This window comes from Phodopus roborovskii, unplaced genomic scaffold (genome assembly GCF_943737965.1).
Source record: "Phodopus roborovskii unplaced genomic scaffold, PHOROB, whole genome shotgun sequence".
In the NCBI taxonomy this organism is placed as follows: Eukaryota; Metazoa; Chordata; class Mammalia; order Rodentia; family Cricetidae; genus Phodopus; species Phodopus roborovskii.
In genome coordinates, this window is record NW_026126434.1 from 24,802,260 (window position 1) to 24,945,212 (window position 142,953).

Sequence of the window (142,953 nt, forward strand, 5' to 3'; positions counted from 1 at the left end):
TCCTGCCTGGCTACATCCTGCCTGTCCATTGGCTGAAACAGCAGCTTTATTCACCAACCAATCAGAGAAACATATATTCACAGCACACAGAAGGAAATCCTCCATCAGGACTGGGCGCTGCAAAGTCTCTCATTCTCTAAGCATTGTCTCCATGTTAACTCTCACACATTGCAAGAAGCAGGTTCTCTGATATGGGATGATCAAGGCACTGATCTATGGGTGTAGCAATCTGTCATCAGGAGTCATTTTTTTTTTGCTATGTCCTTTTAGCAGAATAATAGTGTTAGGTTTTCTGCCCATGACCAGTCTAGTCTTAGGTTCTTGGCAACTTTGACAGTGTTAGGTATGGGTTCTATCTCATAGAGTGGGACTCAAGTCCAATTTTTAAAAAGTTCTTGGTTAACCCCATAACATATGTACCACCATCACACCAGTGCATCTTCCAGGCAGATCACTACTGTTGCTGGGTGATATTGGTGATAACCTTTCTCCTCCATTAGCACGAAGAGTACCTTCCAGTACCCTGAACATAAGTCAGTAGGGGTGAAGCTTCTAGTTCAGCTTGACTTCTCCATGTTTGATGACACAGGAAGTGTTGTCTTCAGCAATAGGGTCTTACCATCAGGTTGTTGAAAGCAACCGATAGACTTGGCAATAGTCTGTGATGCTTCAAGGTGTGTGGGAGGCAGTGGTCCTTGGGACCCTTCTGGCCAATGACTCATCAAGATGTAGCCTATTCCCGGCACTAGAGGTTTCACTTGGTGGTATAAGATGTCTTTGTTGGGGCATCGCCTCCCCTATTATGTGGTGATTTCATTTAGATTTTATGTGTATATTTTAGGAAAGCTTCTATAGTAGTATGTTTCCATATGATTTTTAAAGGACCCTTTAGTGTTATTTTCCCTCCCCATAGTCCCCTCTCTTCTTTCCCACCCCCCTCTATTCAATTCCCCTTCTTTAGTTTCCCTCTTATCGCTCCATTACACTACATTTCCTCTTCCTTGGGAGATCCTCTCCTCCCCATTGGTCCCTTTCTGAGTATGTAGCCTCTGTGGTTATTTAGATTGTGGCATACATATGGAAAGCTTGAAGATTAATATCTATATGTAAGAGAAAACAGATAATATGTATCTTTTGGGATCTGATTTACCTTGCTCAGAATGATTTTTTTTTTCTAGATTTACCAACAATTTTCGTAATTCCTTTTTAAACAGATGGATAATATTTCGTTGTACAAATGTACCACATTTTCATTAGTATTCATCAGTCGATGGACTTTTAGGCTGTTGCCATTTGCAGCTATTATGAATACAGCAGCAATGAGCATGGATGAGCGACTGTCTCTATGATGGGCTGTGGAGTCCTTTGGGTAGATGCCCAAGAGTGATATAGCTGGATCCTGAGATAGATCAATTCCTGGCTTCCTGAGGAACTGCCACACTGATTTCCACAGTGGCTGTACAAGTTTTCACTCCCACCAGCAGTGAATAAATGTTCCCCTTACTCTACATCCTTGCCAGCATGAGCTGTCATTTGTTTTATTCATCTTGGCCATGCTGACTGGGGTAAGAAATCTCCAAGTAGTTTTAATTTTCATTTCCATGATGACTAAGGATGTTGAACATTTCTTTAAACATTTCTCAGCCTTTTGTGTTTTGTTTTATGAGAACCCTCTACTTAGTACTTGGTTCTGTACCCCATTTTTAATTAGGTGTTTTTCTCTTCTTTTTTTCCTTCTTTCTTTTCCTTTCCTTTCTTTCTTTTCTTTTCTTTTTCTTCCTTTCTTTCTTTTTTTTTGAGACAAGGTTTCTCCGTATAGCTTTGGCTGTCTTGGAACTCTCTCTCTGTAGACCAGGGTGGTTTTGAACTCACAGAGATCCAACTGCTTCTGCCTCCCAAGTGCTGGGATTAAAGGCATGCGCCACCACTGCCTGACTGGTTGTTTTCTTGGTGTCTAGTTTTTAAAAAAGTTCTCTCTTTATTATAGATAGAAACCCTATATCAGATGTATAATTGGTAAAGATCTTTTCCCATTCTGTAGGTTGCCACTCTGCCCAATGGTGACCTTTGCCATACATAAGCTTTTCAGCTTCATGAGGTCCCATTTATTAATTGTTGTCCTTAGTGTCTGTGTTATTAGTATTCTGTCCAGAAAATCCTTTGGGTATAAATGTTTTAGACAGTGGGATACCAGCATCTGAGGAGGAGTCTTTGAAAAGATGGCTATCAATGGCGGCAATGAGTCATGGCATTTGAAAAGGCCAGAGGCAGCCAGAACTGGGCCAGGTAATGGGGACAGAAGCAGAAAGCAGCCAAAGGGCAGGTAGACTAGTGTTCAGAGCACTTGGGATTCTGTTCTAGATGTGACAAGAGCCACAGGGGGATAGAAATCTGGGAAGTAACCTGAGTTGATACACCACAGAGGACATGCACACAGAAGGCCCATGGAGAGGGTGCCAGGCTAGCAGACTTAGGAACAAGGTCAATCTAGTGCTCACTTGCTGAGTGTCACTGAATAAATGGCTCCATGACACTGAACCTCAGTATTCTTGTCTGTACAGTGGGACCATAGAGTCTTTGAGACTTGAAAGATTAACAAAGACTGCCATACAGTGATGGGTCCATGCAGGCCCTCCCTTCCTGTCCTGGGATACTGTTTCCCTACAAAAGCACTCAGTCACTATTGTCATGATGTGTAGGTTTAAAGATTGCTGGAGAAACTCCTTTAGAGCAAGCAAATGACAAGAAACTGCCCCTGGACCTGGAGATCTCAGCTGCCCCCCCACCCTGCCCCCGCCCCCACCTAGCCCCAAGACTTTTCCACATGCTGGCACCACATCCTGAGGCACCGAAGGGTGACTTTGATCTTTACTGAGTGTCTCCAGGGGCACGGGGTACCTCCTCAACCAAGTCTGCTGCCAACTAGGCAGGAAGCAGGCTGATGGCCAGCAGTCAGCAAAGGCTGGGAAGCCATGTGTGGAGCGATCACTTTCCCAAGGCTGTCTCCCGGGAGACCCATAATGTTTGTACAGGAGTTGCTCCAGGCTCAGTGATGTGTAGGCCCCATTGTCATTGAAATAGAAAGCTCCAGTCCTCTTCAAAACCCATGGCAGGAGTGATCATAATGGCCAGCAGGTAACTGTTTAAATGGCCACCTGAGGGCCCATTGCTCTTCAGCCAGGCAAGGATGCTTACAGGGAAGTGTGGTGTTTCAAAAGAAAATAGGTTGGGGGCTGGAGAGATGGTTCAGTGGTTAAGAGCACTGACTAATCTTCCAGAGGACCTGGCTTCAATTCCTAGCACCCACATGGCAACTAACAACTGTCTGTAACTCCAAGTCTGACATCCTCACACAGACATAAATGCAGACAAAACATCAATGCAAATAAAACGTAGGCTGGAGCCATTCCTCTGGGAGGTTCCCGGCATGCTTCAACTGATCTGATGATATGTTTATGTGGTCCCCAAATTTCTTTCTTTTCTAAGTCAGAAGACCAGCCGAACTCTGCTTCTTCTGAGGTATAGTCCAATGCTAACACCAACAACAAGCACCCCAACTTTATAAACACGTGCACAGGCAACCTTACTTTTAAAAAGGTCAGGAGTGAACTGGCTTTAGATGCAGTAGGACCCAAGGGCAAACTGTCTGGACATCCCTACCTTCCTCTCCGCCCTATGGGCTTTCCTATGTGGCCAGAGTCACAGTCCACTGACTATCCAGCTTCGCATCTGGCCGGTTGGGTCATGCAACAGAGAAGAGAGGAACTTCACGAAAATCTATGAGAAGTATCCTGGGAGTGACTGGGTATAGTGGGCCACATTTTAATGTCATAACCATGAGTCACAGGTTGCTTTGTTAATTATATTTTTAAATAGATTTTTTTTATGCTGGAACTATTTTAGACTTATAGAAAAATGGCTAAGCTGGAACACACAGTTCCCAGATGTCCCAGAGCAATTCTCTTGACTGCTAACGTCTCAGAATAGTAGGGTACATTTGTTAAACTAATGAGCCAACATCGATACATTAGCACTAACAAGAGCCTATGTTTTATTCAGGCTCCTTGGGTTTGCCTTGTCCTTCTTTTGTGTCCCTGGATCCAGTGTGACACTTTTCATGTCTCCTCTCAGCTCTGGCAGCTTTCCAGCAACTCCCTGAGTTTAATGACCTTGACATCTCTAAGGAGGCCCAGTCAACCCTTTTGTAAACTGTGCCTTAATTAGGATCTGTCTGATGCCTGGCTCCTAAACAGCCTGGGGTTACAGGGCTAGAGAGGAGAAGCAGGTCCCTCATGTTGTATCAAAGGTGAGGCTGAATATTGGGATCATTACTCTGGGCTCTGACCTTGATCAGCTGGCTGGAGGAATGTTTGTCAAGTTTCTCCCTGAAAACTTCTCCTAGTTCTTCCTGGAAAGAAACAACTATGTGCAGACAATACCCCACTCCTGAGCACAGTGTGCCCACATAAACTGCTGATTCTTCTGCATGGGGACCTGACTTCTTGCCCTCTGTCTCTTCAGCCTCTGTTTATATCATCCTGGCTTTGTGGGAGTTTGTCTTAAAACCTGATCCTACCTCTTTTACTTTACTGTTTCACTCTTTGCTGTGGGGTGGCTCTTCAGTTGGCTCCAAGCCTCTTTGATGGGTTTACAACAATGCACCTTCTCTTCCCTTTCCTTTCTGCGAACAAATGTCTACTCATCCCAGACAGGAAACTGATGATAGATCAAAGTTACTAAGGATACAACCAAAGTCCAGCTTGGTGAATCAATAAGTGTTTGGGGGAGACTTACAGGAGCATGGGTAACTCCAATGCATTTGCATCACCAAAGTCCATTCAATCATAGGTAATGACTCCATGCATCCAGGGAGTTCCCTGCACAACTTGCAGGCAGCTCTGTGTTCACAGTCTCTCTCCCATCCCTCCACCCCCCCCCAGCAGTTGTTACTGTTTAGATAACTTTGGAGAAGGAGAGAACTTGTGAACCTGGTGAGTTTTGGGGACTTCCTGATACTTGTGAGTTGTCTACTTTCTGAATAGTAACAAGCTTCTCCCAGGGATAGAATATTTTAATTCAGAGGAAATTACTACATGGCAAGTGTGTGTGTGTCTGTGTGTGTGTGTGTGTGTGTGTGTGTGTGTGTGTGTGTGTTGTGCATGCATATAGAAGCCAGAGGTCAATGTCAGGTGTTGTTCTTGAATGCCTATCTGTAGAGCTAGTCTACAGTGTTGCTCAGAGGCAGTGCTGGTGACCATCAAGGACTCTGTGTCACCTGCCTCAGAGTGCCAAGCCTCTGGTTATACAATCCATGGGGGAAGAGAAGGAATCTGCCCATCTTCTGTGGTTGGGTGCACTTCTGGATGTGACAGGGACAACACACCATGTGATGTTTTAATGCTCCTTCCCTATCTGAGAAATGTCATTTCTCATCAGAATTCTCAGGGAGAGCAGAGCTCAGAGCTGTTCTTGGAAGGAGACATTGCCCCCAAGGCAGCACTAAAATTCCATCTGTGAGCCTACTGGGCACTGGTGAGAACGGGAAGAACGTCTTTTGGGGAAGGCTGATTGGTAGAGGACCACTGTCTTCCTTTCCTCACTGCTATGTTAGAGCGCTGGCTATGAAGCCACTTGAGTGAGAAAGGGTTTGTTTTGGTTCATGGTGCAGGGGTCCAGTCATCACGGTGGCAGCACAGCCCCCCCCCACCTGTGCTGGAGGGGGGTTGCTTGCTCTGGGTGCATCAGGAAGCAGAGAGAGATGAATACTGGAGTTCAATTGGCTGTCTGCATTTGCTCTTTTTATTTATTCTGGGACCTCAGCTCATGGGATGGTGCTGCTCACACAAAGGTGGGTCTTAAATGTTTAGTCAGTGTGGCTCACTGACATCCTTGCCATTCCTCAATCCCATCAAGCTAACAGTCAAAATTAACACCCAGAGCCCTCTAAAACACACACACTAGGCGTGGTGGCTCATGATTTTAATCACAGCACTCTGAGGCAAGGCAGGCAGATCTCTATGAGTTCAAGACCAGCCTGGTCTACAGAGCAAGTTCCAGGATAGCCAGGGCTACACAGAGGAACCCTGTTTCAAAACAACCAGCAACAAAAACCAAACTCACAACAGTACAGTTGTACAAATGAACTCAGTGATTGTGACAGTATGCACAAGAGTTGTGCAATCTCAAGCAGACAAAATCCCATTAAGGAGGGTAGGAGGTGGGCACAGAGAGAAGACTCATCGCTAGCTGAGGAGTTTCTAGCACCTGATAGCTGTTAGGGAAGTCAGTTTTCTTTAAAGGTAGGTTGGTTGACCCACTCCAGGGCTCAACTTAAGCTGTGCTAAAGAGGTGGGCAGAGTAATTGGCCCTTTAATGACATTGCACTTCTCATAAGAATCAGATAGCAGCTTCCAGACCACAGCTCTGTATGTGTGTATATGTGTGTGTGTGTGTGGTGTGCGTGTGTGTATGTATGTGTGTGTCTGTGTCTGTGGGTGTGGTAGGGTGTGGTGTGTGTGTGTATGTGTGTGTGTGTGTGGTATGTGAGTGTATGGTGTGTGTGTGTGTGTGTGTGTGAGGGTGTGATATGTGATGTGTGTGGTGTGTGTGTGTGTGGGGGTGTGTGGTGTGTGTATGGCTGTGCATGTGTGTGGTGTGTTAAGTATGCCTTCTTTTCCTTTATTCTCTTTTCTCACAGTGCTTTCCTAATACTTTCTATTCCCCCAACATTTGGGGCTTCCTTGTTCTTTCTCTAAGGGTTCCCTTGAGTTTTTAAAATGATTTATTTTTATATATGTGTGTACTTTGCTGAATTTATGTGTAAGACATTTTGGAAGCCAAAAGAGGGTGTTGGGTCCCCTGGAGCTATGTCACAGATGGTTGTGAGCTGCCATATGGGGGCTAGAAACTGAACCCAGGCTCTCTGTGCTTTTAACCACTGAGCAATCTGCCTGGGCCCTCAGACGGACTGACAGTGATAACCTCACACTGAGGGGGACCCTGCAGGTATCCAGGGAAGGAAGGGAACCTTCAAGGAGATGAGGATGAGAACCCAGCTCAGATTGACTTTGTCAACCTGGATCTAACCCAGGCTGTTCATTGTCAGCATATTTAAGACAAGTACAACTTGGGAAAAGGTTTCCAAGCAACAGTCATTCCAATTCCAGGTGTGCACAATAAAACATGAGGTGTGACTATATAGAAATTCCTTTACAAAGTACATGTGACCATGAGTGTGGGTCCCATAGCTAAAAGGCCTAGATCTCGTGTGGCTTTTGACTGAGATAGCAGAGGTCAGCAGGCCGTAAAGTACATGTGTCATCTCCCTAAGGATGGGTAATGGTCTTGGGAGGGAAGAGACTGGGATAATCTTTCTGGGGAATTTGGGTGAGGTCTGTGGCCCTAAGGATGGGTAATGGTCTAGGGAGGGAAGAGACTGGGACACTCTTTCCCAGTGAGGTCTCCCGCCACAGACAGAACAAAGGTCACCAGGTCATTAACAAAATTCGCTTCCAGCCTTCTAGGTGGGAAAACAGGTATTTCATCTCTTCCATTGAGAAGAAAGTCCTGTGTGTTTAATATTTCTAGTTTTCCTAGTGATCTATGGGCACAAAGACCTTTGTGTCCCCAGCATCACACCTGTCTAGGGCATGATGTGAGTATAGGGACACGGAAGCCTTGTACATTGATGTACACGGCTTTTCCCATCATCTCAAATTTTTCCCATTTCTCTGTGTAAAATCACTTGTAATCTTGAAGCTGCTTCCTTCCATCCTACTGTATCTTGTGCCTCTTTGAAGATAATCCTACAATGAGAGGCATGAGTTGGTGCAGTCATGTGCCTAGAAAATATTCCCACAAGCCGGGCTCCTGTCGAATGCAGCAGCCCATTCTGTTTTTCAGGCGGGCTTGAGCCCTGGCCTCCTGCTCACTTCCCAGCTTTAATGAGAAAAGAAAGACACAAGACTTGGCATCTGCATGGAAGCACAAAGCTCTTTGGGAAGCAGGTCAGGCTTGTTTGGAGAAGCTCCCTAACTTTAGAGTCGGTGTTTGAGCACTGTGATTAAGGTGTTACACAGTGGTACCTGGCAGAGCAGCTGGTGTCACAGAGCAGGGAAACAGCCTTGCTTCAGGCAGATTAAGGACCTGTCACTTTGCAGTACCAAACTGGGTATTTGAGTACATTTAAATGTCTACCCAACTGACTTGAGGTTCTGCAGTTTTATTGCATAGTTGTTAAAGCTGCTCAGGAAGCAGAAACTGTGCAGGGTGCATGCTCCAAGGCATTTTGCTATTGTTATGTTTTGTTTTGTTTTATGAGACAGGGTTTCTCTGTACTGTTTTGGAGCCTGTCCTGGAACTCACTCTGTAGACCAGGATGGCCTCTGCCTCCGAGTGCTGGGATTAAAGGTGTGCACCACCAATGCCTGGCCAGCATTTTGCTTTTTAACATCAGGGTACTCTTCATTCTGTTTTAACTGATGGAAAAAATGAGAAACATGGCTGTAACCCAGCATCTCTCCCTCCTGAGTGTGAGTTTTTGCAATGGAGATGAGATGCTGTCCTAGTTTGCTCTCTGTTGCTGTGATAAACATGATGGCCAAAAACAACTTGGGGAGAGAAGGGTTCATTTGGCTTCCATTCCTGTGTCACAGTCTGTCATTCAGAGAAGACAGGGCAGGAACTGGAGCAGACACCATGGAAGAATGCTGCTTACAGGCTTGCTCTCTATGGTTTGCTCAGCCTGATTTCTTGTACCTCATAACCACCTGCCTAGGGACGGCACCACCCATAGTGGGCTGTGCCTGCTTCACAGGACAATCTGATGGAAGTATGTCCTCAGTCTTCCTCTTCTTAGATGACCCTGGCATGTGTCAAGTTGACAAAAACCTAACCAGCACAGATGGCCTGTGCTGCCTTTTAATAAAGGCAAGGTTATCCCTACCTGCAGTCCTGTCTCACTAACACTTGGTGTGCTATTGCAACCCGAATGCAAAAGGGGAGGGGATAAAGCTAAGGCTGATGTTTACATCACAGACTTGTTTGGAATGATGCTGGTGCTGAAAGGAAAGGGGAGGTATATTTTGATGACAGGTAGGTGGGTGCATAGATAGATGAGTTAGATGGGTAGATTGAGTCATAAATATATGAGTGGATGGGTGATTTGTGGGTGCTGATATGTGGACAGGTAGGTGGGTACAGATGTGTGCATGGATGATTAGATCTGTGTGTCTATGAATGGATGGATGGATACTTGGGTGGATGCCTAGATGCATGCAAGTATGTGTGGAGGACTGAGAAAATAAAGATGTTTGGTCTATGTCAGGTAAATGTCAGGGCCTCCACTCACAGAAGTCCAGCGACAGGCTGGCAGGCAGGCATGCACTGAGTTCTTACTATAGGGGTGGGTTTCAGGGTTTAGAGGCCCAGGATTCCTGGATGAGGCATCCCTTTTTAGGAATTAGGACCACTGTCTCTGAGTTGACATCTGGCCTGACCCAGAGCGAGGAGCTAGCTTCACAAAAGGCAGAGTGTTGCCACAAAGAGAAATGCTGAGAGGTAATGACAGGGCATTGCCACTGTGTGGAAACTACAGTGTGAAAGTCCACAACAGGACTCAGGAACACAGCACATGCTCAGATACCTCTGAGCCCACGTTCTTCTCTATGGACCCTAGGACTGACCTGCACAGGCATACCAAACCATGACTATGCTCAGCTGGTGGGGAGCTCCATCAGGAGCTAAGAGATGGGGGTGGAGATCAAGTCCTCAGGAAGTTGCCTCTGACTGGTGACTAAGGGTCATTGTTCAAAATAGCCTCCTGCTTGTGATTAGAAGCTTCCAGGGCTTGTTAAACACTCAAGCTCTGGTCCCTTTTACTCAAGGTTTCCCAGATCCACTATGCTTGGCTCTTGGTGACCACACCATCCTCTGGGAAGCCTCGAACCCCTGCTTATGCCTTCATTACAGCCCTTTTCCACATAGCACACCTCAATTTAGTTTGAGCTTTGTGTCCCATGTGAACCTTGACTGATGGTCTATCAAGATCTTGACTAGGAAACAGGTTTTCAATGTGGACTGGGTGGGATGTCATTTCTAGAAGCAGGGCAGGAGGATCTCCTTGCTAGAACAATGGAATGTGGGTAAACATGGGGGCCATAGCATCTCAGCAACTAAGATCATTACCAGTGACAGCACGGAAGGAGGAGAGGGGAGGGTGAAGCCCTGGGGAGATGCTGGCGTTGCTATGGCAATGGTTGTGATTGAGGAGAGTTTATACACACAGGAAAAGGGAAAATGAAAGCCACTGATCACACACCTAAGAAGTGAGGGTCAGTTTTGAAGGGTTCTTAGCCACCAGGAAGGTGTGGCTAAGCCAAGGCAGGTGATGATAAAACGCTGCTAGGACATGTGGTGAGTTCAGGAATATGTCATTTGTCACAGCTGGGAGGGACACTCCTGGATGGAGTGCTACTAATTGTGTTCCAGTGCACAGGACAGACACACACAGAGGACTGTCCAGCTCAAGTGTCAACAGTTTTGAGGCCAGGGTGGCAATGAGAAAGAGTGTAAACCCAGGGCATGGAACAGAGCCCTTTGAGTATGAGTGAATAGCTCTGATTTCCTTGCCCAAGCTCTTCCTGCCTCTGCGCCAGGTCACCAGGGCTCTGGTCATCAAGCAGTTAAACAGTATATTGCTTTTTGTATCACTGTGTCCATACTTGACATAACCAACTGAGGGGAAAAGAAGGAAGGGCTTATTTATTGTGCAGAGGGCACGGTGGAGCAGGGGACCTCATATCATGGGGAGGACAAGGGAGAAGAAAGACAGAGAAGGAGGGAGAGAAAATGCCTATGGTGGTTGGCTCTTCCCCTTCTACTCTTATTCTGTGAGGCATCTCAGTTAATTTTCTCTGGAAAGCTCTCTCACACACAGAGCTGTACTTCAGTCTCATAGGTGGTTCTAAATTCAGCAGGAAGACACTGTAGAGAAGCTATGCCTGCTGTGGTCCCATCCTGTGGGAGGGTAGACAGACCTACTCTGAGGAAGATGGTTTGTCTTGGCTGTGGTCTGTTATGAAGGAGAATTCCTGGAAAGAAGCTGTGTCTGCAGAGGCTAAAATTTTCACTAAAATTGACTGTGGAAAGGTTTGAATGCTGAGCCTTTGTGGCAATTTGTGGGTTCTAGGCCCAGTGCCATAAAAACAAAATGGACAAACTCAAGACACATACAGAAGGTAAATTACCTGCATCATTTTCCTCTTGGCCCGTTGGGTCAGCACAGCCATGCCCAGATGTCAACAGGTAGGTTTGTAGGTGAGGGCCACAGGGCATCTGGTTAGTGGGCCTTAAGGGATGCTAGGAAAGGCTTCTTAAGAACCTCTGCCATGGTGATCACCCACAGTTGGAGTTTGGATTGGAGAAGAATTCAGTTTTTGCAAGTCCTGGGGCGCTGGCAGCTTCTCCCATCTTCCTTGGCACAGGGACTTTTGGAAAAGACTTCCCACCTTGGCCCAAGGCTTTGGTGGCTGTGAAGACAGGTACAGCTGCCCATCAGATTCCATATGGGGTTTGGTGAGCCCAACAGCAAGCCAGGAAAGCTCGGGCTGGGAGGGAGACAGAAAGCTTTAAATAAGCATGGGCAGTGCTGTAATCTGAATAGCTTTTACCTTTAAGCTGATTTTCTGCTAGGTTCCTAAAGGCAGCATAAATGTCTCCTTTCTGATTTTATGAATTGGTTCCAGATAGCAGAATGTAAGGCCGAGCAGTGACATACGGTTGACGAGGCAGGTCCTGCCTCTGGGAGTCTGTGGAAACCCCCTGACCTCAGGGGAAGTCAAACTCCCATGTGGACTCAGTTGTCCCAGAGCCACTGCCAGGGTTCCAGAAGAGAATGGCCAGCGCCAAGGACGATGTGCAGTGTGCTGTAGGCTGAATTGCAGCCTCCTGTGTTTATCTGGACCACGGTTGTAACGCTGTTTGGAGAAAGGGTCTCGGAAGACGTGGGTAAATTAGTGTTTTAGCTTCATTTCTGTTGCTTTGATAAAACACCCAGACAAAACGCCACTTAGGGGAGAAAGGGTTTGTTTCAGCTCACAGTTCCAGTTACCCGTTTGGTTTGTTCTTGAGGGGAAATGAAGGAGGCAGGGACACAAAGCAGCTGGTCATGTGACGTGCACACTCTGGAACAGACTGAAGAACCATTCACTTCCCCTGCTCTTACACAACCCAGGACCCAAACTCAGGGGATGGTGTGTCTTAGTTAGGGTTTCTAGAGGAAAGCATCTAATTGAGGTGGCAGCTTACAGTTTTAGAGGTGTACGGTGGAGAGCATGGCGGCTGGGTGTATGGTGGCGTACAAGCAGACATGGTGCTGGAGAAGTAGCTGAGAGGCCTACATCTTGCAGGCAACAGGAAGTAAACTGTCTCACTGGGTGTGGCTTGAGCATATATGAAACCTCAAAGCCTGCCTCCACTGTGGCACGCTTCCTCCAACAAGACCACACCTTCTCCAACAAGACCACACCTTCTAATAGTGCCACTCCCTTTGGGGCCATTTTCTTTTAAACCACCACCTCTTCCAGGCTAGTTTCCCCACATAAATTCAGACAACCTCTTCCCACCCCCAGACATGCCCACAGGCCAATCGGATCTAGACAATTTCACTGAAACACACTTCCCAGGTGATTCAAGGTTGTGTGCCAAGTTGACAGTTTAAAACTAAGAGATGTTGGGATGAGATTATGTAGGTCTTAAATAAGACTTAAATCCAATCCCTAAAGAAAGAAGAAGACAAAGTTAAAAGAGGGAGGGATGTGAAGAGGGGTGCTGTTGTTAAGATTCATTCCCTGAGGGGGATGCAAACAATGTCTAGCCTTCCTCCTAAGGTCCCAACTTCACCCAGGGAACTAGTGAGTTCATCCGGCTTCCTCATAGAGTAGCAGGTTGGGGCTTACAGCAGAAGCATGGTGGTCTTCAAGCAGCCACACTGCCAGGTCTGCATCCAGCGGGAATGATGGTTTTCCCAGTGGTGTATAGTGGAACCTCCTCCTGCTCCTTCCCCATCGAATCTCTATGCTCTAGTCTCTCTCCCCAGGCCACAAGCAATCAGAGCAGAACTGCATACAACTGGTAGAGATGGCTGGCTGGATACTTGGGTGAGGTTTCCTCCACCTGATCCCCACTGTATCCAGGTCCTTCCTCCACTCCTTCTGTAAGTGAAGTAAACAGGTCCAGCTGTGATGAGCTTTTGTGCACAGTCTCGAGAGTGGTGAAGAAGACAGCTGCTTCGTTTTGGAGAATCATCCTATATATCAGATGCAGAGCTTGGAACCATGTGTCTACAAGCCCAGGGAACACTTAGGTAACTGTAGGTAACCCTCAGGAGTCAGGAAAGAGACATGAAGACTCCTCTCAGAGCTCAGGGCTGGATGTCTGGCCTTCAGAATGGCGAAAGACTATTCTGTTGTTTAACATCACTGGGCTTGTGACACTTTGGTATGGAAACTACTGGAAACACATACTGCTTCAAAGGGAGTTAAAAAAAAAAAAACCCCAACTTACATTGAATGGCTAGTCCTGACAATTTCTTTTTTTCTTTTCTTTTTTGTTTTGTTTTGTTTTGTTTTGTTTTTTTGAGACAGGGTTTCTCTATGGCTTTGGAGACTCTCCTGGAACTGGCTCTGTAGACCAGGCTGGCCTGGAACTCACAGAGATCCACCTGCCTCTGCCTCCCCAGTGCTGGGACTAAAGGCGTATGCCACCAATGCCCAGCGCCAGTTAGTTTTCTAAACACTGTGCCTAAGCCCCTAACAGAAAGGGTATTGAGATTCATTTTGGCCAAAGAACCCAGTCAGTGTTCACTTGGCTCCATGTGTGGGGGCCTGCTGGGAGGCAGAAAATAATGACAGTAGGGGACTGTGGTGAAAGAGCATCTTCAGGGCTGACGGGATGGCAACAGAGGAAGAAGCCGGGTAAAACATTCCCAGTGACCTACTTTCTCCAGCAGCTAGGCCCCACAGTCTACCTTTGGCCACCTTTCAGCGTGTGTGTGTGTGTGTGTGTGTGTGTGTGTGTGTGTGTGTGTGTGTGTGTGTGTTTAATAACCCTATTAAGAGATGAATCCACACTAGGTCAGAGCCCCTGAGATCTAACTGGAAATGCTTTCATAGACACACCCAAGGGTTGCAGTTCATTAACTCAGTAGGCACATCTCAACCCAATCTAGTCTACAGCCAAGGGGAACCACTACAAATGTGAAGGCTTAAAAGGACTGGGATCCAAAAGAGCAAGACCTGGTGGGGTGCGAGTGTGTCGAGGGTGCTGCTGGGGGAGTGGCCAGCCACGCATCTTCAAATGTCAGGAACCGCAACTGAGCATGTGTGTGAACTGTGCTCCCATCACTGAGAGCACGCTTGGTTCTGAACACCCATGGATAAACTTCGTGTGGAAATGATAACACCATGGTTACTTCCTTTTCAGCCTTCTCACTGGCTGAGCCAGATGCTGCCTCCTAAACAAGCCTGCAGATTGACCTCTTTTCCACCTCAATGACCTGAGTTCTGCACAAAAGCTGTTCTCTTACAAATACCAGCGGGGATGCTTGGCCCCATAGAACATAAGTACTGTGTGAGTGTTGGCCCAGCAGAGCTTCCATTTACCCCCTTGACGAGACAGGAGACTCCTTCAATGGAGTTCAGGGGCAGCAACACATGTATGGGGCCTCAGGGCAGTGGTGGGCTGGTGTTTAGGAAGTTGGCAGTGGTGGCAGCAGCAGAAGCCACAGGCGCGGTGATGACAGCTCTATGTGGCTGCTGCCACTGCCCTGGCTTTGCCTTCACCAGTTTTGTTGTTTGTTTTTTGAGCCTGGTTCTCCTGCCATCTTGTAGCTTCCTCATTGTAGCAGGCTTGTTTACACTGCCAGGCCCCAAATCATGACACAGAGGCTTATTATTAATATGAAAGCTCTGTCTTAGCTTAAGCTTGTTTCCAACTAGTTATAACTTAAATCAACCCATTTCTATTACTCTATGTGCTGTCACATGGCTCATGACTTTTACCTCTTCTCCTGCATGCCCTGCTTCCTCTGTGTCCGACTGGTGACTCCTCCTTTTTCCACTCTGAGTCTTCTCTGTCCCCAGAAGTCCCACCTAACCTCTTCCTGCCTAGCTATTGACCATTTAGCTCTTTATTGGACTAATCACAGTAACACATCTTCACGTAGTGTAAAGGAATATTCAGCAACACCTATGTTGTTTCAATGATCTGCTACTTGGCCTAGCATGCTCAGCAGATCGTAGGTTCTAAACACCAATACTGAAAGGTCAGAGCTGAATGACCCGCCTGTAGAGCACTCTTCATTGCAAAGTAAAGGAAGATCTAAAGACAGAGACAAGGACTGTGTCAGGGTCGGAGTACAAACGCTACCTACTGGTGTTAAATGGCAGGCATTTATTGTTCTCTGTGCTTGATTCTGGAAGTGTAGGTGAAAGTGCTGCCTATTTGATTCCTGGTGACAGTCTCCTGGCCTCAAGTGGGCTCTTTCTGACCATGGCTTCTCAAGTAAGAGAAAGAAAGAGAGCTCTGTTCCATTGCTTCTTAAAAGAAAATTACTATTATTGGTTATAGTAGTAGTAGCATCAAGGGTATCATGTAGTTCATATTGCCTTAAACTTGCCAGGTAGCCTGAAGGTGACATTGAACTTTGATCCTACAGTCCCCATCTCATGAGTGCTGGGATTATAGGAGTGTGCCATACAGCTCAGGGTTTTGTGTATCCTAGACAACTCAAGCAAAGCCACACTCCTGGCCCCATCCTATCTCTTCTAATGAAAGCTCCAAGCCCTTACAAGAACTTTGCTCTTCCCATTTAACCTTTATTACTTTCTCTCTCCAAACACAGCCACTGAAGGGCTCTATGTTTGTTTGGGGGGCATGGTTAGTTTAGGAACTTCTGCCACTAAAGCCACAACAGTGTCTTTGCTGTGCTGCTCTGTCCTTTACCTCATTGTAGACGTATAGGGGCCCTGGATCAGGTTTCTGCAGAGCCTGAGGAACTTAAATTATTGTTGTATAAACTTGGGTCCTTTGACCCAAGCAAGTACCATGTTGGAGAACTCTCTCCTTAGGAAGAGAGCATCTATATGTTCATCATGCATGGACATACTCACCTCTTCATGGACATGCTCACCATTGCATGGACATGCTCACCACTACGTGGACATGCTCACCTCTTCATGGACATGCTCACCATTGCATGGACATGCTTACCACTGCAGAGATGTAAAGAACACAACCAGGTAGGTACCAGAAGACATGGATAATGGCAAACAACTCTTGCATGTATATTTTATACAAACTTTTACCTTCTAACTTTATGGTACAGCTTGATTACAAACAGTCTCCCATAGGCTCAGGTGTCTAAGTACTTGGTCCCCAGCTAATAGTGCTGTTTGGAAAGGCTGTAACCTTTAGAAGGTGGGAACCTTGATGGAGAAAGTCAGTCACTAGGTGGGGTGGGCTGTGGCATGTTACCAAGCCCTACTTCTTGTTCCACCCTCTGCTTCCTGATTGCAGATACATGACTGAACACCTGTCTTCTGCCACCATGCCTTCCCTATCATGAGTGCCTGTATCTTTTTAAACCATGAGCCAAGATAACCTCCCCCTTCTCAAGTTGCATCTTATAGGCGCTATTTGGCCATAGCAATGAGGAAACTATTACACTTGACTACATTGTTTGGGGCAAAAGAGTAACTTCTCCTATAGAATAAGCTAAGTTATTTGAAGGATTAAAAAAAAAAATCAGCTGGGCAGTGGTGGCACACACCTTTAATCCCAGTACTTGGGAGGCAGAGGCATGTGGATCTCTGTGAGTTTGAGGCCAGCCTAGTCTACAATTGAGTTTCAGGATAGTCAGGACTACACAGAGAAACCCTGTCTTGAAAACAACAACAACAAAAAATTCAAGATTTTAATTCAAGCATAGATGTTTTTAGGGTTGTTCTCCAGTCCTGGGTAACAGGGTATAGGACAAGCAGCTACCTCAGCTCTACATCCTTAGATCCAGAAGGTTCTGCCTGCCGTGCCCACGTGGCTGGAGTACCGAGCTTGTCGGAGGGTGTCAGGATTGAAACACTTAACAGACAACCATGAGAAGTGAAGAGGAAGCTGCTGCCCTTTATTACAGAGAGTAATGGACTTATATACCCAAGCCAGGGGATGGGCTAAGCATAGGAGGAAGTCATGTACCACTCATACCTGGGGCACTGCACACAGGAAAGTTATGAGAACAACCTTGTTTGATCAACCTTGAGAGCATGGGAGTTCTACAGCTGGTTGGGAAGGAAGAGAGCTGTAAGGGACAAGTACTTAAATTTCCCAGCATCTGCCCACAGATGTCTGGCCAGCAGGGCTCTAGCTTGATGCCAACAGGTGTCTGCCCAGGGACTTTAAAAATTCTGAGAATGCTGGGCATGGTGAAGTACTTGAGAGGCAGATATAGGTGGATCTCTACAAGGTTAAGTCTAGCTTAGCCTACATAGTGAGTTCTAGGTTAGCCAGGGATGCATAGTGAGACCCTGTCTAAAAATATACAGATGCCTGGGACAATCCTTGACAGAAAGAATCAGACTCTGAGGGTGGCGGGACCTGAACTGTCAAGAGCACTTACTTGTGTGGCATGGAGGAGGTCACGTCTCTGCTACAAATCCAGCATTCAACTGATGGCAAGATTTTGTGGCTAGGGTGGGGTGAGACTTCTGCTAAGGAGTGGAGCTTCCCAGGAATGGGTCCCTAGACTCCTCATCTAAAGAGTGACACATTCATTTCTCTTGGCCTCCTGGTGACCCCAGTACAGATTTCCATAGAGTCATAAGGTTGAGGAGCATTAACTGGGTTGATCCCATTTCCATAGCCTCTCAAAGCAGATGCCATCCCACTAGCTTCTCTTCCATATTAGTCACTTACCCAGCCATCCTGAAATTAGCCTGTGCACAGCCATACACATGCCAGGGAAGCAATGACTGACAGCTTGTCCCAAAATGGAAATGCAGATGACAGAAGTTGTCTGTAAAATAGCCCAGGGATTATTTTTTTTAAAGTGCTCACGTGAGAAGCCCAGTCTGGGCAGGAAAAGAAGCCAAGTGGCCTCGACCCAGACAAGCTGCTGAGGGATGGCTCAGCAGCCCTGCTGGGAGAGGTGTCTCATTGTTGGTACAGCAGTCTAGACACCACTGCACCCACACGGGACTGTGAGGTTCTGGAATCCTGTGATGGCCCCATACATTCCAGCGACTGCCCTGGCACCCAGCAGGATGCAAGACACAATCAGAATTCAACTGGGAGGCTTCCGGGGAAAGATGAGGAACCTGAGGCTAAGGGCAGGTATGTGTCATTATCTACTGAGAGGCTCCTCCCGCCCCTCCTGGAGATGGGAGCGTGAACTAAAGAACAGACAGGATGGTAGCAGCCTGGCCTCTTCTCAGATCAATCAGTGGCAGTTAGGAACAAGGGCAGGGAAGAAAGACATGTCCCCAAGTTCAGGGGGAAGAGGTGGTCGTGATGACTGTCTTCAAAGTAATGTCTTCATGAGAAGCCTTTCTGAAGGAAGAAAGCAAACATGTCAAGGCCCCTTTGACTCGCTCATCTATCAGTAATATGTTTGGAATGTCACGTGTGTTGAGAACCAGGCTATGTAGCCATGGCTTACCCTGGTGGAGGTTACTGTCCAGCATGGAGGCAGATTCAGGGGTGAAAAATTCCAGCTCCATGTGGAAGGTTAAGATGATACATGGGAAGCTCTGAGACTCAGAGGAAGTGCACAGTCGTTGCTCAAGGAAGGGTGTGGCCACACTGAGCCATCTCAGTCCAGAAAAGTCAGGGCAAGGGTGGGATGGCCTTTTGCTCTCAGATAGTGGGATCAATTCACAGTCTGGCCAAGTGATGTTGACTTTGGTGAGGGAAAGCTTCCTGGTAGAAAGTGTGGAGGACGCAACAAGATTATCAAAGGGCTATGGTCCTAGTTCATGGTGCGGTGCACTGAACACATGCCCTCAACAGCAGCCCTCAGGATGGCACTGACTCCAAGTGTACCTGTCTTGGCACCCAACAGTCAGCTGTAGTGTGAGCTGGTTGAGGATAGAGATCCAAAGGTTGATACCAGATAGTCACCTCTTCTAACTGGGCAGTTTGTGGCAGTTCTCAGTAAAGCACTGGCTATGACCAAAAGAACCTCATTCCCCCAGCACATGCACACCCACTCTGCCCCATGATGCTTGTACAGATGCTTGTACATGTCTGAAGTTTAATGGTAGATGTTGTTCTTATTTTTAGCCTTTAGTTGTGATCATTAGACTATTAATACAAAAGAAGATGGCTTAAATGTGGGATGTGCTCCTGCTCTTACAGATGGAGATGGCTGCCGTGTGGCAGGTGTTTGCGTTTATTCCAGAAATCTGTTCTTTCTGTTCGTTTCCCTTTGCCGGAGTCTGCCTTACAATCTTTCCAGGGCTGGGATGAATGTCATATTTTTCACTTGCATCACGAGATACACAGAACTACACCAGAGGAAAAGGTTATTTGACTCAAACATCTCAGCGGTGCACAATAGCGATGCTAACCTCAACTCAGATGGGTGCCTTGCTCAGTGAATGGTGGCTTAAACCACCCTCTCATGACTGAGCTAAGACTTCATGATGGGGGGAGCTGGGCAGGGTGGCCCACATCTTTAATTCGGACAGCCAGGGCCACACAGACAGACCCTGTCTCAAAACAAAACAAAGAAACAGAAAAGATTCCTCATGGCCATCCCCTCACAGCTCACCTCACAGTGATAACTCTAATGTGAGCATTGCTCTAAGAGAACAACTATGTGCTCCGTTAAGTCATAGATACAATTCAAGATCTCCATCTTAGTAGGGCTCATGAACAGACTTCAGAATCGTGCATGAAGAAGGTGGCTAGGAATGCTTGTTTAGGCATACCCTCACAAAGCTGCTAGATCCTGTCTTGGAATAAGGCCCCAGCATTTTACACAGAGCGAATCATTAGACATTTAAATGCCTTGTACCCTGGATGTACCACAATAAGGGAGAGGCTCTTCATTAAGAGCTTTTTCAAGCTGGGTGGTGGTGGCACATGCCTTGAACCCCAGCACTGGGGAAGTAGAGGCAGGTGGATCTCTGTGAGTTTGAGGACAGCCTGGTCTACAGAGTGAGTTCTGTGACAGCCAGAACTACACAAGAAACCCTATCTCAAAAAACCAAAAAAAAAAAAAAAAAAAAGATTATTTTCAAATATGGCTGAAACCCACTTTGAAGAGGCACTAAAGTCCTTCAGTATTCTTTGCAACTGTTTTCAGGAGGTAATGTTTTTGGAAAATATTCAAGACTGTACCGAGATGTGCTGGGAAAGTTATGTGCTATGAGGGAGTCATTAGAGTCCGGCTGAACTGAGACACCCACGGGGATTCCTGTGTGTGGGAAGCTGTAAAAGGCAGTTTTCCCTGAGCCCGAGAGACAGTGGTGATGACCTCCTCCAGACCAGGAGATTGATGGTGGTCCTGTGGTTGATCTGGAAACTAGGATAAAATCAGAGCTAACCACACTGCATGTCAGTATACTTCTGCCCATGAAGGGGCTGTGTTATCTGCATGGAGTAACTTGGATAGGTAGTAGCTATGTGTATTAGTCCAGGTTACCGGTTAACTGTGCAGTCGTGTGTATGTAGCTGAAGGTTCCTGTCAGGCAGACATTGGGAGTGCCTGTCAGGAGCCCTCCTGAGTGAGACCAGAACCAACCCCAACAAAAGAGGCTCAAGAGAGATCTCTTACCCCTTCCATCAGGACGTTGCAGTAAGAAGGTACTCTCACAGTCTCCCACAGACTGACAGTGGCACTGAATGAGCTGCCTTTCCTCATGGCTTTCCTGCCATGATGGTCCCAGGGGTTCTGCTTCATATCCTGTGTTCTGAGCTAGCTTAATGAGCAGTCACCTTCTCCAGTGTCAACAGTCATTATGGCAGAAGGAGACAGGCATGGTTGTAATGAGCCCTGCCTGCTCATACTTCCAAGTATCCCTGTCACTTGCCCCAGATTAGGTAGTTAATTTGGACCCTCAACTTGCCTGGATTTTGAGTTGCCACAGAAATATACCTTTGTGTGTATCTACAAAGGGGTTTCCAAAATGTTTAACTGCAGAGGAGATGCCCACCCTACTTCAGGAACCACCATGCCACAGGCTGGGACACTAGCTTCATCCCTCAGTGCCTCCTAACAACCTCAGGATCCTGCCCCATGCCTCACCGCCATGGGATTGTATCCTTAAACTGTGAGCCAAATTAAGTCTATTCATATTTACATGGCTTTTGTCAGAGTGAGAAGAAAAGCAACCATATGCCCTTTCTCAGTCAGCTAGGAGGGGTCTGGGAACAGAGTGACTGCAAGAAACCTACTACTGTGTACCTCAGAAGAACACGTGTCCTTTGGGGGCCCCAGGACAACTGACTATTTGATCACCATCCAGGGCTGGAGGGTAGATGCCCCACAGAGAGATTGTATGTGGTCAGGGGTAGGAAATGCTTTTACCTGCTCAGACCCCTGTAATCCCACCCCCCCACACACAGATACTCACAGACAGAGACATAGACACACACAGACAAACACACACACACAGATAGACACTAACAGACAAACACACACACATACACCAGAGACAGACACAGAGACAGATGAACACACAGAGAGACAGACACACATAGACAAACACACAGAGACAGAGAGAGAGAGACAAATACACACAGAGACAGACACACAGAGACAGACAACTACATACAGAGACAGGGAGACAGACAGACAACCACATACAGAGACAGACACACATAGACAATCACATACAGAGACAGATAGACGCACAAACAGACAAACACACACAGACACACATGCTTGCACACACACAGACAGACAGACACATATACACAGAGACAGACAGACACACAGAGACGAGACAGACACACATGCACACATACACACAGACACAGACAAAGACACACAGAGACAGAGAGACAGACAAACACACAGAGAAACAGAGAGAAACAGATATACACACAGACAGACACACACATACACACAGAGGACACTAGGCTTTCATTTTTTGAAACTTATTTTGACTAGACTTTTTTCCTTTGTCATGTAAACTCAAGCTGTCCTTGAATTCATTTTGTAGCCTAGAATAACCTTGAACTTCTCTGATTCCCTGTCTACCTCCAGAAGGTTGAGATTATAGGCATGGGTGCTGGAGAGCAAGCCCAGGGTCTCATGAATGCTAAGTAAGCACTCTATCAACTAAGCTACATCCCTAGCCCTATTCTGACTAGATTTTTAGAACTGGGTGCCCGGAAGGCTGGCTCAGGCCCCTGCTGTGGACAAATTTGAGGTGCACGAGGAAAACCTACAGGGGACCTCGGTCAGTGGTCCTTCCTTCCTGGCCTGGGCTCCCTGGGTGGGCTGTGTCTGTCTGCCTGCAGTCCTGCCACGCAGGGACTGTTTGCAGACTTGAGTGGGAGCCTCAGGCCAGCACATTTCCATGTGAATGTGGCGTGGGTCTCAGCTGCTATTTTCAGATTCCAGTGATCTTAGCCACTGTTGGATGAAAAGAAGACAGTTCTTAAACAGACACGGTACGCCTTTCCCTTTAAACTCTGGCAAAGTCTTCTCCATTCATGAACTCAATTCCTGCTAAACTGCTCTTAATAGTAGTGTGTGTGTGTGTTTTCAGTCTCTAAAGGCACACATCTCCAGGCTCAGCCTGGAGGGTGAAGGAATGTAGGGCAGCTTTTCCCCATGGGCCATGAAAGATTTCCTTCCAGTGCTTTGGTTCATTGAGCTGGAAATGGAACCATCACCTCCTGAGGCTTCTCTCACTGAGTCCCTGGTGGCCATGGGCAGGGAATGCCACTGTCCCATACTAGGAGAAACGATGGGTGAAGCCTCAGAGGGATCCTTCTGTAGGCAGAGAACAGTGGGTTTTAAAAGAATTAGTTTTTTTTTGTTTGTTTGTTTGTTTTTTGTTTTTTTAATCTGAGCTGGGTGGTGGTAGCACATGTCTTTAATCTCAGCACTCAGGAGGCTGAGGCAGGTGAATCTCTGTAAGTTCGAGGCCAGCTTGGTCTACAGAGCGAGTTCTAGGACAGGTTCTAAAGCAATACAGAGAAACATCTGTCTCAAAAAAAAAAAAAAAAAAAACAAAAACAAACAAAAAAAAACCAAAAAAACAAAACCAACCAAACAATCAATCAATCAATAAAATAAAAAACCGATATAAAAAACCCGAACAGTGACTACAAGTGAAGATGGAAACCCAGCGATGACAGCGGACTTCCAGAGGAGCTCAGGGACAGGCCTTCCACCAACTGTTGGTCTGAGAACTTGGTGGTGCTCCACCCTCCCCCAAGAGTCATGGTCTATTGCTGTGCACACCTCGGCAGAACTATCTGAAAGCATAGCACCCCACGATGGGGGATGTCCTTCTGTGTATGTGTTTCTCTTATTGGTTGGTGAATAAAACACTGTTTGGCCTATAGAGGCAGGAAGACAGGTGGGGCTAGAAACAAGGAGAATTCTGGGAAAGGTAGGCAGAAAGATGCCACGGAGGAAGTGGAAGGATAGGACGCACCAGGCTTTCTCAAGTGAGATAAGGCCATGTAGAAACACAGATTTACAGAAATGGGTTAATAATTAAGACAGAGCTAGTCAATAGGAAGCCCTAGCTATCGGCCAACAGTTTATAATTAATATAGTATCTGTGTGTTCATTTGTGGCTGAAGCAGAGGGATCGGGCTGGGAAGAAACTGCCAGCAACACCCCACCTCCGAGAACATGCACCATGAGAACTTGGGCCATGCAGGTCCTGAGGACCAAATGCCCAAGTGCCTCTTCCAGGGTCCAGGTGTGCCGTCCTCACATTCACCAAGTGCTATTTCACCACCAAGGACAGGTGTTGGGATATTCATGACATTCCACAACTTACCAAATATCCAGAGCTGGTGTTCACTGGGACCCTGGCAGCTTTCCGTGTGGAGCCTGGGTATACTCCAACAGGGAGTCCCTTTTCTGTTGCAAAAATCAGCAAAAATGTCTTTGTAATGACTAATATTTTCAGTATGATTCTAGAATCACCAAAGACATGAGCTTCCAGACATGTCTCCGATGAATGTTCTAGATTGGGTTAACTGAAGCAGGAAGACCTACTTCAACGTGGATAGTGCCATTCCATGGCCTGGGCTCTCAGACTGTAAAAAGGAGAGGCCAGCTAGGCATGGGTCACCATATTTTTCTGCTTCCCCATTGCCAATGAGATGTGCCCCCTGGCCGCAAGCTCCTGCCAGCATGTCTTCCTTGCCACGTGAGCCAAAAGAAAATTTCATTCCTTTAAGTACCCTTTGTCAGGCATCCCATCCCAGAAACATGTAAAAACAACGGATACAGTCTCCAGTCTTTAGAAACCCAAATCGATGTTGCCTGTGTGGAGGCTTCTGTTAGCGGAAGGGAGACTAAGATGGAAATAGTCATATATGTTGTACTTGGGCTTTTTTTTTTTTTTAAATAAAAACTCATTTATTTCAAAGAGGAGATATATACAACCAAAACAACAAATGACCACAGAACAATCATAGTTTGTCTTAAATAAATAACAAAATCCCATTTATATCTCTTAAAATCTATATAATACATTATACATTTAAAATAAATAATCCCTATGGGTCTAGAAACAGCCCGGGCATGGGGTAAGAGGAATGGCTGGGTAGGACCCATTGCTCCTGGAACCCAATGAAGCGCCCTTCCCAGCTTCTGTGCTCTCTCAGTCCTGCAGAGGACCGCAGCACATGTTTTGGGACTGGCCTTCCCAGTGTTCCTATCTTATTGGGGCTTATTGCTTCACAGTCATTCACATCTGACATGGCCGGTTTCCTGGCTGGTTCTGAGCATGGGTCTTCGTGACTGCTGGGTGTGGACTCCACCTCTGTTTCTGTCTGTGATCTGGCTTTCTCGAGCCATTCTGAGGCTGTTGACTAGATGCTGGGACATTTGTGACATGTCCTGTCCTTTCATCATGCACATTCAGGAAACAGGACAGCGGGATGGCCCAGCCTCACAGGCTATATAACATTTTGCACCAGATACCTGAGACGGGTGGGCTGCCTGGGTGCTGTAGGCCAGTCCTGCCTGTCACTGTACAGTCTAAAAAGTTCAGTGGCTAGCGGGCATTGTGCACCTGCCAGGCTGGGACTGGCTGGGCCATTGGGCCTCGGCCCATTAAGGCAGTGGGACACAGCCAGGCAGACTCCCCACTGTCATTCTGAGCTCCATGTCTGTCTATCCAGCAAGTCTCAGGGTGGCTTGTGAGTCGCTCCCAGATGCATATGCAAAGACAAGGAGGCTCCCTTTTTATGACAGGTCCTTCCTTCACTTTAGCTTTTCCAAAGATGGGTCCCAGCACTCCAGAGGACTCATGGTCAGTGTTCCTTCAGCCTAAATGCAAAGGATATGGTGACAGAGGGCCACACAGCAGATGCCAAACACACACAAAACACACAGATCCTACCCACTGCCAGCCCTGTGCCCCCCCCTCCCCGGATGCCTTGCTCCAGGAGCTGCCTGGTGGGTGTACTACACGCCCTCCCCATGGCTGGGGAGCCACGGCTCAGAAAACGCCACCAAGAAGGCAACTTCGTCACACTCCCCTCACTGAGCGCGAGGAGAGATTCGTGAAACCACACGCACACAGAGACACTGATTAGACAAGAAAGGAGAGGGACTGTGGTGTGCCCTCCTTGTCAGGCTGCCTGGAGTTGCCTTAACTCTGGAGAGGCCATAGTGGACTTACGGAGCCTGGATCCCTGCAGCTGGTCCTGGACAGCTCAGTTCCTTGTGTATGAGGCGGATCAGGAACTGCACACAAAACAGAGAGCAGACACTGTCACAGTGTGAGGACAGAAGCAGGGGGTAGGCGTGGCCTGTTGAGGCTTGCTGGACTTTGTGGCTCCCCCTCTGAAGCATCCTCAGGCGTATGCCCCATGGAGACACTGCCATCAGAGCAGGGACCAGGCCAGCACCTGCCCTGAGGTGAAGGCTGCCCCTCACTAAGTTCTCAGAATAATACAGATGCCTTCCCCAACACAGGCTTTTAGCACAGACTTCAAAACTTCAAAACAAGATGCTCCAAGTGGAAACAAGACAGATAATGAAGGGGAGGTGGTCCATGATATAGGGCTGCATGGGGGACTCTGGATCCAGGCAAGCAGCTCATGAGATGTGGTACTTGGAGGCTAAAATAGTGTCTCAGGATGCATGGTTTGTAGGGAGTCTCTCTGAGGCCTAAACCTCTGTGTGTGTGTGTGTGTGTGTGTGTGTGTGTGTGTGTGTGTGTGTGTGCGTGTGCATGCGCACGTGTAGATGTTAAGTGTTCGTATAATGCATGCATGTACCATTGGTGGCCTTCCACACAGTGCTAACTGCTAGGCTGAGAGCTATTGGCTTACCTGGTTAGCTTCACACTCTTCATGTGCCAAAAGGCTCAGAGTAGTTTTTCATCAAAGCAGAGTAATGACTGGCTATCACCCGGACAACTCAGGACTCACCCCTCAGTCAGGTTCTGGGGCAGCGATGGAAGAGAACCCTGAGAGGACTCTCAGCTCTGGTGGCAGGTACTTAAAGGCAGCAGGCACCCTTAATTCAAACGGGTCTAGGGTCGGGGGATAGGCAGTGCAGGACTGAGGGACCACTACTCCTGGTCAGCTGCACATCAGGCCTTGGGCCCTGGCTCTTAGATGCCCCAAGTTCAAGATGGAGGCCCATGCTGGGTGGTGGTGGCACACACTTTTAATCCAAGTACTCTGAAAGCAGAGGCAGGTGTATATCTGTGAATTCGGGGCCAGACTGGCCTACAGAGCAAGTTCCAGGACAGCTAGGGCTGTTACACAGAGAAACCCTGTCTCGAAAAACAAAACAAAACAAAAAAGCTGGAGGTCCACATGCATAAGCTAAGAATGGGACCGTCTCTGATGGCCAAGACACTGTCCCAGCACTTGGCTTGGCCCAAGAACAATCACTGTCCAATCGCTGGAAAGTGGTGGGAACAAGGAAATGCCAGAACCAGAGTTAGCGGCAATAGAATTTTGCAGCAAATTGGGACTAACTCCAACTCTAGCTCTAACTACCCAGGGCTGAACTGTCAGCCTGCCAGCACTGATACTCCCACCAAGCACAATGTGTGGCAAGTGCTGGCAGAAGAGGCCTGTGATGGTGAAACCACGCTGCCAAGCAAAAGGAAGAGGGAAGGCAAGTGCTGCCTGTGGGTATGCGACAGCCTGTGTGAGGGGTCAGAAGGACCCACATCATCTTCTGTGCCCATCAGGTGACAGTGACCAGGAGAAAGAAAGGGGACTGCCCATTCCCAATGTCTGCTCCCAAGATGCTGGGAGCCTGAGTGTCATGAGCTGGAGAGAAGACTTTCAGCCATGAGCCTGATCAGTCCCGCTGCCCAGGCGGCAGGAATGTGGTACCCTAGCATCCCCGAGGTGAGGTCAGGTCCCTGAGACCTGCCTGGGAAGAGGCCAAAACTGCTTTATTTTAAGGAAAAGGCACAGGAAAGGGGAAGGACCTATCTGAGCTTTAGGGTTCTTATTTGCTTATGTATAATCACCTTATGCAGCCTAGCTCTAAACTGTTTTCAATGCAGTACTAAGCATGAGTGCAGGGTGTATAGGTTCTACTGAGCCATATCCCCAGCCTTCAGACAGCTAAGGGTGACCCTGACCATCCAATTCTTCTACCTCTATGGCTCAAGTGCCGGGGTTACAGGTGTGCAGGGCCGGGGTTACAGGTGTGCAGTGCTGGGGTTACAGGTGTATGTCACCACTCCCAGATTAATATGGTGCTGGGGATTGAACCTGAGGCTTTGTGCATACTAGGTAAGCACTCTACCAACTGAGCTACATCTCCAGCTTTTTTGGCTCTTCTTCAAGATAGGGTCCATTCTGTAGTTCAGGCTAGGCTTGTAACTTATTGTACATTTTGGGCTAGCCTCAAATGTGTAGCAGTTGTATGCATTCTGAGTGCTGGGATTATGGGCCAGTGAGAGGTCTGTAGGTCCCAAACGGGATAATGGGACCCTAATCCCTTCTTCATTCTCTGTTTTGTTTCCTAGCCACCTGGTGACAAGCTCCTTTCCAGAGGTTAGCCTTGTCATAGGCTCAAAGCAATCCTGGACTGAAATATCCAAAGCTGTGAGCCAAATCAAACCTTTCCAATCTGACTGTGTCCAGTATCTACTATGGTGACTGACACAGCAGGCAGACTAGGGTCTGTCCTGAAGCTCCAGGGCAGCTAACTGACCAGTGCATGGGTGTGAAGCCAGGAGACCCACCAGTAAGGCACAGGCGTCTGCAAACATCAGCATGTAGAACACGTTGCTCCATCCGGAAGGGGAGATGAGCCCTGCCAGCAGGGGACCCAAGGCAGCTCCTGGAACAGGCACACAGATACAATTAAGGACAGCTAAAAAGGGAGACCAACTCAGTGCTGAGGAGGAAACAACTGCCATTAACATCTTCTGGGACCCATTCTAAAAGTAAGCATTGATTTTTGAAATGTCCACTCTGTCTGACACACCATTATAAATGAGCTCGGTGTGGTGGCACATGCCTTTAATCCCAGCACTTGGGAGTCAGAGGCAGAAGGATTTCTGTGAGTTCAAGCTAGCCTGATTATATAGTGAGTGCTAGGACTACAGATACCATGTCTCAAAAAACCAATAATGAAACTATAAATAAATGGACTTATGTAAAGAAATCTCAACCAACAAACATACTCAGATACCTCTGTACTTGGCAAATGCCACTCAATAAATCTGTAAGAAACAGGACTTAGACCCTGCCCACATCAACTGCCTGAGGTGTGGGATAAAGAAAATTCAAGATGAAAAAAAAAAAAAAAAGAAAATTCAAGATGAGCTGGAGAGATGGCTCAGAGGTTAAGAGCACTGACTGTCCTTCCAAAGGTCCTGAGTTCAATTCCCAGCAACTACATGGTGGCTCACAACCATCTGTAATGAGATATGGTGCCCTCTTCTGGCTGGCTGGCATACATGTAGACAGAACACTGTATACATATTAAATAAATCTTGAAAAAAAAAAATAAAAGAAAGGAAGGAAGGAAGGAAGAAAGAAAATTCAAGATGCCTATGAACTCTTTTTGCATTATATTTGTGAGGTTTTTTTTGGCAAGTCTAAAATTATGTCAAATAAACTTTGAAAGCTGTACAAACAAAAGACATCTGCAGGAGAACATTTGCTGCAGTGCCTGGAATATTTCCCTCACAGGGGGCAGGGGATCTGACAAGGAGATGGCTTGTCCAGCAGCTGCATGCTAAGGAGGTTAGGAGATTGACTCCAGGTTCCTGACTGCAATGTAGTGCCCGAGAGCTGAGGTACTTCATTCACACTACTGTCCCAAGGGTGTGTACAGCACACACATTACTCTTTGATCTGATTTGACAAACTTTTTCCATGTCTCGGCATGGTGGCAGGCAAACATCAGCTACTCATGCAAGTTTACTCTGCACACTCCAAAGACCACAGAGCAGACCACAGCTGCATTTTAAAAAGCGCAAATCCACAAAGCAGAGGGCAGAGGAGAGAAAAGCATGTTGTTTTTCTTTTTAAGATGACAGTGGGCACTACCTGGGGATGTGTCCCCATAGCTAGGCTGGCCACGCACATGACATAAGGGGAGGGGCTGCAGCAGGCAAAGGGACATCATTAGCTCCCTCCACCACCTTGGAGTCCAGGTCCCTTCTCATCAGTGACTCAGTGACACCCCACAAAACAGCAGTAGCGGAGCCTCTGGGAATAGCAGACATTATGAAGGGTATGGGGAAGGCATCTAAGAGATAACAGGGACCCAGGGAAAATATCAGCCCCCAAGCAGTCATTAATGTCAAGCTCCAGCAATGGCAAGAACACCCCATGGACAGGAAGATTCCTGAAGATTAGAGGCTGATCTGTGAAGACCAGCCTATCCAAGAGAAAGGACTCTGTGATCACACTAGTTTAGTGGCTTATTCTTAAATACTAAGATACAAAGGGGCAGCTGAGAGGGCCCACAGCTGAGGAAGACCCAGTTGTGACCACATACAAACTGTGAGGAGGGAAACCCAGGGGCAGTTAAATCAGAAGATCATCCCCAGGCATGGAGAATACCATCCTAGTGCACATGGAAAACCAACTGCGATCTTAAGAAATCCTCATTTTTATAGCTGAAGATAAGCTATCAACAACTAATTCTCACCCAACACAGTGCCTGGAGCACCAAGAGGGCAGTAAAAAATAAAAAAACAAAAACAAAAACAAAAAAACAAACAAGAAACCCCAAAACATTAATGAGTGTTGAAAACATGACAGCTAAAATAAGAAGACAAAGGCTGAAAGATAAAGTCAAGGACATCTGTCTGTGAGAGAGAGCAAGAGAGGCAGGAAGGACAAACATAGAAAGGAACAGAAGGAACAGTCTGGAAACCTGACATTTGACTGTTTTCCAGAAAACAAGATAGAATATGGTAGCCAGGGTGCTGGAGAGATGGCTCAGTGGTTGGGAGCCCTAGCTGCTCTTCCAGAAGACCCGGGTTCAAGTCTCAGCACCTACATGGCAACTCACAACTGTCCATAACTCCAGTTCCAGGGGATCTGACACCCTCAAGCAGACATACATGCGGGCAAAACACCAATGCATATAAAATAAAAATTGAAAAAAAAAAAAAGAGAAGAATATGGTAGCTAAACCAAGCAAAGAAACAGCAGTGCCCATCCCCCAAGATGCATGGCCTGCTCTCACATGGAAGCCTGCCAGGGGCAGCAAGGTGGGCAGAGAAGAGGCTTCTGGGTAAGACGGAGATCCGAAGACCCAGAGGAGGAGAGCCAAGTCAGTGTCGAGAGCAGATGAAAGTGACAGCTCATGTCTACCACCAGCAATGGAAACTGAGAGACACTGGGTTCTGGAAGAGGCCCTGATATTAAGAGGAGACAGACCCGCAACACCACAGTCTTACAAGCTCCAGGAATCCTGGATAACAGAAGCAGTGACCGGGAACCTAGCAAACAGGGTTCAAATGTAAGAGGGGGGAGAAGGCAGTGTGGCGGACAGAGAGGAAGCAGTCTATATAGCTTAGTAGGCAGTTGTGTGGCCTGTCACCAGGCTGCCAGATGTCACCAGGCAGCAAGAAAGGGACTTAGAAGGTGGTGGTGTCAAGAGCAGGGGCAAATAGGACAGAAACAAAGGAAAAGCAAACAGGGACAGTTAAGTCAGGGAGGGTGACAGGGCAGAGTGGGGGACAGCCATGTCTAGTTTGCCTGTGTAGAGGACATGAGATGCTTCTAGACTGAGGAGTCCAGGAAATTAATTGTGTGGCGAGGTTAGCAGCAGCAGCTGGGGATTTGACTCTAAGAAGAGGGCCTGGGCAGTCAGAGCCAGGGCCTGTCAAATTGTATCATAAACGCTCTTAGGACTATCTAGCCCCTGTGGCTACATTATGTATTACTGCGATAAAATTAAGCCTTGAAAACACCCATGGCTGTATTTAACTGTTCTGCACACACATGTAAGACGGCAGTCTTGGGTCCTACTGACATGTCACTCTGGACACTGCAAACACATGAGCCATAAGGCATTCCTGACTTGGGAGAAAGTAGTGGCTGGTTTGGGATCCATTGAGCTGTCCCTTTGCCTAAACCTGCACCGACTAACAGACATGAACACTTGACAAACACTGGGGACAAACGGCGGTGCTTCTGCTAAAGTGGTGTGTCATCCCTGGAGCCTTCTCTTGTTTCATCTTGTGTGTAGTGTGCATGAGAGACACAAAGCTGGGACTTGATGGAGGGCCGGTGTTCATGCTGTTTCCATGGTGACTGGCTACCGAGTCCCTGTGCACTTGAGCAATCAGGGAAGCATGGGGGGCTGGGGTCCAGGAGTCCAGCCCATCAGGTTCCAATGGCAATGCTGTAGAAACCCAGGTGGGGATGGGCTTTGAAAAGGGACAGCACATAATGCTGAGGGCGGAGAAGGCTCATTGGCCTGGCCTGCCCTTCTGTTTAGAACATGGTGGTTTCCTCCTCAGCAGCCAGCGTTGTGCTGGCGAGGTCCACCTCTTCCCCCAGGCAGCCTCTCTCTCTTTAGCCTTGTGTTTGAGGCAAATGTCAAGAGCGAAATGTTTTTTATACCTCCTTCCTGATTTTTCTTTCTCTTCTGATTGTCTCTTTACTGTAGTGCCCAGGCTGCTGGCAGGACTCCATATTAGCCTTAAGCATGGTGTCTTGGGAGCAGTAGACTTCTGTAGGACAGAGTGTGCAGGTTGTGTGTGTGTGTGTGTGTGTGTGTGTGTGTGTGTGTGTGTGTGTGTGTGTTTATGGGGGGAGCACATCTACATTTGTGTGAAGTCTCTCTGGGACTTGGGTGAACTGGGAGAATGGTGGACCACTGCTCACAGGAAGGGTTGTAATGCTTCTGAGATCTATCCAGGCATGGCAACCCAGTGACACCCCCCCCCCCCAAACATGTCCCAGACACGCCCCAGGGGCCAAGAGGAGCCCTGACAGGCATGGCCAGACCAGTGAATACAAATGCCATCCAATACACCTGTATCATCTCCAGATCCAACAAAAAGAAGGAGCGAACACTGAGGACTAGCCGCGCCTGACCTTGGCGGCCAGCTAAGCTGAAGCCTGGCTTTGTTGACAACAGTGACCTTCCCCATGCCTGGCAGAACAAACAAACCAGTCTCTCACAGGAATAAGCCCCACTGGGGAATGGACCAGAGATGAGGTTCCTGGGACTTGGGGCTAGTAGTTCTACCCTGATGAACTCTGCTATAGCCCTGACCTGGGGGACCACATCTGTGAAAGCACTGCCCCAGAACAGGAGACCTGAGTCCTTGCCTGTGACTATAGCTGCCTTGGACCAGCATCAGTGCAGTTCACTGACGATGCCACCCAGATGGGAGCCTTAACTCCCAAAAGGTGTCTCTGCCCTCCATAGGCTCAGGTTGTATTTGGTGTGGGCAGGGTCCAAAGGACATGGCTCCTGGGATCTCCAGGCTTGGTGTTTTACCAGATCCTAGCTGTCTGTGCCTCGAGGGGGACCAGTTTGGATCTGGAATGCCCCAGAGGGCCATGCGCTAAATGCTTGGTCACCAACCTCTGGTGCTGTTGAGAGGTGGTGGGACATTCTGGACACAGTGCCTAGTAGGAGTGAGTTAGGTCACTGGGTATATGCCCAGCCCTCCTCTCTCTGTCATGAGGGGAATAGCATGGTGTACCCATCATGATGATTTCCTTCCCATAGGCATAAAACAACAGGCCAACTGGTCATGGAATAAAATCTTTCAAGCTGTAAGTCAAAACGATTCTTCCCTTTAGTATAGTTGGTCCTCTGTGGTATTTTGTTACAGTCTCATAAAACTGACTAACACAGGGATAAAACATTTACATTGCCACCTCTTATCACTCCAGAGTGTGCTAAGGAATCTCTTCAGAGACCTCAGCAAGGTGGGTGACAGGATCGTGTATACTTCTGGATTGCTCATTTCTCCCCTAACTTAAACTGAAGTAAGATCCTGTCTTTCCTGGAGGGACAGTAAGGAAAAGTGAGAGCCTAAAGTTTGCCAACCCCTGGGTCAAAAGGGAGCCTGGTGGCTCCCACTAAAGGAACAGATCCAGTCACCCACAGCTGTCTTCTCTGAAGCCATACGCTACAGCCTCCACAGCAGACTCCCCTGAGCATCTAGGAGCAGCCAGTCCTGACACTGACATCAGAGCCTGGGGCACCCCTTAGTTAGGAACAGTAGCTTCCCCCCTTCACCCCATGCAACTCTTGGGAAGGGGAAGGGCGTTCTCTACGTACCTACAGATCCAGTGCCGTCAATGATGGCGGTCACGGTGGACAGGGCGTGAGAGTTCCCTTTCAGACTTTTGTGAGTCCCCTGGCGGAGTGGAGAAGGTTGTGAACCACAGGCAGATGAGGAGTGGGAAATAAATCTGCCCCTGACACATATGACCATGACACAGAACACTCTTCTTACAATTCTACACCCTATACCACCCCGAGCAAAGCTCTGAGCACCTCTAAGAGACAGAAATCCTTCAAAAATACTTCCCTGGGCATATTTACTTATTTGTAACTCTCTCATTTAGTCTAAAAAATCCGGTTAGACTCCCTCCTCTGCTTGTTCCCCTTGCGTGCTGACCATTTTGCTCTGTCTGGTGTGGATCCTTCCAGGACATCCCACGGGCACTTAGCTAAGTCTGCACACTCATGCCTGCCCAAGGGATAAGCTTGCTATGGGCAGATTCAGAAACACACCTAACACCAGGGTCAGACAGGGCCAACCTGCTGCCTTGGATAGATGACCTGGGGTGGGGAGGCTTGGTCAAAGCTCTGTTCCTGGGCCTCTTAGCTGGGTACTCTCTGTTGACCACTCAGGGATAGGATTTACACTTCACGGGGGAGGAAGAGCCCTGAGAGAGTGTGGCAAGGGGCAGCCGCTAGAAAACTCTCAAGATACAGGCTATCTAGACACAACTGAGAAGGAAACTCTGAGTAGGGGCGGCAGCATGTGACTCACCAGGTCTGCAGAGACGGCGGTGGTGATCAGTGCATAGGGCCCACTGACTAGGGCCCCACTGAGGAGCAGCATGGCTGTGGGAAACAGAGAGGGCTCAGAACAGAGCCTGTCTGGGCCAGCAGTGCACTGGTGAGGGCAGGCATTTCCAGGGTGGGGAGGAACCCATCCCCCAGGGGCAATGTCCAGGGTGCAGTACAAATGACACTGTGCCCAGGGTGCAACGCCATGCTTACCCGGAGCTTCAGAGCCCCCCTCCCCATTTTGGAGAATCTAAAACTCAAGTTCCCTGGCCCCCATGGACGGTAGCTGATGACAGTACTGGGAGGGAATGAGAGCTTGAGTAGACCAAGGCCAGGCCAGCGCTGGCTCTATGCCACAGCCTTTTCAGTCATGGAAGGGACAGCCTCTCTTCACCACAGGCAGGGATGCTGAACCATGTGGCCCCTCCCTTCAACTGCATGAGCTCATTTTCCTGAAGAGACTCTGGGTCCACATTCACTGGCAGAGTTCTTTCTAGGTCACTTGTGATAAGACCTTCCTCTACTCCTTCCAGTCTCCACAGCTAGCTTTACTTTAGACAGCAAATTCCAGGGCTGTGGCTAATGCCCCATCCCCAACTCCTCTGAGAAGCTCCCCCTTCTTGGAACCTAGAGCTGAGCACTGTTGGCCAGGTAGCCATACTTATCCAACGAACTGTCACACCTGCACTGTTCAGGTCCATGCCTGGCCTCTCCCAGAGGAACATGGGGCCACACTGCTCAGTCACTTCAGCTTAATGCCTCTAGACTGGGTTTTACTGCTCATGTCATGATGTTGTGTGGACAGACACGTGTGTGGGAGAACACATGTTACTCACCTATGGTGGCTTCCAGTCCCATCTTGCTAACGGAGGAGAAGACATAGAGCTGCAGGAATTAAGAATGCGGAGATGGCTCAGCACAGGCAGCTGCAAGCTGCCAGGAGCCTGTGGTTTAGAAAGGGAGCCAACAGGGACCTGGCTGCTGAGCTTGTAGCTCTGGGCCTCGAGGAACTCACAGGGCTTGTGGGACACCGAACAGTTCCCAGCTCCTCATCCAAGGCCTGAAACTGTCTGTCTGAGTGAATACTGTATCCTGGGGTATAGTCCCCACAGCAATGGGCCCAGACTGCTCATAATGTCCTAAGGATTGCCTTATAGAGCCTGAGGCCTGAGAGGACTCAGCCATGTTCCAGGGACAGTGACAGCTTTGGGGAGAAAGGCAGTAGAAAAATATAATATGGCAACAGAATGGTCTCATGTCACAAACAGCAATGGCAGGCCAGCACCACACCAGCTGTGACATCCACACCATGGGGCGATGTGACTCCCAAGCAGATGAGGAAGCTGAGGTAGGGAAGTCACCTGCCCAGGGTCATGAGCTTCTCAATGCTTGAAAATGATCAGTGGGGCTCACTGAACCTAGAAGGGGAGGATGGCACACAGACCCTAAGGGATAGGCAAGGGTGTGACCATGAAGGGAGACAGAGATGGGAGTGAGGGACACCCCACAGAGAGAAGCAACCCATGAGAAACCCAGGGTGAGGGAAGAGCATGGTGTGTGCAGCCCAGGGGTCGAGGCAGATGGGCCTGAAGGAAGCCCTGTGCTTCTGGCCAGGGACAAGCTGGGCTTCTAGGGGTGTGGCGCTCGGGCCTGGCACAGTGGTGGCTGGTGGAAAAGATTAAAGCACTGCCCGTGGCAGTGGACAGAGCCAGGGCTCACCGTGGGTGCCGCCAGCAACAGCATCAGACCACAGGTGGAAGCTCGTTTCTCCAGGCGGTCAGAGATCACGCCTGCTAGGATCCCACCTGTAATAGAGATGGCGGGGCCTCAGGAGCTGAAGCCTGGCACATGCTCCCTAGAGGAGACTAAGTCACAGGGGCAAGAACAGCAACCTTCTCTGAGCCTGTTCCGAGGGGGCAGCAGAGAGTGGCCGCTTGGGGTCTGCCTAACAGGACTCATCTTGTTCGGACCATGGGAGTCACAGGGTGTTTAGATCAGGCTTTAGGGCAACCCCAAAGTACCTGGTATGTATTAATGCCACCACCTTCTGGGGTGTATGTATGTCATTCCTGAGGGCAGCTGGCTTAAGGTCACTGTGTCTCACAGTGCCCTCCCAACAGTAAAACTAACTCGGACAGGGATTGAGAGGTTTGTTTTGTTTTGTTTGTGATACGGTCTCACTGTGTAGGCCAAGCAAGCCTCAGACTTGCCATACTGCTGCCTCAGCTTCAGAGTGCTAAGTCACAGGACAGTGTCACTCACCCAGCTTTCTGGTTAGGTTCTTGGCAAAGTGGAGCAAATGGTCTGGAACTCACCAAAGATCCCGCCCACGTCAAACAGTGTGGACAGCTCGCCAGCTTGCTTGGCATCCAGGTGGTCTGTTGAATGAGCAGCATGTGAGCTAACCAGGACACAGTCTCGGTGATTACCCCAGAGGGACCCACTCAGGACTCTGCTCTGTGAAGGGCTGACGAATCTCACCCCGGCCTGATCATCCCTGTGCCCTTCACTTGGCCACCACAGGGGCATCACCTCAGGAAAGCAGATGAGTCCCGGAAGCTACCTGGTATGCAGATGGTTCAAGGTCATAGGCAGGGCTCCCCCAAAGCAAGAACTCTCAGCCAGTCACACGCTGAAAGTCACCATATGGTACTATGTGCTACCTGACCCCAGGGGACACTAGCACCTTCCTGTGCCTCAGTGGCAGGATACCTTTCATGTCCCTTTGCTGACCAGTATGAGGAGACAGCTGGGAAGTGCTTGGCTGGTCAGACCCATCTCCCTTACCCTGAATGCCCACCTACAGGGAACTGGGCTTGGCTCAAACCAAGACTCAGACTGGGCATCCATGAAATTCAACACTCCAGTCCAGACTGTTCCCTGGTAAAAGGGAGCATGGCCTCCTGCTGAGACTTCCTGTTAGACTGTACTCTGAACTTGAGATGAGGTAGGAGTCCTTAGGCAGGGCCCTGAGGGAGCTCCTTGAAGCCTGTTCACCCACCCTTTCTTTCTGCAGCTTGTCCTTGTTAGCTGCCTCCCCAGCTTTCCTGGCTGAGGCGACACTCTCCAGCTTTGGGCTCTGGTCAACCTTGATATGGCCTTATGACACCCATTGAAATCTGACTCTCCCATTCTTAAAGCCCCCCCCCCTTCCTGTGCTGTCACCAGAGCCCAAGGCCAAGGCTGTATTTATAAAACTCTGCTGCTTTTCCTCTCTCCCCTGCCTCGACATGCCCAGTGACCCCCCACCCCATCAGTACAGAACCGGCGACAGCCCTGACTTGGCTACCAGGAACTGCTAACCCCCTTGTCATGCTACACACAAAGAGTGCACAACTATATAATATGGTTTTCCTGGAACGCCCTATCAGGATCCACAGCTTCAGAATTCTTGGACTCTGACAACTTAGGCTGTCAGCCCTCCTATAAATCAGAACACACCCCCAGAAACAGTTTCTAGGTCAGGTTTCTAAGGATGTCTTATCTCAATCCCCAGTGGCCATGCTCTTGCTTGCTGGCTGCTCCAAAGCCTAACATGGCCCAGATTTAAAAGCAGGTGGTCTCTGAGAACTGCAGAGGGGTCAGAGAGTACCCAGCGAGCCCAGTGAAGATTATCACCAGAGCCACAAAGTGTGTGCACCTCTCCATCCTCTCCCAGTGGCTGAGTCACGCCATCCCTCTCCACTCACCACGTATGGTCCCTGTTACAAGGCTCTGGCCCAGCAGGTGTAAAGGAGTTCTGGGCAGTCAGTGCTCAGAACTGAACCTCACTTCCAGCAAGCACTTACCTATGTTGGTGATGTACAGCGGGAGCCAGAACAGGAATGTGTAGCTGACCAGTTTGGCAAACAGCAAGCACAGAGAGAACTCAATCACGCCCTAGAGAAGGGAGGGCGATCGTCAACTTCAAGTGAGACCGAGTACAAAGGGCTATTGTCCTGTAGACACGCTGTATTTCTATAAGGTTCAGCCTGGCTCAGGGTAGGACATGATGGGGAGGCAAGCCCCAGGAGATTCAGAGCACACACTTGCCTAGCCACCTGGAAGGCATAAATGTGATATCCACATCCAACAAGAGCCAATGAGAATATATTGATGAGACAGCCATGCCAAATGATGGCCAGTGATTTCCTCCTGGGGAGAGGAGGGATGTTCATTAAGGCTCTGGAGCTGGGCTGGAGCGATGGCTCAGTGTGTTAAAAGTACTTGCTGTCCAAGCATACCCCGAGTTCAAATCCCCAGTACTGACATAAAAAGCCAGGCATAGCTGTGTGTGTGTCTATAACTCCAATACTGGACGGTGGAGACAGGCAGATCCCAGAAACTCACTGGTTAGCCATCTAGCCAAATCGGCAAGTTTCTAGTTCAGGGAGAGACCCTGCTTCAAAGTAATAAGGTGGGGAGGGATAGGTGAAGACATCTGACATCTTCCTCTGGCCTCTGCATGTGTTTACATGGGTGTGTGCACCTGTATACTCATGCATAAGTATCACACACATACATGCATGCCCACACACTCACGCTGAACTCCATCACCAACACCATTGGTATTTTCCAGTTGTTCTAGTGGCATGAGGCTGAGAACGTGGGGTCCACCAGTAGCCTATTCCATGCCTGGCATGCTCTGCACGGGGATGAACTCATCTCACTTCACCCTCAGACCAACAGATAGCATTGCACCAGGGGAGGAGCCCAGTGATGGGCAAACAGGAACTCAGTGTGGATGCTCAGGCCAACCAGCTGGGCAGGGGGAGTGTGAAAGCCAGGCCAGGCCCCCGAAGCCTGTCCTGTCCACACTGTCTGCTGCCCAGCTGATGTCAGCAGGGGTATTTGGGGCAGCAATCTACAACAGTAAGGTACCACAGAAGGGCTGCTAGCCAGTAGCAAGAACACAGTCTTAGAAATGAGGTTCAAAAAAAAAAAAAAAAAAAAAAAAAAAAAAAAAAGAAAAAAGAAAAAGAAAGAAATGAGGTTCATTTAAAGCTGGCATGTTCCGCTGGCTGGCTATGAGGCCCGTTCAGGAAGCCAGTGCCCAGGCCTGTGCCTGAGCTGTGGAGACTGGCCAGGGCTCACAACTATCAGCTGTGAGATTGCTAACTCAGGGCATTGTGGGAGCTAGCTGACACCAAGGGCCAGAGCATAATCAAGTCCAGCTGTGTAGGACCCTAGTGCATTGCTGGGTAGTCTGTAACCTCTACCCCCTCAAGTCTTGCCCTTCCTGTGGTCACATGTCACACTGGGCACTCAGACCCTCACTGTGCTGGGAAACAGCAGGTTCAGTAGAGCCACAGAACACATGGTGAGCACAGAGTGCTAATCCCCTGGAGCCATAAGGCAAGGGACTGAGAGGGTAGAGACTCAAGAGGGACAGAGGGAACATGGGTGTAGGACCTGAGCAGCCACATTTTTGGGTTTTTTTTTTTTTTTTGTTTTTTTTTGGTTTTTTGAGACAGGGTTTCTCTGTGTAGCTTTGGAGACTGTCTATAGACCAGGCTTGTCTCAAATTCACAGAGATCCAACTGCCTCTGCCTTCCGAGTGCTGGGATTACAGGTGTGCACCACCAATGCCCTGCCAACTTTCCACTTTCCAAGAAGAATGTTTGTCAAATTTAATCTGTTTAAGGAATATCTGAGTGGAAAAAATAATTTTCAAAATGATAGAAAGAGAACAAAACAAAGAGCTCACATACACAGCCACATTCACCCCAGAGTGACCAGCCACACTGCACACACAGAACGGGAGGGGCGGACTCAGGAACTACAAAGCCTCCCACCTCTCCTTCAGACTCCTCTCTCTCCCACAGCCCACTCTCGCCCTGGCGTGCTGACTCACTGGGATCCTCAGGGCTCCTGTGAAGCTGATGGCTACCATGCTGCCACTGCTGTCACCAGGGAGGACAACGATGTGGCTCGGGTGGAGGGAGCTCTTCCCGTCTGACAGCAGTAAACACTGCAGTTCTGGGTCCTGGAGACAAAGCAGAAGGGACAGATGTCACTGGGGTATGTAGCTAAAGTGAGGCCACAATTCTACGCCATCTGGTTCCCTGCTGAGTGCCTTAGGAACACATACGGGTGACAATGTCAACCCCATGGTCACATCAGCCATCAGTATCCACCTGGCTCATGAAATGCCATTAACTCATAAAACTTTGGTTCAGAGATAGTGAAAAACAGCCGAATGGTGGTGGCGCACACCTTTAATCCCAGCACCCAGGAGGCAGAAGCAGGGGGATCTCTGAGTTTGAGGCCAGCCTGGTCTACGGAGATAGTTCCAGGACAGACAGCGCAACACAGAGAAAACCTGTCTTGAATACAAACAAACAAACCAAAAAGTGTAAAACAGAAAAATGAAACCCAGGCATGGAGAAAGATCAGTGGGTTAAAATATATCCATTTGGATAATGTATCTTGCACCCAACATCTGGAAGATTCTGGTAACAGGAAAAGATTTTTAGCATCTCTCAAAATAATCAGATTATATTTTCATTATGATCTAACCAGATGTGTCCAGCCTGCTGCACAGGGTTGACATGTGGCCAAAGATAATTCAGAAATGCACCCAACACAAAATTATAAACATACTTAAGACAGTAAGAGATTTTTAAGTGTGTGTACGTGTGTGGTTTTCTTGTTTGTTTGTTTACACAGTTCTCTGGCATGAACCTTGCAGATGACGACATGGTTGAACATGCCTGAAGGGATGATTTCTGCATTCATTCACATCTACAGGATACTTTTCTGGAAAGAGAAGCTAAACTCTAAACCAGCAATGTGGTCACTGCGCTGTAGAATGAGGATAATGTCATGGACTTGCTAGGGAGAAATTTGTTACAGGACATTCTTGTGGACAAACCCTGGCAGAAACGATGTTCTGAGATTTGTGCCTTCTAGTACTGGGAACATTCCTACAGGACAGAATTTGTGCTCACTGGAGCAAAGCAAAGAGATCCCAGCTCTGCATGGGGTTGTAAGTCAGACATAAAAAGGCTTTTCCTGAATGAACTATGAATCCCCAGGAGCTTACAAAGCAGTGTTTCTTCAGATGTGCCATGGGATCCAATAGCCACTGATGCATTGTATTTGTCTTACTGTAACCCATGTAGGGTGAATTCAAACTACAGTAGTTTTTTTTTTTTTTTTTTTAAGATGATGGGGCTGGAGGGATGGTTCAGCAGTTAAGAGCACTTGATGTTTTAACAAAGGACCCAGGCTCAATTTCCAGTATTCAAATGCCCATGACTCTAGTGCTAGGGATCCAATGCCCTCTTCTGGCCTCTGTGGGGATTGCACAGACATTTCACATACAGACAAGCAGTCACTCAGGCACACATATTAAATAAAAGATGAAAGGCAGGTGGCAGGTTTGACATGTGGATACTCAGCATTGTGCGTGAGCTCAAGATGGACACATCAGCCAGGCCAGGCTCACTGACCAGGAGGACATTTCCATGCTGAACCTGTGTGCAATAGTTAAGAGGGAAAATGAGAAGCTCAGGTATGAAGGAGGGATGTAGTCCACTCCTCACAGGTACAGGGAACAAAGGGCTGCCACTCACACTGGGAACTGGCCTTCCTCTCATGACTCTAGTCAGGTGTCCAGCTTGGGAGACTGTCCACCAGTTCTCTATTGTACTTAACACTGGCTCATCTGAGAGCCTGAGAACCCCTGTTCCTGGGTTGGCTGAGCTGCAGAAATCTCCCAATAGCTCCAGGCTTCCCTGGGGACCAACCTGAGGTTGGCAGGATTTCACGGCTCCTTTGAAAGGGAAAGAGACTTGGCCAGGGGTAAGATGGAGCAAGCCACAAGTGCAGAGAGTCCACCTGGCCAGGAGAGGAGCTGTCTGTGACCAGGAGCTCAGTAAGAACAGTTCAGCCACAGAAAGCCCACCTGCTCTCCTACAGAGTGAAGTGCCCTAAGGCGCCACCTGCTGGGCTGCAGGCACAAGTCTACCTACACCCATGCCTCTAGGGAAGGCTCATCCCCTTTGCAGGTTAGAAGGCAAAGGGACTGCTATTCCTTTCAGAGTGAACAGGGAGCCCCTGACTAACAAGAGACAAATCCTGGGGGGCAGGGGGTGGGCCTCCTGTCTCAAACACTTGATGAGCAGGTTCCATGTGCACTCTAGCCTGAGGGCTGTGCAATGAATGAGGATTCTTCAGCTGCTGCCCAAGAGCTAAGGTTGTCCCTGCTATTGACAAAAGAATTCTCAAAGGCATGCGCACACGCATACACACACACACACACAGGTGCCAAGGCTACTGCTGTCACCGAAATGCCTCATTTGGATATGCCTGTAGTCACACTGTGGGGATCCTGTCCCTGGTGAGGTCTATGCTTCCCATCTATCAAGAGAGGCACAGGTCAATGAGCTCACCATTGTGAGGCTCTGCGGGGTCTCAATAGTGTGAGGATGAGGAGGAAGACAAGTGGCCATGGGTATGGGAATAATGTGGGCAATCGTCACCAGCCCACAAAGACCAAAGGAAGCTCCCCATGCAGCCACATGTGGCCTCTGCATTAAGCCTGGTGCCTGGCATGAGCAGCAGTGAGCTGCACCTGGGGTCAGTCTGGAACACTCTGGAAAGGGAATAACTAGGGGCTCCTGCCAAGCTCAGGGACACTCCATTACATGTCCTAACCCATGGCAAGTGCAGAGGCAGGGGCTCCCTCAAAATACCATGTGAGCAGGGTCAGTCCCCACTGTGGTTGGCTTGAATAAGGCTGCCCCACTGCTACGTAGCTGGCTTCTTGGGGAAGTGAATAGACTTGTAGAGAGGCAACACACTGAAGCCAGAGGGAGTCTTTTCAGGGTAGTCATCACAAAGAAGAAAGTGTCAGCCTTCACAGTCACCACAGAGGAGTGTCACAGAGGTGTGAACATTAATCAAGAGGTGATATTGAAAAACAAAACTCAGGTGAGCCAAAATTCTTGCAGTCCAACCTCTTGACATTGAGACACAATGCTGTCATCTACAAAGTCCACATTCAAAACCTGTGCATCAGGCTGCATTAATAGCTATGCTGCAATGGGCATATGTGGTCTCTGGGCTCTGGACAATAAAGAAAGTGACAGCATGCTTAGTGCATTGACCCTTCAAGCAATCTTACTTCAAAATGAAAGAAAATGGCTATAACGTCATTAACTAGGCTAAGACAGAGTCTAAAATGTTGCAGAAGGCTCAGCTCGGGAAGTCAGTGAACTGTCTGAGGAACTGAATCCAGAAGAACTATGTGAGAAAACAGCAAGGAAAAGGGCCAGGCATGGGCAGAAGTCTTCTGGACATTATCCAGGGTATGGATCAGGAACTTAGTACCTTTATGCCTTAGTTTCTTCATCCAGAAAGAGGGCAGAAAGATAAGAGATGATTTTTTTTATGACACCAGTCACCTTTTCTCGGGCCTGTGACAAGAACTCTTTATACCTTATACCTCTGTGTGCTCAGAATTGCAACACCCACCCACCATACAGCTGTATGCAGTGACACCTGCTGGGGCCAGACGGAACAGCACCGGCCTTCCCTGCCTCTCCACCCAGGGTACCATGTGACCGAGGTCTCTGCTCACTTCCCATCTGCACCTGCTTCCTCAGCCCTAATGACCCTGACTGAGCAGTGGGTTTCTCGAGCTAGCAAACAACTATTGGATGGATGAATGGCTTTCGGACAGTTTGAAGACATGTAAGTAGCTGACTGTCCAGAGAAAGTCAACGAAGGTAGCTCAATTGCCCTTTAGGAATACAAGTAGACTCAATGGTTTAAAGAACCTGGGTGTCTGAGATGTGACTGAGGCAAGGGACAGCCAGTTGGTCCACAGGGCTTGGAGACTAGTTCTGAATCTCTGCAGATGTCCCAGCAGGTGGAAGCCATGTGTCACTCACCAGAGGTCCATTCTTTTCGGTATGTGTGGTTTGCTTCTGCAATCTAAATCTGTTTATGCCATTCTCTGAGATTTTGGAGTGCTGGAAGAAAAAACATCTCATTAGAGTGTTCCTTAAGAACATTTATGCTGGGGCTGGAGAGGTGGCTCAGGGGTTATGGACCTGTCTGCTCTCCCAGCACCCACATGGTGGCTCACAACTATCTTAACTCCAGTTCCAGGGAAGCTGATGTTCTCTTCTGCCTCCATAGGTAATGCGTGCATATGGTGCATATACCTACATGAAGGCAAATGCTTACACACTAAAAACCAGCACATTTTTTTTTTAAAGGAACACTTCTGTCACCATAGAAAAATTACGAGGAAAAAAAAAATTGTGGCAAATGACCAGAAACGTTGCTGTCTCATGACTTCTGGGGAAAATTCCAAACACCCACACCACATCACTTAAAGCTCGCAGTGCAGTGGTCTGTGAGTCAGAGCCTTGTATCCAACATTGACTTCAATCCCAGAATGTTCCTCACCTTTAAGACAGGAGTCTGTCACTCTGTGCCCTCCCCAGCCCCACATGCACTGATCCATTAGTCATCACTATGGATGTGTCCCCACAGATGTGTCCCCTTCTGGATGCTTTGTGTAGGAAGGGCTGCCTCACTAAAGCTTGTCTCACTAACGACTTGGCAATGACTTCCTTGTGTCCCTCCCCAGACACAACTTGTGAATACTTTCTCCCATTCTGCGGGACTGCCTCACTTCAGATGGTACTATCTGAAACACAAAAATCTCGAATTCTAATGAAGCCTAATTGACATTCCCCCCCCCCCTTTAGCTCTGCTGTGCCATGGCTGAGCACCCCTGTGACTTCATGTGTTGAAGTTGAGCCCCACTGTGAGACCAGCTGTTCTGCTCATGGTCCCTCTTCACAGAAGCCTCAGGACAGCTGAGCTCTGTGAGACTCCGGGGACTCACTCAGAGATTAGAGAATTGAAAAGGAAAAGATTATAATGCTTTTTGGCCTTTTAGCCAAGATCATGTATAGGGGGAGAATCAGACAGACTCAGCCCTACATCACACATACACACACACCAGCAGCTTGGACCTGAGCTGGCCCCTGTTTTTCTGAAGCTTGCTGTGAGGAAGAAACCACTTCTATGATGCTCCACAGGTGTGGCTGGTCACAGCTGTCCAGAGGGACAGATGTTCCTACATGGAAGTGAGTGTCCAGGTTCTACTGCATCTAGAGGTTGGCCACCTGTGTGACTCATAGGGGCCTCATATCACAATGGGAACATCATGAACTCTGTAGGTTTGAACTCTGAAATCTACACTTCGGTGGGACATGGCTTTGAGAAAACTTTCAAATATCAGCCACAGATACTCTTCCAGAATATAGTAGTCTTTGCTTACTTTTGTTTTGGGTTTATAAAGTGTCAGGATGCCCACCCACCCATGGTTGTTGAGCCTCAACAGGAAGGGGTTCTGGCACCCTCTGCCCCACAGTTCAGACGATGTCCCCGGAGCTGACAGCATGGGTCTGCTTGCTATCTACAAGAAGGTCCTAACATCTCACAAGGCAGAGGGTAAACAGGGTAAGGGTGGTGGTGGTGGTGGTTAAGCTGATGGAAATGGGGCCGCTAAGGGATGTCATGCCAGACTGTGGTGACATGTTTCAGGCAGCCTCTGCAGGTGGAGCTGAGAACTTAGGGAATGGTCAGCAGGAAGGGCTCGGTGGGTGCTGATGTGGGCTGAGAATCTTGTTATATGTGAGGCTGTGGCAAACCTCTGCCCTCTGGCAGTGTGGGCTGCAAAGACGACTAGGTAGTTCTGGAAGGTAACAGGAGCTCTTACCGTGGGCAGGGTGGAGGAGCATTTGATGTCCTTTGGATCTGAAAGAGCAAAGAGGAGACCAGTGGCTGAGCATGGCTGCCCACAGCAACCCCCCATCCCTGGCCCCGGGGCCTCAGGAGTCCTTAGGGTGCTGCTGGCAATGGGACTGCTCTTCACCTGGCTTTCCTGCTAAGCGAGTGGGTTCAGGGTCTCTCTCCTCGCCAAAACAGAAATCAAAGAAGGGACTATGTGAGTGGATGGGTGTGTTTCATGACTGTAACTTTTACTAGACATTCGTCCTTGAATGTATGTAATAACGTTCATTTGAAGAGAACAAGACACCGTCAGGAGCTTTCACTAAATAAACAGAAGCCTAAGGAAGACAGACAGCCCAGGTGGAGTGGCTGGCTGGGGAGATGAGGGCACAGCCAGCACCCCTTCCGTTCTTCCACTGACCTCTGATGGGCACGTGGCGGCCCCCGCTCCAGGAAGTGCCAGACCATGGGTGAATATGGAAAGAGCTTGACAGTGTGGTAAGTGAGCCTGAGCCAAGGCCACGGCAGACACATGGAGCGGTTAGATGAAACACAAAAGCGTGAGACTGGAGCCGGGACGCTATCAGAGCAGCATTTATAATAAATAAATAGGTGGCGAACTTCTACGAAATAAAAGTGAGTGGAGGTCAGACGCCTCCCAGGAGAGAACAGAATGCCAGTGTCCCTGAAAGGAAGCCAGGGGTCACAAAAAGGTGCTGCCTGTCCTGTTACTGAAACTCATCCAGCAGCGTGCTGGGCCTCGGGTGGTCACTCAGCTCACCAGGCAAGCGGCAGTTTGTCCCTGAACCCTGTGTGCATGAGACATGTGTGTGAGAACTGCCCTGGGGCCTGACACACTATCTGGGATGCAGGTAGTAGTCCGCATGGGACGTTCTCTGCTTGCCACCCAGGGAAATGTCCCAGTTATGACAGCAGGGGACAAGAAGAGGGTCCCAATCCCAAGGCAGGGAGCAGGGCCAAGCTCAGACCTCTTTGTAAAAGCGTAGGAGGTGGAGGTGCCCTCAGGCATGGTTGGCAGAGCACTGGGGAGCTGGCCTTATGGGGAATGGAACACAGCCAGGTTCAGACGGAAACAGCACACACATAGCTGAGCACCAGACCCTGGAGACAGCCTTGTATTGTACAGAGAGGGGGAAGGAGGAGGGGCCGCCAGGGCACCAGGACCAGGCCACCAGGACAAGCCACTTCGGTGAATGAAGTGCCCAAGAGAGGTAGAAGCAGAGCAGTGGTGGGAGGTGGCTGATGAGGCAAACCAGCTGGTGTGACCTGGGGCCAACATCAGGAGGGCGTGGCGTGGAAGGATGAGGAGAGATGTGGAGGCAAAAAGATAAAACAAAGGTCCACTGCTCTGGGTAATTCTGTCCTAAGTAAGGATGGAGCTGAAAGGTGACATGTAGCCCATCTAGCCACTGCCACACCCTCTGTGCTTCCTTCCACCCCCCTCACCCAGAAGCAGCTTCTCCATCAGTTAAAGAAGAGAACACGCTCCCCAGGGACAGGGCAGTCACAGGGCCCAGAGCCTTAGCAAGGAGGGACTGTGACTCTCCAGGTATCTGGTATAAGATAAATGCCTGGGGGAGTGGAGGGGACAAGGCCCAGGAAGACAGGGAACACAATGGCCTTTTCAAGAACCTCAGTGACTTGCCGGCTAGTTAACCGGTTGCCTTAGTGCAGCAGCCACAAGGCCCTGCCCATCCCACAGTGCACTTGCTGAGGCCGGCCTGCCACCCTCCAGTCAGCCTGCCACTTCCTGGGACTCTGGAGAACCCTGTCAAATGGGGCGAAGCAGGGGCTCACATGGCCCATTCTGCTTACAGAGCACACATCTGAGTCCCAGGTCTGTATGTTCGTTTCTATTTTCACCTACCAGAGCTTGGCAAGACGGAGGTCACTGAAAAAAATTGACAAACTGGCTTGAGCAGTAGGGTAAAAAGAAATGAGGGCAGTGTGGAAGCTGGGGTCGGGGACAAGGTCAGTGTGTGCAGGGTACAAAGGGACTGGAGCCCTGGAGATGAGGGCAAAGGCTGGGGACCACCCTGACACACCAGAGTCATGTGCTTTCCATCTTGCTTCAAGCAAAAATCTAAGAACTAAGTGGCCAGGCTACCTTATGAGACCAGGGCCAGGACGAGGGTCAGAATGGCCCGGCTCCTTTGCTCAAATCTTTGCTTTAAATGTTATTTTCAATATTTGTTAAATCAGAAATCCAGGGCTGACTGCAATAGAACATGGACTTCATTTTCCTGTAGACACTTTACCTAATTAGATATATGGCTTTAAGTCACACCATGGTTTTATGACATTGCCCGAGACACAGCTTATCGCAAAGTACACAAGCTGGTAAAGTCCATGTCTGCATGTGGAGGTGGTGGGGTGAGCAGGTGCGGCCACGTAGTTTGGGCCTGTGCCCTCAGGTGGATGTATGAGGGGGACCTGAGACTCCCTGGTGATGCAGATACCCGGTGCTAAGGGAAGGACAGGGACAGGGAGATGAGGGGGAAGGGATTTCCACAGGGGTCACTTCAGAAACTGGGAAAGAGCAGAAAACCGAGCAAGACTAGGAGAGAACGGGCTGCTGGGAAAGTGTGTACAGGCCTGGCTAGGGGATAGCCAGGGTGAGTACCAGCACCAGCAGTGCTGCAGTCCACACTAACTTAACCTGAAGGCTAAAGCCCAGGTGCCCATCCCTAAGGCCATGTATACTCACGTTCAATGAGAAAGAGAAAGCACACTATCCCCATGGCTGCCACGATGGCCCCGGGCACAATAAATGACAGTCCCCAGCATGTGGACACCCAGTAGCCGGCAATCAAGGATCCCAGAATGTTGCCCACAGAGGTGTGGGAGTTCCAGATCCCCATGATCAGGCCTCGCCTACAACACAGGATAAGGGGACAGTGAGTGGCACAGTGATGTCAAACGGGGTCTGTATGTAAAACGGGAGCAAGAACGTGGCAGCAGGAGCTGGGCGCACAGAGGGGCCAGTATGGCCCTGCAGAGGCTCCGTCTGCATCTGCAGGCGAAAGGCTGCAGCTGCTCCTTAGAGAAATGTGCTTTCATTCTGCCTCAGGCTACATCAGCACACCAGCGTCCACCTTCGCACAGAGATCCTTGAGTCTATGATTCAAAGAGGAAGGGGCATTTTCCTGCAATTTCTTGGAAGGCTCGGGATTTAAATTTGTGCCTCTGCAAACATGGTAGTCGGTTGACTATCACAGTGACAGAAGCTCACAGTGCTACACACACGCCAAACAACTAAAACAGGCTTTCTAAATCAGGCCTCTGAGTCCATCTCCCATTTTAGCTCCTCCATCTTGGGTGGCGTCTCTATGGTGACTTAACCCCAGCTAAGCCAGGCTGGGACTACAAGTGACTGCACTGTAGTCAGATCACTAGAGCTGGGCCAGGCCTGCTAATTATGGACTGGGTGACTTCTGCCAGAATGTCTCAAACTCCACAGTCAGATGCAGACTCCAATTCAAGAGGCCTCAGACTGGGGCCCAGACTCTCTGTCCCACAAGTGTGAGGGAAGCTGAAGCCAAAGGCCACACAGCTCTCAGGTGTGGAGTCCAGGTCACACTACCTGCCTAAGTGGCCAGGGGAAGACTGTGTTCTGAAGGTACATAGGTCCTGGGTTCTGAAGGCTGTAGCCCAATGGGAACTGTAGAGCCCCCATCTCAGAGGTTTCAAATCATTGCTTTAAGGAGGAGGCACATTAATGCTCCTGAAATAGGCTGAAAGAAAACTTGAAAATGATGTGGTCCAGTTTCTATCAGAATCGGAAAAAAAACAAAAACACAAACAAAAAAAAAAAAAAAAAAAAAAAAAAAGAGGGGGCCATTTTTTCCTCACCTTCCTTTTCCAAACCAGTTGCTGAGGCAGGTGACGACGCTGGGCCAGCCTGTGGTCTGTACCAGTCCATTAATGATCTGTAGATAGGGGAAGAGGTTCACTGAGGGGAGATGCTGGCCCCTCCTCATCCCCCCTGATCTGGGACTCACAGAAATGGCAGAACTTTATGTTAGTATCAAGCACCAAAAGCGAGAAGTAAGTTTTATATTTACATATAGTTTAAACTGTGAAATTTAAACTATATAAGTAGTTTATACATAGAAACATGGATATATTATAAAGTATATATAAGCCAGGAATAGTGGTGCATGGCTGTCATCTTAACTGCTAAGGCGGTTGACATCTGTCTGGCTAACATAAGACCTCGTTTCAAAAAATAAAATAACACACACACACACACACACACACACACACACACACAAAGTTAAGTTAAAAAGCCAACCCAAGTTTTACATGGTGGCTCAAAAACCTACAACTCCAGTACTCAGGAGGAATGCTATGAGATTGAGGCCAGCCTGGGCTACATATAAAACATTTCCTAAAAACATGAAAATAGGGGCTGGAGAGATGGCTAAGAGGTTAAGAACACTGGCTGCTTTTCTAGAGGGCCTGATTTCAATTCCTAGCAACCACATGGTGGCTCACAACCATCTGTGATGAGAACTGGTGCCCTCTTCTGGTGTGTAGGTATACATGCAGGCAGAACACTCTATACATAATAAATAATACATCTTAAAAAAATGAAAATAAAGCCAATCCAGCTAGGACCCTTAGCCAGGAACACACTGACAGGTTGGGATCAGGCATTCTAGACTCCTTGAAATCTAAACATTCTGGAAAGACAAGAACTTTTCTCTTTACAGACTGGTTTATACACTGCTACAAATTGAACCTAGAAATGCCCTGTCTTCCCTGACTGCCCACCAAGAAGATTCCTTCTCAGACCAATGCAGCCTTGATCCAGTTCTGGCATGCATTCCCACCTTCTCCAAGCAGGTGTTGGACCAGCATTTAACGAAGAGACTGCTACCAGAGAGTTCTGATGTCATCAGAACGGAGGTTATAGCAAAAAGCCCAGCCCAGTGCAGGTTGCCTCACTGGACAATGGGTCTTCCAGGAGGCATGCAGAGAGTAGCATGCCCACCTGCTGCTGCTCCTGGATCAACAGCTCTGCCTTGGCTAGAAGAGCATGCTGGGTCTCTGAGGACTTTCTTTCCTTCCATTCTAATTCTGTACATCATTACAGTCTGAGGCTTCTGCATCCAAGGAGTCAAAGAGGAAGGATCAAATGCATTGATTGTTGGGCTTACCATGACTGCATCCATACAGAACGGTCAACGTTCTCTAGACAGTGTAACAGCTAGAGACACACCACTCACACTGTGTTAGGTATTATAAATAACATAGAGACAAATAATCCACAGGAAGATGCACGCTGATCTATGCCGCTTAATGCACGGGACTTGAGCAGTTGTGGGCTTTGCTAAAATGGGAGTCCTAGAAGTGATTCCTCCAAGGATGTCAGGGTAACTAAGTGCAGGCAGGAACAAAGCATTCTCATAATAAAGCAGTTATGCTTTGTCAGGCTCAATGGCACAGTCGTGAAAAGGAAAATTAGACAAGAGTGGCCTTGGTTTTTCTATCACAGCTCCCCACCCTTGGCCATCTGGAGAAGTTGGGCAACCCTATTTCCTTTGCTAGTCAATATTTACCCACGGGACTGCAGGAGAGGACACAAAGGCTGGGCTCCTGTGGAGGGCAAACCGGGCTTCTGGCCCTACCTCTGCACCTACAGCACCTCTGCTTTGCCACAGGTCCTGCAGTAAAGGCCTCATAGCCGCTGGCTCTGCTAGCAGCCATTCCTACCCTGGCCACCCCATGGCCACTTCAGAGTGATCATTAAGGCTTCACACCTCATTAATCTGCAGGCTGACAGCTCCTGAAATAGGAAGTAGCCACACAGATGCCAAAGGAGGGCCTTCCCAAGCCACCTGCTGGAGGCTTGACCTTGGAGAGGCTCTGTTCCTCTCCTCACCAGCATCTGCCATCCGCTTTCTTAGCAGACGTGGGTTTTGGGACCTGAACCATCCTGTTTCTCACAGTGAGCCTAGATCAGGCCCTTACCTGGGTCACCACGTAGAATCCCAAGCTGTGGATGTTATAGAAATAGCCCAAGCCGAACAGGGCTGTGAAGGCGCCACTGGCCAGCATCCCAAAAGTCAGGTAATACCTAATCGGCAGGCGTTCCCCTATTATGCCACTGAGGGAACAAGGAAAGAGACAAGCATGAGGAAAGAGCACACAGCACACTGCCAGCAGCCCAGCCACGTCTCCCGGATGTCCTGTGTCATTCTCTGTGCTTCTAGACCTCTGAGCCCCACCATTTCCAGGGAGACCAGCAGGAATGTTTCTCCATGAAGCTAGCTCACTTACTCCCACAGGATCCCTTATACCCATTTCTCATAAAAGTCACCAACCATCAGACAATAAAACACACACCATGACTCACACCAATACTGCCCAGCAAAGCAGGCCTTGTTAAGCCTTCTTTTATATCAAAAACACACAGTACAGAGCTATTGAAAATGCCAACCGTCAAGCTGCAAAAGATGACTTGAAAATGGGACTGATGTGACCCTGAGCAAGCCGTCCATTCAGTGAGCAGTAACCAAGAAACCTGTGTGAACACACCTATTGGGTGTGTCAGCAAGGACCACACTCCCCTGCCCGGTCAACCACTTCCTGCCACAGCCGCAGCTGCCTGCCTGAAAGACATGCTTTCTCACTCAGTGTCTAAGGCCCATCCGGAGGAGCAGAGGCTGAGTGTTAAGACAAGCAGTGAGGCTCAGTGAGCTGAATTACTTGCAGTTTTACCTTCCTGGGCCATGTGAGGTCAAAGTGAGCTACATCCACGTGTCAGGTCGGCTGTGGGACTGGAGTGGTGATGAGCATGACAAGTCTCCAGCTTCATAACAGGGCAGACACAGAACGGGTTGCTATCACCATGACACCACGCTCTACCACTTGCCTAACAACATCACCAAGGACACATGTGATTTCAGCAGATACAAAAGACCCTTTGTGATCTTTCAAAACTCCATGGGGGCTGGATCACTGGTTAATGGCACTGTGCTCTTCCAGAGGACCTGAGATGTGTTTTCTAGCACCTATGTCAGGCAGCTGACAACTGTCTGTAACTCCAGCTCAGCTCCAGGGGACCTGATGCCCTCTTCTGGCCTCCATGGACACGTGCACACACCTGCGCGCGCACACACACACACACACACACACACACACACACACACACACACACACACTTTTAGAAAATCCAGAAACTCCACAAGCCCACACACTTTCAGGAAATCTAGAAATTCCGCAAGCCACACTCCCTTCCACGTAACCGGTTACTCCAGGATTCCAACAAGCAGAGAATGTAGGCAGACACCTGCCTGCCTGCAATCAGCACCCTGGAGAAAGCGCCATTGTTCCCACAACATCTCCAGAACCTGCTCACCATCAAGCTGTCCTATCTACACTCACCAAACAGGAAAAATCTACCTAGAAGCACACAAATGACCACTAAAACAGTAGTGAGGCATAATGACAACATGGTGCGCAGAACCTGATCACAGAGATTGGAGAGCATTCTAGAGATAAGTTTTCTCTACTCCTCCTTGCTCACTTTGGGGGATTAGGAGACATTTCAGAGGCTGCTAACATGCCTATGCACGGGGCAAGGGGCTGAATCATATGGGCTCCCAAGAGCATCTGGCATTGGCTACCACTGTGAAGTGTCCCCTGGTACGGTCGCCTGGAGCCTCACCTAGCACCTCTTCTCTGTTTGTGAGATTTAAGGAACAATTCTGGTGGAATGGTCACCACCCCATGTCATACCTGATTCTCAAAGGACTCACCCATGCTATACCTGCTGATCCTGTCAGGCAAGACCTGGGTGCACCCATCTCCCATGTTTTCAGTCCATCTATTGAGGCAAGACCTTAGTGGAGTGGTAGATGCACAATGGTCTGAGGGCTGTTGTGCCTTCTTGTCATGGCACAAAGCCCATCCGTAAAAAGGCAGGTGTCCTTGCCCCTGAGATTTCTGTATGGACTTCATGTTCAACAGAACCTTGATGTAATAAACTCACCGATGAGCTGCATGAGAAACTACCTTTGCTGATGAAGATACAATAAGAAACCTACTTTATTTACTAAGCTAGGTTTCTTGGGCAGGACAGACATCGTTGGAGTGAGGACTGTTCTATGTCCTGGGTTGTTTAGCAGAACCTCTCATCTCTGCCCACTAGATGATGCTAGATTCCCCTCCCTTAGCTGTGAAAGCTACAGATGTTCCCAGGCACCACTATATTCTCTAGGGTATAAAACTGGCCAAGTTTAAGTACCACTTTCTAGCAACTGAGGAACAGTGTGTGCCACCCCACTCACCACTGCAGAGTATTTGTGTACCAGGAACATTTACCTTCAGAAGGGTTTATGGCTGGTAGGTTGATGAAGACTAAGCCTATACCTTATTGCTCTTTGGTTGGGCGTACCTCATAGCCTGGCACTTGAGCATCCTCTACCACCCATTCTCTCAAACACACAAACTAAGCATCACGTGGCATTTGCATCTGATAAAGGGGGTTGTATTTACTATTGGCAGGAATAACTTGTTCGTAAGTCACTTCCTCCACAGGGTCCCTGGGCTGGGAAGGGCCCTGGGTCTTGATCCCATGTGTTGGGAGGCTCTCGGAGAAATAATTAAACACTTACAGGGATTCCCCAAGACTCCCAGGCTCTAGGTGTCTAAATGAAGTCTCTTGGGATACAGGTTGTTAATCTCTATGACACTTTGCCTTAATGTTTTTTTCCAATTCTGGGGCTCCACCCCTGGTTCCCTTACATGCTGTGTATGCTAGGCAAACACCCTATCACCAAGCAATCTCTCTAACCCTTCTACAACATTATTTTAGAATATTACAGGAAGACAACATCAACTACTTTTCACCAGCCACTCATTTGCTTTCTGACCCCAGAGACATCTGCTACCTCCTAGGTCCTTCCAATGACAGGAAAGAACATTTCCTGTACTGAAGAGCCCAGGACACTGGAAGTGGTTGTAGCGTGAGTGGCCCTACCTCAGGTACATCCCAATGGCATAGGCGCACAGGAAGGAGTAATCCAGGGCTCCAAGTAGCTGCTGGTAGTTGTTCTTATCTGTGTGGATTTGAGAATCACCAGAAGGGCTCAGAATTATTTAGTTTGTTTTAAGAGTTGCACTATAAAACACAAAACCTACATTCTGCAAGCCCCTTAGAAAGGGAGGTGTTCTAATTCCAAAAACACACGGCAGCCCAGGGGCTGGCCAGCTTCTTGTGGAAGAAAATTAAAGTCACATCTTTTCCAAGTTGTTCTTGAATATGTCCTTCCAATTGGAAGTGGGTTTAACTTTTGTGTTTCAGTGTCACCTGGCTGGCCTGTGGCACCCCTCATCAGATTTGCTTGGCAAGCCCTACCTCCAGGTGTGACAGGTACACACTGCAGGCTATCTTCTAGGGCCTTCCCAGCACAGACATGCTCACTTAGGGGGTGGCCTCTCTGCATGTAGGCATCAAAGATCTTGTGGTTGTTGAATGTTTGCTGGGGGACAGCTATCACTGAAACACACTTATGCTTGAGGTTAGCAGCACTGTCTTGAGACCAGCCAGGCTGTAGGAACCCCAATGATTGGCTGTCAAGATCCCTAGGCAACAGATCATTTGACCAAACTCACCGAAGGGGGCCCAGCCACAGTCAGTCTCATTGTGCAGGAGCCAGTGGGTGGGGCCATGCTTGGTACTGCTGCTTGGGCCATTGAATCTGGGATCAGGCTCATCCCCCGCAGCACATTGCTTATGAAGCTCGCCCTAGAGCAGACAGGGATGGTGGTACAGGAAAAGAGGTTACTTGGGATGCCTCAACCACGCAAAGTGGCTTCCCCACTTTGCTCAAAAAAGCAATGACTTTTTTGAGAAGAGGCCTCTGGTAGGTCTGTGAGGCCCACAGGAGTTCCTGCTGCAGGCAGTAGGCTCCAGAAGCATTTTGCAATAACTCTAGTTCACACCTACAGCCAACCCAAGCACCACCAGCCTTTAGAGATCACATCAGGCAAGGGAGTGCCAAGCTGAGGGCCAGCTGCCAGTCCTCCTTGACAGTCTGTCCCTGGGCGACGTAAAGGGTTAAGTGCTAGATGCCAACAACCGAATACTGAGGGGATATGTCCATTGAGGAACAGTTTATGTCAAAGCAATATCTTTTGTAAACCTTTACTGGATTCTCTTTCAACCCACATACTCTTTCTCTCACACACAGAAGAACTGACCAGTCAAAAGAATGTGTCAGGGCTGGTGAGATGGCTCAGCAGGCAAAGGTGCTTGATACCAAGCCTGAGGACCTGAGTTCAATGCCCAGGACCCAGGTAGAAGGAGAGACCCAACTCCTGCAGGGCATCCTCTGACCTTCCAATGCACCTTCCCCACATACAAACAAACAAACAAACAAACAAACAAACAAATAAATGTGTGCTGGTACAATCCTTTAGTCCCAGCACTTGGGAGGCAGAGGCACGAGGATCCCTATGAGTTTGAAGCCAGCCTGATCTACAGATTGAGTTTCAGGACAGCCAGGGCTGTTACAAAGAAAAACCCTGTCTCAAAAAAGGAAACAAACAAAGATACAAACCGAAAGGGTCCTAGCTATAGATGCCCTGACCTTTTACTCAAAAGGCAACCTGGGAATCTTTGTGTCACCAGCTTGACTTTGATAATTCCCGTTGGCAGTCACATATTTCATTCACTTATCCTAATCTTCTCAAACTTTCACCTACTAAATGTGTTCCCGTACTTTGTTTTCCCTTTGGGTTAGTATAAGCAATGTTGCCATAAAGACATTTACACTAGCTGGGTGTGGTGGGACATGCTGTAATGCAGGTACTCAGAAGTCTGAGCAGGGTTGCTATAAGTTTTCAAGGCCAGCCTGGGTTTCATAGTAAAACTGTCTCAAACAAACAAACAAAAAAGGTTTCCAAGGGCATTGGGCTATATGTGATTTCATGTATTTCTGAACTATGGTGAACTGGGGCATTATGGTGGTGGTAGGTGCCTAGGCAGGATATGTGACCCACCCCCAAATGATCCATTTCCTTCAGCTAGACCTACCTTCAGGATTTGGCCACCCCTACCCCCAAAGGTCTATTCACACCTGTATTCAGCAGGGGTTAATCCACTGACTGGTCAGAGCTTGTGTGATCTGTTGGGATCCTCTCATCTCCTGGGCATCGCTCAGCCACCAAGTTGACAAGATGGCCACCCCAGGAAGCAGCTGAAGCCTGTCAGGGCCTCATACTTTCTATTCTATTCAGAGTATGCCTCTTCTCAGGGAACACTAATACTTTAATTACTTCAAAATGCATTCATTTTTTTATATCATTATTTTATTAAAATGTTATCTTTTACACTTTCCCTGTTGATTTCCTTTTTCTATTCTTTTCTTTTGAAATAGGATCTCATTATGTAGCTCTGGCTGTCCTAGAACTCACTATGTAGACCAGGCTGACCTCAAACTCAGAGATCTACTTGTCTCTGCCTTCTGAGTGCTGGGATTAAAGGTATATACTGACACACCCAGATTTTGGTGATTTACTCTTTCTTATTTTTTAATTTTTTAAATTTGCATTGGTGTTTTGCCTGCATGTGTGCCTGTGTGAAGGTGTCAGATATTGGAGTTACAGATAGTCATGAGCTGCCGTGTGGGTGCTGGGAGTTGAACCTGAGTCCTCTAGAAGAGCAGTCAGTACTCTTACCTACTGAACCATCTCTCCAGTCTGGTGATTTATTCTTAAGCAGCATCTCTTCAAATAAGCTTTCAGATTATTTTACTCAGTTAAAAATTGGCTGGGTGTGACAGCACCTTTAATCCAAGCACTTGGGAGGCAGGGGCAGGCGGATCTCTGAGTTACAGGCCAGTGTGTTCTACTTGGTGAGTTCCAGGCCAGCTAGGTGCTCATCCTGAGACCATGTCTATAAAGGAAATCTCTCCATGTTTTCCCCATAACCACTGGAACTTTTTTGGCTTTTCCAGATAGGGTTTCTCTGTGTAGCTTTGTAGACAAGGTTGGCCTCGAACTCACAGAGATCTGCCTGCCTCTGCCTCCCTAGTGCTGGGACTAAAGGCATGAGCCACCATCCCCACCCCACTTTTAGGAAGCACTGGAATTTTTCAGAAGGCAGCTTTCCTTGACAGCTCTGACCCTTTCAGCTTTTGTTTTCTGTTTGCCTGGGGTTTTCACCATTTTCAATTCTGTGAACAAAGAGGGATGTCTACATACACTCGGGGTACCCTGCAAAAACAATCCTTTGGGAAACCATCTATTTACAGGTTCTGTTCTGGCCCAGCCTCCATGGAGACATAGACCCCATCTGTCTACCAGCCAAGGAAGACATCTGTCTCAAATAAAGATCCCTGGCTAAGGTGGAGGGTCATGAGAAGGGGCAACATTGTCCTCCCAGCCCTAGGTTTATCATTGTGTTTTTAAGGGTACATTTTTTTTTTTTTAAATCGGAGAAAAATAAAAGTAATCAGTGATGATTCAGGGCAAATGTAACCCTTATTCCCTCATTGACACAGATCACTTGACAAATGAGTCATGATCACTGGCGAATCATCCACTGCTCATTCTCAGCTTCAGGGGCCATGCCCAAATGTATTTCCAGTTTTGTTTATAACCTTCTGGGAAACACAGACTGCAGATGGTGACTCATGGGGTCCCTGATAGAATCATTCCCGTCCCCAGTGCCATGTGTGTCATTTACAGCGGGAGCTGAAGTGAGTGCATGTTTCTCAAGTCTCTGTGAAATCTAAACCATATGTGGAGACAGTCTTGTCTGTATCAAAGGCAAAGCAACCTGCAGGACTCAGCATCAGGCTAATCCATACACAGGTGCACTGGAAAGTCTGGTGTTAAACCACACAAGATGCTGACCATATGCAAGTAATTAACTGTCTTGGGAGACTCTGGGCCAGCACTGTTAAGAGCAGAGACCTGGGGCTGGAGAGATGGCTCAGCAATTAAGAGCACAGGCTGTTCTTGCACAGGACCCACATGGTGGCTCACCATTGTTCATAATTCCAGTTTCAGGGTATCTGTCACTCTCTTCTGACCTCTGAGGGCACCAGGCACGCATACAATGCATATACACACGTGTAGGCAAAACACTCATACACATAAATAAAAGTAAATAAAATCTTAAAAAGATAGTAAGAGGACCAATGTAGAAGACACTAACGTACTCACTTACTCCAGATGACATCCCCAGGGCTGCTGTGAGGTCCGTATTACACAGTAATCACAATAGACCGTTGGTTATGGGATTCTGGTTCAAACCAGAGGCTCCAATGGTGACTTTTGCTTACTTAAGGCAAGGAGAGTGTGACATTGGACCATGTTCACACCCTTCCTGGCAAAACCCTCCCATGTTCATACCTCTTCCTGGCAAAACCCTCATGATTATTAGGTAAAGTCCAAGAGTCAGGTCATGCCCCAGTGACCCTCTGGTGCCCAGCCCTGTCTCACTCATCATACCTGTCTGTCCCACAGGCAAGTGACTTTGTGGAGACCGGAAGCAGTCCCTCCCCCATCACACAGGCCCAGCCTTGGCTGAGTCCTGCAAGCACCGCCCCCCCCCCAGCAACGCTCTCTGACTGCTTGATCCCACCCAGGTCTTCAGCACTCACCCAGGCCCCTGCAGGGGTGGCCTGCCATTTGCCTTCTGTGTTTGCCTCTGCCTGGGGCCACATGTGAATTTCTCTAAGCAGGAAGAGTCACAGAGACAGCATTCAAACTTCCAGGGCCCATGCCCTTGTCAGGTGTCACACACAGGAGCTTTTAAGCCACTGACTACTTTCCTACCCACAGGTCTCTTTGAAGCCTCTCTTAAAGGTCTCCAAGTGTTTTGTTTCTATGGCAAACTCCTGGCTACCAGGAGCCAAGGAAAAGCTTTAGAACCTTCTTAGTAAATGGATGTGCTGGAGGAGAGGAAGCACACAGGCCTCCAGAGACAGCAGCCCCCACCCCACCCAGTGTTGGGGGCCCTTCAAAGGCAGCTAGCCCTGCTCAGCTGGGAAGGTCACAGCACCAGAGTCCTGGACCAGGTCCCTACTGACGATAGAAGGCAAGTGGATAACAGAGCCATAATTAGGCTAATCTTGGCACGTGGTAGCAGTCATGTTTATTCTACAGTAGTCAAAAGCCACTCACTCCTGCGACTGTCCCACAAGTAAGGTGGGGTGAGAAAACATACCTGCTTCCTTCCTAGTTCTGACGTTAAAACAGAGGACTTGCCGTCCAGTGAGACACCTGTCCCCAGCCCTTCCCCTGCCTTCATGTGTACACTCTGTATGAACAACACAGGTTGCCCCAGAGCCAGGCAAGAGGCCAAACGGCACCAAGTGTTGGAGCCCCTTGGGGAAGCATTTAAGAAAAGAAAACCCAGACAACATAAATATTTAATTAAGTTTGGGAATTCTGGAACTGCAGTCTGATGGAGATAGATGTGCCTCTGAGAGGGTAAAGCATGAAACATTATTTCCTGAAAAAGGAAAATACGACCAAAAAAGATCCTAAAAGGAAGATGCTAGAACAATCAGTCTCTAGCAATCTCTTGGCCCCCATTCTTCTGCCCTCAGGCTCCTAGAGTCACCAGTCTTCAGGCAGATCACGGGATAGCCGCGCGCGTGTGTGTGTGTGTGTGTGTGTGTGTGTAGATCTCTTACCTTCACTATGCTGATAGGCTTTCGGGATAAGTGGAAGCTTGCATATAGTAGAAATGTCAGCATGAAAATGAAGGCCCGGTACCTGGAACACATGTAGTTTACAGGGCATGAGAGGTGTCATCCTGTGTCGTCTGTGTGTTAATCACACACCAATCCCACGTACAATCTCATGACAGTATCAGGACATTAAAACTACTGCTAGTCCTGATTGTTCAAACCAAGACTACTGAAGCCCTGTAGGAGCTGGGGGAAGCCAACATCTGCCCCCCCCACTGCAATACTCTGTCCCAACAACAAATAGTTCTCTAGTGGATTCCACTTGGGGGCTCTATAATTCAAGGCATGTTTCACACCAGTCTGTGCAGTAATAGTGTCAGACCCCATGGGTTGAGGGTTCTATCCCACACACGGCCCCCACTTCTAATGACAAGTAACAAATTGTGGATCCCTGCAGGCCCTGTCTCTCATTCAGTTCATTTGCTTGAGCGACTCTGCCCCCACAGAAACCCTTTCTTGTAGTTGCCACTTACTCCAAAGCCCAGGAAGCCAGCCAGCTTCACAAGAATGAAGACATGCTGAAGAAACACTTGTCTTCCCCTCTCTGACTACAAGACTTTTGAAACGATGAACCCCAAGAAGTGAGAATCTCCCTAGGATGCTCACATCTGGAGAAGAGAAGGGCTAACGCCTTAGGGAAGAGATCTTCAGGGAGAGGTGGTTCTGTGAATGAAAGTGCTTGCTACCCAGCCCGACACCCTGAATTTGAACACTAGAACACACAGATCGGAAGGAGAGACTCCATTCCTGGAAGCTTGTACTCTGACCCTTCCACAATTCACCATGATAGATGCATATCCACAACCATAGACACATAAACAAAATGAATAAGCAGGCTTAAAAAAAAAATCAGAGGCCCAAACCAACATTTCCAGACTCAAACGGAGAAAGTAGGGTGGTGGCTCTGTAACAAAGAGCTGAAATGTAGAAACTGGCTTCGGAATAGGGAATTGTCTGAGCTCTCTCCTCCCTGGGGAAGCCTGAGTGGAAAGTCCATGGGACACTCTGTCCAAGCCCATAAGGTGAGCAGAAGAAAGCAAAGCTATGAAATGTAAACAGAGTTCATCCCAGCACTCAGGAGACAGAGCTGGGCCTGCCCTGCAGGGGGCGTGAGGGGTCTTAAATCTCTGAAAGCCTGGGGCAGAACAGAATAGAAGGTTCTCTCCATTCTTTGGCTGAAGCTGCTACATGGCCCATCCCCTGAGCCCGAGGCTGGATAGAATAGTCAGTCACCCACTGACCTCTTAGACAGGCTCCTTCCAAGACTGTCTTCTAGCGCACAGGGCAGGGCAGCTGGGGCATGGGTTTCCCTCCAGAGCCTCTCAGTTTGACCCAGGAGCCTGGGCTATCTTGCAGTGGCCACTCAGGACTGCCAGCTAAGACTTTAGGAGTAGAGGGATGGCTCAGTGGCCTCAGGCTCTGTCTCCTATATTGATGATGAAAGCTGAGGAGGGCCCAGCCCTGACATTCCACATTCCTCACAGTCTCAGCAGGGTTCAGTCAAGGAGACAGGGGAATGAGGTGGTGAGGTGTCAGTAGCCTTGGGCCCTACTTTCCACCAGGCCCTTCCTCAGGTGGCTGGCAAAGATGCATGCAGGCAAAGGGGCTCTTCAGGACAGCCCCTCATTATGGCTGGTGAAGCCATAAATGGACCCTTCAGGAAGAGAGAGCCTGGGGGAGGCAGGGCTCACAAGCCTCCTCCTGTGGGTTGGAGTCAAAGGTCAATGAAGAGTAGGATTTCCCTGAGGCAGAAAAGGAAGCCTTTATCTGTGAGTGCCGGGCCCAGCCTACTTCCTCCATTTCCAAAGTCATACTTTTTCCTTTGGCCTTAGCTTCCTAGAGGATTGGGTGAGGGACAGGCAGTAGCTGCAGACTGTCTTTCCACGTCCAGGAGGGTCTGCAGGTAATAGCAGCTCTCAGCTAGTGGCCACCATCTATCTGCCCTGCTTGGCCTCTGGGAGAAAAGCGTCCCATGCTTTCACAGAATTGCAATCCTGGTCTATGTGACTGAGGGGTCTCTCAGGATCCCTCTGGATCTCTTGTTGTACTTGGTATCTTTGTCACCCACCATTCTCTTCTCCAAGCTGGACAGGAGCAGGGAGGGGTTCTGAACTTCAGTGTATTCAGAAATAATGTCCTGAAGATGTCACGAGTTAGTATGAGGTCTTGTCAGGTTAGGATGGCCCTAAACCAAAGACTGGTGTCCTCCTGAGAAAAGAAGATGCTGGGAGTGGTGGGACATCAAGCACTCAACATAAAAGGGGAGAAGAGCTGAGGACTCAGCTCAGTGCTAGGGTGCTTGTCTAGCACGCGCAGGGTCCTGGGTTCAATCCCAGCAGCACAAAAATAAAACAAAAAGAGAAAAGGTAAGTTTTTCCTTCCTGACAGATTAGGAGTCTAAACAATGTCTGAGATGTCACCATCAAAGCATAGGACTCTTGAGGGCTCCAGGTAACAGCACCCACCACGAAACAACTATGAGAAAGCCTGATACCTATGTTCCATAATGAAATATGGGGGGAAAGTCACCCAGTGCCCCATCACTCTGCCCCATACATCACCATCCAGAGGACAGACTACCACCAGACCTTACCACTGATCCCTGGAGAAGGAGATGATGAAGCGGATGCCCACGGGGAGTCGAGCCATTTACGTCACCCCTGACCTTGGAGCTCCAGTCCCGAAACCAGATGCTTCCAGAAACAAGTTAAGGTTGTTCTTTTGTACAGCCCTTCAGTTCACACAGTCTGGAAAGCAACAGCAAACGGGTCCTAATGGGTCCTTTCCCCTCTTCCTTCCATCAGTGTTGGCCCAGCTCTATCAGAGAAAGAGAGGCATTAAGAATCTGTGGTCCATGGGGCTGGAGAGATGGCTCAGAGGTTAAGAGCATTGGCTGCTCTTCCAGAGGTCCTGAATTCAATTTTCAGCAACCACATGGTGGCTCACAACCATCTGTAATGAGATCTGATGCCCTTTTCTGAACAGCAGGCATACATGCCAATAGAACACTATGTACATAATAAATAAGCATATCTTTAAAAAAAAATATGTGGCCCTAGCCAGGAGTTGGTGGCACACACCTTTAATCCCAGCATTGGGTAGGCAGAGGCAGGCGGATCTCTGTGAGTTTGAGTCTAGTCTGGTCTGATGATAGTATCTAGGAGACACTGGCAGGCAGAAGTCATTGCATAGATGGGAAGATGCCATCCACAACTGATCAAGGCACACTCTGATACCAGGGGATGCCCTGGGAAGGATTGCTCAAATGAAGTTCACATGATGCTCTGATGATTCCTGAAGGAAAGTGGGCACTCATCTCCGCCTTTGGGGCTTCCAGACTGCCAGTCTGCCCCAAAGCATATGTCAATTATCAGAGCATGGGGTGAGGGTGGGCACTGGACTTGTTGGCTCCATTACTACTCCCTAGGCCACCTGTGAGCCTCAGCAAGAGAGGATTGTAGACTTGGGGAAAAGGATAGAAGGGATCAATCATCACTCATTTAGGCTGTGGGTCTTCAATTGAGCCTGCAACTGGAGGCTGGGCTGAAAAAGGCCAATGCTGGGAGGGACGGAACAAAGCCAGAGAGCTGATAAGGGGCCCAGTACTGGCTGAGGTAGGCAGGTCTACAAGCCTGAGCCCCACAACACCCTCAGCACATAAGTTCCAAAGTGGAATCTACTTCCCCACCCATGGGCTTTCAACAGACAAATATCCTGGGCTGGGGGTGTAGCTCAGGAGTTTACATGCACATGACCAACAACCTCGAAGAGAGTTTAGCCCAGAACCCAGCCCCAGAACCCTCATGGAGGTGTGGAGGACCTTTTGACCTCAGACAGGAGAGCTTTTCCTTCCCCAGGGCACCACAGGGAGTTAGCAAATGTTACTCATTCCTGACCCTACACCGACCTGCAGTGAGTAAGCCCAGGCCACTAGCCAGTTTGCTGCTCCCTTAACTTCTCCAGCTAAAAAGAAGGTGATGGCCTAATGACATCAACAATGTTACACAAAGACATGATCTCAGGAAGGCCTTGGCAGAGGGCCTGGCATACAGCAGACAGTCCATTAATACTGGTGTGGGTGTTCTGTGGGTGAGCTTCCGGGAGGGCAGGGTTTCCCTGTCCTATAGTCTAGCATAGAACAAGAGCAAGGGGCTTGGTTGGAGCCAGCCTGGTGGCTTATGCCTGTAAACCCGGCACTCAAGAGACTGAGGCAGGAGGACCATTTTGAGTTGGAGACCAGCCAGGGTTACCTAGTGAGTACCAGGCCAGCTAGAGCTTTGTAGCAAGATCCTGCCTCTAGATTAAACCAAAAGTTTTGGGACTTTTGCTCAAATCTCCATATTTAAATGGTATCTTTCAAAAAAGGTTCATTCAAAATGAGTTCTTTAGGTTTGCTCCTACATATGCTTCAAGTGTACTTGTGAAATAAATCTGTGATGATAGCTTTGGGTTAAAGGATTTGGTTTCAACTATTTGAGGCTTGAAAATGGACAGCCAGGGTCTAACTTTTTTCCTCTACCAAAATACCCCCTGCTACCAGTGAAATCTGTCACCCAGCAAAATCTGGCCAACAGCAAAGCTCCAGAAGGCCTAAAAAGTTACCAGAAAGAAAAAAACAAAAACAAAAACAAAACTTCTAACTTCTCCCACTAATAATTAATGCCAGTGATTTTCCCTGGTGTGTGTGTGTGTGTGTGTGTGTGTGTATGTGCACTATTCATTCCCACAGGAAGTGTATCTTAGGGTGGACAAATATTGATTCCACATATAGGGTGCTGACAACTCAGCTTACCAAAGCCCCCAAATCTGTTCCCTCAAAATCCCAGGCTGTTGGCACACCCCACTGGAGCCCAAGGCACAGCTTTCACTCTTAAGACAGCGGTTCTCAGCCTCTGGGTTGCAACCCAAAAGGGGTCACCTATCAGATATTTACATTGTGATACATAACAGTAGCAAAATTATAGTTATGAAGTAGCAACAAAATAATTTTATAGTTGGGGGGGTCACCACAACATGAGGAACTGTGTTACAGGGTCTCTGCTTTAAGAAGGTTGAGAACCACTGCTCTGAGAGATGAGGCTAGCCCAGCTAGGTGGGCTTCACATCAAGACAAAACCCAGGCCTTCCATTGGCCTGGGGGTACCTTCTCAGGCATAAGCACATTACTCCCTGCCTGTCCCTGCATAGAAGCCGAGCAGGAGGCCTGGCCGAATGGCTTTGGCATACAGCCTAAGCACATGAAAGTAGTTTTTAAATGTCACCTCTTAGGAGCTCCCAGTGAATTTCAGCCCATTAAAGAAAAGGATAAGAAGGCAGTGTTATTGGACAGGGAAGAACAATTAGGAGCTATTGCACTGTAACACAGCACCCCTACCAGGCTCTGAAGAACATAAGGCTAGCCCTTCCCACGGAGCCTGGCCACCTACACGATCTGCCCTTCCAGCCCCAGGGCTCTCTGAGCCACTCAGAACAGTGTCCATCCACTCTAGAGAGAGACTCAGAAAGAGTAAAACCTCCAGGGTATTTCCCAGGCTTTAGCACATAGACAAAAATCATAGCACCCTAAGGCAACTCGTCAAAAGTAGAGCATATTTAAGGACAAACCTGAGAACCAAATAACTCCCTCCAAAAGTTTCATGAGTATTTGTTTTAAACCATGACAAAATATAACCTTTCCAATCAAGCACTCTCTAAGTTTTTAAAGGCTCCCTTTCCCAAGGGAGGCAAACAGAAATGGCCATTTTCACTTGTCCTGGGCTTAAATACAAGAAGTCAGAATTCTGTCCACCACCACTCCTAGCCCATTCACAACATCCCAGGTGTTACCCATGGAATTGGACCTGTAAATGTACTCCCAAGACCTCAGGGTGCAAACCGGATCCTCCAAGATCGGGGAATTCCAGGTGTCCTCTAACCAAATATGAATACTGAAATCAATGCGCAAAGCCCATCTATTTACCAATTCGTCCAACTTCACGCAATTTAAGTTCCGGGGCTGGCAGACCGGCAGGCAGGCAGCGACCAGTCAGGTACAGAAAGCTCCGAAGACCAGAAAAGGCAGTTTAGGAATGCAAACCTAGAGGTGGGGAAGGTTTCTTAGTTCAAATGTAAATCTTTACCTGCCGGTCACCAAAATCCCAGGGTGAACCCCGAGTGCTGGGAGATTGGTGCATGCGCCTGGGGCACTTTCCGGTGATTTAAACCTTTTATTACCGCCAGAAGGTTGGCTGTCACAGCGTTGGCCACAGAGCCCGGGCTCCAGGAAGCAGTTCTTCAGCAAACAAACAACCCGAGAACCCAGGGTGCTGGCTGAGAGCTTTCCCAAGGGCTTTGCGAGTCGGCTCCTCCCCGGTCGAACAGCCTCCTGGCTCGGTGGCGAATACTACGGGCACGCCCACGTCCCCAAAGCGCGGCTGTAGACAAAGCGCTAGGTCTCCAGCAGCCGACTCCCCACAGCTGTCACCACGGCCCGGGACTGGGAGGGGACCCGGCACCACAGCTAGGAGATTCCAGCCTCGGGCCTTGGGGAGCCCTTCTGCTTCCACTTCCCCGGGAACTCAGCGTCGCCAGCACGGGATCACCCGGCACTGTTGCCTAAAGCCACTCTAGGATCCCTTCAAAGACTTCCCTCTAGGAAAAGCGCTCGGCTAATCTCCGGTTCTTCAGCCACAGCAGTTGGAGACAAACGGCGGAAAGGACGAAGAGGGGGCGCAGGGCGCGGGCCCGCTAGCAGGTGCGCAGCCGCTGGCAGGTGCGCGCCACTGGGGAGGGTCCTCTGTCGCCTCCCCGCCTACCTGCGCTCGGCAGCCGGCGGGCAAGCACGTTTCCTGCTCTCGACTTCCTGGAGGGCCGCCCTTTCACTTTCTCAGCCCTGCGGGAGCCGGTCCTAAACAGCTCCTCCCTCTCCCGCGCGCCCCCTGACCCCAGCCCCGCGCGCGCGACCAGGGGCCCAGACAATCCAGGGATGCTCAGCTGGGGCATCCACTAGTGGTCCCTGAGTCCCCACACCTGCCTGTCATGCCCTCCCAGGCCCCGCAGGGTGCTGGGCGCTCATTAGAATGATGCCCAGCAGCCAATTGCTGGCTCCTAGGGGCTTTTGTCCCCAAAACGGATCTTAATAATGCCAGCAAAATAGACAAGTTCCGAGAGAAAGATTTGCTCTCTCTAGGCCTACCACATTTTGTCAAGTGTCAGAAACAAGAACACTGGCATGCTACAAATGAAGCAGGCTGGTACTGCACCTGTGCCAGTGTCGTTAGGCCCAGAAGGCCAGCATCCGGGTCATGTGTCCTAGCTTTCTTTTTACCCCTGGATAATTACCTTTTACACCCCTCACCTCCTGTTAAGAATTGACCCTGAAGTTAGGGAAGGCCTGGTTATTTCCAAAGAGCACCTGCCTCATACCTTCCGCTGACAGCCTGGCCTAGCATCCAAGGCCAGTTTTCCTCCTGATCAACCCCCCCCCCCCCCCGCCACTCCCCGCTCTCAGAACAAACAGCACCTGCCTGGAACGGCAAAACCAGGCAGGAACCCAACTTCCTAGGAACAACCAGGCATCTGGGTAAAACCATGCTTAAACCAAAACCAACCTGAATACCTGCTATGAAAGTCTAATGTATGGACTGCCACCTTCCCACCCACTGCACCTAGTGCCCTGCAGCGCCCTCTTCTGGCTGGCTGGTGTGTGTAGAAAGCAGCTTTACCCTTGGGGTCCCTCAGTTTGCTGAGTTGGGTAGGGCCAAGCCGCCCTCTACTTATGGGCATTTGGGAAGTGTTCTGTACCCTCGAAGCTCAGTTGACTTACTGTTTGAGCTACCTGCACCTTGCAGTTCCACACCACGCATGGGAAGTGACCCGGGAACTCTGGCTGCTCTACTCTCTTTCCTTGGGCTGGATGTTTCCTTACCTCTTCCTAACTCTCCATCCTTTGTGAGCACTGTAGCAGCTCAGGTGGACTCCTACATCCTGTCAAGTCGTCTCTCGGTGCTTCAGTCATCGAGCTTGTTCAAGAGTCCCTTTCTCTTCTGCCGGTATTCCATCTTTACAGCTGTGTCAAACTGCCCTCCTCAAGCAAAATCTGAGCTCCCCAGTTTGATTGACAACCTTTCTAAGGGAGGCCCTTCACTGCAACAAAGAAGGCCAACTCCTGAGATGGTGGAGACAGGGCCCCCAGGCCTTTGCACAGCTGAAGGACCTCATGCCAAAGCCAGCGAGTTTTTCGGTTCCCAAGATTGTGACTTTTCACACTGGGATGTTGGGATTTGTCTTTCCTGAGTCCAGGATTCTTGAGTGAGCTCAGACTCCCTGTATTTGTAAGCTCTGTATGAAATGCTCAAGTCCCAGTGACACCAGTCTACCTCCGGCCCCTAGGAGGCACAGATCAGAAAGCCTCTCTAAGACTCAAGGCATGACCGTTTTAGATGTTTTTTTTTTTTTTTTTTTTTTTTTTGTTTTACAGTTTTGTTTTCCTTACCAAAAAAATAAAAACCTTTGCACAGATACTGGACTCAACCAGAGGGAGTCTGGTGGCCTATATAGAATATTTGCTAAAAATGTTAATCTTAGAAAGGTAAGTTAATGTTTCATAATATATATTTTATATTGATCTTTTATATGACTATAAAAACACTCAATTGTAGGGAGAAGGGATGTGTGCGTAAAACTTCAAAATAAATCTTTCTGTATTTTGAAATGGAAATTGGATGGCAGGTTTTATGCTTGAGGCTATGGCAAAGGATTGCACATCCCCACCATGAAGACTAACTTGTAATCCATGGTCCTCTTGCCCTGTTCTCCTGAATGCTGGGATTGCAGGTGTACCCCACTATGACTGGCTCCCTCTGCTCCCTAGAACCCAGAACCTTGCACAAAATAGGTGCATGCTGTATCACTGAGCTACACCGCAGTCCTGGAAGTTATTTTAAAATCAAATTGAAAGGAAACAGTAATGGAAAGACAAAGACAGGGAAGGAAATAAAGGAGTTTGTGTTTGTCCTAGGCAGTGGCTTTTTAGTGATAGCAGTGTAGGCACTAATATAATTAGGGATGAAGTTAAGAGAAAAGAGATTTGCAAGTGTCTTGAACTAGTTGGTACTCAACCATCTATCTATCTATCTATCTATCTATCTATCTATCTATCTATCATCTATCTATCTATTTATCTATGTATCATCTATTTATCATGTTTTCCTGAGATAGGCTTTCCTCTGTATAATAGCCCTGGCAGTCCTGGAACTCACAAAGATCCTGGGATTAAAGGCATGTGCCACTATTACTCTTGGCTTAAAACGTGCATTTACATGAGTGGGAGGCAGAGGCAGGCAGATCTCTTAGAGTTTGAGGACAGCCTGATCTACAGAGCAAGTTCTAGGACAGCCAATGCTACACAGAGAAACACTATCTCAAAACAAACAAACAAGCAAACAAAAAAATGGCCTGTAGAAGACAGGTTGGGCAAATGTTCTTGTTCTTCTTGCATCTAAGACCCCTTAGCAATGTCCTCCAGCAAAATATCTTAATTGTTTTTCTCTTATCTGTAGGGTATGGGAAATGGTCACATTTCCAGGGGCAGGGGGCTGCCTGGATCCTAAATGGAGCAGGGCTTGTATAAAGTCTGGAATCAGATTTGGGAGCTCTTAGACATTCTCTGCAGCTGAGCTCTTCTTCTCCAGGGCTAGCCTGTAGCTGCATTCATCTGCTGTAGATTTCCCTGCATTTTTAAGCTTATAGTTGGAAGGAGGCCAGATACTTAGGAACAGAAAACTGACCTCTAGAGTCATTGTTGCCACAGAGCTGGTGCAGATGAATGTGACAAGCAAATTGGACAGGTTTTGCAAGATGTCCCCAAAAAGATCAATAACCTTCAACTGTGGTTTAGTAAACCATGTGGCTCAAATCAAGAGATTATGCTTTGATGGTTCCCTCTGGGCCTATATTTTGATGACTTATGCACAGGGAGTCCTTTTACTGCATAGGATATGCTAATGCCTTGGTGGGGAAGTACAGTGACTCACATCTTTCTCAAACCCAAGTGGTCTCACTAGAATTTCTGGCCTACGAGGAGTCTGGAAAAAGGAGATTTCAGAGGAAGCTCTATGTTTCACCTGCTGAAACTACCCTACCCCATAGTAGGTGGCTATCACCAGCCTCACAGCCATGCAGTATACTCTGTATTCATGGTGGTCATGGTGGTCACGGGAGGGTTTGGGTCCTGGGCTTGTCTGAGCAACAGTTCCTTCCCACTTTGATTATTGCTTCAACTTACTTCTGCAACTGAGAGCCTTCCCTTTTAACCCTTTAATGGAAACCCTCTGTAACAACAGCCTTGCCTAACTCCTTGACAAATGCTCTCTTTTTACCATCACCCAAGTTCATCCTTTCTGAATATTGTGATTCTAGCATGTGGTGGTCCAGAAGAGGAGGCATGGGATTTGGGATCTGAATGTCTTCAACTCAAACCTTGACTCCAAACTTCCTGGGACCCCGTGGAGGCCACTTTATTCTGTGCTTATGGGATTGATGTGGGGATGGATGAAGGAAGGTGTTTGAAGACACAGTTCTCACTTGTTCAATTCATCTGTGAATCCCCTAGCTCTGTGCTTGGCACACTCCAGAAGCTTAAGAAACCCTGGTTTCTATGGGAACAGTGAGTCAGCTTTAAATGCTTATGGCTGTCCTAAGGACTGGGAAACAGGTCTGTGTGATAAGTTCAGGAGACATGTAACTAACTGGGATGGGTGTGTGTGCGTGTGGAAATTCCATAGTCTATTTCATCCTCTCATTTTGTTAAAATTTCCATAAAGTAGAGTTTGAGCCTCCCTCCCACCACCTTCAATAAGTCCGGACAATGAGGTTTTGGTTCTTTGCACAGTTCTGATGCAGCGTTTCTTATCCAGCCTTCTGAGACAAATGAATGAACTGTCCAAGGGTTCACATCTATAATCCCAGCAATCAGGAAAGCTGAAGCAGGAAAACTACCATGAGTTTTGAGGTCATCTTTGGCTACAATGTGGAACCTTGCCTCAAAAAGAAAAAACAAAAAACCCCAAAAAACAAAAAACCAATAAACCCAAACCCCACAAGGCCACTTTCCATTGGGGCATATCCACCCTGAGCCAGGCTAAGGAGGCCAGCACCCACAGCCACCCCATGCATACTCAAAATCACGACTCTGCCCACACTTGCACTTGCCATGTCACACTGGGAGCATCTTTAAGCCCCCCACTCCCAGTTAGCTCTCTTTACCCTGTGCTAATGGATCAGATGTAAATTTTCAGCCCCTGCTCCTGTGCCATGCCCCCCCTACCAGGATGATCATTAAATCCTTGATTTCCCCACATTAAATGTTTGGTCATTTTTTATCTTTGTAATTATTTTTTGTCATGGCTCTCTTACCTAGTAGGTCAGCAAAGAAGAAGAAATAAAAAGGACCTCTCTAGAAAGCAGTGAGGCACACTCTGTGGTAGGAGTGGGGATGGGCTTTGCCATCCCAGGGACCAATGAAGTAACGGTATTTAGAACCCGTGATAGTTCATCTTCATCAGCTTGCCTGGGTTTGAAATCATCTAGGAGACATGCCTCTCAGCTGTGCGGGTGTTTCCAGGCAGAATTAAATGACAGAAGACACAGCCTGAATGTGGGTGGGTGGCATCACTCCATGGGCTGGGGTCCCAGACATTATAAAGGGGGGGGGGAGAGGCCAGATGAGTGCCTCCCTGCAGACATATGACCCCAGCACCTAGTACTCCCACTGCCACGTGGTGCTCCCACCGCCATGCTCCCACTTCCGTGCTCCCACTGTCAGTACCTGGTGCTCCCACTGCCTTATGGTGCTCCCACCGCTATGCTCCAACTTCCGTGCTCCCACTTTCAGTACCTGGTGCTCCCACTGCCTTATGGTGCTCCACCGCTATGCTCCAACTTCCGTGCTCCCACTGTCAGTACATGATGCTCCCATTGCCATATGATGCTCCCACTGCTGTGTGGTGCTCCCACTTCCGTGCTCCCACTGCCAGTACCTGGTGCTCCCGCTGCCATGTTTTTGTTTTTATTTTTGTTTTTTTTTTCTCCACAAAGGATTCCTCCTTTCCTAAACCATAAGTCAGATGTTTCCTCACACGATGAGAGAAGTAACTAACAAGCCTTAAATATCCCTCACCACTGGCCCCTTGACTCCCAGTTCTAGAAGACTGGATTCTAGAGCATGAACTTGAGATTAAGACAAGACTCATGTATTCAGACACCCTAGCTCGTCTACTGGGACAACGGGTTCATAAGAGCCTACTGCATGGCTTTGCTGTGTCATTACCACACATGAACATCTTTTTTTCCTCCTACATTTTAAGTTAAATTTCCATTTAGCAGAATAATAGTAATAACTCACCCCCGTTGCCTGTGAGCTCTCTAACCATGGGTTCTTGGTCAAATTTATAGTACCAGGCATTTATTTCCTCCTGTGGAGTGGAAGAGAGAGCCTTGATGCCAATCAGAAATCAGTTGGTTACCCCCACAACAGTCATGCCACTATTACACCCATGAGCGTATTTTGCCACATGGGTCATTACTGAAGTCCATAGGGTTCACAGCTGTAAGACTATTGATGACACTTCTCCCCCAGAAACCTGTATAACAACTATCAGTATGAGGTAAACTAGCTAGGAGGAAGGAAGCTTCCTGGCCAACACCAACTTGGATTCTCCCTGTCCTGTGACCAGTGACCATCTATACTCCTTTGTTGATACCAAATAGTGAATAAATACAAGAACTTAAAGTCTGGTGCATGTATACATGTTACATTTCTATAAAAACACATTCAGTTTTGTAGAAACTCTGGATCATTTTGATCCTTGGATTTTATTCAATCCTCACAACCTTCCTGAAGGTTGGGGAGGGGAGCTATTCTGGGCAAATAATAAACTAGCCTCTTGGTTTGTGGCTTCCTTCTCTGGCCCTCTGTCAGAGAACCTAATCTATTCTTAGGCTCTCTAGGACACAGCCATATATATGTACCGAATGACTTTGCAACACCACCATAGGCCACAGGAAAGTTATTTATGCGTGGTTTCAGAACCAGGGCTGTGGGTGTGTGGCTCAGTGGAAGACTGCCTGAGTTCTATGTTCAGCAACACACATTCACTCTCTCTCTTTCTCTCTCTCTCATACACACACTCACACACACACATACTCATATATACACACTCACACATACACATAGTCACATACACACACTCACAAACACATTGTCACATATAAACACACTCACAAACACTCACACATATACATTACACACTCATTCACATACACACATACTTACACACTCACACATATACACTCACACACACTCAGACGCTTACACACACATACTTACATATACATACACTCACACACACTCCCCCTATATCCCTCCCTCCCACATCAAAAGCAGAACCAATACCCAGTTTGTAAGTGAGCAAGCTCCTGGAAGATGACCCTGACACAAGGAAACAAGATCACAAGCCGAGAAAAGAAAATGAAACACAGACAGGCTTCACTCTTGTCTTTTCTGAAGGCCCGTGGCAGATACAGTTTTGTCACAAAATATCTAAAAGCCTGTTTGACAAATGCGAGTTGATTAGTGCCTACATGCCAGGCACCTGCCACATGGCATGCTGCCTGGTGTGGAATTCAAGGGTACCTGACACCTCCTGTCTCTACCCTGACTGACTGCTGCCAAACTGTGTGTCCTGCTGGTTTTGGCATTATCCTACAAACTCACTTCCTGGGTAGGAAAGAATTTGTATTTCTTTCTTGACAGCAGTGTTTTAATGTCATTAAACCATATGCCTCAGGAGGAGAGAGAGACAGAGACAGACAGACAGACAGACAGACACACACACACACACACACACACACACACACACAGAGAGAGAGAGAGAGAGAGAGAGAGAGCTTAACATTATTCCCAATGTTAAGGAATCCAACGCCTGTGACCCCTGTGACCATGAGTATGAGCAGAGATGACAGTCTGCTCATCACAGCCTAACCCCTGATTGTTGTAGTTCCCTGGCCCAGGGATCTTTGGCATAAAAGAAACCCAACTGAAAACAACGAAGGCATTGAAATTTCTCCAGAGACCAAAGTTCCTCAGCCACCAAAGTTCCTAGACAGCAGTTGGACTGGGCTCCATCCCACAGCACAAACAAACAAACCCCAAAGAAAGTCAATGTGGTGGCTTTTTGTTTTTGTTTTGTTTTTATTTTTCGAAACAGGGTTTCTCTGCATTACTTTGGAGCCTGTCCTGGAACTAGCTCTATGTAGATCAGGCTGGCCTTGAACTCACAGAGATCTGCCTGCCTCTGCTGGGATTAAAGGTGTGTGCCACCAAGGCCTGGCTCAATGTGTTGTTTTGAATGAGAAATGTCCCCCATGGTCTTGGGCATTTGGAGTCAGTGTTGCTGTTTAAGAGGCTTAGGTAGTCACTGAAGGCAACTTTGAGATGAAAAGCCTCAGGGCACTTCCAGTTTGCTATCTCTACTTTGTGTTAGTGGTTGAAATGCCATTTCCCAGCTTCCTGCTCCTGCCTCCACGCCTGTCAATTGTCACCCAGCTTCCCTGTCACAATGGGCTCTTACCCTCTGGAACTGCCAGGAAAACACTCACCATTCTCTAAGTTGCCTTGGTTGGAGTATTTTATCAAGACAACGGAAAGGAACAAATACAGTCAGCAACATCAGCATAATTAATTAACAATAGGTGTTACCTGTGCCGGGTTGGGTGGGTTCATTCCAAGTGTCTCAGGCTTGTGGCAGCCCAGGGGACGGTGACACCACTGCCCTCATTTTACCATCTCCTAAACAGACTTTAGGGAAACTCCCACTCTGGATTATTGAATTCCCGATACAGGCCAAACGTGTGGTGCTATAAAAACCACGTTCTACAATAGAATTTTCTGTCACTACATCTTTAGCCACACACATTGCTAAATTTGCTAGACCACAATGATCGTCAGAAAACAACTGAATCCTTCCATACTTAAGGCAGATCTGAATTGATTTTGCTTAAAACCTGCTTTTTGTTTAAGCGATTGCATTTGCCTGACCTCCTGGGTTCTTAAGGCCTTTTCTCCACAGGAGAGCCCAGAAGGGGCACATCAGGCTTTGGTCAGTCACCATGGCAACCAACAGGCAGACACAGCCTCCTATTGTGAGATGGGCCTGAAAGGTTGTGGGAGACACAGAGGTAGAGACCTTGTAGGTGGCTTCATGGCCAGTTTCCTTGGCAATATCATCCATAAAGACACGATTCTCTCACTAGCAACTACACACACACACACACACACACACACACACACACACACACACCCCGAGCTCGGTCCTCCTTCCTTCCCTCTTTTTCTTTTATGGGGAAGTGGAGCAGAGGGAGCCAGAGGGCTCTCCTCCTTTCTCATCACGTGGCTGGCCATCTGGGCATATGGGGGGGGGCTGCACTTGTTATATTTCTAGCTGGGGATAATGACACAGCAAGGGCCCGTGGGGGTTGGTGGGAAGTCTTCCAAGATGCACAATGAGCGCACCCTGCTGGTGCATGTTGGAAATTCTCTCCAGAGGCCTGATGAGAAAGATCTTCCCTGTCTGCGCCTTCAACCTTCTCATTTCTGTCAGTTACATGGATGAGTGCTACGCGTCAAGTTGAATGAAATCTCTTTCAGTTGCTAGAAATGTTTGAGAAGGCAACTCGTTTCTACAGGTAAAGTAACAGAACACACTTTAGGGCTCTGGCTCACTGTTGGTACCCGCTGCTCAGGACTTGACAGAGCAGCCTCCTTAAGCCCATTACCTGGTGGTTTGCTTAAGTCACTTTCAAGAGTTTCAGTGGAAGACTCTCAGAGCCAGCAGGCCCTACTTGGGAGACAGGTGAAAGTCAGTTTAAAGGAACTACAGCGCCTTTAAACTAGACATCACTCTTGAATCAGATAGCTCATTCTGAATCCAGGGTCTGCTCGGTCTTCGACAGTGATCACAGCTCTCTGTGACTTCGTACTTAACTATACAGTGAGGAATGACAGCCAGGACTTCTAAGATAATGCATGAGACCGGCGCCTACACAGTGGCAGCCTATCACATATTTATTCCTGTCCTTGTTAGTGCTGATACGAAACCTAAACTTCTGATACTTTTACAGTCCAAAAAGCCAATATTTGTTTTCACATACTTGATTATACTGCCATTCCTGGTTTCTGACATTTTAAATACTTTTCACTATAGAGATAAGACATGCTCAATTGAAACAAATGTGGAAACTGCCAACAAATATAGACACAGTGATGCTTACCCAGTGTCTCCACGCCCAGCTTTTCCCTCTCTGGAGAAACTGCTAACATGTGTTTATAATCTTTTCATCTTTGGAACTAGGAAACTATAATTGTAGAGCCTTGTATGTTAATTGCTTGTGGCTTGTCTATTCATTCAGTGTTTGGGCCTGAGGGTTTGGCTGAGTTCAGCCTTCTGAAGGAGACCCTGTTGATGGAAGGGTCTGCAGTATGTGCTCTGGAAGACTATGGGTGATTCTCCACACAGGTGAGCACACTGGCTGACAGAGTAGCACTCACTCTACTCTGTAGCCCTGCAGCACAGTGAGAAGGCGCCTTCAAGTGGCTGCTGTGAAAATCTTTGTATGTCTTTATTGCTTTCATCATCTAGCTGTTACAACAAATAACACATTAACCAGGCATCATCTCTCACCCCCTAAAAGCTTATTATCTCTAGTTTACAGAGTGGGAAACTCAGGCTGGAGGGCAGGGGAGTTTCCTAAGGGTGCTTCAAAGTAAAACCAGCAATGGGAACCAAGAGACTAATATAGCTTCAGTAATTAATATTTCCATCAAATGATGCTTACTTTACAATCCACTTTCTTCCCATTTAGAACAAACTTTTAGATGAACCTAGATTAACAGGATGACTGTGTTATCATTGTTTAAAATACTATATCCCAAAAGCAACAAAGAGTGCCATAAAATATTTCGAGTTAATACAAATTATAATTCGTAAAACCATATAAGGGGCTGGATACAGAAATGGACAATGGCCAGACTGTATATCAAAACAGAACACTGGGCCAGGCATGGTGATACAAGACAGAAATCACAGAGCTTGGAGGCTGGAAGCAGAAAGACAGGGAGTTAACTACAGAGCAAAGTTTTGATCAGCTTGGTCACCCTGTCTCAAAAACTAACAAACTAACAACATCCGCATTGACGAATCAGCTGCTGTCTCTAAGCCAAGCTTGGAGGATGCCACCTGCCCTCTCTCCCAAAATACAGGAAGCCAAACAATAACCAGTATAACAACCAAAGTGGTCAAGACTTGATTATCAGCAGGCAACTTTGCTCATTTTTATCCCCATTTTAAACTAAGACCAACCAAGAAGGCCAAATATGAGCCCTGGACAATATGTAACCTCCTGCTTCAGGGGCCCAAGGCCAAAGCTACCCCCTCTCTCCATTAGAACCATCCTGCTCTGTCTGCCCTAGTTCTCTCCTGAAATGCAGGTGATTCCCACTGGCTCCTTTGCCTTAGAGGACTCGGAATAAATAGCATTTGCTTGTCCTTGAGTGTTTTAAGTTTCTTATCAAAATCTATATTCTGAAGTGAAACTGAAAGACTCAACTCCTACCCTGTTTCCATCTCACCAGGGATCCGGAGGCCTTCCCCAGACAGACGGTCTTGTTGCTGAGTGTTCATGAGGTGAAAGATGCAAGGGCAGAGGACTCATGGTGTGCCTTGTGCTTCAGGAAGCTTTCTGTGTAACAGTCTGGATGCCTTTGATAAGGGCTTATATGCTGAAGCTTGGTCACCAGCCTGGGGTATTAGTAGGGGGTGGTGGGACCTTTAAAAAGATGGGCCTAACTGGAGGAAGTCAGATCACTGGGGCGTGGCCTAAAAGGGGGCTCCTGTGTCATGATTGGTTTCTTCTGCAACTCCTGTGCTGCCACATTTGTAATGGGAAGGGCCTTGAGGGTTTGAATTTCTCCAGCACTTTCTATGTTGGGTAAGGACAGGCCATGCTCTGGAGTCCTGGTGCCAGGGTTGGGACTCTTTACAGATAAAGACTCGTTTTTTTAGTTCTAGTAACACAGACCCAAGGCTAATCCCCATGTTCAGATTTCCTTATCTTTTCTGTAGATGGTAACACTGTTGTTGGACAGATGCAGGGAAATTGAGGCTTCCTCCACAGTTCAGGATAAAGACATGAATTAATTCATTTTTCCGTAGATACTCTATGTTTTTTCTCTTGATCTAAACAAATGTTCATACCCAGAGGCAGACCTCGTGACCAAGGCTCTGGCAATTGCTGTGAGGTAACCCTTCTGTACACTGTGAAAATGTGTTGCTCTCATTGTTAATAAAAAGTTGACTGGCTGATGGCTAGGCAGGATTTCTGGGGAGAGAATATTAGGAAGAAGGATGGAGTCTGGGGAAATGCTTTGAGATGCAGAGTGAGCAGGGTGGGAAGCAAACAAGCCTGGGGGTAGCACTTAATGGAGACAAATGGGTTGATTTAAGTTATAAGAGCTAGCTAAAAAACAAGTCTAAGCTATTGGCTGAGCATTTATAATTAATATCAAGTCTCTGTGTGGTTATTTGGGAACTGGCTGGTGGGACAAAAAACCCCTGTGTACAGGTAAAACTAATAAAGGGCTCAAAGTGGCAGAGTCAGTTACCCATGGACCAAAACATCTGTAACCATGAGCTAAGCTGTGGCCTTAGCTATTTTGTCACCGTGGTGGAAAGTCACCAGCACATGTCAACAACACCTGCATTCTGCAGGAGATATTTAAATCCTGACACTGTGGGATGTAACAGGTCAAACTCAGAGGGTGCTGATCAAAGGGTACACAGGTTCAGGCATAAAACCCACCACACAGACTTTGATTTTCCATTGCTGTAGTAAAACAACACCATGGCCCAAAGCAACTCAGGGGCAGGGGTGGCCTATTTGGCTTACAGGTTGCAGACAATAATGGTTCATTGATTAAGGAAAGCCTGAGCAGGAACCAAAGCTGAGACCAAGAAGGAGCACCACCTGCTGGCTCACTCCCTAGGCTTGCTCAGCTACGGTCTCACACAGCCCAGGCCCACTTACCTAGAGCTGGTGCCTCCCATGGCGGGCTGGACCCTGCTCCACCAATTAGCAAGTGAGAAAATATGCCACAGTCCAAGGCACAATTCCTCAATTGAGATTCCTTCTTCCTGAGTACGTCACATTGACAACCAGAGTTAGCCACAATGACTTGAAGCACGAGGAGTGGGTTCTGAAGTGTCACAAACACTACAGTGAGTGCGGGTGACTGCAGTGGGTGTGCATAGACCACATCTGGAGACTGACACCCGGTGTGAGTGTGTGTGTGTGTGTGTGTCAGCAAGCTGAATATTAGCATTTTTAGTCGTCAAGTAAATATGAAGAACTGTCCTCAAGTTAAGTTTTACATTTTATCCCATGCTTGCCACTACAATGGATGGGCGGTAAGAGTTGAGGTCCTTTCCCCAGTCTCCAGAATGTCCTTATCCCTAAGCTGACAGGGGAGTCAGTCCCTTAGCCAATCTTAGAAGAAAGGTGTGCTTGTGTGCTTCCCAGTGTGGGGAAGCCTGTATTCCAGGGAGTCAGCTGGGCTGACCCAGGCAGAAGCCGGAAGTGGGGAACCGGAGGATTGGGTAGTTTGCTTTGTTTGCTGTGTAGCTAGTTCAGGGAGGGGAGCTTGGGGGCATATACAGGGAACCTGTGTACATTTGGGGTTTCTGAACAGAGGCAGCTGTGGGGATGTTAGGAGGTCAGAAATGAGAGCAGAAAGTCTGGCTTAGTTGGGGAGTAGGAAGGTCTGAGTTGGGGAGTGGGAAGGGGATCCAGAGGGACCTTGCAGGGTGGAATGTGGCACTGGAGAGACACCCCCTCCCCCAGGAGGAGAAGCAAAGGAGGGCCCATGTGAATGAGTGGGCCTATATGTGTGGCATGGTGGTTTGGGCATTTGAGAGGAAGCCAGAGGCACCAGAGGGAGGACAGAGCAGAATGAATATGGGGCATTTGCAAGTGAGAGAGCCCAGGAGTCACTCGAGTAGGGGTGGTTTGAGATGCTTAAACCCTGACCCAGGTCACTGTGCCGGAGCATCTGCTCAAGAGGCAGAGTTCATCGCTCCAGCATGGACGTTTTGATGGAAACCAGAAAAGACTCCCAAGTGTACACGTCTCTGGAGACCACAAGCATCCCAGTGTAATAGAACCTGGTATGTTCTGCAGCATCCCCAGGGGACCAAGAGGCGGGGCCTAGAGTTGAGACTCGCCTCTCGTCCTTCTGGGGTCCTCTTTTTAGGAGGCTCCTCGTGGCGTCCACAAACCAGATCACTGAGGACATTCCAGAGGCCAATGACACTGTCCCGATTAGATGCCAGATCTGCGCGAGTACTAAATCGCCAAGTTCCTGCCACCCCACCCCCGCTTCTCCCTGTTCCCGGACGGTGATTGGCAGAGATGCCCTTCCAGTTGCTAGGACACTACCCCAGCCCTTAGCTCCTCCCACACCTCTCGTCCCGCCCTTTCCCGCCACCCTTTTAGGCTGAGAGCCAAGCGGGCCGGGCAGCGTCTCCATGGCGACGCGGGACGCGGGTAGGGGTGGCTGGTACCTGCTTGACAGAGACTCTACTCAGGAGATCCTGGCTGAAACCAGATCATGTCGGACTTGGGCTCCGAGGAGTTAGAGGAGGAAGGAGAGAACGATCTTGGGGTGAGAGCTCCTGGCCAGGGAGGGACTTCTGAGGGTGCGTTGCAGCTCCAGAGCGGGAGGCGTGGGGACCAGAAGGTCGAGAGGCCGGGGACAGGACCACAGCGGCCACACTGGCGGCGGTGCGTCCAGGAAGTCGCTCTGAAAGGTGAAACGCCGTGACGTCTTGTTTCCACCCCCTCCTCGCTCCCATCCCGCCTCCCATTAAAGGCGAAGATTTCTAGGCAGAGGGCATGAGAAAAGAGATGGAGAAGGCTGCTTCTTGGCAACTCCTGTACAGTGCCGAGGTGTCCCGGGCTCTGAAGATTTCACCACATAGGTCTGGATTAGTTTCTCTGAGCAGCTCTACCCCACTGGAGTCACTTTCCTAGGGTAGACTGTAGAGGGGAGGCAAGAGACTCACAGACAACAATGATGTGCTCCTACTTGAGTGCCTTGTGCGATTAAAGGCGTTTGCCAACCACTGCCTGGCACAGCCAGCGCTCTTAACCACTGGGCCATCTCTCCAGTCCCAGGGTCAAAAAAGTTTGAACTGTAAGTCCTTTGACGGGGAGTTTGAAAATGAGAGTAGTGGAATATCTGTGTCTCCTTCCCCTCTCCCTCAGAGCAGAACTTCCCATCAGGGTACAGAGCTCTGCAGACCACAGACTCTCCAGGAAGCCCCATGAAGGAAGAGCCATTCTCTTAGGGTATTTACTCTTTAAGTCCTGAAAGACTGAAGAAAGAGGGAGTTGTCTGTGGAGGCTGGGGACCTGTCCCACCTTTAAGCACTCTTTAAGACTCTTCCTGTGATGACATAGTGCCTCTAGCATTTTCCATTCATTGGTTCATGCTTACAATGCCAGGTTTAGCATAATTAACCACAGGCTCAGATATTGGAGGGAGGGAGTGAAGCTGTGTGCACACTTGCACTAATCTTGAGACCTTGGGCCAGGGCTCTGCCCATCAGGCTTGATTACCCTTCTCACCAGTACAACATTACAGGTGAATACAGTGCTCAAGCTAGGGAGGCTTCAGTGGTACACTACCTGTAAAATGCTTGGTTTGTATTTGGTGCTACTGAACAGCAGCCACAATTAGTTTGATTTCTTCTGCCCAGGAATATGAGGGTGAGCGAAATGAAGTGGGAGAACGGCATGGACACGGGAAAGCGAGATTGCCAAATGGAGACACATACGAAGGACACTATGAGTTTGGAAAAAGAAATGGCCAGGTCAGAATTGGCGACTTAGGAAGCTGGTTTTCTCTATTAAGTATTGTCTTAGTGCACATCAGACTCAGGACTGTATATGAACCGTATCATCGGTGTGTTTCAGGGGATCTACAAATTTAAGAATGGTGCCCGATACATCGGAGAATATATTAAAAATAAAAAGCATGGTCAAGGGACCTTTATCTATCCGGATGGATCCAGATATGAAGGTAACATGCCATCACCATGAAGACGAGTTTTGCTTTTGCTGTATAGACTGCTTCTGTCATTGAGCTTGTCTGTGGATTCTAAAGTGTAAGGAGTATGTTTTCTTCCCGCCACTGGTCTTGTCCCGCTGCAGCACCAGCCCCAATTAACACACTGAGACTCTGTACTAGTTTCTTATCTGCTAGCTCTGTCTTAAGTATTAACCCATTTCTGTTAATGTAAGTATTTCCATGTGGTTTCATCTTACCAGGGAATGGGCTGGCATTGTGCTCTCCAGGGTCTCTCCATCTTGACTCCTCTTTACTACTTCCTGGAATCTTCCTTGTCTCCTAGTCCCGCCCATCTTGCTTTCCTATTGGCCAACAGTGCTTTATTCATTAACCAGTATGAGAAACATATTTACAGAATGACATCTCCCATCCCTAAAGTGCATAAGAAAGCTTAAAGTTCACTAAATTAAGAAAGAAAAAGAAAAAAGAGTTCACTAGATCTACCAGTCACCACCACCACCACCAGCAGCGCGTGCTCCTCCCTCTGTTGTCATAGAGGCTAGACAGTCTTTTAACTGAACATTTAACTGTATGACTGGAGACAGGCAGTGGTGACCCACGTTTTTTTAATCCCAGCACTGGGGGGGGGGTGCAGAGGCAGACCATTATTTGTGAGTTTGAGGCTAGCTAGTCTACAAGAGCTAGTTCCAGGACAGGCTCCACACCTACACAGAGAAACCCTGTCTCGAAAAACAAAACAAGCAAGCAAGCAAACAAACAAACAAACAAAAAACCCCTATATGACTGGTCCTGGGGCAGCACATGCCTTTCTGTAAGCTAGAGACTTAGAGTAAGTGAAAGAGGATTGTAGAGTGAGCACAGACTCTGGGTGTGGCCTAGACCCATGACAGCCTATGGCATCTTCCCTCTGAAGCTGTCTTTGTTTTCTGCTTTTGCCCATCTCTGATGTGTCTTTAGAGTCCCCTCATCTGGGCATTTGCCTTACTATGATGTCTTTTTTCCCAGTCTCCAATTCTTCACATGCCTCATGTCTCAGGAAGACTTATTTCTAAAAACCTACAGTCCCTATGTACCACTGTCACCTGGTGGGTACAAGTCTAATCCAAAAGCCAGGACTATGGGAGAAGGCAGGAAATAGGCTATGGACCTTCAGAAAGCCTATGCTGATTTGTATGTCTGGGTTTTTCTCTACTCTCGTTCCTCTTGTCTCTGGAAAGGGTTTTCTAGTTTCCATCTGATTTCCAAAACAGATCTGTGCCTTCAGCTTTGACTGTGGGGACAGTAGATGTGACACTGCATGCCACCTCTCCTCAGCTTTCTTATCTGTAGCATGCAGATGGAATAGCTTGATATGTGTGTAATGCCTATAGATATTCCTGCCTCCAGGGAAGAGCTAGTTGGCAAGGGCCATGATGCACTTTATGTGATGGCATCACCTTCTAATGATGGTGATATTCCTTAAAATGCAAGCTGTATTCCTACGACTAACACCCAAAAAATCATCTTCAAGGAAAGGAAGGCTTATTTTGACTTTCAGAGATTTTAAGATTGGGTTATTTTTTATTTTATATGCATGGTTACTTTACATGAATGTGTGTTTTACCTGAATGTATGCCAGTGAAATATGGATATACATTGTCCACAGAGGCTAGAAGAGGGCATTAAGCCTTTGGTACTGGAGTTACGGAGTTACAGATGGTTGTGAACCACTATGTGGGTGCTGAGAATTGAACTGGGTCCTCTGCAAGAGCAGCGCGTGCTCTTAACCACTAAACTGTCTCTCCAGCCCTGGTTTTAGTTCATAGACATGTGATCCTGTGGCAAGGCAAAACATCATGATGGGAGTCTTCCATAGACCCAGCTACTTACCTCATGGTGGCCAGGAAACAGAGGGAGGGGGGATGGGCATGCCCCTCCCATGACCTGACTTCTTTCTCTAAGTCCTATCTCTCCAAGATTACATACCTCCCAACATTACTGCAGTTGGGGACCAAGCCTCCACACATGGCTTTTGGGGGGCACCTATCCAAACCACAGCAGTTACCCACCCTGCTTCCAGATAAAACAAACAATAACAACAAAGGAAGCAAAGGAAGGGGTTTCTCCCAGACTCCGAGGTGGGGCAGAGGCGTTTGTGCCTGTGTGTTAAACATGGAACTCAAATTGTTTTGTTCTAAACCTTAGCAGGCTTGGTCGACCAGAAGCACCATCTGCTTTTTAATGAGCGTTGAACAATTTGATTTGGTGCTTAATTTAATTCTTCCCAGATCCCTGGGAGCCTAATCTTGTTACTTTTGATCTTAGTGTAGATGTTAATACAATTTGGGTTACATATAAAGTACATCAAAAGGGGAGGGAGGGGCTTAGGAAGTCTTTGAAGCAGAGTTGGGATTTTACTAAAGATATTTTTGGGGCTGGAGAGATGGCTTAGCAGTTAAGGGCACTAGCTGTTCTTTCAGGGGACCTGAGTTCAATTCTCAGCACCCATATGGCAGCTCACAACAGTCAGTCTGTAACTACAGTTACAGGAGATATGACACCTTCACACATACATACATGCAGGTGAAATACTAGTGCACATCAAATAAAAATAATAAATAATAAAAGAAAGCTATTTTAATGTAGACTTAGGCATGAAGATTAGGAGATACAGAGGTGCTCTATAGTAAGACATACCCAAGTGAGGGTAGTGCTGCCCCACCAAAGGGGGAGGGGTCAGGAATTCTTAATGTGGAGATGAGCCAGCTGGAGAGAAAAGTCTACACACAAAACTGAGCTCAAGAGCGGGTATCCACACCAAGCAGTCCTCTGGCTCTGCAGACAAGGGCTTCCCAGTGAGTCAGTCAATCATGGTACCAGCTACCATAGCCTCAGGGAAGGCTTATCCTTACAAGGCTGTCCTGCACCCCCTGACTCAGATGCAGAGGTCATGCTAGAAGTTTCCAGGCTGCTCACACTTCTGCCTGGGTCATTGCTAACTAGATGTCCCCTAACCGTGTATCCTGGCCAATGATCTTCTCTTATAGCTTGTAGAACTCACAGAAACACTGTTAATTGTTTATTATAAAGGAAACTACAAATAACACTGATGAGTAGTCAGATGAATGGGTATGTAGTGTGAGTTCTAGAATGATCCAGTGTGAGCCTTTGTTCCTATGAAGATGGTGTGCATGGCCATATACATGCCTTCTGCAACTCCAAGTCTCATCAAATCTCACTGTTCAAGGGGTTTTAAGGGCTTAGTTGGCAGACTCCCCCCACCACTCCCCTACACACACTCCAGGTCTGTTGAGAAGACCAAGAATGATGATAGTAGGGAAGAATTGTTTAGAAAATTTCAAAAAAAGTTAAATGTAAATTTAAAGCAGGAGTAATATGTTTCCAAATACCATTCAGGAGCCTTGATTTCTGGCCATTGAAGTATGCAGCAGGCGTAGGCTACCTTCCTCTAAGCAGCCTGCTCCATTGCACAGAGTTTTCTGGGCTGGGTAAGGCCTCCCACAAATTTCTCAAATGGTGTAGCATGTGCTCATGGATCCTCACCAACATGAAATTTAGCGTGTTTGCAGTTTAAGTTTCCACTTTCACTTTTGAAACATTTCTGAAAAATACATGTTTTTCTTGTCATGCTAGCCTGGAGCCCAGCTCCCAAGGGTGGGAGAAGAGAGATGGGCTCCTTTTGTTATGGTCCTTTTTGGGGAAGGAAACCATCTGAAGCAACTGTTCCAGCTGTGGCCGCTTTACCCCAGGGGGTGTTGCAGCAGCTCCGAGCAGCTCACAGAGGCCAATTTTGCATTTCTTGCAGCTCCATAAACAGTTCCAAATTGGCCTCAGTGGGAATATTCCACTGTAGAAACTGGCAGATGCTGTAGACTTGGATACAATGCTGCCACTGAAGGTTCAGGACAACCCCCAGATCTTTATCCATGGTGTGCACTGCCCCACGATCACTACAGAGCTGACACCAAGTTGTATATTTTGGTTAATTATCTTAATTTTTGGATACTCCATCTCTCTTACTCATGTTCCTGTGTCACATCATGTCATGGGACCCAGTCCTCTTTAGGCTACTCTGTGCTGAGCTACCTGAAGTCCTGTTCTTGCTTCTGTCCCAGGCTGCTGGTCACATCCTTGTTGGCCTCTGTCTTCATTGGGCTTGTGGGGTCATGTGCTGTCCATTTGTGCAAATGTCATAGCTCACAAGGTGACCAGAATGTTTTATTAAGTAAATATTGGAGAAGTGAGGAAAATTCTATAGAATTCCCAATTTTGGATAATTAACACTTTTGTTAGCATAGTGTGGGTTCTTTCAGTGTATGTGGAAGTGTTTCTAGCATTTGTGTAAAACAGAAGTTCACACACATTCTAGGGTCCTCTTTAAGGAAAAGGATATAAAATTGCTATAAAAGTGAACTTTCATTTGTAACATGCCATAAACGACATAGAATTTAAGCAGGCAGGCATCCTGGGGTGTGTTTTTAATTAATGGTGGACATCCTGATAGAATTCTAGAGTTAGCTTTCTTCTACCACTGCTTTGGCTTTTCTTTAGCACTGGGGATGGAATCCAGGACCTCCTCTGTGCAAGGCAGGCATCTTCTGCTTGTGCTAGCCAGTATTCTTTCCATAACAAAACAGAAATTACCCCATTCTCTTGAAACAAACTCATCTCAATTAGTTTTTAATTATTCGTAGTTGTACTTCCATACTAGGAAGTTCCATCCAGTTAGTATTCTAGAAAGTTCTATCTGCGTGCTGATTTTGCTCTTGGTCATATGTGAGGTTTTAGGTAATGTCCACCTTGGAAACACACTGCTTGGTTTCTTTCCTGTGTGAGCTGTAAGAGTTGAGGAGTTTTTGAGAGGCTGATTTCAAATCTCCTTTGGCTGATAACTGTTGCTGACCTTGTTGTCAAGGCAAAGTGTTCCAGGCATCATGCTGTTTTTCCAGTGTTGGGGTTTTCTGTCAAGTTTATGAGAAATTAGCAGGCCCCCTGCCCCCATGGAGGGGAATGGGCAGGCCACCCAGGTCAGGAAAGGGAACCTGTGAGGGAGAATAAAGGAGCTGGCAAGAGAGCATGTGCCCAGGTCGGAGACAGAGTGCTGAGGCTAGATGATCAAACCTTGGAGATGCTGCTGAGTTGCCAAGCACCTGAAAGGCTAATGGAGTATGTCTGGGATCACTGACAGTGGGTCAGACAAGCTTGTTTGAACCCCGACCATATGCCCACCTACTTGCAAAAGCATGTAAGTGACTGGGATCCACATCACAAGCATATCCCTCCCCCCTACTTGGCCCTCCTTAGCTAGCTCTCCCTGAAGCTGGCACAAGAGGGGGATATGGAGGGAAGTCAGAGAGGAGAGAGGCAGTAGGCTTAGCTCTATGGCTATAAGGTTGTAAGGTTCTCTCTTTTGCAAAACACATTGCTTGGATCCTGCTGCACTTGCAGGGGCCATGGCATCAGTCCATTCTTTTCACCTGGTTTTGTGCGTGTGTGTTTTCCTTTGCAGGGGAGTGGGCAGATGACCAGAGGCATGGCCATGGCGTGTACTACTACATCAATAATGACACCTACACAGGGGAGTGGTTCGCTCATCAAAGGTTTGGTTTCTACCTGATGCCTCAGGGTGTGTGTGTGTGTGTGTGTGTGAGTGTGTGTGTGTGTGTGTGTGTGGTATAAGAACAGGATGATAGCCACTTGAGACAGTTCCATGCTGCAGGGCAGGTGTGTAGGGGAGGTATTGCTGAGAGGGCAGAGGAGGGACTACTGTCTCCTCCTAGTGGGCCAAGACACATGGGCCCTCCATCCACAGCCTCGGGGAGTGAAGGCACAGAGGGTCAATCTAGTGGAGAGAGAGCCAGCAACCCTGCATGGAAATTTGTTCATGTACAGGCGGCTGGCCCCTATATGTTAGATGATGCTGGCTCCATGCTAGTGTTAATGTCCCATGTGTCCATGTGTAGATGGCATGCCAAGCCTTCAAGTGGACACAGATACTGGAAACAAGTTGCCAATGAGCTGGCATCTACTTATGTCCCCCCTCAGTCTTAGGGTCAGTGCTGCATATTGGACAGTGACCAAGTGCCCTTGTCTTGTTTTCACCAGGCACGGGCAGGGCACCTACTTCTATGCAGAGACTGGCAGTAAGTACGTCGGTAGCTGGGTGAATGGGCAGCAGGAAGGTGCTGCCGAGCTCATCCACCTGAACCACAGGTACCAGGGCAAGTTCATAAACAAAAATGTAAGTCAGTGTGCCATGTGCTAACACTAAACATTCAGAGGGGTCCCTCCGTTCCCACCAGATGAGCTGTGCTACTCCAAGCTCTTCTGGTGCCCACCGAACACAGAGTGGGGTGGGGTAGGGTGGGGTGGAGTGGGATGGGGTGGGGTAGAGGCAGAAAGCTGGGCTTGTTTCCCTGGGCTCCAGTAGCATTTGTATCTCTATTAAGTCAGTGCCCTTGGTACCAGGGCATCTTCTGTTGGCTGTGTGCTCTTGCCCTGTGGTTAACCATGTCAAATGGGAGGGGTGTCCTAGAACTACCCTCATGCCAGAGGCCAGCCTGCCACTCCTAGCTGGGAGGGCTTGAAGGGCTCAGAGTGCTTGCCCTGAGTCTGGAGATCCCCACACCCTCACCAGATGCTGTTCAGTAGGCCCTGGCTTGGTGACTGTTCTGTGCAAAGTAGGGAAGCTGAGGGGAAACTCAATAGTTGCAGCTTTCTACCCAGGCATTCATGTGAGCCGGCATTGCTCAGGGCTCGAGGGAGACTCCCCAGAGAGAGTTTGCTGAGCACACTGACATGGAAACTGAGATGGTGTATGGTCAGATACATCTATCACCTCTCTTCAGACTCTCTGAATGCCCCATTTCATTTACATTAACTTGAGCCTCAACGGTTGGGGAAATCAATACTCTAGACTAGACTAGACTGAAAAGGGAGAGCAAACCTGGAGGCTTTGCTCTGTCATTAAAAGGCTTATAGTTATACAAACCGCGAAAGAACACCCAAATTGTGAAGTGTTTAGTGCTAGCATCTCTCTCCCCCCCAGTTGCCCCTCCCTGCTCCTCCCTCAGGACCTCTGTATATCATGTGTGCATGAACACACACACACACACACACACACACACACACACACACACAATCACTTATGCAGAATCAGTTTTGAGAGTTGGTGAGGTACCAGGACACAAAGGCTATCATCTTGCACATCTGGGCATGTGGGATAAAATGCAGAGGTGTGTTATCCCTATTCCCTCCTCCCCCTGCAGTTTAGACAGAGGTCCTGCCTTGGCTCAGCAGGTCACACCTCTATGCTGCCATTCTGTTCTATAATACCAGCAAGCCATCTGACCAGATCCCTAGTAGGTTTTGTAATGCAGGGTGGGAGGGCTTCCCCTCTGCTCTGACCCTTAAAGGGAAAGGAACTTCAAAATGGCCTAAGCTACATTCAGGTTCCCTGTTTCTGCTTTTGTTAGCTTGCCTGTTAGGACTCCACCCCCACCCCACTCACCTTACCTGAAAACATGTTCCATCCTATAGACAGAGGTCATGTCTGACCCTGGAATGAAAGCCAGCAGACTTAAGTTATTGGTCATTTTGTCTTTTGATAAATGCCTTTATATAGACTAGAGTCCTAGTTACCTTTCTGTTGTGATGAACACCATGACCAAATACAATTTAGGAAGGGAAGGTTTGTTTCATCTCACAGGTCACAGCTCATTGTTGAGGGAAATCAGGGCAGGAATTGAAGGGGGACGTGGGGAGCTCCAGCAGTGGAGGAGCTCGAAAAGGAGACCACAGAGGAACACTGCTTACTGCCTTCTTCTCGGGTCATGTTTGTTATCTTTCTTATACAGCTCTGGCTCACCTGCCTGTGGATGGTGCTGTCCACAGTGAACTGGGCCCTCCTACATCAATTAACAATTAAGAAAATACACCACAGGCCAATCTGACAGGGCACTTCTTTACTGGAGGTTCTTTCTTCACAGGCATGTCAAGTTGACAATCAGGATGAGCCATCACAGCTTGATACCAGGATTGCTGACTATAAAGGGTTGCTATTCTGAAACTAATGCACAAATTCACTCCCTCACCAACAGAACCTGAGTCCCCATGTAGGATTCTCACGACTTTGGATGTATCTGCTACATCCTTTGCTTTTTTTCCCCCTCCCCGGAATCTGATGTATAAACATTTTTTTTTTTCTCCTAAATTGTGTATTTCCCTGGTTATGAGCTGGGCCAGGCATCTTTTGCCCTCTAAGCACTTGTTTGTGTTTCTTTCTCAGAAGTGCCCCCATCCCTGTCCTTGCTGACAAGTCATTAAAAACAGGGCGAGGAGGGATGGAAACAGGAGGCAGACTAGAAGGAGAACAAGTCATTGAACACTCGGCCAGGACATTGCTGGCAGTTAATGAAGAAATGAGTGGCAAAAATGGGCCAAGAAACTAGATAACTAGATAAGCTCACCCAAATCACATCACTGGGCAGCAAAGTCTGAGAAGGCGACAGATGCTACTGTCAACTAATGGCTGAGGGAACTGCTAACGGTTGTGTTTTTAAAAGTCCTACTTGCTTTACCACTTTATAAAAGGGACAGGGAACAGTAAAATTAGTTTGTCCTTGAGCAAAGAGAGAAAGGTATTTTCCAGAAGGAATATTTAAATGTCACCATGAACGAAACTAATCAAAATAGGTGACTATCTAGGAATGCAGAAATGAGGATAGAGGTCCTTAAACAGACTCACAGGGAAGAATAGTTTTCATTTCATAAGAAGGAAAGTAACTGACAGCCCAGCTGAGAGACTTTGAACCACCCTGAGCTATGGAGTAAGACATAGTGTCAAAACAGCATGCTCATGCTAACGCTTGGGCAAAAAACAGTGTTGGCATGGCAACGGTGAACATCAGTAAACAAGTAAGGCACATTATAATTCATGATCCAAGGTGAAATCAAATGTCAGGTTGATAACTGGTGACGTGTAAATATGGGGAGTGGTTCGCACTGGGTTTCTAAGTCAAAGCGGTGACAGTGGGTGCCATTGTGACTTGGTTTTTGTTTTAAAACACACACACACACACACACACACACACACACACAAACAAAAAACCCAGTGAGATGGATCAGTGGGTAAAGGTACCAGCTGCCAAGCCTAACAACTTCAATTTGATACCTGGGTCCCATACAGTGGCACGAGAGAACCGACTCCTGAAAGTTGTCCTCCAACTGCTACACACATGAGTAAATAAATGATTTTAAAATACTTTGTACTAAATCCAGTGTTATAACAAACAGATCAAAGCATTGGGAGCTGGCCTCTTTCTAGTCATCGGATATATTTCTGATTACCTTTTAAATGCAGTAGAACATGGCTCTGAGACCTTAAAAAATGAACCCTTTAACAGTTCCATTAGCCTTCAGTTGGCAAAAGCACTCTGTAACCGCTCTCAGACTTTGCATGGTGAGGTCATTTGGGTGGGCTCTCCGGGCATGGCACTTAGGAAGTCTTTTGTACTTTCTGTCCTACGTGGACCATGAAGAATGGAGTGCATTGAGTTCCTTTCTCCCCATAGCCCGTCGGTCCTGGAAAGTACGTGTTTGACATTGGATGTGAACAGCATGGTGAATATCGCCTAACAGATATGGTAAATTGAAGAATATGCGTCGCCCCTGTTTCCAAGGGCTAAATATCTGCCCGGTCACATTGATCCCATTAGGTAAAAGGTGACTGACTGGCTTTGAGCGTGCTCCTGAGCAGCTCAGCTGCTTAAGCCATACATGTCATTTCTCAGTGCCTGCAGGAGTTAGAGCTAACCTTGAGTTTCGACAGGTGACAGTCCCAGAATGGCAGCTGAATGTAGTAACTGTCAGCACAAATGTTGGTGGCTGTTCATGTCCCATGGGTGACCCGCTCTTAAATCCTAGTTAGCAAATACGTTCCTTTGCTACATTTAGCACAGATGTTAATACCAGATTGACATTCTCTAGCTGGCATGAGTATCATCGTTTTTAGGCACTCCTGTACAGATGTGTGTGAGGTGTCTGTGTGGGTTCTTGATGTGTGCACCCAGGCACAGGTCTGTGTGAGGTGTCTTTGTGTGTGCTCCTGGTGTGTTAATGTCTGACTATGCCTGGAGAGTTAGTAAATTTCCATCTACAGCTGTTCCCACCCATGTCCTTGAGGTTTTGCAGACTCGTTAGGTTGATGTTTTGATCTCTGGAACTTTTACAAAGCTGCAGAATTGAGGAGTTGGCATATGCTTGCAAAAAAAAAAAAAAAAAAAAATTGACACATGTTAGCCCAGTCCCCGGAGAAATTACATGTGTATGAATGTTGACCTCCCAGTCCACTTTTGTTGAATCTGATCTCTGCATCCATGTCAGGAGAGCCCCTGTGTTTGAGCATTTCCCCACTATCATGTGAAATCTTGGGCTTCTTAGGACTTTAAGTCATTGTTGCTTTATGATTTACACGGAAGAGCTTGGGACTGGAGAGTAGCAAGGTTTGAAAACCTTGTCTCTTCAGTCACCCTCAGCTGCTGAAGGACATGCCAAGCCTGAGAGCCCCACACAGTATCTTGTCTGTCTCCAGCTCTTAGATGATGCCACTGGTAGTCACAATTGTTCTGGTCAGGAAGGGTGTCACTGAAAGGCTCAAGCCCCAGTTCAGAGCCCATCTTTTCCCTGTGGTCATTTACTATCCCAGACCATATGATAGTAATGTTGATGACTTTGTTTTTTCTTTTCTTTTTTCTTTTTTGTATTTAAAATAGGAAAGAGGAGAAGAGGAGGAAGAGGAAGAGGCATTAGTAAGTATCATTCCAAGATGGAAAGCTCTCAAGATCACAGAATTGGCACTGTGGACGCCAACCCTCTCTGAGGAGCAGCCTCCTGCTGAGGGACCAGGCCAAGAAGAAGCGCCTGGAGCTGCTGGTAAAGAGCACCTGGGTTGTCAGGGCAGGTGCCCCGGGCAGGTGCCCTGGGGTTGTTAGGGATATGCACACCTGTCCTCAGACCTGGTGTAGCTAGTCTTTCTGGGAAATGGCCTCTGGGTCAGTTTGGGTGCAGGATGCAATAAGGCCAAGCATTTGGGATGGGAGTCTCCCAGGGAGTAGAGGGAAAGAATGCCGATCAGCTGGATCCAGGACATGTGCAGCTATGATGTAGGCCTCAGCAACCCCAGCAGCCAGAGTTCATTTGGTATTGCTTCTCTGTGGGTGTGACTTGGGTTGGGCAGCCAATAGCAGATAGAGTCACATGTCCCTGTTGGAAGAAGGATGGAGGCAGCATTTCTCTGGATCCGTTGTACAGTGGTCCCATGCAGGAAGTTGGGAGATGGGACAGGGTGATCTGATGGCCAGGTCTGGGTTGGAGCCTGAGGGCTGGGAAAGGAGGCCCCCATTCTCAAGAGGGCCCACTTGACACACGTCTGCACTCATGTTCCCTGATGACCTCATTCTGTCACCCATTACTGTCTTCATCCCAGGTACAGGTGACCCCTCAGATGAAACCCAGGGTCTGGTAGAAGGTTTTGAGGGCGAGATAGATACGAGGACTGGAGAGGAAGACATGGACACATTCCGAGAGGAGAGCCGAGAGAACAGTTATGAGATGGACCAGGGTAAGAATGCTTGCCCTGCAGAGTGGGCGGAGCCTGTGTGAGGCCAGCAGGTCCCCCCTGTGCGGGTCCCCCCCCCCCAGGAGCAGGCTTCTCAGGCCTCAGGCCAGGGCGAAGGGCCAGGGCGAAGGATGAGCCTGGGGAGACCAGCGTAAGTTCACCCGAAGTCCAGCTTGTCTCCCAGTTGAGCTTGACCATGGCAGGAACTGGCCTGGTATGATGGGTTCTTAACGCTCTCCCCAGAGGGAGAAAGCTAGATGTGGTTGGGAATAGTTCTGTCAAAGTGGTTTCAAGAGAGACAATCTGGAAACTTATACCTCCACAGTCTACAGAGTGGGGATCCCATCTGTAGTGGGGTTCCTGGAATCTTTGCAAAATCTTTCCCCATGGGGCTCCTTTGATTGAATCAGGTGGGGTTCTCATCTCCTGAGCTAAATCTGGTCTTGTTCTCAGGAGAGGGGTGAGGGACAGCCTGTGTACCCAAGGCTGCCAGCTCTCCTGGTTACAGGGAGCATAATGGGGTAAGGACCTGTCTTAGTTAGGGTTTTTATTGCTGTGAAGAGACTTGATGACCACAGCATTCACTTGGGGCTGGCTTACAGCTCAGAGGTTGTCTATGGTCATCATGGTAGGAAGCTTGGTGGTGATCAGGCTGACATGGTATGGCGTAGGAACTGAGAGTTCTATGCCCAAATGGGCAGGCAGCAGGAAGAGAGCATGAGCCACTGGGCCTGGCTTGAGCTTCTGAAACCTTGCCGCCCTCCCCACACTCATGCTTCCCCCAACAAGGCCACGCCCATTACAACAAGGCCACGCCCATTACAACAAGGCCACGCCCATTAAAACGAGGCCATGCCTAATAGTGCCACTCCCTATGGGCCTATGGAGTCATTTTCATTCAAACCACTACAGGGCTCCTTTTGATTTGATTTTGGCTGTAAATTAAGAAGGAGCATATTTCCCATTCTTTACAAAATATGGGAAACAACAAAACCAGGCAAAACTAGTTTTCTGTGTAACTGCTGGGAACACACACACACAGTCTTAGGCTTTTCCCAGCAATAACTAATGTGAGCATTGTAATAACACACCTAAGAGGCAGCATCCATTGAGCAGATGCTGGTGCTGCCTGTGATTCCCCGCAGGTGCAATGCCTGCAGGGCCCTGTGTGCACTCAGAGCTGTGGCAGTCCTGCATCCTTCCTTTGGGCTCCTAACAGCAGACAAATTACACCTGCACATTCGCATACACCTCTGGGTCGCTGGCACACTTGGTGTCTCCACGAGAGGTGATAACTCATCCAGGAAGGGTCAGCTCCAGATAAGTGAAGAGGCTGAGAGGCAGAGAGAAAGGGCAGAATGGGAGTGAGAGGAGATTCCAGACAGAAGCACAGCCTGGGTGGGGGGGCTTGGGCAAGGGTTATAGCTTTCTCCTGCACCCTCACTTGGCTTCTCATGGTGGCCTTGGGACTGGATCCTCATCTCTGTGCGCGACTGAGGGGTCCTGGGAAACATAAGCCTCAGGCTGGGTGCTCAAGACCTAGGGGGACCACTGGAAGATGAGTATCCCCAAAACAAATGAGGGAGAAAGGAAGCAGGGGACAGAAATGAAGAGTGCCTAGGATCAGGTTCAGGGAGGCTGGGCTCAGTGCATGATTGTCCCTGAGTGAGCCCTTGGCCCAGGGACCCCAGTGCCCACAGGAAACAGGGCTAAATGCTTAAACAGTTGTAATCGTTAAAAGTTTTTATCATTAACTTTTATGTTTTTCTTGTGTTTTCTTTTCTTCCCAGGAAATGCAAACTTTGATGAAGAACAGTCAGACCTCCTCCAGGACTAAGATGGAGGAGGCGAAGAACACAGCTACAGGCCGGCTGTGCCTTAGTTAACTCCAGTCAGCTGGGTCGCTTAGCACCCACCGGGCTGTCAATCTTTCTTTCTCAGTTGTTGTTTTGTTGTTGGAAATAAATCTTCCAGTGTTCAGTGTTTGTGAAGGAGCCCTCCGCCTCAACTTTTGTGGACCGGTTTCCAGCTGCTCGTGGGCATCCTCCTTGGAGAGGGTGAAGGGGTATGGAGTGTGCTCTGTGAGGCGGCCATCTGCCTACATCCTCCACCCTCCTTCCCAGCATAGTCCCTGCCACAGGCTGAACAAGACCATTCACAGGCATTGGTAGTGAGCGCCCCCTTCAGGTTTAATAGCAAAGTGCAATTTCCTGCCTGGTTCATCATGATCAGGTGCCTTATGGACTCACACCTGTTGTCTCCCTTCCCTCCCTCGAGCTGTTGTTCCATTCCTCCGCAGCATTGTTCCTGGGGGCTAAAGCAGAAGCCTGGAATTGCACCCCACAAGTTTCACCTCTTCCCTCCAGTTGCTCAGAAGTTCCTCATCTCACCCCAACGAGATGGAGGCAGTCATTTGCTGTGCTGAGCCAGCTCTCTGGACCGCCTAGTGCATTTCTTTTCATCGTTCCCTAGACTCTGGAAGACAGGGCGCTAGCCAGTGACAGCATATGCTGCAAACAATCCATCCATTTCCCCATCTCTCATTTCCTGGAGACAGGGCAGCAGAAATTTGAAGCATTTTGGGTTCACTAGGGCTGACTTGTCCTTGCTCAGGCTTCAGTCACTAAAATGAACGGTGAGCATGCTCTTCTCTCAGTATTACAGTCACACAGTAAGTCTTAAATCCCAGGGGAGGATGCTATGTCAGAGTAGCCTGCCCCCTAGTTTCTCAGGTCCTCAGCCCTCTAGAATCACCCCACCCTGCCTCCATACTGCAGTCTCTGACTAACATGCTGCTGCTGTGATGGCTGGGCTGTGACCTTCCCAATGTGAGGGATCCTGACACTGTGGCATGCTGATAGGATGCCTGGCCCTCGTGGAGGCTCTCCGCATGTGCCTGGAATTCACCCTGACTGGAAACACAGATGGCTGGGCACCTCTGAGTGTCTGAGTCAGGAAGGCTGGGGAAATGTGAGTGTGCATTTGTTCATGTTCCCAGCGGGTCATAGGCCACACGGGGTGGGAGGTCACTTTCCATAGTATACACGGTCTAGTCCAAAGGCTGAGAAGGTCCCGGAGTACAGATTCAGGTTCCCACCTGACTGGGTGGCTGGGTAACGGCCCCTGAAGTCCTCCTCCTTCCTCTCATTCCCAGATCATTTTCTCCCAGATTTCTCCTCATGTTTATTGTCTCTGCCTGCCAGTCCTGCCTATTCTCTCTCCTGTGTCCCTATTGGCCATTCAGCTTTTTATTAGCTCAGGAGCTAAAACACCATCAGGTGTTTTAGACAGGCACAGTGACACAGCTTCACAGAGTTAAACAAATGCAACCTAAGCAAAAGCCGCACACCTTAAGATAATATTCCCCCAACAGTCATGGACACACCTGAGGGGCTCCATCATTGCTGTTGGTCATGGGACCATGGAATGAACCTTTCTGTGCTTCTCCAAGTGGGAGGCATGGACCACACTAAAAGGTGCTCTCTGCTGGACCCACAGGGAGACTTGGGGCAGTTACCACCATCCTTCCCATCAAATACTGCCCTTTCGCCTCTGCTAGGCTCTGATTGGCAGGTACATGGTCCACACCTGCCCTCCAGGCATCTCCCTCTGTGAATGTGGTTAGCTGTGTCCTTAGGGGACTGCCTGCCTCACTCAAGTGGCTTGTTTCTGTTTGGTGTTATATTTTCACACCTGTGACCTCAGTGGTGATGCCCCTCACTGTTTCTGATGATTTGGGTCATCCCTCTTTAGCTCTGATTTTTTAGCCTGGCTGGGTTCTAGATGTCTTGATCTTTCTGAAGCACTAGCTTTTGTTTAGTTTTAACTCTTTTCTGTTTTCTATTTGGACCCCAGTCTTTGAGAATCCCTTTCTTTTACTCATATCAAATTACTATGTTTAACTTGTTATTTCTAGTTAGGGTGGTAAGGCCAAATAGTTCAGGTTTCTTTTCCAATAATGACTTTCAGTGTGGTATTAATTTCTCTTTTACCCTGTTGCCACGACATCCCACAGGTTGTATTCCTATACTTGATCAGTTCAAAAATTTCCTCTGATTAAACAAAAAGATTTATTTACAGTGTGTGAGTGCAAATATGTGTTCATGCCACGGGAGGTGGGTCTCTGCTTCCACCAGGTGGGTTCTGAGGATCGAATTCAGCCATTAGGCCTGATGGCAAGCGCCTCTAATGCCTGATGTATTTTACCTACCTCATTTGCCTCTTTGACTTGACCTCTGACCCAGGAATTAGAGGTGTGTTGTTAGCTTGTTTTTAAGCTTTCTATCATCATTTCTAATCTAGTTCTTTCGTGGGTAGAAAATGTATATCCCATGGTTCAAATGCCTTTACATTTATTACGATTTGCTTTATAGTCTAGAATGCAGTCATTTTGGCGAATAGGCTGTGTGGTGCTCGAAAAGTGAATTACACTGCTGTGTGGTGTGGTTCTCCGTAAGTATTGATTAGGCCAAGTTGATTGGTAGTGCTGTCGGGTCTTTTATGTATTTATTGATTTTCTTTCTGTTTTTATTGACTTCCGAAAGCTATTAAAACCCATGAAACATAACTGCAGATTTTCCTACAGGTGGTTACAGGATTTAGTGTCTTCTATTGCTGGTTGCACATTTCTTGAAGATTGCCTTGGATCCCTTACTTAGAGCATTAACTGTCATCTCAACACAGCACAGAATCACTGAAAAAGGGGTCTGGGCTGAGTAACTGAGTTTATTGGGTTGGTCTTAGGGCCTGTCTGGGTGGGGGTTGTCTTGATTGCTAATTGATGTATGAGGGCCCCGCCCACTGTGGCTGGTACCATCCCAGGCAGATGCTCCTGGGCTTTAAAGAAAGCTGAGCAAGTGTAAGTCAGAGAAAGGATTTCCATACTAGATCACCAAAGAGTTGGAGGGGCATTGGCATGAAATGTGAGGATCCAAAAATGTTAAGTGTTTGAACTGGGGTGGAGAAATGCAAACAAAATGAGATATGGATAAATATTTCGGAATTCAAAACACAAGGGTTAAGAGTGATTTCTCACAGCAACAGAAAAGTAACAGCCACAGGGAGCATGCCTCATCTTATTTGCTTTATTGCTGCCCACAGAGCATTGCAGTGGGTTTGCTTTACGGTTCCCCTCCCTCAGGGTTTGTGGCAATTTCACAATTCACAAATCCATTGAAATCTACTGACACCATTTCCCCAACAGCTCAGATGGTTGTTATTGTTTCTTTTTCAGCAATACTTTAAATTAAGGTATATACATCGTGTTTTAAAACAGCTCGCTACCACACACTTAATAGAGAACAGCATGGTGATTAAATTTCTTGGCATTCACCCTCTTTTGATACTGGGTCCTATTTCTTTCCCCTCTAATAGTCAGTAATGCTATTTACATATTGTTATTTAAATTATTTTGTAAGAGAGAGAGAGAGTGTGTGTGTGTGTAGGCATGTGTGGACTCCAGAGGCGTCTTACTTAAATGCCACCTACCATATATTTTGAACCTGGAACTCACCGATTTACTAATGTGGCCAGCAAGTGCCTGAGACCCTCTTCTCTCATGGGCAAGGGTTCTGGGTGGAACTCAGGTCCTCATGCGGCTTGTGCTCTCCTGACTGAGTTATCTCTCCATCTCTGTAAATTATATATTTTTAATTATTATGCAAATGTGGGCCTTGGTTCAGCATTTTCAAGCATAGCCTGTGTGTATTCCCCCCTTCTCCCTTTCTCCCCCCCCTCACCACCTCCCTGTCCCCTTCTACTCCCAGTAGCCCCATTTTCCACTCTTGTGGCACACAGCCTCATCACCCCACCCGCTCTTGTAGTCCCTTTCTATGGATATTAGGACTGTTTCTTTCTCCCAGGCAGCCAGCTTTTCACCATCCAGGACGTTTGGTGCAGGCTATCCCTGCTCCCAGCCACTGCAGCAGTATGACTGAGGTATGGCCTGCTGCTCCCCGTTCATGGGGAGTTAAAAGCAGGAAACCAAAGGAGAAGAGTGACACCAGGGCCTGGAAAAGCCATCTTTGGTATCTTGTCTCTTTGAAGGAGCCATTGCTGAATTTCTTTTCCTTCCCTTTCCTTACCCTGCCTGAACTTCTGGCTTCAACAAAATTGTTGTTGTTTTTGTTATTATTATTTTGGTATATGATTTTCTTGCATCCCAGAATGTAGAAATGATGGGAGATGTCATTCTGTATATGTTTCTCATACTGGGTAATGAATAAAGCACTGTTGGCCAATAGGAAAGGAAGATGGAGAGACTGGGGAGACGAGACGCTGGCCCCTTTCCCCGGTAAGAAGACCACGTGGACATATTAGATTAACAGAAATGGGTTAATACTTAAGACAGAGCTAGCCGATAAGAAACAAGTACCTGGCCAACAGAATTATATCAAATATAGAGTCTCTGTGTGTTAATTGGGGCTGGCGCTGCGGCGGGACGGAAAAACCTGTACTCCTTACATAGAAAAATCTATTTTAGTCAATTTTCTCAAATCCCAGGTGGTACAGCCATTTCCTTCCACAGAATTCATACTGCATCCTGGCGTTTGGTCACACTAGACTTGATGCACCTGTGCATGGGGCAGAGAGGCACTCTGGAATGTTCTGGGTAATCCAGCTGCTACATGAGCAGCAATGGAGCTGTTACTGTAGCTAGACAGTTCAACCCCCCCTCCCAGCTGTTTCCACAACAACCTACTGAGAAGCTTCTGATGTTCACCCATTTCACAGACAAGAAAGTAGAGTTCAGAGGATCAACAAGTGTAGGAGAGGGCCAGGCTCTGGGTCTCTGAGCAAGGCTCAGAGCTTTCTGATGTTGACATGCCTATTCTTAGTGACAGTAGGAGACCATGTGTTCAGATATAACCACTTCCTGTTCTCAGAATAGCCTTTGCTCTCTCTAGTCAGTAACTAGACAGGTTTCCCTGACTCCAGTGTCTGGTCTGTGCTCTCTGTTATCACTCCTCAATATTTGTTGGGGCTTCCTTATAGTTTTGGAGGTTTAGTCCATTATCCTCATGGTGGGAACAAGGCAATACCCAGGCTGACAGAGTAGCTGAGAGTTCTGGATCTGGATCTGAAGGCATTGGGAAGAGAGAAAGCCACTGGGCCTGGCTTGGGCTTATGAAACCCTAAAGCCCACCCCAGCATCACACACACTCCAACAAGGCCACTCCTCCCAATCCTTCTCAAGTAGTGGTACTCCCTGATGAGTAGTGGTGCTCCCTGATGAGTAGTGGTGCTCCCTGATGAGTAGTGGTGCTCCCTGATGAGTAGTGGTGCTCCCTGATGAGTAGTGGTGCTCCCTGATGAGTAGTGGTGCTCCCTGATGAGTAGTGGTGCTCCCTGATGAGTAGTGGCACAAAGACTCTCCGATGACCAAATATTCAAACATAGGAGCCTGTGGGGGCCATTCTTACTCAACACCCACGGCGTGTCTGTGTTTGTATCTTGACTTCCTTTTCTTATACAGTCAGATCAGGTTGGACCCATCCTGATGACCTCACCTCAGGTGCCTCTTTCAAGATTCTGTCTCCAGGTCAGCAAATGGCTCATGGGGTAAAAATGCTTGCTGCTCAGGGTTGGCCACCTGACTTCAGCCCCCAGAGCCAAGTGTACTGGGTTGAATGAGAATGGCCTCCATAGGCTTGGTCCATATTGGTGGAACTGTTTGGGAAGGACTAGAAGGTTGGAGGAGGTGTGTCACTGCGGGGTGGGCTTCCAAAAGCCTCACGCCATTCCCAGTGTGGTTGTGGATGGAACAAGACGTGAGGTCTCAGCTGTCCCTGCCGAAATGCCTTTGCTCTGCCATTAACTCTCTGAGACTGTAAGCCCACTCCAGCTTCCTAAATTGCCTTGGTCATAGCATTTTATCAACCGCAATGAAATGTAAGTAACCAAGGCACTATATAAAGGTGGGTGAAGAGGGCCAGTCCCACAAAGTTGCCTCTAACATACGCATATTCCCTGTAGCCTGTGCACACATGAGTGCTTACACATAGCCTCCCCCCCTCCCTTCTGAAGGTCCTGTCTCCAGAAGCAGTCTCACACTGAAGTAGGATCAGGACTTCTGTGACGTTGATGGACCATTCAGCCTGCAGCAGTGGGACTGCACAGCTCTTCAGGGGTCCATCCCCCAAGTTGCTCCCCAGCTTTTCCCAGGAACTGGGGGTGGGGGAGGTGCAAGGGAGTACCTGGAGCTTTTGAGCTGCCCACTGATGGTCATTTTCTTTGTTTGAACCTCTGAACCATACAGAACGGTCTACTGGGAGGAACTTGGGAGGAAAGAACGCAGCTATACCCATGATACATGCTAGTAGAATCCTATTTAAAAATCTCAAATTGGCTCTGAAATGAAAAAGTCAAAGCATGCGGATTGGAAGGTGGGCCAGGACAGTGCCCAGGGGAAGGTGTCCTTCGCAGATCTTGCCAGCAGGGGTCAGACGAGCTCAGAAACATCAAGGGTCAGGAGAGCAAGGTAAAGAACACCAGGAAGTTTCCCTCCCTTTCTCCCTTTCTTCCCTGCCCCCCTTCCAGATCCTTCCTGTCTTCAGCCACAGCTCAGAGGCAACAGTGAAAAGTAACAATAATCTTGCAACAGGGCTGGTGAAAAAGAAAGACCCATTTAAAAGAAATTGCCATGGGGGGGATGACTGCACTGTATGTAGGACACTTGTGCATGGGGACGGTGACTGGGGACAGGGTGGCCTCTGTAACATGAGGTGGAAGGACACTATACAGAATCTCACTTACCGTTGGGCCAAGATTTCCCAAGCCAGAACCACCAAGGAAATAGGCTCCCCACCTCTGCTGGTAAAGGCAAGGGGCTCACTCAGTCTGTTCATAAAATCCCATGCTTGATTTGAAGAAAGGAGAAGCCAAAAATGACCAGCACAGAGTGTGCATATGGGACTCAGATCTTTATGTCTAGACCCTTGTACAATAGCCATGATGTGCTTGGAAGGACAGAGGCTGAGGCGGGATGGAGAATGGCTTCAAAGACATCCACATCCTATTTCTGGGACCATGAACTTGTGACCTCTGTGGCTAAGGGACATTGCAGGCATGGTTGTCAGGATCTTGAGAAGATTCTAGGTCACCGAGAACAAGTTGTCATAGGGTCTTTGAGAAGAGGAGGCAGGAGGCTCAGGGGAGGGAGTGTGTGTGTGACCATGCCTTAGAACTTCCCCAAATTGACTGATTTACAATAGGACAGTATAAATATGATGGCAGAAAGTATAACTGCCTCTTGATTCTGGAAATGGCTGGGGAGAGGTCCTTTAGACTCTGTGGAGGAACACAGCCCACACTGACCTGCAGAACCACACACTGGTACGTGTGCATTAGAAATTTTGCGCTGCCTCGATCACCACTGTGTTTGCAGCAATGTGTCCCTACAGCAGCACAGAGCCAATACACACATGTGCCGGTGCCAGCAACTGTCCTGGTTTTGCTCCGATGAAGCTGTCTCTTTTATTGCCTACTGTTCCTCTTTCAGCTGGTGTGGCCCTTGCTAAAGAGCAATTGTTACACAAGGAAAGAGGGCTCCTAAGAACACACAGAACAGGAGGGGGTCATCTTCCAGTGTGGGTCCTGGAAGTGGGGCTGTCCCTCTGTTACAATGTGGTGTCCTAATCCAAACCTCTGCTCTGGCTTCCACAGTCAGGCTGGCAGGGCAGCAAGACCCACAGCGACAAAGGTATGTGCCGTGGCAATACCCTGAATATTAAGTGTATTTTTATGCTTCTCCAAGTCATGGCAGTGAGGGGCTAGGATGCCTTTGTAATCATATTCACAGCCCCTCCTGCCTTGGCATGGGGCAGGCACCTCTTGCTGAGGAGCTGGGCTTGGCTCAGTTGCTGGAGATCCAGTTCTTCCAGTTAAAGGCAGAGTTGGCCCCATGTGTGAGCGTCTTCACTGGCGGGTTCACCAGCTCCCACTTCCCCTCCTCTTTGTTTTCTTCACAGAAGCACATTCCCAGAGATGGGATCTGGAAGAGGGTTTAGAGTGTTTACAATGCTCTGTCACATGTCAATCAACATTGGAGTACTTCTTAAGCCCACTGACAACGCTTCTACATCATGGAGGGAACCAGATGGTCCCAGGCTGCCAGGGCGACATGGGACCAATGCCAACCTCTAACAAGTTACTTCCACCTGGGGATGACTCTGCATCTGCTTTCCTCTGATGTAAAAAAGGAATAAGAGGGATACATACCTTTCTTACCAGTTGGGCAAAATCACCACATTCCCTGGGTGGGAGCCTGAGGAGTGGCCTAGTACAGGAGTCGAGCGCTGAGCTATGACTCACGATGAGGGTGATGCCCACTGGAGACAAAATATCCCAAGGTCAGAGCAGGCACACAGAGTACCTTGCAAGATAGAGGGTCTCCTCAAAGTCTTGCAGCTGCCATGCCCCTGGGAGGCGGTGGGGTGGGAAGATCCAGACATTTGTTCACGATTCGGAATGCACCACTTCCCTCCTGGGGCCAGGGGATAGGCTGTGGCATCTGTGTGCCAACTTCAAGGATGGCATAAGGGTGATCTGAGCCATTACCCTCTTGTGGTTGGCTGCCTAGGTCCTGTCAACCACAGGTGGGGTGTGTGATGGCTGCCACCCAGACCCCATCCAATCACTTTAGCTGGCTTATCACTGTGAGCCTGAGATGGTATCTGCTTTAGATAAGGGTTTGCAGTGTCCGTGGGCTCAGGGAGCCTCCCCAGGAGAGGTGATGGGCTCCAGACAGCTGCAGAGGGGTGTGGGGGTCAGCACTTCTGAGTGAACTTTGTGCTGGGCAAGGGGAAGCTGGGAGGCCTGGGAGGGCTGGGATGGCTGGGAGAGCAGCCTGGAGAGCAGCCCGGAGAGCAGGGAGAGCGGGGAGCATGGTTGTGGTTATGGGTCAGCCTCACTTTCCTTAGACATTGGTTGCCCCATCTGCCCCATCTTTCTGTCATTCTGAGCTTCTCTTGGTTCAAATTAACTCTAGTCTTTTTTGACACGAACAGTTTGTGAAGACCCTGATGTCTTCAGGGCTCATCAGTGATCAGCACCAGAGTGCACGGGCCTGGGATACATGGCGTGTGTGTGATGCATCCACTCCCTGTCTTGTGGAGATGAGATACTGTCTTGGCCAGAGCGTGGGGGTGGGGAGGTGGGTCCATTAACAGCTCAGAATCAGCCAATCCCAACCCAGAGAAGCCTGAGGCTGTCCTCCTCAAATCTGTGGGACACTCACTGTCCTGTGGGGATGTGGTGATGATCTGCCCCATGCTCACGGCGCACCTTTCCACGTACTGGTCATAGCTCTCGGCTGGCATGAGGGAACAGCGGGGGAACGCAGGTCTGGAAGGAGGATGGAGAGAGACATGGCTGCTGTCCTACAGCCTCTCTGGTGACCAAGAGTGTGTGTCCTGGAGCAGCTGAGAGGAACCATGATCCTCCAGATGGCCTGCCAGGCAAGGCTCATGGGTCCATGGCTAGTAGGGGATTCTGGATGTGCTCCACATCAGTAGAGGGCTGTGGTATCCCCAGCACGGATGCTGACTGAGCAACAGGAAAGCTGTATAACCTCAGTTGTCACCAAGGGAAGGACAAAGGCACACCCCTTCACAAGGACCCTCTTCTGGATGAGGTCCAACTACATCCATCCTTGCAGGGCCAGCTTTAGGGACATCCCATCTCCCATATGTGGTCAGGTTCCCCAGCCTCCTTCACCTCTAGGTGATGTGTGTAGCTGTAGCTGCCTTCACCAGTCTTGTTGGTTTGGCTGAACAAGACCACAACCCTCAAGCCATTTCCCATTGCCTCCATCCACAGCTCAGTCTACCTCACTCTCCACTGCAGGACCTTATCTCAGTAGACAGGTTTTCTTAGACAAGAACCAGAGGACCCTCGATAGCAGAGAATCGCAAGGCACCTACCTATAATCAGGGTCAACATTGAAGTTTGCCTCTTTTAGCTCCTCCAAGGTCAGGAAGGTCGGAGTGGCCTTGCTGGCTTCCCACTTCATCCATTCGAAGACTCCAGGCTCAACTCTTATCTTCAGTTTCTTCTCCAGTTTGAGTTCTGGGGTCAGTGGAAAGGAAGCGTGAATGCTAGCTAAAGAAGTTTCTTCATAGATAGCTACATCCACCATGCTAGTTAGTGTTTTTGTCAGCTCGACATCTGGGAAGCGGGATCCTCAACTGAGAAAATGCCTCCCTTAGATTGGTCTGTAGGCAAGCTGCTAGCCATCCTGCAACTCGCTATGTAGAGTCCATGAACTCACAGAGATTTTTCTGCCTCTGTCTCCTGAGTGCTGAGATTAAAGGTGTGCACCACTATACTAATTTCCTTAATCAATTACTGATGTGGGAGGGCTAAAAAGCACTGTGGGTGGTACCATGCTTGGACAGGTGACCCTGGGTGCTATAAAAAAGCAGACTGAGCAAGCCTTGGGGGGGGCAAGTCAGGAGTAAGTATCACTCCTCCATGACCTCAGCTCCTGCCTCCAGGTTTCCACTTTGAGTTCTTACAACATCCCCTCTGACTGATGGACATCAACATGAAAGTGTAAGTCAAACATGCCTCTTTCTCCTCCAATTGATTTTGGTTGGTGCTTTATCACAGTAATGGAAAAGCAAACTAGAACACCAACCTATACATGAGTTCAGGGAAACCCTTCACAAATGTGACTCTTTCCCGGTAAATGTTATCCTGGGATTTAACCACAGCACTGCATCTCTGAGCCCCAAACCACTAGGCAAATGTTGAAATCTAAAGACTGACTGCCCACCAGGAGGGACCACCACAGGCAGCAGACTTGATCTGGGGTCTCAGTCTAACCCTAAATACAACTCAACTCATGTTACAACCTCACCCTTGATAGACTGATATGGCGATAGTGACGGGGAGTCCTGATGGGATAAGAGGTAAAGAGTTGGAGAGAAACATCTGGAACATTCTGATTCCTCACAGCTCACCCTCCCAAGCATTTTCTATCTTGACCAAAAAAACCTGTCAAGTAAGGCTGTTAATGAGATAAAGTAATCAAGGGGGGTTGAGACTGGGGCAGGGCTCCTGCCTCCTAACTGCTGACCTTGGATAGGAATGCTGTCCCACAGTGAACAAAGAGGGTTCCCATCCCCAGCTGAGTATGCTTCCATGACCCTCTAAGTGTGGGCAGAACCCGTGTGACCACCAGCTGCCCACGTGGCTATATCATCTTACAAGGCTGAGGGATCTGCTAATGGCTTTCCGACAGCCAGGTGATGCTGGACAGCTTCCTTCAAGCACCCACCCTGCTCTGGGATGTCATGCCTGTTGGATCTAGAAGGGTTCACAGCCTCAGCTCTCTAGACTTGTGAATGTTCCTTTCTGAGTGCCGAGACACCTGGTGGAAAGGAACCGTAGGGGCAAAGTATGACGAGGGATGTTGACCCTGTAACATTAGCTCCCATGGGCCTTACAACCCTAGTATTTATGGGATGTTAGTGGCTCATTTCTTCCAGCAACTTCTAAAAGTCAGTTTCTAACTGCCTTTTGGCTTAGATGTGGCCCATTATCTCATTCACCACCATCCCCTCTTTGCTTCCCACGGAGAGTAGCCTCAAGATCAAGCAAAAAGGTAAGGCCTGATGAGCTTCTCACCCACCTTCCAGGATGTGTTTGGCTGTCTGCACACATCGCAGGGCTGGAGACACAAAGACGGCGGTGATTCTGATGCCACTGTCCAGCAGAGCCTCTCCTGGAAAATGACAGGTAGGAAACACCTTTCATGCATCAGCCCAGGATGAGGGCTTGCCTTGGTGGGCAGGGATGTTTGAGGCTCTTAGCTATTGCTGTACGCACCTGTGGGATCCCCTACCAGGTTAGGATAGAAACTGCAACTGTGACCAGCAATTCCTCTTGTGACTACACTGTATTGTACTGTGGAGGGGGATGGCCTGGGGTCAGTGAGCCTGTAGGTAGTGGAGGTTCCTCCCAGCTGGGAGCATGAATGAGAGAAAACCAAAGGGGGATATATTTGACATGTGCCCCATATCCCTTGGCTGTGTTGAAAGATGGAGGGGCCCATGTTACAAGGCATGCATGTGGCCTCAGAAGCAAAGAGTGGCCAATAACAGCCTAGGATGGCCCCAGTCCTGCAAACCTGAGGACCTGAGTTCTCATAGCCTGGGTGAATCTGGAAGGAGGCCTGGGCTCTAGAGAAAAGTGATACTGTGGACTGAGAACCCACCATGACCTTCTCAAGTCAGATGTGCACTGAAGGCTTATCATGGATATTGCTCTATACCTCCATGGTCATTTAGTTGGTCACTTCAAGGCCAGTCATGACTTGCAAAATGACAAGCTGTAATCCAACTGTTTCCTTAGTGAGTGACACCAGATGCCCAGCTGGTGGCAAAGGAAACTCCATGGCACAGAAGGGACCTGACACGAGAGCCAGGAAGTGTGGGGGTTGTCACACCCAGTTTTCCCAGATAGATTCTGAGGATCAGGCTTGTGCTTGCACAGCAAACACTTGGCCATCTGAGCCATCTCCCCAGCTTGGTTTTAATTTTGTAAGTGACACTCTTGGTGCACACAGTGTTCTTTGATTTTTCCTCTCCCTACTGAGTCCCCCCCCCCCCCATATTTCCTTGCTTGCATCACCAACCATCCATTACTAGATCAGACTTTTGGTCACTAGCTGTGTGACCCTGGGTAAGTCAACTGACATCTCTGTGAGGATTTGAATGAAAACACCTCCCCCACCCATAGAATTGAATATTTGGTTCCCAGTTAGTAGAACTGTTTGAGAAGGATTAGGAGGTGTGGCTTTGTTGGATGAGGTGTGACGCTGGGAGTATGCTTTGAAGTTTCTAAAGCTCATGTGAGGCCCAGGCTCCCTCAACCTCCTGCCTGTGGATCAGATATAAGCTCTCAGCTACTGCTCCAGTGCCAAGCCTACCTGCCTGCCTGCTGGCGTGCACCCTGCCACGATGTTCATGGGCTAACCGTCTGAAACTGTAAGCAAGCCTTCAATTAAACTCTTAAACATACCAGCAAGTCTGGCCTGGAAAATTCCACAGGATGATAAGGGTGGATCGTTTTCAAAGTCTTTGATGCCATTGCTTCTCCTGGGCAGGCTGCGGGGGAAGTTCAGGTCTGGCCTGTAGTATTTTCCTAAGGTAGAAACAAAGAGCAGATATCTGGGACCATTGAGTCAGATCCATTTGTCCCTCAATACCCCCCAAACCAAGATCCACATGGGAAGATTATTGTCTAAGTCCTTGACAATGTTGTCATTTCTAGAATGTTCTCTGTGATGTAGACTCAATAAGGGCCTGTAACATGTTCTCAGATGCAGAGCACATGGGTTTGAGCCCCAGGAACTAGGAGCCCACTTTATCCTCTCAGTCCTCATCACTCACACAAGGGAGAGGAAGCTTTTCTCTCCAGGACAGGCTTCTGAGTGGGTATCCATGGGTGGATTTGGTGTGAAGCCTTTCATGTATATTGCTCCTGCTGGGACAGTACACACTTGGCTGGAGGTGCCCTACCTTGGGAACTCTTAAGTCAGGGGCTTAAATGTAGAACCAGACAACAGGGGCTGCCTGGCATCCTTGAGTCTGACATTGACCTCTAAGATCTATCCATCTGTTAAAAATTCTGACCCTCAGCTGTGGGACCAGAAACAAATGGATTAACCTCCTCATTAGAGAAAAGGGGAAACCAGAATTGTCACAAGTCACTGAACTGACACCAAGGGCCTGGCTCAGATGTGACCAATGTGTATGTGGGTGGGTTTCCAGATCCACACAAGTGACGCCAAAGCCTTGGGGCACTGGCATCTCCCAGCAGCAGGTATGTCATGGTTGCTCGAAAAGCCAGCACTGTTGGGATTTAGGGTCCCTCAAAGACAGTCTGCCTAGAGTCATCTGTACTCAACTTACCATCGGTGGTAGTGCACTGCTGTAGCCAAGATTTCCCAAAGACCTGGTCCACTCTCTCTCCATGGCGTACTACCAACACGCCTCTCCTCATGATGGTAGCCTGTGGTAGGAGCAATGGGACACAGAGTTATTAATCAGACTTGCTCCACAGCCTCCCCCAAGCTGTTCAGCAACTGGGTCAGGCTGTTAGCCTTCACAGTGATGAGGCTGGGGGACTGCTTCCATTTCTTTTTATGTTTAATTTCCTAGGCACCATGACATCATAACAGAGATGAAAAGAGGACTCTATCTATCTATCTATCTATCTATCTATCTATCTATCTATCTATCTATCATCTATTTATCATTTATCTATCTAATCTATTTCCAAATACATACATATATATGTATGTATTTGGAAATATATATATATATATATATATATATATATATATATATCCCTACCTGTCAGACTGTCTAAATTTGTATTATTTGTCTGATTTCCTCCCTTCCTTCCTCCCTCTGCCTCTCCCTTCCATCCTTTCTTTCTTTCATGTATGTATATATGTATCTATTTTTATCATCTACCCATATTTTAAATTTATTTATCTACCTACATACTTCCTTATCTAACTATTTCTCTACCTTCCTGTTGGACTGCATAAATTTGTGTTATTTGCCTATCTATCTATCTATCTATCTATCTATCTATCTATCTATCTATCTGTCATCTACCTACATACCTACCTATCTATCATCTATTTATTAACCTTTGGTGGTTGTAATGAGAAGCATATCCCTATAGGCTTAGGTATTTGAAACTTGGTCCGTTTGGGGGAGGGTTTAATAAGTGCACCCTTGTTGGAGGAAGCACATCATTAGACTTAGAGGGTTGAGAGCCTTGCCTCACTTCCAGTTTGTGCTCTATATTTCATGCTTGCACTTGAAGATGTGAACTGTTGGCTTCTTGTTCTTGTCAATCATGCAGTTGCTTGCTGCCATGCCTTCCTATCATGAAGGCAGCACTTCCTATCACTGAAGACCAGTAACTTTCTAGGAATCCTCTGGGACTCCAGTACCAGATTGAGACTGCTGGACATCCAGCCTCCTGGACTGAACACCTACTGGATTCTTGGCCTTTCCACTGGGAGACAGCCATTATTGGACTATCTGGACCACAACCTGTGAACCATTGTACCTCCCCTTTTAATACATAGATATTTATTTTATCAGTTCTGTTTCTCTAGAGCAATCTGACTAATATAAACTGTAAGCCAAATAAACTTTCTTTTATAAGTTACCTTGGTTATAGTATTTTATCAATAGAAAAGTAACTAATACATAATCACTTGCCTACCAATGTACTATATCTACCATATATTATCTATCTATTCACCTATAATCTTCTAATAATCTACCCACATACCACTTATCTATCTTCATCATCATCATCTATTATCTTTCTCCCTCCCTATCTCCTTCCTCCATCCCTTCCTTTCCCCTCTTTCTTTCTTGATATGTCCTCCCCTTTCTCTCTACCATATATCAGTCTATTAATAGTCTCCTCACTTATTGCTGCTCTTCCTTTTCTGAGGAGCCCCCCAGGACCACTGGTGTTTGAATACAACTCAAGGCAGCTTTCTCGTAGTGCCCAGGTGTGTGCTTTGCCTCTGAGCACCCAGGTAAGAACCCTTGATCTTCTTCCATATTGCCTTCCTCCAGCTGGCTAATCTCTGCCTGCCCAAGTGCTCTTAGTGAGTAGGACAGTCACCCCTCAGTGCACTGAGGGGGCCGAGGACCCCTGCAGGTACCAAACTCCACTGATGCTCATGTCCCTTGTATAAAATGGCATGATAATTGTCTTGATCATAGACACATCCCTTGTGTACTATAACTCATCTCCAGACAACTTAAACACCCAATGCCATTTAATGCTATATGAACAATAGGTATGTCATATTGCTTAGAGAACATTGGCAGGAGAAGTCTGTATGCATTCAGTGCTGGCACAACTATTGACTCCCTCCCTCCCTCCCTCCCTCCCTCCCTTCCTCCCTCCCTCCCTCTCTCCCTCCCTCCCTTCTCCCCTCCCTTTCTTTCTTCCTTCCATGTTTTGTTTTGAGACATGGTCTGACACTGTAGCCCAGGCTGCCCTGGAACTTTCTATGTACCTCAGGTTGGTCTCAGACACACAGCTATCCTCCTGCCTCTATCTCCCAAGTGCTGGGATTATGGACAGGTGTTGCCACAGCCAGTTTGGATCTTGAATGTTATTTAAGGGCCTGAGTGTGGAAGGCTTGACTGCCAGCCTATGTTACTACTGAGACAGGGCCCTTTAGGAGGCAGGACTTGTGGGAAGAAGTTGGGTCACTAGACTTGGGATTTTGAAGAGTCATTGGGACCCAGCCCTTTCCTCTCTTTGATGGGAGATGTCATTCTGTAAATATGTTTCTCATACTGGTTAATGAATAAAGCACTGTTGGCCAATAGGAAAGCAAGATAGGCGGGACTAGGAGACAAGGAGGATTTGAGGAAGTAGTGAGGAGGAGTCAGCATGGAGAGACTGGGGAGACCACATGCCGGCCCCACTCCCCGGTAAGGTGAAACCACACGGAAATACTTAGATTAATAGAAATGGGTTAATATTTAAAACAGAGCTAGCCGATAAGAAACTAGTACCTGGCCAACAGTATTATATCAAATACAGAGTCTCGGTGTGTTAATTGGGGCTGGCTCAGTGGTGAGACTAGGCTGGTGGAAAAACCTTACTCCACACATCTCTTTGCTTTCTAGCTTCCGTCAGGTAACCAAGTCTCCTCTACTATCTGCCTCCATCATGGCAAATTGCACCACTACAGGCCCAAAGCAATAGGCACAATAGTGATGGACTGAAGACTCTAAGACCATGACAAACCAAACAAACCATTTTTTATTTGAAGCCTCTCATTTTAAGTGCTTTGTTGCAATACTGGGAAGCTGATTAAGACAAGATGTAGTCTTCTACAATGCTTGCTACCCCCAGTTGGTTGAATCAAGGGATAATAAACACTATGATGTAGAGGTACAAAGGCCATATTTTAATTTAATTGTTTGCCTGACAATGTCCAGCAGCCTTAAGTCACAGGAGGCAGTACCTCTCTGGAACATTCCTTACTTTTCAGGCTGTCCTTTACATTTCCCAGTCACAGGGTATGTGCCCACTATGCTCTTGGGGAGGCCTATACTTTGGGGAGCAGCTTGAGGGTCCTTAGCAGTGGTACATCATTCATCAGGAGGGGCCCCTGTGTGTAAGGGTTCATCCTCACTTGGGAGAAAAGCCAAATTCTAGCAGCTAATGTCTACCAAGGGTGTTAAACTAATGAATGTGGTTTACTAACAAAAACAGGGTTCTGTTACCTGCAAAGCCTGTATGCTGCTAATGTTCCCTGACACTGATGGAGTGTGGAATTCCCCATTTCTCCTGCTGCTGGCTTCACCATCCTTCCTAGAGTTCAGGTCCATGGCTAGACTGAATGTGTATGTCCTGTGGGGGAAGAGGAGAGGTTAGAGACATAACGTGTTGTCACCATGGTATCTGATCGCGGATGTTCCTGGGAATATCTACCTCGACCTCATCACAAAATAAAGTCAAGTATTCGGAATGCGTAGGGCATGACCCAAGGAGGCTGCAGTTGGCTCATCGCTCTAGCATCACCACAAAGCCAGACCTGCCTCAACACTGTGCTCAGCTGTAGTTCAAATGTTATGTTATTTTGGAAATGGCAGTTTCTCCATGTGGCCCAGGTTGGCCATGAACTCTTGGCTCAAGACAGCCTCTTACCTCAACCTTCTAAGTAGCTGGAGCTGCAGATGTGTGCCACTGTGCCAAGCTCTGTTTCCAACATTGCTAAGAAGGTGCTTTTTAAATGACACTACTGGTGAGGTCAGCAGACCTTGGGCAAAACAGACCCCATGCACGTAGGGTAGGGTGAGAGTCTTATGACAGGATAGATGGAGGTCTCCGTGGAGGAGGGGATTCTGTCTCCAGGCCACCTTCAGACATAAGCTGTAGCCCTAGATCTTTCCTGAGTCCTGCCTGATGGGCTGCCCAGCAGACTTCAGATCTGCCAGTCAAAACATTAACAGATCCTTCCCTACTGCACCCTACCCCCATTTCTACAGCCTATTGGTTCTGTGCCTTTGGTGACTATCAAATCTGTTTCTCTCACATACCATGTTCTGATTTACCATATGTTCAGGTGGAAGCAGTTGGGATACTAGAATGGTGGCCAGACACCCTCAAGAGCTGTGGGAGCATGGGGATGCATTCTGTGGGTGGTGGGTGCTGATGGCACCTGAGGACTTTCCAGGTAACCAGGAAACTGTAAATTACTTAAAGTGCCACGAGGTGGACAGGCATTTGGGTGCTCTGGGGACACGTGGGGTGGGTGGGGGAGAATCAAAGCAAACTGGAGTGAAACAGGAAGGGGTGTTGCACCCACAGAGTTCCTTCCTGTCTGGAAAGAGTAGGCAGGTGGCAAGAGAGAGGAGGGTGAATGAGCAACACAGAGCAATGGCCATGTGACTCCTCCTTGGAGCAGAAAAGGAGTGATTCCTCCAGGGCAGAAGCCATTTCATACAAGGAAAGGTTTATGTAATTGATTCAAAAATAATTCCCAGCCCTAGTGACAGCCATTTGCATATGCAGTTCTTAGACAGACATTCCGGACTTTTCTGGGTTTCGTTCTGTGAGAAATCCTGCCTACCACCCTTTGTGTCTGAGAACCTTTGCTCTCACTTTCTGTTGACCCAGAGGGCTAATCTCCAATTCCTTTAGGGACACGGAATATTTTGATTCTAGTCATTATTGGAAACATGGAAAATGGTCACAGCATACCGAAAAAGAAAAGGTACCCATGATTCTGTCAGCCACTGAAGTCAACGACTTAATCTTCCCCACATCCACCCATATTTAGAATCTGACCTACTTTTTCTGAAAAGCAGATTGCATAGTTGAGTTGCAGGAGTATCATGGGCTGCAATAAGGCAGGGGTGGCCTGGATGAGAAGGCTTCTGGCTATCTGGGGGTGGGTACAATTTCCCCAAACCTCTCAGGGCTGTGGTTGACACAGCAGGTAGGTGGGCGGGGGATGAAGAAGGGGATGCTGGGGCAGGTTGAGAAGGCAGACATGCAGGAGCTCAACTCTTTTGAGGGTTTGAGGAGCTGCAGAGGCCAGTGTGGCTGCAGCAGAATGAGCCAAGGGAGGAGAGGCAGTGATGATGTAAAAGAGAAGCTTCTATGGGTGCAGAACCCTGATACTGCAGGTTCCCATTGGTGCAAGGAGCAGTTAGATTTGGTGACTATGTGGATAGCAGCTCTTGATGAACTAGATACAGAGCCTGGGTGATGGGAAGGGCTCCACGCCAGACTCCTCTCCCTCTCTCTCCCCCCCCCATCATTATTCTCTCCCCTGTGGAGGCCCACAGAAATGGCTCCTCTCCATCTTGACTTAAGGTCTGAGAGTTCGAGCCTGTTATTGCTCTCAAGGTTAAACCACAGGGTGTTTGGCCTAAGGTGTGGTTACTGTATGTCTTGCCTAGACAACAGGATATTAGGCCTAAGGCATGTCTGCTGGATATCTTATCTAAGCAACAGGATGTTTAGTTTAGGGTGTGGTTATTTGATGTTTTGTGTTTTAAGGAGGTAATTACATTTGTTTGTTCCTTGTATCATGGTAAGGAGGTCTTTTGCCTCTCCCACTTTGACTGGGGTATATAGGAACTTACAGCAAAAACTTGGGGCTGATCACACTATTTACTGGATGCCCTCCTGACACTATCTTCTGTTTCTTGTCTATTTGTTTCCTCAATCCTCCCTCCTTTCAAGCACAGACCAGACAAGTCTGCTGGACTGGACATTCCCCCACACCGTCTCTTTATGTGTTAGGAATCATACCTGGGCCTCACACATTAGGTAAGTGCATTACCACTGGCACATGTGTAAGCTTAACTCCAGACTTTCTAGCACAGTGATAGGAAAGAGTGAATTGCTCTTGAATGAGATGAGGAGTCTGTGAAGTTCAACTTGGTCCACTGTAAGTCTGGACATCCTCCAGTGAGATACAGATGGGACCATTGGTCTGGCTTTGGGTAAGAGTATGGCTTAGGATCACCTGTGGCCAGAGCCACAGCCATTTTAAAGGAGAGGTTCAGGCAGGAAACTGCTCAGACAGACGACGCCTCTCACAGGAGTGTGGAGTCCATAACATCTTGTCCTGCCCTGTGGTGGCAAGTGTACATTCTGAATGTACAAAGGACAAGGATGTCAAGCAGTGACTGGTCACCATTAAAGACAGGCCTATGAAGCCTTCTGAGATACCCTGCTGCCTCCACACCATTAAAACTCTCAGTCCAGAAGCCAGACACATGTTTTCTGCTTATTTCTTGTTTCTGCCAGGCATTGACTTGGGTGAACAATGGGGATGGAGTATAAATACCATTGATGTCATTCACTATTCTCTACCAGGTTCTGCAGGGCTCCCAGACATGGATTTCCCAGCATGCAAAGGAAGCTTCTCTGTCACCTAATACCTGGCCTGTCCCATCCAGCTATCTTCTTTCCTTCAAGCTAAAACCCTATTTTGATATTTAGTGTATTATACCATTATACAATCTCCTTTAAAATAATACACTTTTGGAGAAAGGGTCTCATGTATGCCAGGCTGGCCTTAGACTAACTGTGTAGCCAAGGATAATTTTGAACTCCTAATCCTACTGACAAATGCTGGGACTGCAGGTGTGTACCACCACATCTGGGTATAGGAGTTGCTGCAGATCAAACGCAGGGCCTTGTATGTGCTGGGCAAGCCCTCCACAGGCTGAGCTGCATACTGATCCCCCGCATGACTTTGCCCTGGAAGTCTTCTCAGCACGTCTCTTCCAACATTTCTTCTAGAGAAATGCTTCATTCATCCTTTCCACGACATTCAAACAAATGCTGGCACTAGGGTTTTGTCCTGTCGTAAAACCCAGAAGTGATCCTGAAGGTGACAGGTCTCTGTGATTCACTGTCCTCATCTACTCATGAGGCAAGTTTTTATTCACTCAGCCCTTTTCTTACAACAGATTAGCACATGGCAGCTAACAGCTCCACATGACTCCAGCCTGTCTAGAGCTACATGGCATCCTTTTACCCTGCATCTTGGCTGCGGTCATCTGTCTGACACCTGTAACCAGCCCCAGAACATCTACGGCCTTTGTGGCATTTTTCCATAGTTCGTTCGTTCATTTAAATGTTTTATTTCATGTATACGAAAGTTTTGCCTATGTGTACATCTGTCCATCATGCATACACCTGACATCCATAGAGGCCAGAAGAGGGCATCAGATGCCCGGGACTGGAGTTACAATTGCAAGCCCGAAGTGGGTGCTGGGAATTGAACCTGGGCCCTCTGAAAGGGCAGCCAGGGCTCTTAATTGCTGGGCCATTTATTTAGTCTTATCACAATTTTTTTTTGATTACTTGTAAGTTATGGTCCTCTGTTCCTGTCATTGTGTCCTGTCCTGTAAACTTTTATGGGCTCTTCCAGATGGACTTGGGCTGGAGGCTGGGCACACAACCAAAAGACGTGGACTTTCTTCATGTAGTCTCACACCACGAGCACCAGTGGGTGGAAATGCAGGCATCAGAGGCTCCCACAGCTGAAGAGTGACACGCACTGGGGCCGCTGACAATCTCTCTTCAGCAAGCATGTCACAGGGCAGGTACAGCTGAAACATCCCTGCACAGGAAGTGCTGGTCTTTCTTCTTCCTGAGGGCAAGGCAGGGGCACCTGTGTAACCCGGGGCTCACGACTCAGACAGTAAAAGCATTGTTATCTCTGAGTGACATCTGTGAACTTTACAGTCAGAAAGGAAGTCTCCCATAGTCTTTCAATTAAAACTGCAAGCATTGGTGGTGAAGGGAGAGAGGGACACATGTGGCATGTTTGTTTTTCTCTTGGACTTAAGAGAGTCACTTGGAGGTTAACTTGTGCCATAGAGATAGATGTTTCCATTCTCTTTTGTTGTTAGAAGGGGTCACTTTAGTGTGTGTCATTTCAAAGACTGAGTCACTGCATTAATGTCCTGGGGTTACTGTCACACAGACTGGGGCTTCGATGACAGAACAGGTTTCATTTTCTCACTCCCTGGAGACTGGGATGTCCAAGCTTGTGATTTGTCTTGGGTATTCTATCCTGGGCTTGAAGATAAGATGACATCTTCTCCCTGTGTCCTCAATGATCGTCCCTCTGAACAAAGTATCATAGTAAGACCTTGTTTTACCTTAATTTAAAAGTCCTTCTTAAAAAAAAAAAAAAAAAGCCAACCTGGGCTTCAACATATGAGTTTCTGGAAGGATACATTTCATCAAGCAACAGTACCCTTTCTGTGCCAGAGTCTCCTGCCACCAGCTTGGTTTGTGGGGTTTGATGTCTTCTGGGATGGAATGTCCTCACGTGGTTGGAAGATAGCTTTAGCTCCTCCTGGGCTCTAACTCTCAGCCCTGCCTCTCTGATCTGCAGCCAGGCTGTATATACACCCTGTGAAAATGCCTGACACTGAGGAAGCTCAGGAGTGTGTGTGTGTGTGTGTGTGTGTGTGTGTGTGTGTGTATGTGTCCACAGCCACCTTCCAGTAACCTGTGGTTTCTAAGTAGCAGATGGGTGCTGGATCAGGACTACTGTGTCCTCAGAACCCTGCAGCCACCATCTTAAAGGCTGAAGAGGTTACACTGGTGCTGGTGGGTTATAATGTGTTCACAGGGCAGCCACCTCCAGGGCTGAGAAGGTGTCCTATGCAGGAAGGGGCCTCTCCCATGCGGTTTGCAGATCTTTCCCTGGGTGGTGGCATATACCAGCGATTCTTGCTGTTGACACCAAGCATGCCCTGTGTGAGTCCTGTGGTCTTGGGAGAGACTATCAAATGTCTATACAACAAGCTGCCTCTTCATAGGTCAACTATCTGTGTACCTGCTGTCTGACTATATTCCCCACTGATTAACATTTTCACCACACATTCAGAGATGCCCTCTCTTGACACAGGGTCTCACTGTGTAGCCCTGGCTGCCTTGGAACTCACAGAGGTGCACCTGACTCTGCCTCCAAAGTACTAGAATTAAAGCTGAGCATCACCAAGCCCTAGTTTTAAACTTCTTTAAATATTTCAGAGAATGTTTAGCAGCTTTAGAAGCCATAGCCAACCCACTGCTACCTCCCAGCCTACAGTCACCCTTTAGTCAGCCTGGGGGGCTTGTCATTATGCTGAGGGGAAGGGGTAGTTCTGATCCAGGGGGCATCAGGCACACCACAGCTAGAACTTGCTTTTTCTTGTAACTCCTGTGAATATAGGAACACTGGTTCCTAACAGAAACTGGTCTCTCAGGGAGGTCAGGATCACATTAACAATGAAGTGGCTCCGGTGCTAGCCACAGCTCCATGCAGAGGCTCTGCTGTAGCTTCAGAGTCTGGGCTTGTCCCTTGCCCAATGGCTCCTTTGCCACAGTGAGATTTTCTGCCCTTGGAGTGGGGAGAAGGATGAGGGGTTACAGGGCCACCCACTCCCAAGCCTCCTGGAGTCTGATGCCAACATCTCCTGTCCTATGTTCTGCTAGCTGTTTCTAAAGCAGCTGACTGATCATATGGGGTCTGCAGGAAACCAAAGCTTCCTTGATTTTGTGATATTGCTCATCTCTTCAGCATCCAAGCTGGGAACTCAGATCTCACAGGAGGGCGTGTTCAGCTCACTCTCTACAGGCCCCTGTGACTTAGTGGATCATGAGCTGACAGTTGATGTAAAAGCCTTGGAATCATGGCTGAGTTTTTCTTCCCATTTGTAGGTACAATCCTCAGCTCTTATAAATTAGTGTATGAGGCTAAGGTGACATGGAGTGGCCCACTGCAGAACGGGCTGCATCCATGCATTTTAAATGCTCTTTTATATTAGTGTATATGGCAGATTCCTAATGCATATAAGAATGCATGGTTAGCTCAGTTGCCTAGCATACATGAAACCCATATGATGGCACATGCCTGTAATACCAGTACTCTGGAAATGGAGGCAGGAGGATTAGAAGTTCAAGGTCATAGAGAGTCCCAGGGCAACCTGGGTTACATGACCACCTGCCTGGCTACGGGTGTGGGGGAGACTTACTCTGTTGTCAACTGCATTTGTAGGGAGAGGCAAGGACACAAATGTTGTCCCTGACTTGTCACACAAACCCAAATGTAAGCTTAATTAACAGGGAGAAACAGTAGCAGAGTTCATCTGATCTCCCTTAATATTTTCCCCATGATCCGTGGAAAGGCTATCATAAATGCCCTTCCCGGAGAGTGAGATCAACAACTAACTTATCCATGGAGCCCTCAACTAATGCCTGTTGGAAACAGGATCAAACACCCATACATAAACACTGAGTCGAACTAGAACCCAGAAGCAGATGGAGAGGACAAGACCATGTGGCAGAAACACATACAGACAGCTTACCTGAACAAGGAGGAGCTAACGGCCATTAGACTGATAGCTGGGAAGCCAGCATGGGGCTGACTCAGGCCCCCCTGAATATGGGTCTCAGCCAGAAGGACTGAGCAGTCTAAGGGACCTCAGACAGTGGAGCCAGGATGTATCCCTGGTGCACAAAAGGACCTTGTGAACACATCCCCCATGGAGGGATAACTGCCTTAACCTAGAGACAGGAGAGAAGCCCTAGTCCCTACTTCACATGACCTGTCAGATCTACATGACCCCAACTGGATGGCATTCCCCTACATATGGAATTGGAGTGGGGGGATGGGAGGGGAGGGTGGTTAGAGTGCATGTGAAAGGGCAGAGAGGGTAAAAGGGAGGGAAGGAGGGAGGGAGGGAGGAAGAGGGAACTGGGATCAACATGTAAAATAATAAATTAAATTAAAAAAATGCTTTGACTCCAAAATTTAAGTTGAAGGACAAGTCACTGGGGAAAAGGATTTCTATTTTTGTTTCCACAGAAAATGAAAAGATGTGGATTCCTTCCAGACTAATGTGGTTTGATCAAGCCAGACCACCTGAAACAGAGTTCGAGGTGATCCTACATTCAAAACAGCTGGACAAAGCAGCCTTACAGACTACAGCCAGGATTTCTGAATCTTCTTCGAATCCCCCATGACAGCGCCTCTTACCAGCAGGAAGTAGTTTGGAAAGAACAATGCCCAAATTCCAAATATTGTCTATAAATGTTTGTTTTCATTTAAATGGACTATGTTATATAAAATAAATTAAAAAAATATTTTCCCCATGAGCTTCTGCCAGCCATGGCTACACTTTTAAATAATGGTTTGGTAAAAATGGCTAAAATCAATCATTTGCTGCAAATAGTCAAAGTACGTTGCTTCTTAATTTATTCTAGACAGAAGTTTTAGCTACCAAAACTTTTACTACACTCTTTAACTGGCTTCCAATAGGCACAAAAATAATGCAGCATGGTTTCCACAGCTTTGCCTTGTGAGCCTTGTAGAAAGAGATACAGGAAAATTCTCCCTGGATATCAAGAAGCTAGAAAATCTGTCCACAATGTCCAGCAAACACATATAACACTCACATGTACAATGTGCTGGCATGTGTGTTAACACACACACATACACTCAGAGAAAGAGCAAATCAAAAGTCATGGTTATTACTGGCAGAGTGCAAATAGAGTGTGAAAGCAACAGCTGCTGCCCAAGGGTGCCCACAGGATTGAGACACAGACATAGAAAGCTGGGGAGAAGGTCTCTGTGTGGCAGCAAAATGCTTAGCAACACTGTTCCTGGGAAGCAAAACTGGTAAAGGATGAAGTAGCTCAGGCTGTCTCTAAGCACACTGTCAAAGCTATCACCAAGTTTCTCCTTTTTCAGAGTAAAATTGGAGAGGAGATAGATACATTGTTGGAGGAACCAACATACTTAAGACAACAACACCCTAGTTCTGATCATTTTGAAAATCCTCAGCCTTGACAGACGGTGCTAGATGTTAAAATAAACAGACTGGCCAACTGAGCTAGAAGAAACAAACCATCAAGAGTATGCCAGCTTCCAGGAAATACATTTAACCAACAACCATATGAGTCTAGGGAAGGGCCCTGGGCCTCAGATGAGACCCCAGTGCCAGCCAGGCTAGGATCACAGTCTTGTAGGACCCCGAGCAGAGGACCCAGGAAATTTGTGTCATTTTGCCATAGAACATTAGAAAATTGCTAACCTTCCTTAGGCCACTGTGAGGCCTAGTTCTGAACTCTGTGCACACTGTGGGATATTCATAAGAAGGAAGTATTTTACAGACTATCTCAGAAGAGTAATTGAAGCAATCTGATTTCTGGAGGGTTATCAGCACAAACCATTATAGATTATAAGTTTATTGTGTGCACAGAGGGATAATGTGGCCAGTATGGGGGACTGTTTTTCTTTTCTTTTCTTTCTTCTCCTTTAAAAAAAAAAATAGTTTTCGAGACAGAGTTTCTTTGTGTAGCTTTGTAGACCAGGCTGGCCTTGAACTCACAGAGATCTGCCTACCTCTGCCTCCCGAGTGTTGGTTTTAAAGGTGTTTGCCACTACCGCCCAACTCAGGACTATTTTTCTAAGGACCAAACCACCTAGAAGCACATCCTCACTGTGCTACTGTTTCAGGTGGTAACTGATTGAGAACGGACAGCTCTCACCTGTGCTTAACCCAGGTGTCAGCCTCATTGGCTCGCTCTGTGTAGTTCTCTGGCAGGAAGCCCCGGCAGCCAGTCCGATGTGAGGTCCCAATGGCCCAGCCCTCACTGGCTTCTTCCTGTTGAGTGGGGTCCACGAAGATGTAGTCACCAGGGCTGAGCATTAGCTCATCTGCATTCTGGGGTTTATACTGGAACAGTGCCTTCAGGGTCTAGAAGTAGACCCATGTCTTAGAGAGGGTTTGCCTGGGAAGCAATAGCATCAGGAAGCCTTTCTAGCTTTCTGGCTTCTCTGATGTGTTTTATGCCTCCAAGGCCCCATCATGTCTTTGCCTAATGATATACAGTGTGGAGTCAGTGTGAACCACTGTGAACCAGTGCCAAATACCAGTGTTTAATGTCTATCTTCCACCAATTCTTCTGTTTACCCATCTACCTACTCATGCACCAACCCACTTGTCCATTTATTTATCAGCCCACCAACATGTTTTCTCATCCCTTGCCCACCTACCACCCATCCACTCATGCATTCATCTGTCCATCCACTCACATACCCATCCTTCCATTTCTCCATCTATCCCTCCATCTACTTTTTATTCATCTCTCTGTCCATCAAGCTACCCATTCATTTTCCCATTCATGCATCTATCCAGTTATCTATCTATTTATCTACTCATCCATCTACCTGCCTACCCATCTGTCAACCCACTTACTCATCCATTTATCCATCCATCCATCCATCCATCCATCCATCTATCCATCCATCTGTCCATCCATTCATCCACCCATTCCTCCCGCCATCCATACATCTATCTATCCATCTATTCAGGCATCTATCCACCCATGAATACTTTCATCCATCCATCCATCCATCCATCCATCCATCCATCCATCTATCCACTTATGCATCCACCCACCCATCCATTCATCTATCTACTTAGCTATCCATTTTCATCATCCATCCATCCATCCCCTTATTCACCCACTCACCTATCTACTTATCCATCATCTGTTTCTCTTATGGGAAAGACCTTACAGTGTGACCAAACGTGTATAGCCACCTTCCTTTGTGTGAAGCTATTCACAACTTCTGACAGGGAATTTGGTGGTTCCCTCATACTTATTCTCTGTGCAACATACTTTCTTCCTCACCTAATTAGCTCTTAGGAAAGGAAGCTTTGGAACAAAGCCCACCAACATCATTACATAAGGTGATTTAACAAGCAAACCATGTATTAACACATCTTGACAATGAGCTTTTCTAATATAATGGGAGAGCTTTCATTATCTTTTGAAATGATTGTGTATGCCCAACTCAACTATAAAGGAATGCAACTTCTTAACTGCACACAAGGAGAGGGATCTAGCAGAGGGGAGCCCCCTCTTCTCTTAAGGGAAGGTTTTGAAGTGAGCTTCCTATTAGCAAGACAGGCTGGGCCGTCCCCACCAACCTGGTCAGTTCCTCTCACCTGGTAGTGTACAAAACGCATGTCCCGGGAGTACAGGGCAGCTGTCCACTGGCAGGTGTGGCTGGGCTGGATGGTTCTGGCCAGCTGCTCCAGGGTCCTTTGATGGTGAGGGTAGAACTTATGGGCCAAGGTCAGGTGCAGTTGCTTAGTGCAGGGCTTGACGGTGCAGTCTGTGGAGTCAAGGAATTGCCGGATGTTGAATGTCTAGTGAACACAGGGTGTTGGGTACCCATTCTGAATGTCAGGTGAGGATGGGGGTGCTGAGAACCTGTCCCTGAATGTCAGCCTGTCTGTCTGGAACAGGCAGAAATCCTTTCTAATCATGACTGCTTCTTAGTGTTGGTGCTTTCTGGACAAGGCAAGGACTGGGCTCCCCCTCTTAGAAAGGATGTGGTTGGATGCTTGCAGAGTTTCTGAAGAAAAACAAAAGGTAGGCACAAAGATGTGGCTCAAAGTCTTGAGAGCTCTTAGTCTGCAGCTAGTTTGAGTGGTATAAATGCAGCAAATGGCCCCTTCATTCTCTGGTGCACACACGGCACAGCAGGGCCTAGACTCTGTTTTGGTTCGAGGCAGAATCTCATGCATCCTAGACTGTTTTGAATTTGTTATGTCAAGCTAAGGATGACCTTGAACGTCTGATCCTCCCAACTCTATCTCCCGAGTGCCAGGATCATAAATGTGCACTCCCATATCTGGTTTATGTGTTGCTAGGGACTGAACTTAGGGCCTCATGGTTGCTAGGCAAACACTCTACCCACTGAGCTACATCTACACCCCAGACTAATGCCTTTTGCTTAAAGAAGGGTCTTGAGCAATAACCTGTAAAACCTGCAGCTTGTCTAATGTTCATTTGACTTTCCTCACTGGAAGCCTTGGTAGTGCTGAGGCCCAGTGCTTTGTGACAGCCTCTGACCTAGAGAAGCCCTTGGCTCCTGGTTGACCTTTGAGTCTTTTGGATAAAAAAGAGACACTGGCATCACAGGAACAGCCAGCTGTGGTGGCAGCTGGTAATAAAGCCTCTCAGACTCTGAGGAGGCAGTCTGGTATCTTCATAGGAATGACAGACTTTGCCATAGAGGGACCTGCTGCAAGACTCTTTTGTCCTTGCCACAACAGAGCCTTGACTGAGAGTCATGCTCTGACTTAGCTTCCTTTATGACAGCTGGGACTTGAGGACAAAGATAGCTGGCTCCAGCACTCTAAGGTCCTCAGAGGACTTTCAGTGCCCCCAAACTGCTTGCCACTTCTCCGTGTGGGGAAGGAAGCAAACAGGACTTGCTATTCCCCTAATAAAAGTTCTGGAAGGTTCAACACCATGATACTAGGTTCATCACAGCATTCTCCACACAGGGAACCTTTAGCACCAGCTAGACCCTAGACAGGTCCCTGAGTCCCAAGCCTCTGGGAAGGCAGCCAGCACAGGTGTCATGAAGGTGTGTGTAGGTATAGGAATTTCCTTTTGTGACACTTTTTAGCAGTTGGGGAGGATGGGTTTCCTTGTGAATCAGCATAGCCTGGAAAAGACTTGGTCTGGCTTCCCCAGAGACAGGGTGAGTCATGCTGACTTCTAAATGGGCTTTTGTTCCCCTCTGTTGTTGCCCTGTGTATCTGGGTTCAGTTTCACCGAGAGGGCTGGCGTGGGCAGGGAGGGACTCAGGACACCACTGAGCTGTCACCTCAGGAGGGATTTCTAGCCTCTCAGGTCAGGTCAGACTGGCATAACCGGGAGGGCAGGAAGAGCCTGCTCAGGGTCAGGAGATAGGTAAGAGCTCAGGGCCAGCTCTCCCAGGAAGTGAGGTCTAACAACACAGAGCCCTGGTTGTGTTCAGTGAGGCAGAATGCTCATTTTTAGGCCATCAGGATGGATGAGCATGACACTCACTTCCTGCTGTAACAGGGTATCAAAACTGGGCTGCGTAAAGCAATAGGAATTTATGTCTTAGGAATTTGGAGGTTAGAAGTTCAAAATCCAGGTGTGGGCATGGACACATTCCTTCTGAGGGCTCTAGGGTAGGTCCTTTGGTGTCATCCAGCTTTTAGTGCCCGCCCCCTGCATCCTGGGCTGTGACTCTACCCTACCCAATTCTGTCTCTGTGGCCAAGTGGCCTCCTTGTTATCTCCATGTGTCCTTTTCAGGAAACCAGTTATTGATTTAGGGCCACTTTACTCCAGTGTAACCTCATCTTAACTAATTGCATCATTAAAGAACCCACTGTTGAATACGGTCCCATTCTGAGGTTCCTGGGGGGAGGGGACCATGTATAACCTAATACAGTCATGCTGGACAGTGTAGTTTCCTCATATTCCTTCCTTCCTCCTTCCTCCTTCCTTCCTCCTTCCTTCCTTCCTCCTTTCTTCCTTCCCCTTTCTTTCTTCCTTCCTTCCTTCCTTTCTTCCCCTCCCTCTTTTTCTTATTTTTGGGGAGACAGGGTCTGGTGTAATAAAGGTATGGCTCACACTTGCTCTGCAGTGAAGGGTGTCCTTGAACTTCTGGCCCTCTTGCCTCTCCTTTTTGGATTATAAGTATGTGGACCTCATGCCTGGGATATGTAGCACTGAGGATCAAACCTCATTCACTCTTACTAACTGAGATGCATCCCTGGAATTTCCTTCCCCACTTTAAGGTGAGGTCTATAAGACTCGTCTGGGAGCATAGAGATGGGCGTCTGTCTGAGGGAAGTGTCTGGTGTGCTGTTTCCAGACAAGAACCAAACTATCCCTTGGATGGCAGACATTAAAGAGCCATCATCACGGACAGGAGATAGTCCATCAAGGCTTTAGGTGTGGCAGTTCTGGGACCCAAAGGGAACAGTGTGTCTTCCCACAGCTGGGATCCCCACCTGCCAAGACTAATGCCTCCGTGGCAAACGCCGTGGCAAACTCCCTAATGACGTCAGCAGGGCTGTCGTTGATGAAGAAGCCGAGGTAGCTGATGGAAGAATGGAGAACAAGAGGAACCAGGGTAGGGAAGGAGTTCAGGATCCTGTCCCCTGCACGCCTCAGAGCCTCATACAAACACTCCACCTTCTGGTCTTCACACTAAGGGAAGGGAAGCAAAGAATGGATGTCCTCAGTGCTTGTTGAGTTAATTACCTGTTGAGAATCGAGGCTTAATCACTATGGGCCGTTCTCTATCCAAGACACTGGGTTACTCCCTACACAGCCCCTGCAGTTAAAAAGGGTCACCCCCATATTTTCTGCTCAGTTATCTAAGGCATCTCAGGTAAGAGCCTTTCTGGAATTTAATCCCCTTTACACGCCCAGGTTGGAACTCCCCTATTACTGTCCCCCTGTTGCTTGTCTCAGTTTGCATGTGTTAGCCTCTGGAAGTCTCCAGTCAACTCTGAGGAAGTTCACACTGTCCCACGGGATTCCAGCCCAGACCTCCAGAAAGCAACGGTTTAGTTCTGTCCCCAGAGACCTCTTAGTCTCAGGCACTCATGGATGCTTGGGAGGTGTTGTTTTCTAGGTGATAGCTTCTAGAAGCTTCTTTATTGACTATTGTGCTTCATGCTCCTCTAGCAGTGTGGAGTGTCAGGAGAAGGCTCTGCCTGCTGTCCCAGGAGTAGGTGGGCCCTTCTCTAGCTCACCAGACATGGGCATAGAGGAAATGGCTTTGGGTCCTCCTCCTTTTACTCAAGCCTTCTCTTTGTCCAGCAACTGTGCATTCTCTTGCCTTGGCAATGCTCCCTGGGGAGGTTGCTGACTTCACCATGTGTTTTGTTTTTTTCAGAGGGCCAGGCCCTGACATAGGAAAGACCCTGGTCATGCCCAGCTCACAGCAGCACTCTTCAGGGTTCTCATCACACAGGGGGCTCTTCCTCTGTTCAGGACTTGGCTAGTCTCTGGGTAGATAAGGACCAGGGCAGCATCTGTCTTCTTATAGGGGCAGATCACCTTCATAGCACCCAGATGTGCTCCTAGAGGTACTGACACATACAGAGAGCCTGGGGTTGCACTTCCTTCTGCTTGGGGAGCTGAAGACTCTAAATGAGCTAGGTCCTGAAGGATAAATCGAAGTTGGCCAGAGGAAGGAAAAGATTCCTGCCAAGGAGCCAGCTCATGCTAATGTCTTGATTAAAACAAGTCAGTTGATAATTGGCATCAGCTGCAGTGGTGAGCAACTAAGGCCTCTGGGGTTGACTCACCGTGAAAAAGTCGCAGAGTGTCACATGAGGGAAGACCTCGTGAGCTCTGTTCTTTGCGCACTGGCGTTTGCTTTCCCTCCAGAACTCTTGGAGTTTTTCCAGCAAGGACCCGGTGGGGCAGAGGAAGAGAGCATATTCCTGGGGGATGGGGTCATCCAGGGAAGGATCACTACAGTGGCCATGCAGCCTGTAACAGAGAACATTGTCATATCAACTTGAGCTGTCCCCATTGAGTACATGCAACAGCAGTGACACCATAGTCAGAGGCATGTTGGTCTCATACAAACACATCAGTGCTGTGGTCATCCCTGCAAGATGGTACCAGTGGTGGGACTCTGTGGCTCTAGGCTAGACCAATGCACACCTGTTCTCAGTCCCATTATAGTCTGCCAGTGCAGCCAAAGGCAGAGGGACTCAGACCCCATCTTCAGGAGAGTGCTGGTCTAGGTATCTTTGTGGTATTGAAACACAGGGGGAATTTTCACATTTTTGTTTCACTGCAGACTTTAAATTAAATGGAAAAATTGAAACCACAAAAGATTGGACAAAATTTAGGTGAATACTACTGTTCTCTTTTGACTCAAGAATATTTAGATTTTTAAAAAGCATTCATCTGTTTGTCTATCTATCTATCTATCTATCTATCTATCTATCTATCTATCTATCCAGATCCATCTACACACCAGATGGTCCTGGGGATAATTCTTCTTGTCTCAACCTTCTCATTGATGGGGTGACAGGTGTGAACCACCACACCTGGCTGAGAAAATCACTCTAAATACAAGAAAAACCAATGTACAGCACCGCATGCAAGTTCATTACAAAGCAGGTAAAAATGGAAAAGACACAATTTTCTTTTTACTGGTCAAGGTAACACAGGCATCTATTTCAAGGGTCTGATGCCATTTTCCATCGTGTCAAAAGTGCAGCAGGACCACAGGCTGCAGCTGTGTTACTTAGAGCGACCTGCCAGCACATCCAGAGGCAAACACTCACTTAGGGCCTTAAATTAGTTATTCTACCCCAAGACATTTGTTCCCCAGGGAAGAGCAGGAAGCATAGGCCAACATTCACATGGGGACATCCCTGGAAGGCAATAGCCAAGCAGTAGTTAGCTTGCCTGGCACACACTTATTTCCTTACAGCTTTGGAGAACTCTGGTGACTGGCACTTGCCTGTGATGCCATAGTAGGGCTAGAAAGTGTGGTACTGTCACTGGGCTGACATGTGTGAAAACAAATTCCCCTGATGGTGATGCGCAAAGGTTTGGGGCCTGCCCCTGTTTGGCTCCCTTTGTGCCTCTTTCCTGAGTTCACCCCAGTGGTGCATTCGCCCAGGTCCAGCCAGCATGTGTGTTTGTATAAACCATGAGCTCTTTATTGTGGAGAATAAATGGCTCTGTATGTTGCCATCGTCTTTCCAAGACTGCCTCACCACCCATCTTACACATAAGGAACATTGCTTCCACCCACTTCCAAATCCAGGGACATTTTAATTGCTTTCACTTTTCCAAAGCTTCCATCACAGTGATCAAGATTGCTGTGTGTATCTGATTTTTTAAGATCTCTGCATAGAGGTGGAACTGTGCGGAGTTCCCAGAGCTGAGGGACACTGCACACTGCCTCCCACAGGCACCAGCAGCTTCTCCACCCCCATAGCATCAAAATTAATTTTTGATCGAATGGTGTTATCAAATGGTTCCTGTAACATGTCAGGATGACTCTTGGCTAAGTGTAGGGGACCTGGCTTTATCCCTCTTCCTTGGTCAGTCTCATTGGCTAGGCTGTTATTGGCAGGTGATATCCAGGCCCCTCCTAGCACTGAGCTTGGCTTATAGTGTATGGTTTGAATCTGGAGGCTGGCTTTGAAGTCAGATTGCTGGGAATCTAGGCATCCCCAAGTTTGCAGAGACCCTGACCATCCACCCCCAGTCTGCAGTCAGACTGTCAGGACTCTGGGCATTCCCCTATCCTGGTGGAGGCACTGCATGCATGTCCCCTGCCTGTGTGTCCCCTGCCTGTGTGTCCTTTCCCTGTGTGTCCCCTGCCTGTATGTCCCCTGCCTGTGTGCCCTCTGCCTGCGTGTCCTCTGTCTGTGTGTCCCCTGCCTGTGTGCCCCCTGCCTGTGTGCCCCCTGCCTGTGTGTCCTTTCCTTGTGTGTCCCCTGCCTGTGTGTCCCCTGCCTGTGTGTCTCTGTCTGTGTGTCCTTTCCCTGTGTGTCCCCTGCCTGTGTGCCCTCTGCCTGTGTGTCCTCTGTCTGTGTGTCCCCTGCCTGTGTGCCCCCTGCCTGTGTGCCCCCTGCCTGTGTGTCCTTTCCTTGTGTGTCCCCTGCCTGTGTGTCCTCTGTCTGTGTGTCCTTTCCCTGTGTGTCCCCTGCCTGTGTGTCCTCTGTTAGTGTGCCCTCTGCCTGCGTGTCCCCTGCCTGTGTGTCCTATGACTATGCACTTTGGCCTATGATCTTATAGAAAGAGGCTCCTCTAGAACACAGAACCCCGAGACCCATTCATATGCTTCTACCCAGTGCTGGAAAAATTTTTGTTTCGTTTTGGTAGGGCTGGCAAGGGAACCTGGGATGGTAAATATTGAGTGTTCATTGCTGGGGTCTAGAATCAATCCTAAAGACAAACTGTCGGTTCATCCTTCCTCTAGGATGAGTCAACTGAGGGAGGCAGACTCTACCTGAATGAGTGGCACCATCCCATGTACAGGGGTACGGGGCTGAGAAAAACGAAGAGTGTGAGCTGAGCACCATCGGGGTAGGCGTGGGGTTCTGAGAGTGCTTCATGCACCAACATTCATTTCTCTCAGCTTTCTCCCAGTGGGTAGGAAGAGAGCAGCCATCTCACATTCCCACTGCATGGCTTTCCCTGCCATGATGGAGTTCGCACCCAATCACTCCCAGATAAGCCCTTCCTTCTTTAAGTGGCTTTTATCAGGCATTTGATCTTGGCTGCAGGAAAGGAAACTAATGTAGAACCCAGGTCCCCAGGCACCTTGCTCACACGACAGATCTTCCACAGGGGAGCCACAGCCAAGCCATGGCTCTGGTTTTTTTGCTGTTTGATTTCCACGGTGGCTACTTCAAATAAGAGCAGGAGGGACTTCCCAGTTGGGTGGGGAGGAGCTCCTAAGAACAAGGACACCCCCTCCCTCAGGAGGCTGAGGGTGATGGGCAGGTGGCTGGAGTGGGAGTTTAGGAGGGCCATTTTCCCCTACCCCTCTTCCAGGTGTCGCAACTGTCTTTAAATTCTCCTTCCATTTTCAGTGGCCCGAGAGCATGGTGAATTTTATATCACTGATTACTTAACACAGATCAGAAACAAAAACCTCTTTTTTGAGTCAAATTTGGATTAAGTCAGTTTTGTTTTGGGGTATGTATGTGTGTGGGTGGGTGTACACTTATGTACCAGGGGTGGGCAGATCTGCCTAGAGTCCTAAATCTGGCTTTTAATTGAGAAAATCTCTAGATTCTCTCTTAATGTCTTAAGGAGAGTTATATTACTTCCCTGGGTTCGGAGTAGGCTGGGTGGAAATGGATGCCATTTTACTTCACTTCTGCAGACACCCCCTCCCCACAAAGGACCCACGGCAGGGGGGTGGGGGCAGAGTCCAGGTGGTGTCACCCAAGCCCCCTGTAGACCTGCAGCTCCCATCGCACTCACCAGTCTGCAGCCTCCTCTGCCGTCTTCCTCCCTGTCGCAGCTAGAGCTTTGAGCCTGCGGATTATGAACACAGAATGGTCAAGGCCCAGTTGTTTTTTTCCTTGGAAGGGGTGAGATCTAGCAATGAGGTGGCTGCTCAACCATGCTGTGTCCTACCAAGGCCAAACTGCGGAATATCCCAGCAGGAACCCTTATGCCAAGATCTCCATCCTTCACACAGTGATTCATGCCCCAACCCCTGTTCCCACTCACTCTCCTCCCATGACTTGACCTCTTCTTCCTGGGCCCTCGAGTTCTAGAACTTAAGACCTGACCTCTGTTCTTTTTTTGCTTTCCTCTCTCTGTACGCTGCTACCCTGCAACAAAGTCATCCTATGTACTTGTGGCTGCTGAAGTAAGTTAGCTGGGACAGGCTGTACTTCTGGCATGTGCACCCCAGACACATGCAGCCCCACCCCAGTTGCTCAGCAGGAAGCATCCCTTACCCAACCACTGGGCAGATTGGTCCACATCCCTCTCCTGTGTCCCCCACTCTCAAATGCTCATTGGTGCTTTCCACATGGCTTCATGTGTCTTATTCATTCTGGGACCTGGGATGTAAATACGTTGACTTGAATTTGGCTGAGCTGGGCAAATAGACCAGAGTGGGGCATAGACCCAATAATCATTGGCTGATACAGAAGTCCCCATTGGAACCCAGTGTCATGCTGCCCAGTACTACAGCTGTGAAGAGCAGTGGGGATGTAGCCACCCGGAGAGGCTGTGACAATGAGGCCATGCCATGAGCCTTACTCTGAGCTCTGCCCAAGAAAGAGCTTTAAGACACAGGTGTTTATTGTTTGAGCTAGCAGGGATTTTGAAGGCGAGTCCACCAGCTTGAGCAGTAAAACAGGGTGGGTCTGGGAGGCATTGGGAGCTGGCTCCTGTCCTAGGCTTGACACAGGCTATTCTTTAGACCTTAATGTTCTCATCTGCAGCAGGATGGTGAACACATCACTGATGGCTTCCTGATGACCTGGGTTCTGTTCCCCATTTAGTGACACCAAAGCTCTGATACTGAGAGGAGACTGGGCTAGCTTCAGTACCCTTTCTTCCACAGTGGCCAGGGTCTTTTTACCCCATTGAGGGCGTGTTTGGCTCACCCCCTGAGCCCTGGGCTCCCTGAAGCACACTTCTTACATCTCTCTGAGAATAAGGACTACAGCGAAGAAGCGGGTTTGCAATGGGTTATGTGATCACGGTCAGCAGCATCTCTGCCCTCTCTGAGTCTGGGGACTCGGATGAGCCAAGTGGTGCTGAGTCCCCAAAGTCTCTGGAATTTCTCACCCATTCTCTTGTCACCTGGCCATTCCAGACATTCTCCCCAGAGACAAATGGCTTTCCCTGGGCTGCTTAGAAACACGAATAATTCTTTCAGGGGGTCCTAGCCGTAGAGACTCATATCGGAGTCAGATACCTTGAACTGTCGCTTTTGGAGTCACTGGTTGGCAGGAGAGTTAGCCTCTGCCTTCATTCTCCTCCAAACCCCACAAGTGGGCAGCCAGAGACCCACATGGCTTCTAGTGTGCACATGTTTCAGGAGCTCTGCCCGTCAGGTAGAAGAGCCAATCTTTCAAAGGTCAAGACCATTCCATGTATAAACAGGAGGAAGGTGTCTTGGGAGACACCATTTCACACTAGTGTGACTACTTTAGCTGGAAGTCAGCAACACTTGCTTATCCAGTGGTGTGGCAGGTGGAGCAGAGGGGTCTACCCAGGCAGGGAAGCCAGGCTATGGGGTCTTGACAGCTGCAAGTACTCACGCGGTATGTGCAGGGAAGCCCATGGCCAGGAGGGGGTCCAGGAGTGAGGAGGTGTTGCGGCCCTTGAGCTTGTTGGAGACCTTGGCATAGAGCTGTGTCTCCCCAGCAGCCATGTCTTCCTGCTTGCCGTGCAAGAGGCGCCTGCTGCTCACTGCCAGGACCAGATAAAGTGAGAGCGGAGAAAGAGAGGCAGGCTGAGGCTGTGAAGAAAAACCTCAAGCCTTTTTTGATCTTTCTGACACAAGCGAATATCCTGTTTGCACAATGATTGGGCTTGAATTCTCCTCATTCGTCCACAGCCGTGTCTTCTAAACACACCTGCTTCCCTGTTTGGGGGTGGGGGAGTTTGCCCTGAAGCTCATCTTTGGGATATTCTGGTTACTTGGGAAGCATTTGGGAGGGGGAACACCTGGGAAGGCTGAGGGAGCAGACTTCTCCTGGGTTCTGCTGGCCATCCACGCTGAGCCACCCTGGACCTTAGCCTCTGCATAGAAGACACTGAAATTCACTCTTGGCACTGTCCGGCGTGCTCTAAAACCTTTGTTTTGTTCTTTTTTGTTTTTTGTTTGTTTTTTTTTTGTAGTTTTTATTGACATGTAAGAACTTTTAAAGTCCAATGGCATGTATGCAGCATGAGGAAATTCCACACAGTGAGCCCATTCCATCTCTGCACCTGACCAATGGAACAAGGATATAAAACCTAGGACATTTTTGTTTTACACCGCTCTCTAAAGGAGCAATGTCTGGAGACATCTGTGGTTGTCAAAAATCTGGGAGGGGTGGGGACATGGTGGCAACTAGAGGTTGTCAACCACAGCCGCCACCAGCTGCACAGTACCCAGGGCAGCCTGTACAGCAAAGGGTGAGCTTGTCTAACGTGAGCAATGTTGGTTATGAGACCCCGTTCCAGAATTTCCATTCCTAGAGGGTCTGCCCCACCCTGCCTCCTCTTGTGGATCTCCCCTCCCCTAAAATCGACTTTAATTTCAAGTCTCACGTTACTAGAACACTGAAACACATGCCATCTTATGGCATGCTTCCTTTCCTTCCTTCCTTTTTTCTTTTGTGGGGTCAGGGGTTTAACTGAGTCCCACCCACGCTAGGAGAGTGCTTTAACCCATTAGTTCTCCATGTTCTGATTTTTGTTCCAAATTATGTCTATGGGATTCATCTGTGCTCTTGCTTGCTCTGTAGTCTGTTCATTGTCGTGGCTGAGCAACATCCTTCTAAACGGCATCTTGTTCCTCCATCTATTTTTTTGCTGATGCACAAATGGGCAGAAGCCACAGGTTGCTCTCTGGTCAGCTGGGGATGGGAGGCCTGGCAGCTACAGCCCTCTGGTCTGTGTACAGAAGCATCTCACTGTGGTTGTCATGTGCATTTCCTGGAAGGACCATGATACCAATGTTGTCTCACAGGTTCGCTGGCCATGGATTAGCCTCTCTAGGGGAGAGTCTGCTTGGATCTCTTTGCTCACTTCCCCCTTAGGTTGTTGGCTTTTTTTTTTTTTTTTTTAAATCACTCTGTGGAAGCTCTGGTTGGCATCTTTTTCACCCAGTTTGAGACATTGTTGTTTATCCGCATCGGTGAACAGGGTATATTCCTCTTTGTTCTAGAAGGTTTGCTGTAGCTTGCCATTCCTGTTTAGCTCAGTGTCAGTTAGAAATCACTTTGTGTATGGTGTAATGTTGGGCTAAAGGTTCTTTATTTTCCCATTGACCAGTTCATGCCACGTGACTGACAGATATAGTTAGCTTCTGGCTCTGTCTTGTTCTCCCATCTGATTTATTCATTTTTGTGTTCATTCTTTAGCCACTATGGTGTCAGAGTGTTCTGATTTTGTGTCTGTGAGGCTGATCTATGTTCTTAGCTTTTTAATGTAAATTCAAAGAGCAGGCTGTGTGTGTATCGTGGAGGGTACAAATGACTCATATACGTCAGTCAACTGTCAATAATTGGGTGCTGTAATTTCCCAGGAAGGGCTGCTGTTTGGCTAACAATGCCGGGGAACTATACAGCATGAATAGAGTTAATCCAAAATGGAGGACGGGCTTAAATGTAAAATCTGAGACTTCAACCCCCCAAGAAAGCCTAGAAGAAAAATGCATGTTATGTTTTAGGTTATAGAACTGTCTTAAGGCATAACAAGCATCATCCATGATCTTTTACTGTTCCACATTGGGCTTCATCAAAGTCATAAGCGTTTACTCTTTGAAAAGTATGGTAAAGGAAATGAAAGAAAAGGTAAACCACAGAGTGGGAGAAAATGTCCCCGCCTACAGACTTTGGTCTGATACCCAGCATATACAGTATGTGTATGAAGGTAGCATTCTTACAGCTAATGAGAGCACCAATAAGCATGCTTAAAATTGGGAAAATATCTAAATGACACCTGGTGAAGACGACCCGGGAAGCTGTGAAAGATCTCTAGCCTCATTCATTACTGACGGGCATAAATAAGAAGCACGGCCCATTGCCACAGTACCGGCTATATTTGGAGCTTAAGTCCAAAGGACCAACAATGTCAAGCTTTAACCAGTTGAGGGAACTCCCGAAACACCCACATTTTTATTGAGATTGTAATTTGTCCAACTGCTTTGGAAAACAAGTTGACACAGTGTCTCATAAAGGTCAACCAACATACACTGTCTCTGTGACCAATTCTGATCTTAGAGTTCACCAAGGAAAAGTAAAAATGTGTGCCCCCACAAAAAACCCATCTTTAAACATCCACTGTGGCTTTCTTCATCATAGTGCCTTACGGGAAATGATCCAAATCGTCCAAGTGAGATCCGACTGAGAACAGACAGGCTGAGCTATGAGCTCAGGGAGCGGTGCTCATAGACAGGAAGCACAGAGTCCATGCTTCCTGCGTCACCAATGAGCAGAAGAGCTAACTGCGCTACTGCCGGGCACCAGGCACCATCACACTTGCTGTACGGATTTATTTAGATGCCGTTTTAGACAAAATAAGATTGAGTGAGTTTCAGAGAGCAGATCAGTGGTTGCCTGAGGTAGGGTGGGAGTGAGTTAGGGGCTCAGGGACCTGACTGAGTGGTGTTTATACAAGTGATGTTTTCTTCCAGACTACCAAACTGAGTATTTAGAATGGGCATATTTCCATAAAACCAATTTTAAGAAAAAAAATGAAAGGAATGCTGAAGACAACAAAACCCAATACATTGATTAATTAATTTTTTTTCCAGAAACAATCTGTGAGACTGGACTGAATCTGCAGATCATTTGAGAGAGAACTGACATTTTAATAATATTATGTCTTCCATTCCACATATATTGTACATCTCTCTACTTAATTTCTCCCAGTGGTGTTTTGTAATTTTCAGTTTCTTTTCTTAATTAACAACTTTATTTATGATTTTTGTGTGTGTGTGTGGCTGTGTCTCTTGTCTACCTGTGGGTGCACGCATGCTTTGGCTATGTGTAGAGGCCAGGAGACAACATGGAAGAGTTGCTTCTTCTGCTTCATCTTTATGTAGGTTCTAGAGACCAAACTCAGGGTATCAGGGTTGCATGCAAGTACTTTACCCATGAAGCCATCACTGGCCTCCTCATTTATGTTTCTGATGCTATTATAAATTACTTATCTATATGGCCTATGCAGGCTTCCATTAAATATGGCCTTGAACTCCTGGTCCTTATGTTTCTACCTCCCAAATTTGTATGGGTTGGTAAGTGAAATGTCCTGGGCCAAGAAGTTTCCTTGTTGGCAAGTTTTAATGTATGAATTAATTTATATAACCTGTTTCGTTAAACTGTTTTTCTAGAAATTTATCCCTCTTAGCTTTTCTGACACAGGCTTGCTAGCCTTTATTTCTTTTCTTTTGCTGCAGGGGTTTCTGGGTAGAGGTCATATGGTAGGTATTTCACTGTCTTAGGTAATGGGCAATCCTTGGTGCCCCTATAAATCATACCTTTTTTAAACTGGTAAATTATCACCACATTTGTACTGTTTTCTACTGGCTTTATATCCAAAAGTTCTGCTAGGTTTATTTATTGATCATAATAATTTATCTTTAGAATTTTAGATATTATCTGCAAGCGATGATGACTTTCATTATTTTTAAAATGTTATTCTTATCTTATTTTGAGATATGGTCTCACCATGTAACCATGGCTATCCAGGAACTGGCTATATAAACCAGGCTAGCCTTGAGCTCAGAGCTCCTCCTGTCTCTGACTCCTGAGCACTGGGATTAAAGATGTGCACCCCCACACTCAGCTTCATGTCCTTATTGCTCACTGGTTCTTACCATTTTTTCTTTCCATGTGTCCTTCTTTTTCATCCCTTTTCCCTTCCAATCTTCTTTTCTCTGTTTCTCTATCTAACATTATACTGTGTTAAACCCCAAATAATTTGCTGAATATCCATGATAACACCTCTCTGTCACTCTCTACTGTACAGGAGAGACTACAATGTTTCACTTAAAAATGTGAGTTCATTCTATTCTATAATATCTTTAAACTTTTATTTAATCAGAAATCTCTCTCTCTCAGCTTCTCAAATAGTTACATTCTTTATTTTCAATTAAAAATTTTTATTTAGGAGGGGGAGAGATGGCTCAGCAGTTAAGAGCACTGGCTGCTCTTCCAGAGATCCTGAGTTCAATTCCCAGCAGCTACATGGTGGCTTGCAGCCATCTGTAATGAGATCTGGCGCCCTCTCCTGGCAGGCAGGTGTACATGCAGAGCATTCATACATAAAAATATAAATAAATTTAGAAAATCTATTTGTATGTGTGTACACACAAGTGTGGGGGTTCTAGAAGATGTTGGGGATCCCCTGGAGCTGGAGTTACAGGCAGTTGTGCGGGTTCCTCCCAGCACAGGTGCTGGGAACTGAACTCCATCCTCTGCAGGAGCAACAAGTGCCCTTTGAAATCGGCTTTCCAGACTTCCCAGCATTCAGTGCAGAGCTGTATCTGTGAGGTCACACCTGACTCTGGACTTGCTCATGCTACATGTCTAAATCTGCATCCTTTGATTCACATCTCCCCACTCCTTCTCACTCCACCCTGACCCCCAGCCTCACCACCAACATTTTGTTCTCCACTACATTCTTTCTTTTACATGTTCCACACAGGAGGCGCATGGTGGCCTCTTTCTCTGCCTGGTCTTTTCCTTTGCCATAGAGACCTCTGGGCCTCCATTCATTCTCCTTTTCCCTGAGGGATTCAAGAGGAATTTTCTAATCAATTTATTTATCTTGAGTTTGAGTGTTAGAAATAGGCAAAGCTTGCTACCATCAACGCAGAACTCATCTCTTGCTCCCAAGGGAATTAAGATAGTTCATTGTGATCCATCTGGGAATCACATTGTTGTCCTGAATGACAACGCTTCACTGTGGAAACAGTACCCATACTTTATTAGTCACAGAACAAGAGGCAGTCTAAATGAAGGGACATCAAATAGATGGGATGTGGGAAAGTGAAGGCATCATTCCCATAAGCCTCAGATGCTATCTGAGGGCATTCTTAGCTTTAGGGTTGGAAGAAGTCAATGGTCTGCTAAATTAATACATCCCAAGGGCTTTACTTGTTAGTTGAAAGTATGTTAGGTCTGACAAAGAGGTGGGTGATAAATGGCCATGAAGGGATTAAAGGCAGCGCAAGATAATTTGGTTCTTGACCTGAAACATTCTAACACCCCCCCCCCACACACACACTTCATACTCCACAAAGTTCTATAAAATCTTCAACACAGGCGAGGCTTTGTGTGGTGTGTGTGTAGGGGCTTCAGTTCACATTATTCAGAGGAGAAAAAAGTAAATATGGGGTCTGATAAATCGCTCACTTCAAATATGATTTTTTTCTCATTCAAATAATTTTGAGAAATTATGTTTATATCTATAACTTATTAAATCAATAATATATTAAATCCTAGAACCTGTGGCTGGGGCAGCAGAATGCTGAGTTTGAGGACAGCCTGGGCTACACAATGAGACCTTGACTTGGAAAACAAAAGGAAGCAACCAAACAAGAATCAATGGAGGGGGGAGGGAGGGAGAGAGGGAGGGAAGAAAGAAGGAATAAATGAGGGAAAGAAAGAAGGAAGGGAAATGAGGGAAGGAAGGAAGAAAGGAAGGAAGGAAACAAGGGAGGAAGGAAGGAAGGGAAGGAAGGAAGGAAGGGAGGAAGAAGAGGGAGATGAGGGAGGAGAACGCTCATAAGGTCAGTCAGGAACTCGCTTGTGGCAAGTGGTGCTGAGGGCGCTGGGAGACCCAGGTGACCTCTGGCTTGCCCCCGGTTGGTTATCTGTGTGTGCAACCACTTAGGTTCACAATCAGCCCTTCATGGCCCTGGTCACTGTGGGGATTATGCCAGAACATTCTAGAAGACTGTCTAAGATTAGGAGAAAGAAAAGAAAGTTTTAAGAGTCAAGTGTGCTATCACCATCTCAATAAATGTTCATCTTGGGACTGGGAGAGTAGTCACAGGTAAGTCTGTCTTTTTTTAATGGTTGTTTTGAGGCAAGGTTTTTCCTGTGTAATAGCCCTGGCTATCCCAGGCCTCACTTTGTAGTATAGACTGGCCTGGAACTCACAGAGATCCACCTGCTTCTACCTCCCACGTGCTGGGATTAAAGGTGCCACCACTGCCTGGCAGTCTCTATTTATTTATTTTACAACCTGACCATTATTTCCCCTCCACCCTCTCCTCTTAGTCTCTCCCCTCCCCCACCCACTCTTCCTCCATTTCTATTCAGAGGAGAGCAGGCCTCGCATGGAGATCAACCAAACATGGCATTTCAAGTTTAAAGTTCATTGCAGCTTTATGCATAACAGCCAGAAACTAGAAACAAACCTAGCTGTCCCTCAACCAAAAAACAGATAAGGAAATTGTGGTACATTTACACAATGGAGTGTTACTCATCTATTTAAAAACAATGACGTCAAGAAATATTTGGGCAAATGGTCTAGTCTCTGTCTCTTTGTCCTCAGAACAGTTGGAGGACTAAACCCAAGGCTCAGTAACCTGGGTGGATGGCACTGCCCCACAAAGTGCTAATCTGCCCTCCTGTGGGGCTGTCTGCTTGGCTCTGGGTGTGGCCCCTTTGGTCATCTTAATGCAAGGAGTGTCCTTGGGCCCTATATTCTTCTGTGACACTCCTGCCTTTCTGGCTCTGCTCATTTGCAAGCTGTTCCCCCCATCTCTGATGCCATCCCACCAGAGCCACCTGATAACCACATCCAGATTGTGTTACAGAGGCGCCTCGGTGATGCCGCTGGCCTCAGTGACAGAGTCGACAAGGCTGAGTGGCTCTGAAAATATTTTCCTCCTGTACTGTCCTTTGCCAGCTGCTGACTCTCCCTCTCACGTTTATAATGAAAAAGGAAATTATCACTGCTCCAAATGATGGCGGCTTCAGAAATAGTAAGTAAGTGGGTTGGGCGGGGGGCTGGAAGGTGCTTTGAGGATGCACTCTAAGTAACTTCTCACCTTACCCAGGTGGGTCCTGCCAATCCAGGCCTGCTTGGGAGGAGATACTCTCCCAGGACTGATTTTTCCAGAAAGCTTTAGAGTTTAAAGATAATGTGAGAACAAGGTTAGTTGTAAATGGTGCATAGCTCTATTTGGAATGTGAACAGACACAACAGGTAGCTAGGAAAGAGGCAGACATAAATTCACTGGTGCTCACAGCCTTCAGGGGGCCTCTGTGGGTCCCAGCTTTGATGGAAGCAGAATTCTCAATACCCTGATTGTGCAGTTAGGAAGACTGACCTGGGACTCACTGGGGAGCACCCTCCATGCTTGCTCAACCCTCTCTGGAAAGCCTCTACTGTAGGAAACAGAGTCCTGTGTGGGTTTGGCCTGAGGCAGAGGCTCCCAGCCACTCCTCACTTGGCTGGGTGGCCTGGGTCCCCAGGGTTCGGATACTTTCATTTTTAATCAGGTCATGCCTGCACGAGCCAGGAAAGGGCTGTTTGTGGAAGCTACTAACGGCATGACTGTGCCCTTTCTCTGGTGCTACCTACATTTGGGGACACAAACACTGAGGAGCAGAACATCTTACGTCTATGACAAGTAAATCCTATGGCTAGGAGGAAAAACAAAATGTTGAAGAACAGGGGAGAACAGCCTTAGAAAACAGGTAGTCACAGTCTTCTAAAGAGCGGCACAGTGGCTTCTGGTGGCAGAGGGGCTTATCTGTAAAAGTGTTACTTGACTGGTTTTAAGATTGGCTATGCCGAGGATGCCATCCTGGTTATTGGAGAGGAGTTAAAATTCTGCTCCTTTGTCAACCCTAGAAGTTCAGGGAAAGTTGTGCTCTCAGTAGATGGGTGTTTGGGACAAACCCACAGGGAGTGGG

The 142,953-nt window shown here is 47.9% G+C and overlaps 4 protein-coding genes across 5 annotated transcripts in view; 2 read left to right on the forward strand and 2 right to left on the reverse strand.

Annotated features, from left to right (window-relative positions):
* Window positions 1-24,605: 24,605 nt before the first annotated feature.
* Slc37a1 (solute carrier family 37 member 1) lies at window positions 24,606-81,968 on the reverse strand. Of its 2 annotated transcripts, none has more exons than XM_051187045.1 (20): window positions 81,819-81,968; window positions 63,761-63,984; window positions 61,111-61,192; window positions 56,075-56,207; window positions 55,440-55,518; window positions 52,427-52,562; window positions 50,303-50,379; window positions 49,158-49,324; window positions 46,416-46,453; window positions 44,569-44,649; window positions 40,524-40,655; window positions 38,479-38,569; window positions 37,006-37,068; window positions 36,410-36,495; window positions 35,527-35,575; window positions 34,671-34,744; window positions 33,950-34,028; window positions 28,422-28,519; window positions 25,881-25,945; window positions 24,606-25,525 (listed from the first exon to the last, which is right to left on the reverse strand). In XM_051187045.1, the coding sequence occupies exons 2-20, from the start codon at window positions 63,814-63,816 to the stop codon at window positions 25,510-25,512; spliced, it is 1,602 nt and encodes a 533-aa protein (XP_051043002.1). In that variant the 5' UTR covers window positions 63,817-63,984; window positions 81,819-81,968; the 3' UTR covers window positions 24,606-25,509. The 2 variants fall into 2 exon arrangements, with proteins under 2 accessions (XP_051043002.1, XP_051043001.1); XM_051187044.1 differs by lacking the exon at window positions 81,819-81,968 and adding an exon at window positions 67,287-67,771.
* Rsph1 (radial spoke head component 1) lies at window positions 81,771-96,955 on the forward strand. Its single transcript, XM_051187055.1, has 9 exons — window positions 81,771-81,919; window positions 83,016-83,129; window positions 83,233-83,338; window positions 88,857-88,947; window positions 89,453-89,588; window positions 92,920-92,991; window positions 94,120-94,279; window positions 94,833-94,967; window positions 96,755-96,955. The coding sequence occupies exons 1-9, from the start codon at window positions 81,866-81,868 to the stop codon at window positions 96,799-96,801; spliced, it is 915 nt and encodes a 304-aa protein (XP_051043012.1). The 5' UTR covers window positions 81,771-81,865; the 3' UTR covers window positions 96,802-96,955.
* Window positions 96,956-103,866: 6,911 nt separating this feature from the next.
* On the reverse strand, window positions 103,867-134,770 carry Ubash3a (ubiquitin associated and SH3 domain containing A). Its single transcript, XM_051187060.1, has 14 exons — window positions 134,626-134,770; window positions 132,824-132,877; window positions 129,163-129,349; window positions 127,855-128,053; window positions 125,015-125,184; window positions 123,549-123,757; window positions 114,257-114,383; window positions 110,882-110,981; window positions 109,989-110,111; window positions 108,598-108,690; window positions 106,886-107,030; window positions 106,201-106,307; window positions 105,183-105,292; window positions 103,867-104,955 (listed from the first exon to the last, which is right to left on the reverse strand). The coding sequence occupies exons 1-14, from the start codon at window positions 134,736-134,738 to the stop codon at window positions 104,818-104,820; spliced, it is 1,875 nt and encodes a 624-aa protein (XP_051043017.1). The 5' UTR covers window positions 134,739-134,770; the 3' UTR covers window positions 103,867-104,817.
* A 7,228-nt stretch (window positions 134,771-141,998) lies between these two features.
* The window catches only part of Tmprss3 (transmembrane serine protease 3), a 19,418-nt gene continuing 18,463 nt past the window's right edge, over window positions 141,999-142,953 (forward strand). The window contains exon 1 of the mRNA XM_051186558.1: window positions 141,999-142,016. Within this exon, the coding sequence (XP_051042515.1) occupies window positions 141,999-142,016 (18 nt within the window). The remainder of the gene's footprint in view (window positions 142,017-142,953) is intronic.

Coding starts and splice junctions, on each gene's coding strand:
- Ubash3a (XM_051187060.1), bottom strand. CDS start 134,738: ATGGCTGCTGGGGAGACACAGCTCTATGCCAAGGTCTCCAACAAGCTC. Junction 132,878..134,625: donor GGCTTCCCTGCACATACCGC/GTGAGTACTTGC, acceptor CATAATCCGCAG/GCTCAAAGCTCTAGCTGCGA. Junction 106,308..106,885: donor AATGTTGACCCTGATTATAG/GTAGGTGCCTTG, acceptor TCCTCCTTCCAG/ACCTGCGTTCCCCCGCTGTT.
- Slc37a1 (XM_051187045.1), bottom strand. CDS start 63,816: ATGGCTCGACTCCCCGTGGGCATCCGCTTCATCATCTCCTTCTCCAGG. Junction 61,193..63,760: donor TCCTTCTCCAGGGATCAGTG/GTAAGGTCTGGT, acceptor CATGTGTTCCAG/GTACCGGGCCTTCATTTTCA. Junction 50,380..52,426: donor GATTCTACGTGGTGACCCAG/GTAAGGGCCTGA, acceptor CCCTATCTACAG/ATCATTAATGGACTGGTACA.
- Rsph1 (XM_051187055.1), top strand. CDS start 81,866: ATGTCGGACTTGGGCTCCGAGGAGTTAGAGGAGGAAGGAGAGAACGAT. Junction 83,130..83,232: donor TTGGAAAAAGAAATGGCCAG/GTCAGAATTGGC, acceptor GGTGTGTTTCAG/GGGATCTACAAATTTAAGAA. Junction 83,339..88,856: donor GGATGGATCCAGATATGAAG/GTAACATGCCAT, acceptor TTTCCTTTGCAG/GGGAGTGGGCAGATGACCAG.